At 43.5% G+C, this 142,958-nt stretch overlaps 7 protein-coding genes and 1 long non-coding RNA gene across 12 annotated transcripts; 3 read left to right on the top strand and 5 right to left on the bottom strand.

Moving 5' to 3' along the window:
• Nucleotides 1–17,893: 17,893 nt before the first annotated feature.
• On the top strand, nucleotides 17,894–20,049 carry LOC120033002. 2 transcript variants are annotated; one of them, XR_005473884.1, is made up of 4 exons: nucleotides 17,894–18,247; nucleotides 18,794–18,996; nucleotides 19,074–19,144; nucleotides 19,384–20,049. It is a non-coding gene; the product is annotated as an uncharacterized LOC120033002 (long non-coding RNA). The 2 variants fall into 2 exon arrangements; XR_005473883.1 differs by lacking the exon at nucleotides 17,894–18,247 and having other exon boundaries at nucleotides 18,502–18,996.
• A 25,454-nt stretch (nucleotides 20,050–45,503) lies between these two features.
• LOC120032973 (integrin alpha-X-like) lies at nucleotides 45,504–77,165 on the top strand. Its single transcript, XM_038979248.1, has 28 exons — nucleotides 45,504–45,596; nucleotides 45,810–45,877; nucleotides 46,214–46,328; nucleotides 46,546–46,676; nucleotides 47,585–47,727; nucleotides 47,854–48,007; nucleotides 54,634–54,769; nucleotides 54,996–55,072; nucleotides 55,219–55,342; nucleotides 55,472–55,614; nucleotides 55,851–55,991; nucleotides 56,183–56,380; nucleotides 56,497–56,627; nucleotides 56,800–56,954; nucleotides 58,602–58,768; nucleotides 58,977–59,099; nucleotides 59,254–59,324; nucleotides 59,434–59,575; nucleotides 59,976–60,074; nucleotides 67,122–67,201; nucleotides 67,406–67,483; nucleotides 67,585–67,663; nucleotides 67,908–68,015; nucleotides 68,103–68,144; nucleotides 68,266–68,391; nucleotides 69,460–69,573; nucleotides 75,656–75,766; nucleotides 75,867–77,165. Exons 2-28 carry the CDS (start codon nucleotides 45,842–45,844, stop codon nucleotides 75,918–75,920), a joined length of 3,078 nt encoding a protein of 1,025 aa, XP_038835176.1. The 5' UTR covers nucleotides 45,504–45,596; nucleotides 45,810–45,841; the 3' UTR covers nucleotides 75,921–77,165.
• A 4,208-nt stretch (nucleotides 77,166–81,373) lies between these two features.
• On the bottom strand, nucleotides 81,374–88,814 carry LOC120032953. Of its 2 annotated transcripts, XM_038979231.1 has the most exons (12): nucleotides 88,293–88,814; nucleotides 88,002–88,137; nucleotides 87,326–87,557; nucleotides 86,774–87,234; nucleotides 86,508–86,624; nucleotides 86,221–86,335; nucleotides 85,852–85,961; nucleotides 85,606–85,745; nucleotides 83,468–85,191; nucleotides 83,286–83,387; nucleotides 82,521–83,048; nucleotides 81,374–82,478 (listed from the first exon to the last, which is right to left on the bottom strand). In XM_038979231.1, exons 1-12 carry the CDS (start codon nucleotides 88,364–88,366, stop codon nucleotides 82,180–82,182), a joined length of 4,038 nt encoding a protein of 1,345 aa, XP_038835159.1. In that variant the 5' UTR covers nucleotides 88,367–88,814; the 3' UTR covers nucleotides 81,374–82,179. The 2 variants fall into 2 exon arrangements, with proteins under 2 accessions (XP_038835159.1, XP_038835158.1); XM_038979230.1 differs by having other exon boundaries at nucleotides 81,374–83,048; nucleotides 88,293–88,813.
• Nucleotides 88,815–89,333: 519 nt separating this feature from the next.
• LOC120032954 (group XIIB secretory phospholipase A2-like protein) lies at nucleotides 89,334–92,438 on the top strand. Of its 2 annotated transcripts, none has more exons than XM_038979233.1 (4): nucleotides 89,334–89,719; nucleotides 90,687–90,763; nucleotides 91,511–91,676; nucleotides 92,026–92,438. In XM_038979233.1, exons 1-4 carry the CDS (start codon nucleotides 89,464–89,466, stop codon nucleotides 92,142–92,144), a joined length of 618 nt encoding a protein of 205 aa, XP_038835161.1. In that variant the 5' UTR covers nucleotides 89,334–89,463; the 3' UTR covers nucleotides 92,145–92,438. The 2 variants fall into 2 exon arrangements, with proteins under 2 accessions (XP_038835161.1, XP_038835160.1); XM_038979232.1 differs by having other exon boundaries at nucleotides 89,335–89,719; nucleotides 90,687–90,775.
• A 1,724-nt stretch (nucleotides 92,439–94,162) lies between these two features.
• Nucleotides 94,163–97,485, bottom strand: LOC120032776. The gene is made up of 3 exons (XM_038978959.1): nucleotides 96,171–97,485; nucleotides 95,826–95,922; nucleotides 94,163–95,190 (listed from the first exon to the last, which is right to left on the bottom strand). Exons 1-2 carry the CDS (start codon nucleotides 97,104–97,106, stop codon nucleotides 95,848–95,850), a joined length of 1,011 nt encoding a protein of 336 aa, XP_038834887.1. The 5' UTR covers nucleotides 97,107–97,485; the 3' UTR covers nucleotides 94,163–95,190; nucleotides 95,826–95,847.
• A 567-nt stretch (nucleotides 97,486–98,052) lies between these two features.
• Nucleotides 98,053–104,307, bottom strand: LOC120032725 (ABC transporter F family member 4-like). The gene is made up of 5 exons (XM_038978916.1): nucleotides 104,202–104,307; nucleotides 102,671–103,733; nucleotides 99,767–99,979; nucleotides 98,151–99,608; nucleotides 98,053–98,106 (listed from the first exon to the last, which is right to left on the bottom strand). The coding sequence occupies exons 2-5, from the start codon at nucleotides 103,691–103,693 to the stop codon at nucleotides 98,053–98,055; spliced, it is 2,748 nt and encodes a 915-aa protein (XP_038834844.1). The 5' UTR covers nucleotides 103,694–103,733; nucleotides 104,202–104,307.
• A 244-nt stretch (nucleotides 104,308–104,551) lies between these two features.
• Nucleotides 104,552–114,407, bottom strand: LOC120032657. The gene is made up of 5 exons (XM_038978847.1): nucleotides 114,229–114,407; nucleotides 112,671–113,718; nucleotides 110,827–110,970; nucleotides 105,855–109,626; nucleotides 104,552–105,758 (listed from the first exon to the last, which is right to left on the bottom strand). Exons 2-4 carry the CDS (start codon nucleotides 113,676–113,678, stop codon nucleotides 108,775–108,777), a joined length of 2,004 nt encoding a protein of 667 aa, XP_038834775.1. The 5' UTR covers nucleotides 113,679–113,718; nucleotides 114,229–114,407; the 3' UTR covers nucleotides 104,552–105,758; nucleotides 105,855–108,774.
• A 19,951-nt stretch (nucleotides 114,408–134,358) lies between these two features.
• On the bottom strand, nucleotides 134,359–141,422 carry LOC120032632 (YLP motif-containing protein 1-like). 2 transcript variants are annotated; one of them, XM_038978809.1, is made up of 5 exons: nucleotides 141,187–141,422; nucleotides 137,378–138,265; nucleotides 135,356–137,344; nucleotides 135,112–135,186; nucleotides 134,359–134,898 (listed from the first exon to the last, which is right to left on the bottom strand). In XM_038978809.1, the coding sequence occupies exons 1-4, from the start codon at nucleotides 141,250–141,252 to the stop codon at nucleotides 135,130–135,132; spliced, it is 3,000 nt and encodes a 999-aa protein (XP_038834737.1). In that variant the 5' UTR covers nucleotides 141,253–141,422; the 3' UTR covers nucleotides 134,359–134,898; nucleotides 135,112–135,129. The 2 variants fall into 2 exon arrangements, with proteins under 2 accessions (XP_038834737.1, XP_038834736.1); XM_038978808.1 differs by having other exon boundaries at nucleotides 135,356–138,265.
• Nucleotides 141,423–142,958: the final 1,536 nt, after the last annotated feature.

Below are 142,958 nucleotides of genomic sequence, written 5' to 3'. Positions count from 1 at the left end.
GATATATTGTTCCCGAAGGGCGATTCTGATACCTTCTGGGAAAATATATAACAACTCGAAAAACTGAAATGCGCTGATAACTTTTGCAAAATAATTCCTACAATTGAATTGATAATCATTTTAGCAGCGCTTGAGTTCGTAGATATATTGTTCCCGAAGGGCGATTCTGATACCTTCTGGGAAAATATATAACAACTCGAAAAACTGAAAAACGCTGATAACTTTTGCAAAATAATTCATATAATTGAATTGATAATTATTTTAGCAGCGCTTGAGTTCGTAGATATATTGTTCCAGAAGGGCGATTCTGATACCTTCTGGGAAAATATATAACAACTCGATTAACAAAATCTGTTTAACAGTAATAACTGCTGTAAATAATTCTTTGTGTACGAGTGTGGGGCACCAGAGATAAGTCGGTGTCAGCACCGAGAATACATTGCTGGCCTCGGCCAGTGACGGGCTAAGTGCACTAAGATAGTCAAACCTGATCCTGAAATTTACCATGGCAGCCGCTAATGGCCCAAAACTAGAGTTCAATGAATACCTAGAACAAAAAATACAGGACAGGGCAGGGGGAAAGGAACAATATAAATGTACAGGCCCCAATCTCAAGACCTCGTGGGAGGGCCAATCAGACTTTGAAGGCTAAGATAGATGTGTGGTACACCAAGAGAGGGAGGTCATATGCCCGCTCTTGATGTACAACAAATCACAAGGTCCAATGGCAGGGTATAAAGTATTTACATGTGAAGGCACTTGTGTAAAGATATCTGCCATTTATTCTGATATATCTTAGAAACGGGGCTAGTTGCAACTAGGAGTATCCGTAAGATAAGTGAGAAGTAATGACACATCTTAGAAATGGGGCTAGTTGCTAGAACTAGGAGTATCCATAAGATTGAAGTGTCTGTTCAAGTTTGTATCAGTGTCCGGGACTAGAAGTTAGTGTAAGTTGAAGATGTAAGTTGTTGGCAACCTCGTACACGCCTCGGACACCCTTCTAGGTAGCATCGGAATTAAACTGAGCTTGATCATTCGGGAGCTCGTGCTGAATTGGCAAATCCGGGTCAGGTTAATAACTATTTTTTAACTGGTCGCCGCTCGGTACCTAAGTCCAAGCCTGAGCTTTAATGTGGTGAGGACTTAATCCTCTTGGCCATGTTTTAAATTCTTGTGACAGGTATAACTATGTAATTATGTTTTGTTTGTAGTAAACGTTTGGGTTAAGGGGATTTACATGTTCCCAGAGACAAGGTATCTTAAAGGGGCACACTCATATATGGAATATTCAGAGTTTTATTTTCTGAGTTTTAATTAGACAAGGAAATGTTTAATTTTTAAAGATAAGGGGTTCTTTAATAGGTCTAGACATGGTATGGAACACGAATGTAAGGGGGTGTTGTAACCTTTGACCTGCATCATGGCTGTCTCTTGAAGTCTGATCAGCTTCGGGGGATGGTCATGTAGATAAAGCATTTGTGGTCATTTGGTATACTGGTTTTGAGGTAAATTAATATGTAAGGACTCTAGAAATTGCCACCATAGACATGTTTTTCTAAAAATACATGAGTTTAGATGAAGCCAAACAGTGAGACATTTAGTTAAAATTTGGAAACAAAACAGTTGTTACAGACAGATAAGGGAAAGGGCAGACAGACAGGCCCTCCCTACACTGCTGAGACCTTGAAGGTTTGAGAGCAGAGAGGGGAGTTTCGGAAGGGGCGCCAGGACATGGATAACAGAATGGGTAGATAACAGTTACTGAATGGAGACATGAAAGGGGCGCTCCTACATGATAATGTAGAACATAAGAATATTTTACTATTCTTACCTAAGTCATTATTTAGAATAGGTAAGGTTGTTACCTGGCTAGAGCCAGGTATCAAGAGGGGGATGGGTACATTGTGGTCTAGGATAGGATGGGGCCTATTGGATAATAAACTAATTATAAAAATAAAATAAAAATAAAAATAATAATAATTATAGCTAACAAATAGGTATAGAAGTTAAATATATAATCAGATAAAACAAATGAGAAACTGGTGGTTAACCAAACCTGTATGTCCAGGATTTTATGCGTTACAGATGAATTAAAGGAGAAGGTGATTCACTCGACCTGGGGGCATATCGCACTTGGAGGGTGAGACACACTGACACTGCCGAATGATCACAGAGTTAAGGAGAAGAACTGATGCTAATAAAGCTCAGGGGTCAACTCCTTAATGAAGAATTCCCTGACCCCGACCTTTCCTCACTGTGTACGTTCATAGAAGTGAAAGTGTTGCTTGGTCTCTAGCTGATGATGTGTTCTCTGGGAAAGGATGGGGTTTTACAGGACTGCTTGTGGTCCTGAGCTGTCTGTTTAGGATACGATGGGGATGTTACCATCACAGTGCTGCCAGAACCACCACCAGTTCCAACGGACCAGGGATTCAGCCGGCCTCCTCCACCACTTCAAGACCAAGTCCCACACCACCACCTAAGCTCTCCAATCTGGGACAGGTAATAAATGTAAAAGACATCTCAGATAGTGAACAATTGGGGACTGAAACTGGTTATGAGGAAAGGGAGAATATGTGGTTGGCCTGCAAAACAATAAATAGAAAGGACTGTGTCGTATGTGGACATGCCAGACCTATTCTGGCTGCTCACCCATTTGCCCTAAGTAATGGGGAAGGTTGGATGTGCATATTGGAAAGTTTAAGCCAAATTCAACCCTGTGTAAAACTCTGAGTCTTGTGTTCCCAGAAGTCCCTCCCCAGAAGACACCATGGGGGGTTAAGGCATATGGGGGATATTACAGCTGTAACACTGGTACAGGTAGGGGTATAGACTATGGGAGGCTCCCTACTGCTACCTGCATCACCAATGCCACTATTAACTGGAGGTGTTGCTGATGTATGGTGGATGTGTGGACCTGCCAGGCGATTGACCCCATTTTGAAAGTAGATTGTCAGGGCACATGTGCTTTGGCCAGTCTGATAACACCATTGCCTATTATTGAGGTTACAGCTGACCAACTTCTGAGAGCTGCACATGACACAGAGGCTCGGAACCAACCCAGGAGATGGCAGAGCCGTGACGCTCCTTGGTCCGAGGGGACAGATAACATCCACACCAACCTGTTGGGGGTCCCAATAGGGGTCCCCCCACGAATTCCAGGCATTAAACAGAAATGATGGTCTGTGGCATCTGATGCCCACCATTGGCCCAGCTATTGGTGATACTAAACAAAATGCCTGGATCAATTATCTTTAATATAATCAACAATGATTTGTCAACTACACCCACACTGCACTTAGGGGGATGGCTGAACAATTGGATGCCACCTCTCGAACTGCTAGACAGAATAGGCTAGCACTAGACATGATACTGGCCAACCAGGGAGGTGTATGTAAAATGATTGGAGAACAGTGTTGCACGTTTGTCCCTAACAATACTAGTCCGGATGGGAGCATTTCAAAAAGCTCTGAGTGGGTTGGCAAGGTTATCGGTGGGGATGGAGGGTCTTGCAGGTGTGGAGGAGAGTGGACTGTTCCCCTGGCTGGGTGGTTGGTTTGGTAAGTGCACTACAATGATGGATACTGGCACTACAATGATGGTTACTGGATTTCTGACTCTAGTTGTTGTTTTTCTTATGCTCATGTGCTGTGCTACCTGTATCATACCTTGTTTGAAGAAGTCTGTTACAGATGGGGCAAGGACCTCTGGTATGATGCCGTTGCTTGATGCTCCAGTTGGAGAGGCTGATACGGAATCAAGCTTTCGCAGGAGAGTGGGCCTGACAGAGGAGGACCCTTGGTTTGCTGTAGTAGAGGTTGTCGAATGAATAAAAAGTGATGTTTGTCCTCCCTGTTGTGAAGGTTTGAAGTTCCCGGGTGGCGACGAGCCCACCTGGTACAGGTTGTATAGAGGGATGGACCTGAGGGTTTAACATTTTCTCGTTTTTTGGTTAAAAAATTAGGTAATTGGACTCAACAAGGTTTCGAGGCGGTCCATGGACAATTGGCAGCTACATCCCTGATGGCATTCCAAAATAGAATCGCGGTGGATATGTTGTTGGCTGAACGCGGAGGTGTTTGTGCCATGTTCGGGGAGCAATGTTGTACTTTCATTCCCAATAACACAGCAACTGATGGTAGTCTTACTGTTGCCTTAGAGGGTCTTCGTACACTTAATGAGAAGATGAAGCACCACTCCGGGGTTGACACCTCTATGTGGGACTCTTGGATGGATGCGTTTGGGAAATATAAGATGCTTGTTTCCTCCATACTGGTATCTATATCTGTCTTCACTGCGATACTGGTGCTTTGTGGATGCTGCTGCATTCCATGTATTCGAACGCTGACCACTAGGATCATAACTACTGCTATTGATCCCAACCAGGCAGAGAAGGGACAGATGTTTCCTATGCTTGCCCTGGAGGATGCTGAGCCAGGCTATTGGACTGATGACTAATTAAACGCCATTCATAGCTTTTGTCACGTCTCTTGTGAGACGTGAAGAGGGGGAATAAAACTTTCTCTCTGAGAAAGTTTCCCTGGTTGTTTACTTTTGCTTTTCTTACTTTTACCTAGTTTATGTCACGTCTCTTTGGAGACGTGAAGAGAGGGAAATAAAACTTTCTCTCTGAGAAAGTTTCCCTGGTTGTTTACTTTTGCTTTTCTTACTTTTACCTAGTTTATGTCACGTCTCTTGTGAGACGTGAAGAGAGGGAATCAAAACTTTCTCTCTGAGAAAGTTTCCCTGGTTGTTTACTTTTGCTTTTCTTGCTTTTACCTAGTTTATGTCACGTCTCTTTGGAGACGTGAAGAGAGGGAATCAAAACTTTCTCTCTGAGAAAGTTTCCCTGGTTGTTTACTTTTGCTTTTCTTACTTTTACCTAGTTTATGTCACGTCTCTTTGGAGACGTGAAGAGAGGGAAATAAAACTTTCTCTCTGAGAAAGTTTCCCTGGTTGTTTACTTTTGCTTTTCTTACTTTTACCTAGTTTATGTCACGTCTCTTGTGAGACGTGAAGAGAGGGAATCAAAACTTTCTCTCTGAGAAAGTTTCCCTGGTTGTTTACTTTTGCTTTTCTTACTTTTACCTAGTTTATGTCACGTCTCTTGTGAGACGTGAAGAGAGGGAATCAAAACTTTCTCTCTGAGAAAGTTTCCCTGGTTGTTTACTTTTGCTTTTCTTACTTTTACCTAGTTTATGTCACGTCTCTTTGGAGACGTGAAGAGAGGGAATCAAAACTTTCTCTCTGAGAAAGTTTCCCTGGTTGTTTACTTTTGCTTTTCTTACTTTTACCTAGTTTATGTCACGTCTCTTTGGAGACGTGAAGAGAGGGATTTGTAATAAATACCATTTGAAAATAACACAAGCATATTGCTATTACATTGTTATAACTAACTTCTTTCTAAGCAGGGTTTCTCACACACCCAGAGACAGATGGCTGACACAGGCCTTTTCATAAAGACTGATAAGAAAAGTGGTGCCTGGTACTGCATATCACGAGAAACTGAGACACACACATACCCAAGGACAGAGGGCTGACGTAAACCTTTCATAAACACAGATAAGACAGGAACATCTTCGCACACACAAAAACTCCTCTTCAGTCTGAACATTTTACAGAGACACACAGAAATGTCAAAATAGGAACATCTACGCACACACCTAATCTCCTGTTTTAGCTGAACATTTCTGAAGACAAAGAACTCTACTCAGAGCCAATGGGACAGTGATACTGGCCTGAAGGAGACCTCGCCCAACTCATCAGAACCAACCAGAGGACCAGAACTTCCAGACTCAACCTACTTTCTGTACTGTATAAAATGTATATGCACTCTGTTATCTGGGCTTCTTTCGGATAGTTCCATTTGAGCTTGATGAAAAGGGTCCGTGCACGCTATTTCAGATATCTTTACCTCTGAATAAATTGCATTTAATTAAACCTCATCCACCCTGTCCAGAGTCTCTACTTCGTCTCAGTTCTCCAGTAAACTTGTATTATCAACAATGGCAAGAAAACCTGTCAATTTTAAACTGCTTCAATCTGCTTTTGACTTCAGAAACTCAATGTAGATTTTGGCTCCATAAACGTCAAAAGTGGTTTGTATTTAACTATGGTGAGGTGCTAAATAGGATGATACATTAGCGAACAGGAAGATATTTTGGGCTCCTTCCACCTGAAGGCGATGCTTTCCTGGTTCCTAACCACCAGGAGTGGCATGACATGCAGGAACATAAAGGGACAGCTGCATTTAATCCTTAAACTGATAGAAAGAAATGACAAAGTAGATAATTTTTCTCCTCTATTGCAGCCAGCGTCATTACAGAAACACCAAGAAGCTCCAATTGACTAGACCTAGAGGAAACCGTGCTATGGTAATCTGAGGCAGATGTAAAATGAACGGTTCAAAACTAAAGTACAGGAAGTATTATGTGATTGATACTAAAGGCTCTATTCAATCTGTGTCGTGGAATTGTTACAAATAGAGCGCTAGAAATGTAACGGTAATTTCCTTTTTGTGACGACATCTGCAGCGTTTACCATGAATGCAGTCTACGTTAATGCGGGAACATTGCCTTTACATTTGATGTAACACTGAATTGACTCGATACAGAGTGAATAGAGCCATAAGAAGAGTATTTTGTGTGTGTGAGTGTGGTTGTAAAAAAACAAGTATTATTCATTATTTGTGACTATTCTGTTTTCTACTATTTCTCTGTGAGCTTCTCTTTCTACACTCTACCTTTCTGATGGCCGTAAGGGAGCAAACAAATGGCTGAAAAGCCACAAACAAATGGCTGAAAAGCCACAAACAAATGGCTGAAAAGCCACAAACAAATGGCTGAAATGCCACCGATGACTGGCTGAAATGCCACCGATGACTGGCTGAAATGCCACCGATGACCGGCTCGAGTGCCACTGTTAGATAAGTAATCTTCTGTCAAGTATACTTTCAATAATGTTCACACAAAGAAGATAGCATATTATGTACATTTATGTCAGACAGTCATAATCAATCATTTAATGTTAATGACAGGATATAACTTCATGCATCAAAACATTTGGGCCAAAAGTCTACAATACATTAATTTGAGAAACAATGTCCCCAGGATTATGAAATGAGAGACAACACTTTCCCAGGGACATTGGAGAAAAGGAACAGGGTAAGTTACAGACTAGGTCATGATATACCTTGTCACCATATCAACTGGCCCTAGCACATTCAACAACTAGGGCCTATATTAAAATCACCCAGACTAGTCATTCAAAATAGATTGGTCCCTGGTTGTTACCCTAACATTCAATACAACATGAAAAAGACAGTACAGACATGTTTGTAAATCAGCTAGTACAAAGGCTGGTCTTTGCCATCTTTTTCATGCAGGACCTTATCGATCTCATCGCTCAATTCCAACATCTACGCCTGTGTGGTGAAGGAGAGGATATGGACTGTGTATGTGAAGTCACCACAAGTGTACGTACACATACGCGCGCACACACACAGGGTGGAATGGACATGACATGAAACTGCTTTTTCTGTTGAAACAGATTGATGAAGAAATGGAAGTGACCTGCTGCCAGGAAGAGGAGCACAATGAGGAAATGGACAGGGTATGTGCAGTCACCACAAGTGTACGTACACGCGTGCACACACACACACACACACAGGGTGGAATGGACATGACATGAAACTGCTTTTTCTGTTAAAACAGATTGATCAAGAAATGGGAGTGACCTGCTGCCAGGAAGAGGAGAAAATGGACTGGGTATGATGGACACATTTTGTCTATGAAATTACTTTATTTTATGAATGTGTCAGAAATGTGAGTATTCCTGATTTACCTATACCTTCCATGTCAGTTAGAGCCTCAATTAAGAAAAAGGGAATTCATGTCACTTACCTCCGCTTTTAATGGGTTAACATGTTTTTTTTTCTTCTTAGGGAGTAGATCAGCTAGATGTGGCTTCTATCAATGTTTTTGTCTGCATCATTTCCAATCCCCCATATATACTGAACAAAAATAGAAACACAACAATTTCAAAGATTTTACTGAGTTGCAATTCATAGAAGGAAATCAGTCAATTGGAATACATTCATTAGGCCATAATCTATGGATTTCACGACTGGGCAGGGGCACAGCCATATTTTTGTTCAGTATATATTTTTCCAGGGTTTTTCTTTATTTTTACTATTTTCTACATTGTAGAATAATATTGAAGATATCAAAACAATGAAATAACACATGGAATCATGTAGGAACCAAAAACGTGTTAAACAAATCAAAATATATTTTATTTTTGAGATTCTTCAAAGTAGCCACCCTTTGCCTTGATGACAGCTTTGCACACTCTTTGCATTTTTTAAACCAGCTTCATGAAGAATGCTTTTCCAACAGTCTTGAATGAGTTCCCACATATCCTGAGCACTTGACGGCTGCTTTTTGTTCACTCTGCGGTCCAACTCATCCCAAACCAGCTCAATTGGGTTGAGGTTGGGTGATTGTGAAGGCCAGGTCAACTAATGCAGCACTCCATCAATCTCCTTCTTGGTCAAATAGCCCTTATACAGCCTGGGGGTGTGTTTTGGGTCATTGTCCTGTTGAAAAACAAATGATAGTCCCACTAAGCGCAAACCAGATGAGATGGCATATCGCTGCAGAATGCTGTGGTAGCCATGTTGGTTAAGTGTGCCTTGAATTCTAAATACATCACTGACTGTGTCACCAGCAAAGCACCCCCACACCACCTCCTCCATACTTCATGGTGGGAACCACACATGAGGAGATCATCCGTTCACCTACTCTGTGTCTCACAAAGACACGGCAGTTGGAACCAAAAATCTCAAATTTGGACTCATCAGAACAAAGGACAGATTTTCACCGGACTAATGTCCATTGCTTGTGTTTCTTGGCCCAAGCAAGTCTCTTCTTCTTATTGATGTCCTTTTAGTAGTGGTTTCTTTGCAGCAATTCGACCATGAAGGCCTGATTCACGCACTCTGAACAGTTGATGTTGAGTTGTGTCTGTTACTTGAACTCTGTGAGGTGCAATCTGAGGTGTAGTTAATTGCTGATTTCTGAGGCCAGACTTAGGAACTTATCCTCAGATTGCAGAGGTAACTCTGGGTCTTCCTTTCCTGTGGCGGTCCTCATGGGAGCTAGTTTCATCATAGCGCTTGATGGTTTTTGCGACTGCACTTGAAGAAACTTTCAAAGTTCTTGAAATGTTCCAGATTGACTGACCTTCATGTCTTAAAGTAATGATGCACTGTCATTTCTCTTTGCTTATTTGAGCTGTTCTTGCCATAATATGGACTTTGTCTTTTACCAAATAGGGCTATCTTCTGTATACCACCCCTACCTTGTCACAACACAACTGATTGGCTCAAATGAATAAAGAAGGAAAGAAATTCCACAACTTAACTTTTAACAAGGCGCACCTTAATTGAAATGCATTCCAGGTGACTACCTCATGAAGCTGGTTGAGAGAATGCCAAGAGTTTGCAAAGCCGTCATCAAGGCAAAGGGTGGCTACTTTATAAAATATATTTTGATTTGTTTAACACTTTTTTTGGTTACTACATGATTCCATGTGTTATTTCATAATTGTGATGTCTTCACTATTATTCTACAATGTAAAAAATAAAGAAAAACCTTTTGACTGGTACTGTATATCTTAAATGTAAAATATATATATTTTTCCTTTATTTTCCCTTAACTGTACCACCCCTCCCTAATTGGAGTTAACTAATGGACAACAATACTTAGGTGTCTGCTTCCGGCTTCTACATACTATACTGAACAAAGATATAAACGCAACATGCAACAATTTCTAGTATTGTACTGAGTTACAGTTCATATAAGAAAATCTGTCAATTGACATAAATTCATTAGGCCCTAATCTATGGATTTCACATGACTGAGAATACAGATATGCATCTGTTGGTCAAAGATACCTTAAAAAAAAGGTAGGGCCGTGGATCATAAAACCAGTCAGTATCTGGTGTGACCACCATTTGCCTCATGCAGCGCAACACATTTCCTTTGCATAGAGTTGATCAGGCTGTTGATTGTGGCGTGTGGAATGTTGTCCCACGCCTCTTCAATGGCTGTGCGAAGTTGCTGGAAATTGGCGGGAACTGGAACACGCCATCGTACACGTCAATCCAGAGCCTCCCAAACATGCTCAATGGGTGACATGTCTGGTGAGTATGCAGCTTAGAGGAATTGTGTACAGATCATTGCGACATGGGGTCATACATTATCATGCTGAAACATGAGGTGATGGCGGCGAATGAATGGCACGACAATGGGCTTCAGGATCTCATCACAGTATCTCTGTGCATTCAGATTCCCATCGATAAAATGCAATTAGCTTATGCCTGCCCATACCATAACCCAACTGCCGCCATGGGCCACTCTGTTCACAACATTGACATCAGCAAACCGCTCGCCCACATGACGCCATACATGTGGTCTGCACTTGTGAGGCTGGTTTGAAGTACTGACAAATTCTCTAAAACAACGTTGGAGGCGGCTTATGTTAGAGAGATGAACATTAAATTATCCAGAAACCGCTCTGGTGGACATTCCTGCAGTCAGCATGCCAATTGCACACTCTCTCAACTGGAGACATCTCTGGCATTGTGTTGTATGACAAAACTGCGCATTTTAGAGTGGCCTTTTGTTGTCCCCAGCACAAGGTGCACCTGTGTAATTATCATGCTGTTTAAACAGCTTCTTGATATGCCACACCTGTCAGGTGGATGGATTATCTTGGCAAAGGGGAAATGCTCACAAGCAGGGAGGAAACACATTTGTGCACAAAATGTGAGCAAAATAAGCTTTTTGTACGTACGGAATATTTCTGGGATCTTTTATTTTAGCTCATTAAACACAGGACCAATACTTTACATGTTGCGTTTATATGTTTGCTTTAGTGCATACACATTTTATTGACACAATATATTTTATTTTATTTTTAATTTTTTTTAGTTCCACCCTTCAGCTACCCTCAACCCCTCCCATCTATCTCTGAAGACTATCCAGTTTTGATATCTAATTGTCATATATTTTTCAAAATAGCTGTGATGTTTCACAAAAGTTCTGACCCTTTCTATTCTCATAGTTTCTACAGATTGTTAAAATATATCATAGTTTGCTAAGAGTATTATTATATTATTGATCGATTGACTATGACTTTTCAAATCACCCAGCAGTGGTTATAGCAGAGTTAGCTCCAGATAAATGTTGCAATTTTTCAGTCATTCCTGAACCTGCGACCAAAAACAAGCTACATATGGACAGTATCAAAACAAGTGATCTAATGATTCTGTGTCTTCGCAGCAAAATCTGCAGAGCTGGGATGGTTGTATCCTCCATATTTCTAACATTCTATTGGTTGCAAGAATTTTGCAAGAAAGAGTTTTGAATCCGGCGTTGTTTTGTGTATCAGTTCATAAACAATATGCCATGGAATCGGTACATCGAAAATATCTTCCCAACTATTTTGCAACCTGTATGGCGCAGCTGTCCAATTGTAAAAATAGCAATAGCAACCGTTTTATTGGTAAACTAGTAATGTAAAGTTGTATTTCTTAGCGATCCAATATGTAATATGGTGCATTTATCATAATTATGTTGTGATCCAGAGAGGTTAGACAAATTATCTAGATCCTCTGAGGCCATGTAGCGATCCAAATTGCGGATTTAAAAGAAAACATGAATGTTCAGCATCTTTGTTTTTAAACCCTGGATTTCTATCCCCTTGATATTATTGTTAGATCTGATTTTAATAGCTAACATTTAGATGGCCATAATAAATAGATTTGCCGATAGTGGACAACCTTGTTTTGACAGTATTAAACTTTCTTAGAAGTAGCCATTATTTACTATTTTACACCTGGGGTTAAAATACATAACTCTAACCCATTGTATAAGAGATTCTCCAAAATTAAATAGTCCAGGTATTTATATATAAATTCCAGTCGTACTTTATCAAAGGCCTTTTCAAAGTCTGGTATGAATACCAGGCCTGGTTTCCCAGATATTTCATAGTTTTCTATTGTTTCCGGTACTTGTCTTATATTATCTCCAATGGGCTAACATGTTGCAGTATATAGTCAATTTTATGTGTCTTCACAGATCTCATCAAGCAATCCAAATTTCTGCGTCTGGAGAGAAAGAGAAGATGAAGATGATGAAGCCTAAAAGGTGTCAACTGGATGGATTGTCATCAAAACTTATTTGCATTAAGGCCAGGAAATTGGTGCACAACGCAGCTGTATTTTGCACCTCCACCCAGTACAGCCAGAAGAGGACTGGCCACCCCTCGGAGCCTGGTTCCCCTCTAGGTTTCTTCCTAGGTCCCTGCCTTCTAGGGAGTTTTTCCTAGCCACTGTGCGTGCTTGTGCATTGCTTGCTCTTTGGGGTTTTAGGCTGGGTATCTGTAAAGCACTTTGACAACTCCTAATGTAAAAAGGGCTTTATAAAATGTATTTGATGGATGCACAATGACTTCAAGTCAGGTGTCGATAGTATATAGTATGATTCTTCTTTTGTCTTTGGCAGTCACATTGAAATGTAGAAATATGTTGTTTTGTGTTTATTTTTCCACTCATCTATGGTTTATTGGCCGAGAGCACAAGTGAACACTGGAGGAAATGGTGCTTTGTTGAAAATGTTGTCTTGTTGCCCATTTGAGCCACTCATTTCTTATGGTGGGAGGGATGTCGTTCGTGGCTGTTTAGGGCCACCTGCGATGAAGATTGGTAGAGAGCGGGAGCAAGGGAATGAGATTAGATAGGGACATTGTGTTAGGAGTGCTAGCCCTCTCCCCTAATTTATGTTTGGAGCTCATCTGGAGAATCTGCCAAGTACTCTGTTACTCTATTTCTAACCAAAAAGTGAACTCTGCATTCATTTAAAAGATTGTATAATAAAGTATCTATTTTTTGTTCATACTGTGGTTGTGTCTTGACCGTTGACGGACCATAGCGATTCAGTTAAAGGTGGTGGCAGCTTGCACACTACTTTGCTCAGTCCAGTATTTGGCCCACGATCTTGGATGGTTCAGGTTTATTACAGTAGCCTTGGCTCTATCGGTGTACTGGTTTGTTTTTACTTTTCAACCTGAGAAGAAACAAATAAGCATTGAAATAAGTCCTCATCATGGTATAGTTTAAGAGAGAACTGGTTTGAGCTAGCTGAAACATGCATTCAAGTGAAACTTTACATAAAGGTGTACAGGGGTGGATTGGCCATCTGGCAATTCTGTCAGATGCCAGATGGGCTGGACCATTTTTTAGTTAGGTGGGCTAGTCGAAATTGACACACTCGAAAATATTATTATTTTAATTTTTTTAAGTGACATGGCAATTTCTCTTATAATAATATATACTTAGTGTACAAAACATTAGGAACACCTGCTCTTTCCATGGCAGACTGACCAGGTGAATCCAGGTAAAAACTATGATCCCTTATTGATGTCACCTGTTAAATCCACTTCAATCAGTGTAGCTGAAGGGGAGGCGACACCTTAAAGAATGATTTTTAAGCCTTGAGACAAATGAGACATGGATTGTGTATGAACGGGGTATGGTAGTAAGTGCCAGGCGCATCGGTTTGAGTGTGTCAAGAACTGCAACGCAGCTGGGTTTTTCTGGCTCAACAGTTTCTCATGTGTATTAAGAGTGGTCCCCAACCAAATGACATCCAGCCAACTTGACACAGCTGTGGGAAGCATTGGAGTCTTCATGGGCCAGCATCCCTGTGGAACGCTTTCAACTCCTTGTAGAGTCCATGGCCGGCGAATTGAGGCTGTTCTGAGGGCAAAATGGGGTGCAACAACCTATGTGTTGTGATAATTGTGTTTGCTCTATAACCTGTTAGTTCATATACCTTGCCACCGTGACATATAGGCCTAAGGCCGAGCCCGAGACAACAAGAAGACACAGTGGTAGAATAAATTCAACCACACCTTTGTTTCGTCAAGAAATGGGAGAGCAACATCTGTCCGGTGAAGTCCACAAAGCATTTTGCATGTAATAGTTACATGACCTACAGCATTGTCAAGCAAGTTAATGTTTCCGACATTTTCAGACTACTAAACAACCATTGATTTAGAACCACGGAGAGTTACTACAAGTCACAAAGAAAACTGGAGCTGCCTCCACTATTCCAAAACCATTTCAACATCATCAAATCACCTATGCTTAGTTCAATACAGTGACAACTAAAAGGTACCAAAAACAATTTGTGGCTGTCCATGGTACTGGTGTGTGTGTGTGTGTGTGTGTGTGTGTGTGTGTGTGTGTGTGTGTGTGTGTGTGTGTGTGTGTGTGTGTGTGTGTGTGTGTGTGTGTGTGTGTGTGTGCGTGCGTGCGTGTAGAGAAACGAAAATTACATCCCACCAATGACATCCTCCTCTCTTGATTATGTCATACACTACAAGCTTTTCATTTTGTTGTCCTAGGCTACCTGGCTTAAACGCTTGCTCGCTAGCCTAACTTCCTTTCATAGGCAACTATGCGCCAGGCCAGCTAGTTAACATTAGCTTACTACATCTAGCCACATATTAAACATCTATCCACCTGGGCCAGGGGCACAATGTATGAATTTATGGTTGGATCAGACTCACCGTTATAATCATTGGCCAGTATGGATAATTAAGTCCAAATCCCTATCTCCATCCATGGTTAATTTAGTAAAGGGAGGATTTTAGCCATCTAGTCACCGGAGGACAACGACACAATAAGATGCAACAATTCAAGTTTTTTCTGTAAATTTTGTTCTGCTTTTGATGTGATGTGATTGGTGTGAAGCCAAATCCAAACTGGCTTCCTTTAACACTTTTTTTGGTGCGCCAGGACCAATCACCGTTGAGCTCACTGAGTTTAGCTCAACACTGATTGGCTATTATTATTTTTTTTTTTTATTATCAAGGGACACCAAATGCTTGCTGTGTCCCTAGCATTCAATGCTACGGGCGGCAACAATGTTATACTATTTCTGACCAGACAGCATCAGATAGATGGGCTACACTTATTGAGAAAGAGGGGAGCTGTTTCACTCGCACGGATGCTTTCTCCTGTGAGATACATTCAGCCCCTTGTGAATTGAAGGAAAAGTATGAAATACAGACAGACTAAAGATAATTTTTGATGTCTTCACTTTTTTCCCCCGTATTGACTGACCTTCATATCTTAAAGTAATGATGGACTGTTCTTGACATAATATGGACTTGGTCTTTTACCAAATAGGGCTATCTTCTGTATACCACCTCTACCTTGTCACAACACAACTGATTTGCTCAAACGCATTAAGAAGGAAAGAAATTCCACAAATTAACAGGCACACCTGTTAATTGAAATACATTCCAGGTGACTACCTTGTGAAGCTGGTTGAGAGAATGCCAAGAGTGTGCAAAGCTGTCAAAGGCAACGGGTGGCTACTTTTTTTTGCTTACTTCATGATTCCATATGTTATTTCATAGTGTTGATGTCTTGACTATTATTCTACAATGTAGAAAATAGTAAAAATAAAGAAAAACCCTGGAATGACTGGTACTGTATATATACATATATACATATACATATATTATTTTTTTAGGTGAATTTTGTAAAAACAAAATATTGTTAATCATGAGTACACGCCACTGAAAATGCATTATCCTCACGATTGCTGTAATGAAAGTGTCTGCCCTGCCCTGTGCCTGTTTCTCTGGGGCCTGCTGATGTGATGAGCGAGGCACTCTCCTCCCCCCAGCGCCTTGAAAAATGTGTTCTGATTGTATAACATTTCAAAATGCAATTGCGGGAAAAACAAGGCTTTGAAATCTTTATCTTCTTGTCCCCGTCGAAGAGAGGAGGGTCTGCATTTAATATGATTGTTTTTACATAACTATGGGAATTAAGTTTCACTTTTAATTCTTATAGGTAGGCAGTATTTCCCTGATATGACGTGTTTGGCTTATGTAAAGTCAGTGCTGCTGGAGCATAAATACCTGTACACAACAGGTTTGAGCTGATGATCTCCTCATTGTCACTGGTAAGTACATTTATTTACTGGCTATGCTTGTTTCTTGCTTTATGTCAAATTATACAAATGTGATCTGTAAAGTCATGTTGCTTACAGTTGATTGCATTGTTTATGGATTCTAGACAATTAAATGGATATGGCTCAATAGAATTGTTTATAACTTCAAAGAGTGTCTGGATAAGAGTGTCTGCTAAATGACTAACATTTTAAATGTAAAAGAGTGGTGCTAGAGAGGAGGATATACACAAACGAAAGATGTATTTGGTTAGACAACTGACACATGTGTAACCAGAAAGGGAATGGCACCATGAGCCATGATGGCACCGCAGCCATGATGGTTCCAAATCCAGGCTGGCGGGAAAGGAAGTAGCTAACCTTAACCTTAACCCTAATCCATTGAAATATGGGAAAATACTTAAAGGCTCTATTCAATCTGTAACGCTGAAGCTTTACAGATTCTGCAATAGAAATGTGAAGGTAATTTCGGATTGAGCCGACATATGCAGCGTTTACCGTGAATACAGTCTCTGCTAAAGAGGGAACATTGCCTTTAAATTTCAATCACGCTGTAAAGCTGGACTTCCTTGATGCAGATTGAATAGAGCCAGAGCCCTAACAGAAAAGAAAATCGGAGTACCTGTAGTTATTGGAATACTAGTCTCTAGTGACCAACAGTTAACATAAATGTATTTTGTTCTAGCAGGAGAAGGAACAGTCTCTTAATGTGACTGTCCAGTGTTTCCAGATTTCTATGAAATATGACCTATGTTAATTACAATAATTAATATAGTGAAATATTCTTCCTTCCTATTTTTTTTTATTTTGAACTATGTTGAAAAGCTGTAGACCACTGATTGGCCAGCTCATTCTCCTCAGGAGGATGACATCATCCTCTATGATGAAAGCAATCATTTTTGAGATGTAAGTTTGAGGTGGGGTTTTTGAAGTGTATTTTTCCCCCAATTTATGCTTTGGGCACAAATAAGAGTATAGGATGAGTCAACAACATTATTTGGGTATAATTTAACAGAATATTAACTTTTAAAAGTGAGATTTTCACTGGACGGTTACTTTAATGTCTGCACCATTGAGTTGTTTGAAAAAAAGCAGAAGAAAAAATAACAAAAAAATACATTAGGTTAGGCCTAGCTGAGAATGACATTTTATCTACATTGCAGCTTCAGTTGACAACATTAAGAAGCTCCTACAACACCTTGAAGAAAATAACACCATTTGCAGCTAAATCACGATGGTAATCTGTGGCAGTTCACCATTCAATATTCATGAATTTTCAGCGAGTTATTTAGATTTTCTGAATTTGCTTAAACTAATGTAAAAAACTAAAACTCTTCAAGTGAAAATTGTATAGTTGATGATGTATTGAGTTACACTAATGTTTATATGACTCTTCTCCTCTCCTTTTTGAGTGTCTCTGACTCACCTCTAGCCGAAAGGGAGCGAACAGGCTAGAGGTCGACTGGCATGGCCGATTAATTAGGGCCGATTTCAAGTTTTCATAACAATCGGTAATCGACCTTTTTGGATGCCGATTATGGCCGACTACATTGCAATCCACGAGGAGACTGCGTGGCAGGCTGACCACCTGTTACTCGAGTGCAGCATCAAAAGGACCTTGTGGCTGCAAGGAGCCAAGGTAAGTTGCTAGCTAGCATTAAACTTATCTTAGAAAAAAACAATCAATCTTAACATAATCACTAGTTAACTACACATGGTTGATGATATTACTAGGTTAACTATTTAACTATTAACTGTAGCTAGTTCGTAAAATGATGTAACGTTGACAGAATCTACCTGAGAATGTGTGTATTTTCATTAGCTTGGTTAAGTTATGCTTGCTAGCTATATTTGCTAGCTGAAAATAATTGTTATTCATGTCTCTGTTATTCATGTTTCTTCTACACAGTATCTAACAAAGATACATTGACAGGGGAGATCACCGTGAGGGCTGCCTGTCACAGGTCCATGAGGAAGAGTGAAAAGCCACACAGCATGAGAGTAGGGAAAGGTTATAGATAGCTACTAGGGACCTTGTTAAGGTACTAGGGACCTTGTTAAACATCTCCTGTGAGACACTGTCATCATGGTCAAAATGTGTTGGAGACAGTGTCAACGTTTAATCTTATCAGTAGATAGATATTGTAATGATACTCGTCTGGTGAAGGAGAAGAGGACCAAAATGCAGCGTGGTAAGTGTTCGTCATAATTTAATAGAAAACTGAACACTACACAAAATAACAACGAGGAGAAAACGAAACAGTTCTGCAAAGTGAACAGACACTACACAGAAAATAAACACCCACCAACCAAAATGGGGAAAACAGGCTACCTAAGTATGATTCTCAATCAGAGACAATGATCGACAGCTGCCTCTGATTGAGAACCATACCAGGCCAAACACAGAAATACAATAACATAGAAAAAAGAACATAGACTACCCACCCCAACTCACGCCCTGACCAACCTAACACAAAGACATAAAAAAGGAACTAAGGTCAGAACGTGACAGATATTAATGATGGGCCCCAATCCCAATTTAGAATTGCCCACTTAACAGGTTATTTGGTAAAGATCTGTTGACGCAGTGTTTGGTAATTGTGTTACTGAGACACATTGTATTCCTGTATAGTTAAATGAGCCCCTAGTTAAGAAGACTAGACACTACTATGTTTATTGTTATTTATGAGCCGCGTCATTCTTGTTTCTCACTTCAGTCACTTCACTTATCTTCACAGATGGTGTTAAAGCACTCCGTACCAGTGATAGTGGTCCAAAGCCACTGCTCCTGTGTTGCAGGAAGTGCTCTGTGCAATCATCTGGTGGCCCTTCTTTACCAGACAGCACACTACTCTCAACTAAACATTCCTGCTGCACCACCAGTTCACAGCTGCACAGACTCGTTGGCACAAGACAGCGTTGGCACAAGCCAAGAACACTTGTGAGTCTATCAATATCCATAAAAAAATGCACCTGAAAAGTATTCAGCCTATGTAACAGTAAATCCTTGTTAATTAGGGTGTGAAGCCAGGTCCGGTTGATGGAATAGAGTTCCATAAACCTACTAACTCGTGTGCTGATGGAATAAGGTAAGTTGGAGGTTCCTAGAATGGAAACATTTTAGAAAACATTTTCTTGTGATTGTATCCAGATGATAATGACAAATGTTTGGGACAAAGACTGGGGGTAAATATATCATCTATAAATCTGTATATTTTAATTCATTTTATTTGAACTTTCAGGCTTGTGCTGTTTCTGGAAAAGTTACATGAGTCTTTGTCATAGTAATCTCTCCAACCCGATGTTAAGGTTTTAAAATGTTTTGCAGAAGTTCTCTCTACAAAGCACTCAATGGATACATGTCTGACATGGACCTTCTCTCCGTATCATAAACGTATGCCAACCTTTCTCCACTTACTGCCCCTCTTGTGACAACAATGGAAATGTCAGCTGACGTGCCCCTGGTTGAGTCCACCTTTGGGTCAGTGCAAGCCGGCAGTGTTCTGTCCTATCAGCTTCCACAGCCAAAGACCCGTGAAATTGTGAAGATTGCCAATGCCACTTCTCCACCAATACTTCCATTAGATGGCTACAGGCTTCAGGCTTCCTAGTGTGCTTACGTCCTTAGCCATCAGGAGCAGTTCCACCTCAAGGCATTAGAAACAACCTACGAGATGTCACACAAAGTCGAGGTTGCTACAAGGGAGCAGAGCAGCAGCCCGGAATGGCAAGGGATCTGGTATGCAGACCATGGAGATGAAGAGGGGGCTAGCCATGGAGCCAGTGGCTGTACAGGAGTACTGCACACTGAAGAATGTTAACTTCTACAGTAGAATAGATTTGTTTAAAAAAATGTATTTCAGCAAATGTTCAACAGTTCAGTTAATCAATTACACATCTCTAACATTGTATTCTATCTTGCATTCTGGCTATTCTGTGCTTACTTGATTTCTTTCCCCCACCCCTGTTACTCATTGCCTAATTAAAGCCAATACAAGCTCCACACAAACGATTGATACATGTCGTAGATAAACAAATGATTATTTTGCTGCTAGCAAATAAACACATGTACATTTACACCGGCTTGGCCCATGCTCTGGACCGGATCAGAGACGGCACAGTCCATAGGCAGCGCACCTTGTTCTTCATCCCCCTCAGTCGGAGCAGGAGGTTTCAGTCTTGTTTCCCAAACACCAGGTCTCTTTTGAATGTGCCAGTTCCACGCGAAGACAGTAGGAACAACAACTCTTTTTAGGTATTGTCGCCCCCCCAATTTTTCCCTCAACAAAGTCACTTTCGACGAAATGTGTACTACACACCTTGTGTGTTTGGTGACAGCAAAGTTGTCACGACGTACTGCCACCAACCACCTTTTTTTGAGCCTCTACATCGACCGGGAAACGATGGATTTGGAAGAAACTGAACACAGAGGCACTGAACAATGTTCATCAGCACCTCCTTCGCGGGGCTGTAATTTAAACGTAGTCATTGTGAACTATTTCAGTCAGAAATGCATCGACGATAGCTAGTAAGCTAATGATAAAAACAATAGCAGAACTCGCTCCGGAAGTCATCAACCCGATCGGAAGTCAATTAGAACGTTGGAGGCGGAGCCTAGAGCCTATTAATTTGCCAGAATTTTACATAATTATGACATAACATTGAAGGTTGTGCAATGTAACAGTAATATTTAGACTTCGGGTTGCCACCCGTTTGATAAAATACGGAACGGTTCCGTATTTCACTGAAAGAATAAACGTTTTGTTTTCAAAATGATAGTTCCGGATTTGACCATATTAAGGACCAAAAGCTTGTATTTCTGTGTGTTTATTATAATTAAGTACATGATTTGATATTTGATAGAGCAGTCTGACTGAGCGGTGGTAGGCAGCAGCAGACTTGTAAGCATTCATTCAAACAGCAGCTCTTAGCAATGCTTGATGCACAACGCTGTTTATGACTTCAAGTCTATCAACTCCTGAGATTAGGCTGGCAATATGAAAGTGCCTATAAGAACATCCAATAGTCAAAAGTATATGAAATACAAATGGTATAGAGAGAAATAGTACTATAATTCCTATAATAACTACAACGTAAAACTTCTTAACTGGGAATATTGAAGACTCATGTTAAAAGGAACCACCAGCTTTCATACAGTATGTTCTCATGTTCTGAGCAATGAACTTAAACGTTAGCTTTTTTACATGGCACATATGCACTTTGTAACGGCTGTTGGAAGGAGAGGACCAAGGTGCAGCGTGGTAAGTGTTCATAGTAAATTTAATCAAATAAACTGAACACTGAATGACAAAAAACAACAAAGAGAACGACCGAAACAGTTCTGGCTGGTGTAGACACACAACAGAAAACAACTACCCACAAACACAGGTGGGAACAGGCTACCTAAGTATGGTTCTCAATCAGAGACAACGATTGACAGCTGCCTCTGATTGGGAACCATACCAGGCCTAACACATAGAAAAGGACAACCCCCCCCCCCCCCCCCCAAAGGTGCGGAGACAACAATAGACAGCTGCCTCTGATTGGGAACCATACCGGGCCAAACACATAGAAATACAAAACAAGGACAACATAGAACACCAGACATAGAATGCCCACCCAAACTCACGCCCTGACCAACCAAAATAGAGACATAAAAAGGATCTCTAAGGTCAGGGCGTGACAATATTCATATGGACGAGCGATGTCAGGGCGGAACAGACTAAGATACAGTAGAATAGGGAGTTATAGGGAGTTTTTCCTAGCCACCGTGCTTCTACACCTGCATTGCTTGCTGTTTGGGGTTTTAGGCTGGGTTTCTGTACAGCACTTTGAGATATCAGCTGATGTAAGAAGGGCTATATAAATGCATTTGATTTGATTTGAATAGTATAGAATACAGTATATACATATGAGATGAGTAATGCAAGATATGGAAACATTAAGTGAATGAGAGTATAGAAAACAGTAAATACATATGTGATGAGAAATGCCAGATATGTAAACATTATTAAGTGACTAAGATACCGTAGAACAGTATAGAATACAGTATATACAAAGGAGATGAGTAATGCCAGATATGTAAACCTTATTAATGTGACTAGTGTTCCATTCCTTAAAGGGGCCAGTGATTTCTTTATTATTATTATTATTAATTTTTTTCTCCCCAATTTCGTGATATCCAATTGGTAGTAGTTACAGTCTTGTCTCATCGCTGCAACTCCTGTACAGACTCGGGAGAGGCGAAGGTCGAGAGCCATGTGTCCCCAGAAACACAACCCAACCAAGCTGCACTACTTCTTGACACAATGCCTATCCAACCCAGAAGCCAGCCGCACCAATGTGTCGGAGGAAACACCGTACACCTGGCGACAGTGTCAGCGTGCACTGTGCCCGGCCCGCCACAGGAGTCGCTAGTGCACGATGAGACTAGGATATCCCTGCCAGCCAAGCCCTCCCCTAACCCGGATGAAGCTGGGCCAATTGTGCGCCGCCCCATGGGTCTCCCGGTCGCGGCTAAAGTGGCCAGTGACTTCTAGTATATGCCTATAAGCAGCCTCTAATGTGCTAGTGATGGCTGTTTAACAGTCTGATGGCCTTGAGATACAAGCTGTTTTTCAGTCTCTTGGTCCCAGCTTTGATGCACCTGTACTAACCTCGCCTTCTGGATGATAGCGGGGTGAACAGGCAGTAGCTCGGGTGGTTGATGTCCTGATCTTTTTGGCCTTCCTGTGACATCGGGTGCTGTAGGTGTCCTGTAGGGCGGGTAGCTTTCCCCTTTAATGCATTGAGCAGAACGCACAACCCTCTGGAGAGCCTTGCGGTTGCGGGTGGTGCAGTTGCCCTTGATGTTGGCCCATGTTGACTCCAATGCTTCCCACAGTTGTGTCAAGTTAGCTGGATGTCCTTTTGGTGGTGGACCATTCTTGATACACTCGGGAACCTGTGGTGCGTGAAAAACTCAGCAGCGTTGCAATTCTTGACACAAGCCGGTGCGCCTGACACCTACTACCATACCCAGTTCAAAGGAACTTAGATTTTTTTGTCTTGCCCATTCACTCTCTGAATGGCATACACACAATCCATATCTCAGTTGTCTCAAGGCTTAAAAATCTTTAAACCTGTCCCCTCCTCTTCATCTACACCTATTGAAGTGGATTTAACAAGAGACAAGGGATAAGGGATCATAGCATTCACCTGGTCAGTCTATATCATGGAAAGAGCTGGTGTCCTTAAAAATTAAATTAGTTCAACCAGCTTCGTACACTCAGTGTATAAAGTTTGTATGTGAAAAGTAATTCTAAGATGCATACGTTAGGATTTTCTGGACTCGCATCACTCGCGCCACAGAGGGATGCTCGCGGTGCTCATGATAACAAATGCGCAGATCAGATACACCACAGGATACAGATACACCATTAAAGGGATACTGCAAGATTCTTGTTCTACTCACCCAGAGTCGGATGAACTTGTGGAAATAATTGTTATGTCTCTGCGTGCAGTACGAAGGGAGTTAGTGGTCGTTTTGCGAGCCAATGCTAACTAGCGTTGGCTAGCGCAATGACTGGAAGTCTACAGGTACAGTAGCATAGCTCTCTCACAGTATCCCTTTGAAGGTGTTTACATGTTCCAATAATTTGAAAAGATTGCAAATAAGATGTTTTAATAGGTTTACGCTTACTTCGCTCATGAGTACGCCGATTAAGATAATCAGAGAAAGGTGTTTACATGACTAATGCTAAACTGAGTATTGCCATAATCAGTTTAATATTGAATTATTTGTGTGCATATAAATATATTCTCTGTCCACAGGAGGTTGGTGGCACCTTAATTGGGGAGGACGGGCTCGTGGTAATGGCTGAAGAGGAATCAGTGGAATGATATAAAATACGTCAAACACATGTTTGATGCCATTCCATTTGCTCCATTCCAGCCATTATGAGCCATCCTCCCCTCAGCAGCCTCCACTGCCTCTGTCACTCTAAGCTTGCTAATTTGGGGGTTTAAGTATATGTTTTGTTACACGTTCTGTGACAAATGCCTTTGTATAAAATCTCAATATAAATGTTATTGTTAGGTTGGTTGATACTAACAATATCTCACTCTACAGAGCTTGTCTTTGCCAAAGAAATTCACCGGGGATAGAGAAAAAGTCAATTTCATCAGTTTTGTCAAACTCAGCTATGACAAAAAACGATATGTCCATACAGCGAGTGACCCAGGGGTAAGTTTCCTGTAAAAAAAACTTCAACAAAAATACAAATATTTATTGAGCAAAGATTCCCAAAAGCATAAATTTTGTATGTATTTATTTGCTCATTAGGATAACTCTTCAAGCTTCCACCAAACACAGGTAATTCCATTTGTGGAATTAAACTGATTTACTGTATAAGAATTGTTGTTAAAATGCTTGTTCCATCGTCACTCATTGTCTCAAAATGTATTCCTCCAGATTGATGTTCAGGCTGAGCTCATCATTCCTCCACAAACAGAGCTGATAATGGGGACAGGAATTGGAGTAGGACTCTTTCTCCTGATCATCATCACAATGGCCATGTATATGGTGAGTATCAATGCTGCGACAGAAACTTTGCTTCTACATTGTAAGGACCCACACTTTGAATCACATTCTTCACATTGTTTTTCCTTTCTACTCAGCTGGGATGTTTCAAGAGAAAAAGGCCTGTTGATAATGCACAGGAAGATGGGAAAGAAGGGGAACAGTGTGAGCAAGAGCTACAGCCTGAGAGTGGAGCAGTGGAGTCAAACCTTCTCCTTGACGACAGTTAAACAGAAAACAATGGCTTCCCCATTAGTGAGGTGGTAGGGGCGGGACCAAAAGAGAAACAGGATGTGTCAGTCAGAAGCAGGCTAATGGAGTAGAGAAACTCTTTTCACGCCACTTCCATATGGAAGGGACTTTTTAATAGCAGGTTAGGAGAACTTACGCAGCAGGTTAAGATAATTAATGTAGCAGGTTAGAGAAAGGAGTAGAGATCCAAGCAAAAAAAAACTCAGATAGAGAATAATTGTTAGATGAATTAATATAGAGTCTGACCTGACCACAGAACCACGCATATCACTCAATATGTGATTAAGTCTGAAATACTTTAAAAAAAAATAGATGTTTCATGGACATTTATGTTTGATAAAACATGACCAAAGTGATTCAGTATTATACATACCATATAATGTTTATGTCAAGGTAAAAAATATGACTTTGTATGATTGCTGTAATGTCATTAATTTAAATGACTATGTTCTTGCTAAAGAAATGTACATTATACTGTAAGATGTACACTATATATACAAAAGTATGTGCACACCCTTTCAAATTAGTGGATTCGGCTATTTCAGCCACACCCGTTGCTGACAGGTGTATGAAATTGAGCACACCGCCATGCAATCTCCATAGACAAACATTGGCAGTAGAATGGCCTTACCGAAGAGCTCAGTAATGCATAGCCATGACATGATGCAGCCACCACCATTTCTTGAGAATACGACAAGTGGTAGTCAGTGATGTGTTGTTTTGCATTTTTTGCAGTATTTATTTTGCAGTGCCTTATTTCAAGCAGAATGCATGTTTTGGAATATATTTATTTCTTCTTCTTTTCACTCAGTCATTCAGGTTAGTATTTCGGAGTAACTACAACATTGTTGATCCATTCTCAATTCTCTCATATCACAACCATTAATAACTCTAACTGTTTTAAAATCACCATTTCCCTCATGATGAAATCCCTGAGCAGTTTCCTTCCTCTCCGGCAACTGGATGGACGCCTGTATCTTTGTAGTGACTGGGTGTAGTGATACACCATCCAAAGCCTAATTAATAACTTCACCATACGCAAAGGGCAATTCAGCATCTGCTTTAATCATTTTTACACATCTACCAATCTGTGCCCTTCTTTGCAAGGCATTGAAAAATCTCCCTGGTCTTTGTGGTTGAATCTGTGCTTGAAATTCACTAATCGATAAAGTGGTCTTACAGATAATTGTGTGTGTGTGGGGGATCCATACAACGTATTATGTGATTTGTTAAGCACATTTTTACTCCTTAAATAATTTAGGCCATAACAAAGGGGTTGAATACTTATTGACTAAAGACATACATCTACAAACAAACTTCCACTGACATTATGGGTGGTGTGTGGAGATCAGTGAAACAAAATATCAATATAATCCATTTTAAAGTCAGGTTGTAACACGTGGAAAAAGTAAAGGGGTGTGAATCCTTTCTGAAGGCATGAAAACCTTTACTTTCAGTTGTACATGTTACTTGTTTCATTTCGACTTTAAGTGGGTAGAGTAGTATACAGGGGAAGTACTATATATTCAAGATCTCGTGTATTTGTTCATTGCACACCAATATACTTTTGAGTTACTGTAAATACTAATGTCACGTTCTGACCATAGTTTTTTTGTGTTTTCGTTGTTTTAGTGTTGGTCAGGACGTGAGCTGAGTAGGCATTCTATGTTGTGTGTCTAGTTTTCCTATTTCTGTGTTTGGCCTGATATGGTTCTCAATCAGAGGCAGGTGTTTTGTGTTGTCTCTGATTGGGAACCATATTTAGGTAGCCTGTTTTGTGTTGGGTTTTGTGGGTGGTTGTCTTCTGTCTTTGTGTCTATGCACCAGATAGGACTGTTTCGGTTTTTTCACATTTGTTGTTTTTGTATTTTGTAGTGTTCACGTTTATTGTCTTAATTAAAGTCATGATGAACACTAACCACGCTGCGCTTTGGTTCAGACGAAGAAATCTGCCGTTACAACTAAGTTGAGAAAAATTCATGATCAGATCATAAAAAACTATTAACTTGCAAAAGAAACAAAAACTATGAACAAACGTTAACGTTAATAGTAATCACAGCCAAATCCTGAAAAGGCTCAACATATAATATACCTTACTATAAGGAGGGATAACCAATACATGCTATTTTTTTGTATAACATTTTCCTAATGGGAATAAGAACCAGTTGACTGTAATAACACTCCATTGTTCACTCATCGAATAACAGGAAATGTAGTCGGCAGGATTGGAGGAAGAGAGAAAGGGTAAGGTGTTACTAGTTTACTGGCTAAGTGTTTTAGTATGTTACTTTCTGCTTGAATCACATTCAATGAACATGATTAATAATTTTTGATTAATTATGTCAAAAAAACATTTCAACATTTTTGTGAGCTGTGTGCCTCATCTAACGTAAAATCCCCAAACAATGAATCCCCGAGACAGACTAGGCTGACTATTCATCAGTAACATTAGCTGTTGCTAAGTAAAGATATCAATATGAGTAACACTGTTTTCAAGTGGGCTTAAGGGTTTTGTGGTTTCCACGTAGCTAGATAACAGTCACAATGTCAAAATTGCTATCATAAAAATTAATTATGGCCTAAATTTAAAAATGGGCAAGGTTTATGACTTTGTGGCTGTGTTAAATAGTGAAAACTAGGTTTTGCGCAATGGTTTCCTTCAGCATTTTACACAATTGTGCAATGAATTGCTCTACTGATAAGTGATGATTATCACAGTTCCAGAAACACTAGAGTGAAAGCATTCATATTAAGGCTTAAGTGTTTGTGTAGTTCTTTAGGTGTGTAGTCCATTGACCGACATTGCATACATGATGAGCCATATTCCAAATGCACTTACTGTCAGAAGGGAGATGCAGTGGTGTCAAAGTCTTAAAAAGGTCTGGCAGTGTTTTTTTGTCACGTAAGTTTGCTCTTTTGCTCCTCATCTGTCCATACTGTCGCTTTGGTTGTACGTCAGTGTGAGGTGGTCATCCGTACCATCGCTTGGATTGGTAGGTTGTGAAAGCCGGGGGTACCGACCTAGAACGGACTCCTACCTGAATTACTGAAGGGAGTGAGATACTCTCCTGCAGCCTCCTGGGAGTTTGAGTCCTGTGAGGATGTCTGTGGCCTCATTTCGGCAGGGCTGAAGAGTCCAACTGCAGGACCTGATGTTCTCTCAGTAAAGGGGGAGGCCCGAAGGGACCGAGGCCTGGGGATGGAGGGAGAGGGGAGAAAGAGGGGAGAGGTCCTCAGGGATCAGACCAAGTCCTGGGCGAAGATGGGCCGTGGCAGGGTGATGTCAACCTGGAGATGGTGGCGAGGGTTGCTGAGTGGCACACAAGGTACTAATGATTCTAATACAAAATACAAAAGGCAATCGCACATCTGAGCAATCTTATTTGCAGGTGACTAATGATTCTAATGGAATCGCACACTCTCCAACTCTTCAACCTCCTCCTTAATCCCCCTCCTCTCTGGAGAAGGGTGTAATTGCGGCCCTCAATTTGGGGCGTTCCTGCATGTGGGCATTCCAGCATCTGCAGGAACCCGTCTTTATTCTTTTATTGGTATTTTTTTTTAGCAAGTACTCCGGTACACAGGCAACACCGCAATGTCATTCGCCGCTGCCTGTCGAACACTGCTTTCCCGCAGTTCGGTTAACGTTACAGCGAGGGCATCTGCGTCTGTTTATTTACTACATAACTTCCTCCCAGCTTTGATATAGAGAGGGGTGGGGTGGCTGGTATATCTGTTACATCTGCTATCCAATGCATCAACATATTACACATACATTTTAAGCTAAAACATTGCACATGAATTATATGACAATGATGACATAGCCTAAACGAAAAACTTGAGTAATACTTTTTTTTCCGTTTTGACCCACATTTTAAATGTGGGTCAGGGGAGGTTGTCTGGCTGATGGGGCCTACGAAGAAGCTGTGAAAGAGTTTTTCCACTGGCTTATCAGACAACTCAATGGCGTCCTTAGGACCTAATGTAGCGCTGGGGGAATCTGGTTAGTTCTGTGTTGGAGGGTGTGGAGTGGTGGTCTGAGTGATGGGGCCTGCAAAGAGGCTGCGAAAGGGTTTCTCCAGGGGCTTGTGGGGCTCAAGCACAGGCTTGACTGAATAAGAACCTGGTTCCTTACGGCCTTGGAAGTTTACTGGGGGGCTCTGGAGGCCTCTGACAGGGAGGACAAATCTGATTTAGAATATATTCTTGTCTTCCAGGATCTTAAAGATCTCATCACAAACATCAACCATTTGAACACGTATGGAGATAAGATGAACTGGGTACGGGATTGATTATTCATACTTTACTAGTGTACACACTAGGACAGACCCCATTTAGTCGACTGATCGATTGTTTGGTTGATAGGTTGCTGGTTGACAGCTTTTTTTAGTCGAGCAGTCGCAATTTAATTTAAAAAAATGTCATGGCACATGAGACACCAGTCTGATTCGCTCCTGTCTCATTGGACTAATCCCATTGTGAGGGCCACAGGGATGACAGTGTCACATCTGCTCCTGCCACGCCCTCTAGTGTTCATCCGGTGTCTCCTTGACCTGCAGGCACTCCCCCAGTACACTCTCTCTCTTCCTCTCTGTGTGTGATTGTGTGGTTGGAGACAGGTGTACTGGAGTCGATTTCTGTTTTTCCAGAAATGGATACTGCTTTGGACCTGACACTGTTTGTGAGAGTATTCCTTAGGCTTACAGTATGTGTGAAGAAAATGTCTTGTTAAGGGGAGTGTGACTTAGACGCACAAGGCGCGTCTCTCTTTTCAGAATGTACCAATTTGTGCACATTCATTGTTTCGTAACTTCTTTCTGTGAATTGTTTGCCCTTTGATTGTTAGTGTCTATCAATTCTCCATTACATGTATCCACTGGCGTAACGCCGTTTCTCGACTGGATTTACCACCGTAGATAAAGCTGAGGAGACGGCGCCGCAGAAGAGGTGTGAGAGTGTGGAACAGACAGAGACAATGCAAGCCTTACCTTCCGTCTATTATCATGGGGAACTTGCGCTCACTGCCCAACGAGGGAGATGAGCTATCCGCAAACCAATGGGACTTTCGTGATGGCAGCTTGTTTTGTTTCACAGAAACTTGGCTTGGAGAGGATACACCTGTTGAATCAGTAACTTAGGACGGGTTTTCTCTCGTGCGCTTGGATAGACTGCCACAGTAAAGGTAAAAAGGTGGGGGGTGGAGTCTGTTTTTATATCAACACCAGATGGTGTAATGCTGGACATATCACAATCAAAAAGACATTATTCACTCAGACCATCCTACCTTCACCGTGAGTTCACGGTGCCATGGATAGTATACAGGCAATCTGTTCTCCCAAACAACAGGCAATTTGTTAAATGCCCCACTCGTAATGATAAGACTATTGACTTGTTGTATGCTAACGTAAAGGACGCATACTTATTCAGTGCCCTCTCCCCTTTAGGGCAGGCTAACCACAATATGATTCACCTCCTACCCACGCACAGAACAAAGCCAGAACCCCAAAACCATCATGGTACGGAAATGGTCACAGGATGCTTTGAGTTTACCGTGTGCAATACATTCATTGATGCCTCTGGTGGTCATATAAACCTTCTATTCAACATTCTGACTATATCAACTTCTGTGTGGACAATGTCGTTCCACAGAGAGCTGTGAAGTGCTACCCAGATAACAAACCATGTATTAAAATAAACACTAAGTACACACTCACTATGAAACAAACAAGCATTCCTGAGGTGTGACATTGTCAACGTGGAAGGGATACAGAAGGAACTAAAACAAATGATCTGGGCTGGTAAGAAGTACTACTAGAACAAGATGGAGCAACAGTTTGCTCGCACCAACATCCGGGAGGTGTGGAAGGGGATGTAGCTCGTAACTGGATATGCTGGGCGTTCAGCTGAGGGAATTGTGGAGGCACCAGCTAATGAGCTCAACCAGTTCTTTGCACGCTTTGACTGTGATTTCTCCACAGAAAGACATACTTTATATCTGGTATTAGTTGTTTAAGTTTACACTGAAAGCAGTGTTCCGTCCCCAAAATGTAATCAGAAAAAAATACCGCACCGAATCAAACATGTATTAATACCAAAATAACATGGAAATCAGGCAAGCACGCAATTTAATAACACATTTTAGTATTTTATTTTTGCTAAATATGTGATGCTCTGCCCCACCTGCCCTAAATGACGGATCACCACGGTGTACAACGCATCTCATTCATCAGTTGTGATACAATTTAAGGATCCTTTTATTGGTTTTTCTTAGAAAATAAATCCACAATTGTTATGTAAAGATTTTAGTGCATACAAACTTAACGTGTGAACTAGGTCATTGTAGCCTAAATATGACATTGGTACACTGTTGAGCTTTTGTAAATCCTGCACAGTAGGCTATATGATTATTTATTCTAGATTTAAATGTAAATATGTTGATGTGTATATATTTTCTCCCTCATCTGTCGTTTGTTGGCCTCTTGGTATAGGTGTAGTATAGGTGTAGCCAAAGAGGATAAGTGTAGATATTGATATACATTACCCCAAAACATTCACTCCTCCCATTTGTCATTTGATGTATTTTTGTAAATTGTATGTAAATCTCCTTAGATAGGTTGATATGCTGTCTATTTGTTTGCAAATATGTATGTGTGTCCTCAGTATCTTGTCTCATTGTCAAACTAGTGTCTGTCAATATAGTTGTATTTCTGTATCACAATAAGTTGGGGTGGATGTATGCCCAACAAAAAAGTTATCCTTCAAACATGGGAAAGGGTGGTGCCTGGTGGCGGTGTAAAGTAAATCATCACAAACTATGAAATACTGATATTCATTAATTTGCACAAAATTACTCTCAATGTAAATGCAACTCTTATTGGCATTGAAAATGTGTTCCTTTATGTTATTAAGCTAGCTTAAAGTTGCACAGATAATTAGCCTTTAACATTGAAAATGTATGGTCTTGTGGCACTCCACGTGTCAGAATTCTGCAATTCCTCTTTTCTGCAACATTAGGTGGATCCTGTTACAAAAATAAGAAACCCACCCAGTCATAACACTTGGTATGCCCACGGGTTACTCGATTCCCACAGGGGACCGGTATGAAAAAAGTAGGAAAATATATTCACTCACTACTGTAAGTCGCTCTGGATAAGATCTCTTCCCTCTGCTCAAACCTTCTCCAACCTATCTCCTGATTCTGCCTCCTCAACCCTCCTCTCCTCCCTTTCTGCATCCTTTAACTCTCTATGTCCCCTATCCTCCAGGCCGGCTCGGTCCTCCCCTCCTGCTCCGTGGCTCGACGACTCATTGCGAGCTCACAGAACAGGGCTCCGGGCAGCCGAGCGGAAATGGAGGAAAACTCGCCTCCCTGCGGACCTGGCATCCTTTCACTCCCTCCTCTCTACATTCTCCTCTTCTGTCTCTGCTGCTAAAGCCACTTTCTACCACTCTAAATTCCAAGCATCTGCCTCTAACCCTAGGAAGCTCTTTGCCACCTTCTCCTCCCTCCTGAATCCTCCTCCCCCTCCCCCCTCCTCCTCCCTCTCTGCGGATGACTTCGTCAACCATTTTGAAAAGAAGGTTGACGACATCCGATCCTCGTTTGCCAAGTCAAACGACACCGCTGGTTCTGCTCACACTGCCCTACCCTGTGCTTTGACCTCTTTCTCCCCTCTCTCTCCAGATGAAATCTCGCGTCTTGTGACGGCCGGCCGCCCAACAACCTGCCCGCTTGACCCTATCCCCTCCTCTCTTCTCCAGGCCATTTCCGGAGACCTTCTCCCTTACCTCACCTCGCTCATCAACTCATCCTTGACCGCTGGCTACGTCCCTTCCGCCTTCAAGAGAGCGAGAGTTGCACCCCTGCTGAAAAAACCTACACTCGATCCCTCCGATGTCAACAACTACAGACCAGTATCCCTTCTTTCTTTTCTCTCCAAAACTCTTGAACGTGCCGTCCTTGGCCAGCTCTCCTGCTATCTCTCTCAGAATGACCTTCTTGATCCAAATCAGTCAGGTTTCAAGACTAGTCATTCAACTGAGACTGCTCTTCTCTGTGTCACGGAGGCGCTCCGCACTGCTAAAGCTAACTCTCTCTCCTCTGCTCTCATCCTTCTAGACCTATCGGCTGCCTTTGATACAGTGAACCATCAGATCCTCCTCTCCACCCTCTCCGAGTTGGGCATCTCCGGCGCGGCCCACGCTTGGATTGCGTCCTACCTGACAGGTCGCTCCTACCAGGTGGCGTGGCGAGAATCTGTCTCCGCACCACGTGCTCTCACCACTGGTGTCCCCCAGGGCTCTGTTCTAGGCCCTCTCCTATTCTCGCTATACACCAAGTCACTTGGCTCTGTCATATCCTCACATGGTCTCTCCTATCATTGCTATGCAGACGACACACAATTAATCTTCTCCTTTCCCCCTTCTGATAACCAGGTGGCGAATCGCATCTCTGCATGTCTGGCAGACATATCAGTGTGGATGACGGATCACCACCTCAAGCTGAACCTCGGCAAGACGGAGCTGCTCTTCCTCCCGGGGAAGGACTGCCCGTTCCATGATCTCGCCATCACGGTTGACAACTCCATTGTGTCCTCCTCCCAGAGTGCTAAGAACCTTGGCGTGATCCTGGACAACACGCTGTCGTTCTCAACTAACATCAAGGCGGTGACCCGTTCCTGTAGGTTCATGCTCTACAACATTCGCAGAGTACGACCCTGCCTCACACAGGAAGCGGCGCAGGTCCTAATCCAGGCACTTGTCATCTCCCGTCTGGACTACTGCAACTCGCTGTTGGCTGGGCTCCCTGCCTGTGCCATTAAACCCCTACAACTCATCCAGAACGCCGCAGCCCGTCTGGTGTTCAACCTTCCCAAGTTCTCTCATGTCACCCCGCTCCTCCGCTCTCTCCACTGGCTTCCAGTTGAAGCTCGCATCCGCTACAAGACCATGGTGCTTGCCTACGGAGCTGTGAGGGGAACGGCACCTCCGTACCTTCAGGCTCTGATCAGGCCCTACACCCAAACAAGGGCACTGCGTTCATCCACCTCTGGCCTGCTCGCCTCCCTACCTCTGAGGAAGTACAGCTCCCGCTCAGCCCAGTCAAAACTGTTCGCTGCTCTGGCACCCCAATGGTGGAACAAACTCCCCCACGACGCCAGGTCAGCGGAGTCAATCACCACCTTCCGGAAACACCTGAAACACCACCTCTTTAAGGAATACCTAGGATAGGATAAAGTAATCCTTCTAACCCCCCCCCCCCCTTAAAAGAGTTAGATGCACTATTGTAAAGTGGTTGTTCCACTGGATATCATAAGGTGAATGCACCAACTTGTAAGTCGCTCTGGATAAGAGCGTCTGCTAAATGACTTAAATGTAAATGTAAAATAAGAGAGTCTGCTAAATGACTCAAATGTAAATGTGACAATGTATCCAGTATAGCATAAAATCCCCACAGGGAACAGAATTTTAAGCAAAACAAACACACACAAAGCAAAAAAATGTAGTGGAAAGACAGGATGAAAATCAACCAATCAAAACAATATTCCAAGCTGGTCCATGTTTTTTGTACTGTTATTATGATGAAACTTACCACAAATAGCAACGGGTAAAGAGAACGTTCTGCGTAAAGTTCAATAATCAAATGTTGGGTAGGATGGGGGTTTCATTCGGGGAAGAGACAATACTAACAAAAACGTCTAGATGATGTGTAGATAGTTCAAACAGAAGGGAAATGTTGCAATCCACAGAGGACATCCTCTGAACTTTACACTAAGCAACACACTGCAATAAGCTGTGCACTGACAGATCAAACACACAAGGGGTTTCCCAACACTTATGTAAAAATGCATTGTATTATTTCTTATATTTTATATTTAACCTTACTTGGACAGGGAGTCTTGTGGAGACCAAGGTCTCTTTTGCAAATGAGGCCTGTAATTACAAAGATAGACACGACACATCAAATACAATTACAAAATGCAAAACTGCACAAACAGCAAACATGAGGGTATTGAAACTCAGCAACAGTTCACACTGTATGTGTCAGTGTCAAACGGATGTCACTACATAGCCAAAGAGCATTGTGCGTAAAAAAGTACCTTAACCCTTTCTCTCACAGACTATTTGTGTGCTGAGCTGTCATACTCTACTCTACTTCTCAGGCTTCTCACATTTGATACTTAGGTTTTCTCACTGGGGAAGTGTAAAAGAAGGAGATGGGGGAATGTACCAACACCAATCATGCAAAAGAGGAATGAGATAAAAACATGTACAGCGCCTTCAGAAAGTGTTAACAGCCTTTGACTTTTTCCAAATGTTGTTGTTACAAAGTGGGATTCAAATGGATTTAATTGTCATTTGTTGTCAACGATCTACAAAAAATATGCTGTGATGTCAAAGTGGAAGGGAAATTTGAACACTTGTAAAACCTTACTGAAAAATGAATAACTAATAAATCTAGTTTAGAAAAGTATTCCATCCTGAGTCAATACATGTTAGAATCACCTTTGGCAGCGAATTACAGCTGCATGTGAGTCTTTCTAGATACGTTTCTAAAGAGCCACACCTGGATTGTGCAACATTTCCCCATGATTATTTTCTAAATTCTTCAAGCTCTGTCAAATTGGCTGTTGGTCATTGCTAGACAACCATTCTCTGATATTTAAGTCAAAATTGTAGCTCAGCCACTCAGGAACATTTACTGTCTTCTTGGTAAGCAACTCCAGTGTAGATTTGGCCTTGTGTTTTAGGTTATCGTCCTGCTGAAAGGTGAATTAATGTCCCAGTATCTGGTGGAAAGTAGACTGAACCAGGTTTTCCTCTAGCAGTTTGCCTGTACTTGCTCTAATTTGTAAAATTTTTATCCTGAAAAACTCCCCAGACCTTAATGATTACAAACATACCCATAACATGATGCAGCCACCACTATGCTTGAAAATATGGAGAGTGGTACTCAGTAATGTGTTGTATTGGATTTGCCCCAAACATAACACTTTGTATTCAGGACAAAAAGTTCATTGATTTGCCACATATTTTGCAGTATTACTTTAGTGCCGTGTTGCTAACAGGATGCATGTTTTGGAATCACAGCCATTAAACTCTGTAACTGTTTTAAACTCGTGCTGAAATCCCTGAGCGATTTCTTTCTCCTCCGGCAACTGAGTTAGGAATGACGCTTGTATCTTTGTAGAGACTGGGTGCATTGATACACCATCCAAAGTGTAATTAATAAGTTCTCCGTGCTCAAAGGGTTATTTAGTATCTGCTTTTCATTTCATGTTTAGCCATCTACCAATAGGTGGCCTTCTTTATGAGGCATTGTAAAACCTCCCTGGTGGTTGAATCTGTGTCTGAAATTCACTGCTCGACTGAGACCTTACAGATAATTGTATGTGTGGGGTACAGAGATGAGATAGTCATTCAAAAATCATGTTCAACACTATTATTCCATGCAACTTATGTGATTTGTTAAGCACATTTTTACTCCTGAACTTAATTTAGACTTGTCACAACAAAGGGGTCGAATACTTATTGACTCAAGACATTTCAGCTTTTCATTTTTAATTAATTTTCACATAAACTTTATATGTTCAAATTCATAATCAAATATGCTTCCAAAAACAGCAGAAGAACGTTTATTTTGATTGGTGATTTTCTGCATTTATCAGAGTGCCATAAAGTAGCCTAATTTCAGATGGATCCATTTAAACAGGATTATTAAGGAAATTGTTCTTCTAGCAAAGCATGTACATGTTTTAATTAAATGTTTTAACTATTATCTTAATCTGAATATCCACAATAATCAAATTATTGTGTGCATGTAACCGTACTCAATTTGGGTTATTGTGTGTATGCCAGTAAAAAAAAAAAAATTAAAATATATTTAATACATTTTAAATTCAACAAAATGTGGAAAAAGTCAAGGGGTGTGAAAACTTTCTGAAGGCAATGTACATCCACATTCTCACCCAAATGATAGTGAACTACCACAGCTACTTGTGGGGGTGGAGACACCTCATATAAGAAGAGGCACACAGGAAACAAAGTGCAGGAAGACGAGTAAGTTTCATTTGCAAAGGTTGAGTGTTGCAATATTTTCCTCACTGCATGCTAGTGAACAAAGTGAGGGAGAAGATGTCCAGGCAGGGATCCCTCTGCCTGCTCACCTGCATGGCAGCCATGGGTAAGCGCTGACTATCAGGATTTCCCTCAGCTTAATATTCAATTGCATATTAAAGGGGTTGGACAAAACATCATCAGCTCAAATAGTAAAAACAAGTAAATTACTTTCAGTACTATATATTTTAAATTACAGTTTCTTTTTGGGGAGCGATTCCTGAGTGTGAAATACTCAAGTATGTTGAACCGTTCACACCACTGTAATCAATAAGTATAGTTGAAGTAGAGGAGGATATGTTTGGATGCTTAACTTGCACAGGGATCATTTATGTCAAATGTCTCTAATATCGCCATTAGCGTAGGCTAATGGGGATCCCAATAAAATCTAATGCTCTAAATGTAATTTACAGAACTAGTCATATCTTTATTTGTGGTTTTACGTCAATAACGGTAACCCACTTCCACCAAAAACGTTTTGGGTTTTGAGGCAATAGTTGGTTGGAACCGTAGGTCACTTAATCTTTTAAACCTAGATAACACTATATAACGCATTCATGTTTTTGAGACAGTCAATGATGAGCATTAACTATTGGACACATTTTTCGTAGTGAAAAAGTCATAAAGAAGTTATTTACAATGTTGAATATGCATTACCTTTTTGAGGGCAGTTCTGGCTGAACACACCAAGCACACCCATGTTTACTCAAAAATGTTGAAATTCTGATTTCTCAAAATACGTTTGTTCACCTTCTCATCCATATGCGCTGGTGCCAGAATAGGATCAACTGTGGGTCATTTTTTTCTTCAAAGGATGGCACTCTTTGATGCTATGTTTACAGTTAGGCTATACATAATATATGCAACGAATATTCCACCGACATGGTTCTGTGGCAATGCACCACAAGGCCAATAAGCAAAGCATTAACAATGAAGGTTACACACACTGGACCAGAGCCATTTATTTGGGCTGGACTAACCAATTATGGGACCCAGGGCAAGAACGTATTTCACCAACTGTTAGCCTAAATGTAATTCAGAACACAGCGGCGCCACATGTAGTAACACGTTGTAACGATTTGGGAGAAGCCCAGGTAAAATGGAGACACGTATAGGCTAACCTGGGTTATCCAGGCGATGTGCAACCCATCGTTTATCTGTTTTGTGCGTCTCCGCGGTGGGAGTGACAATATCAGGACCAGAGGCCAAGTGCTTGGCCAAATTGATAAATACAGTCTCATCACAATGCGCAACAACAGAAACTAATTAATTTACTTTAGGAATCTTTTTGAATGGACATAAAGAGAATAAGCAAACTCACACGCATATCCGTCAAAAGGACCCACCATTTAAAGCCACCACTGCATTTCAAACACACAACAGCAAATCATATTTCTCCTTTCCTAAAAACGTTGGCTAATAAAAACCTAGGCCTTGGATAATGCTAAAACAATGTAGCCTACCAAATGAATTGACAAGGGAAGTTTGAAGGGGGAGAGAGAGCTATGCCTATCATTAGATCACATGTATTGATGCAAGGGATGACATGACCGGACCTGAAAAACCTTCTCCATACCGGGGATTATGGCTCTAGGCAGAAGCTTTGTTTGACGTTTCTGATTTATTCTACAATTCATTGTGTATTGACAGTAAATCAACTTTGGATTTGATTATTGTATCAGACCAAGAGACCATCTGACAGTCAGGAGTCTTAAATATTGGTTTTAGTGATCATATGGTAACCTACTGTACCAGGTAATAACTACATGAAGGTGCGGTCTAATGAAACAATACTCCAAGGAACGTTTTGTAGAAGCACTTGGAATTTTGGATTGGTCTCATGTACTAAACTGTGATGATGTTGATCAAGCTTGTTTCTGTCTGCACTCGACTCTCTGGCTCCGATGAAACAAAGTAGAATCAAACAGTGGTCAAGGAAATGGATCACTTCCGAGATCTTAGACCTCACAAGGAAAAGGGATCCGTACCTGGCCAAATTCAGAAGAACAAATCTACGACAAGATTAGGATGGTTATTTTAACTGTAGAAACCAGGAAAGATACAAAATGGATGAAGCCAAATCCCAACATTACATAGACGCTGTTAATGACAATTTACTGTACATCAGCCTCGTAAACTGTGGAACATTTTAAAGGACATTGGCTCAAAAACTCCCCATAAAGTAAAATCCTGTAGGATTGGCCTGGATATTGATGATGTTTTATGCAATGACCAGGCAAAGGTTGCAAATGATTATAACATTTTCTTTTACCACTATAGCTTAATCTCTAGTTAAGAAGTTACTGAGCTGCTCTGGACACTGGCCGGTCTTTCATTAAGAACTTTTACCATAGCAAAGGTATCACAAATTATTTGTTTGAGCTGTGCATGGTCACAGATAACAAAGTTTCCAATCTACTATGCTTGATGAGCACAAACAAAGCAACTGGGCTGATAACCTTCCTGCAAGATTCATAAAGGATAGTGCTTGTGTCACTGCTAAAATGATATCGCATATTGTAAACCTTTCTATTAGTAGTGGTACATTTCCCAATGATCTCGAAACAGCCCGGGTGGTTCCGCTCCACAAGAAGAGCAGTAAAACAAATGTAGGAAACTACAGGCCTGTGTCGATCCTCAGCACCTTATCCAAAGTTGTTGAGAGATGAGTTTTTAATCAACTTGAGGGACACCTTCTTGAGCACTTCTTTATGAACTCCAGTCTGGCTTTACAACAGCTCATTCCACTGATACTTGCCTTATCCACCTTTTTGACCACATCAAGCAGGAAAGTGAGAAGGGGAACTATACAGGTATGGTGATGACTTGCAGAAAGTGTTTGACACTGTAGACCATGATGTTCTCCTGATGAAACTGAAATGCACGGGTCTAAATGATGTAGCAGCGAATTGGTTTATGGTCTTATCTAACCAACAGAACACAAGAATGTAATGTTGGTGATGTTCTGTCAGAGGCCAAAGAAATATCCTGTGGTGTACCGCAGGGATCCATTTTAGGGCCTCTCTTATCTTGTCAGCTCTAAGCAATCTGTAATAAAGGTAAACTATGCAGGCATGGATCTAAAACAAGTGTAACTTATATTGGTGTGTCCCTAGATCAATCCCTTTCTGGAGACTTGATTGCTGCCAAAATTATTTCTAAAATGGTGAACAAATTGAAATGTTTATATCGTAACACTAGATATTTTAACATCAAAGTTAAGAAACTGCTTGTCTCAATATTGATTCAGTGTCATTTTGATTATGCTGCTCTGCTTGGTATAGTGGGCTGTCAAAAAAGCTGAAAATGAGAATGCATGTCATGCAAAATAATGTTATCAGGTATATGCTGAATGTCCCCCCTAGGACCCACATAATGTTATCAGGTATATGCTGAATGTCCCCCCTAGGACCCACATAGGGGTGCAGGAGTTCCGGGAGGTGGGCTTGTTGTCTTTGGAGTCCAGAGTGGACCAACTTAATCATATGTTTGACATCTTAAATGATTGTGCCCCAGGTTATATGAAAAACCACATTGATATGGTCTATAACCAACACAGTTACAATACCAGAGCTAGTGTTGTCTTGTAAAATCTCAAGAGTAAACAGTACTGCAAAGAGTACGTTTTTCTATACAGGCATTTATCTATGGAATAGCTTACCCTTGGAGATCAAGCAAAGAAAAAGCAGAAATAACTTTAAAAAGCAGGCAAAGGTTTTCATTTGGACAAGGTTGTCGAAGTAAGAGAAACCACTCCACTGTTCCTTGTGCCCCCTACTGCTGGTCAGGTGTATTTATTTGAATGATAGGTATGATGTGCAATGAATAGATTGTTTTTAATGTCAAATGAATATGGTTCATTTTTACGGTTAGGGAAAAGTGCAGTGAATAGTGCCACTTTTTAGGTTGTCAATATAAATGAATGTATTTATGGTCGTTTGTAATTTTGTCTTGCCTTTTAATCATTATATGAGTTTTTACCTTCGAGGACCACTTTGGAAACAAGCATTTTAATGAATACTTTCAAGTGATATCCTCTGGGTTCACATTGTACATTTTGTTGTACATGTATGTTACCCAAAATAAATTCAATTAAATACGTGATAGTAGGCCTATATTATGAAGCGTAGGCCTACGAATTATAGATTAATATATGAGTTACCTTAATTTCTAATTTACACATCTCTCAATCTTCATTGTTCCTGTCCTGCACAATTCACACATATCCACTGACATCATCTCCACTGGCCTCTCTTCCCTCTCCTCTCTATATTCCTAATAGCTCTTGTATGAGTTGGCTAGCTCAATGCGAGTCCCAGGAATAGCAATATAGTTTGGTCACTTATTTTGAGAATTAAAAAAAACGAATATTCGAGGGGATAAGGGGGGACTTCACAGGGTGGTGAAAGTGAAAGATGATGAGCTTGATGATAATTTCCAATAAATATCGAGGGTCTTATTCTGGTGACACGATCATCAATGCTTGGCTGCCATTTGACAAATGAAAATAATCTAGTTTTTTCATTTGCACTACCTCATTACACACAGACTTTAATCCTCAACACGTCAATTTGATCTCTGGTGAGAAAGAGTGCATGTTGTTTTTATGGAGGTTTTAGAATATTCTAATGGAAATCTGTCACCAATTGGATGGACACCTAGCTAATCATCTGATTGTGCTTCTCTACCCTTCTTTGCCAGCTGTCTCTTCAATGGCTTTCAACATCGATGAAGCAAACACAAAAATCTACAAAGGGGAGGAACAGGATTTCTTTGGATACAAAGTCCTGCAATTCATATCTGGCAAGGAGAAAGGGCAAGTGTTACTATTATCATATTAGTGAAAAATGTCAAGCATTATGTTACAAACTTCATCTGCAAAACAGTATCACACACCTGAGGAAACAAAAATGACCAGAAAAATGTCTACAAACATGCACTATATACAGTACCAGTCATAAGTTTGGACACACCCACTCATTCAAGGGGTTTTCTTTATTTTTACTATTTTCTACATTGTAGAATAATAGTGAAGGCATCAAAACTATGAAATAACACACATGGAATCTTGTAGTAACCAAAAAAGTGTTAAACAAATCAAAATATATTTTAGATTTCAGATTCCTCAAAGTAGCCACCCTTTGCCTTGATGACTGCTTTGCACACTCTTGGCATTCTCTCAACCAGCTTAATGTGGAATGGTTTTCCAACAGTCTTGAAGGAGTTCCCACATATGCTCAGCATTTGTTTGCTGATTTTCCTTCACTCTGCGGTCCAACTCATCCCAAACCATCTCAATTGGGTTGAGGTCGGGTGATTGTGGAGGCTAGGTCATCTGATGCAGCACTCCATTAGTCTCCTTCTTGGTCAAATAGCCCTTACACATCCTGGAGGTGTGTTTTGGGTCATGATCCTGTTGGAAAACAAATGATAGTCGAACTAAGCGCAAACCAAATGGAATGGCGTATCGCTGCAGAATGCTGTGGTAGCCATGCTAGTTAAGTGTGTCTTGAATTCTAAATAAATCATAGACAGTGTCACCAGCAAATCACCCCCTACACCATCACACCTCCTCCTGCATGCTTCCTGTGGGAACCACACACGCAGAGATCATCCCTTCACCTACTCTGCGTCTCACAAAGACACGGCGGTTGGAACCAAAAATATCATATTTGGACTCATCAGACCAAAGGACAGATTTCCACCAGTCTAATGTCCATTGCTCGTGTTTCTTGGCCCAAGCAAGTCTCTTTTTCTTATTGGTGTCCTTTAGAAGTGGTTTCTTCTTGACAATGAAGGCCTGAGTCACGCAGTCTCCTCTGAACAGTTGATGCTGAGATGTGTCTGTTACTTGACCTCTGTGAAGTATTTATTTGGGCTGCAATCTGAGGTGCAGTTAACTCTAACTTATCCTCTGCAGCAGAGGCAACTCTGGGTCTTCCTTTCCTGTTGCGGTCCTCATGAGAGCCAGTTTCATCATAGCGCTTGATGGGTTTTGCGACTGCACTTGAAGAAACTTTCAGAGTTCTTGAAATGTTCCGGATTGACTGACCTTCATGTCTTAAAGAAATGATGGACTGTTGTTTCTCTTTGCTTATTTGAGCTGTTCTTGACATAATATGGACTAACACGGAACCCAAACCGGCTGCGCGCGTGCGCCATCGTGCGATATCGTGCATAAATTTATTTTGCCCCCCCACACCAAACGCGATCACGACATGCAAGTTAAAATATCAAAACAAACTCTGAACCAATGACATTAATTTGGGGACAGGTCGAAAAGCATTAAACATGTATGGCAATTTAGCTAGCTAGCTTGCACTTGCTAGCTAACGTTAATTTGTCCTATTTAGCTAGCTTGCTGTTGCTAGCTAATTTGTCCTGGGATATAAACATTGAGTTGTTATTTTACCTGAAATGCACAAGGACCTCTACTCCGACAATTAATCCACACATAAAACGGCCAACCGAATCGTTTCTAGTCATCTCTCCTCCTTCCAGGCTTTTTCATCTTTGAACTTATATGGTGATCGCATCTAAACTTTCATTGTATTACCACGACAACCGGCAACAAAGTTCGTCTTTCAGTCACCCACGTGGGTATAACCAATGAGGAGATGGCACGTGGGCACTTGCTTCTATAAACCAATGAGGAGATGACTTTCAGCGCGATCTGCGTCAGAAATAGGAACGACTTCAATTTTAGCCCTTGGCGTCGCAGACGCTCGTTGGCATGCGCAAGCAGTGTGGGTGCAATAACTGAATAATATGGATTTCTAAATTTATTTTGCGACGCTCGCGCACGCGACGTGTCCGGTCTGGTCAGCATGTTAGTCTTTTACCAAATAGGGCCATCTGCTGTATACCACCCCTACCTTGTCACAACAGAAATGATTGGCATAAACACATTAAGGAAAGAAATTCCACAAATTAACTTTTAACAAGGCACACCTGTTAATTGAAATGCATTCCAGGTGACTACCTCATGAAGCTGGTTGAGAGAATGCCAAGAGTGTGCAAAGCTGTCATTAAGGCAAATGGTGGCTACTTTGAAGAATCTCAAATATAAAATATGTTTTAATTTGTTGAACACTTTTTTGTTTACTACATGATTCCAAATGTGTTATTTCATAGTTTTGATGTATTCACTATTATCCTACAATGTGGAAAATAGTAAAAATAAAGAAAAACCCTGGAATGACTAGGTGTGTCCAAACTTTTGACTGGTACTGTATATCCATAGCAATGTATTTAGAAAATATATGTCTCTGTATAGATCTATATTCCTCAGTGCACATTTACTTACGTTTCTTAAATGATGTGAGCTGCATCAAATGCCCATGACTATTACACAGTGAAACTACCTAATGTGCATCAGTGTATTAGTTATGCATACGTTGATGGAATGGAAATTCTGAACTGTGCTTCTTCACATCACACCTCTGATAACATCCTGCCTATGCTTTCCTCCTTCATCATGCAGTTGTTATTGTAACCTTAGTAACCAAAATAAAACGGATAAACAAAAGTAATTTACTACATTGTCACAAATGTTTTGCAACCAATCTTAATCTAAAGTTTGTCATACACTCAGCGGCCTGTTAATTAGGTACACCAACCTGTTCACGAAAATGGATCGCTCCTATAGACAGTGAGTCTCGTGGCCTTGGCTTGCTATATAAAGCAGGCAGACAGACATCGAGGCATTCAGTTACTGTTCAATTGAATGTTAGAAAGGACTAAACGAGTGACCTAAGCGACTTTGAGCATGGCATGATCGTCGGTGCCAGGTGTGTCGGATCCAGTATCCAGAAATGTTAGCCCCCTGGGCTTTTCACATTGTCTAGGATTTACTGAGAATTGTGCGACAAACAAAAAACATCCAGTCAACGGCAGTCCTGTGGGCGAAAACAGCTTGTTGATGAGAGAGGTCGAAAGAGAATGGCAAGAATCGTGCAAGCTAACAAGCGGGCCACAGACAGATAAATAATGGCGCAGAACGGCATCTCAGAACTCGTCAATCCTTGTCATGGATGGGCTACTGCAGCAGACGACCACACCAGGTTACACTCCTATCAGCTAAAAACAAGAAGAAGCGGCTCCAGTGGGCATATGAAGCAACAGGAACCATGATTAATCGGACCAGGCAATGTTTTTGCACTCTTCAATTGTCCAGTGTTGGTGATCATACTGATGGCAGAATCAGGATTTGGCGTAAGCAGCATAAGTCCATGGATCCATCCTGCCTTGTATAACCGGTACAGGCTGGTGGAGGTGGTGTACTGGTGTGGGGAAAGTTTTCCTGGCACACGTCAGGTCCCATGGTACCAATTGAGTAACAAACGTTTCTGACACCTTGTAGAATCCATGCCCCGAAAAATTCAGGCTGTTCTGGAGGTAAAGGGGGTCTGACCCGGCACTAGATGGGTGTACCTAATAAACTGAGTATATATATAAGCAGTCACACAGGCTCATCTAAATCGACCAATCTATACTGTTATTTCTCCCCCACAGGGTAATGGTCAGTGCGCCATATCAGAAGAATGGATCTGGTGGAATCTGTAGATGTGCTCAAGACCAAACAAACTGTACAGACTGTTACACTCCTCAAGGTAGAGATGGATGTTGATGATACACTATACTGTACTTACTGGACTGCATTTGAGAATGGTGGTTACTTTAATTAACAAAATGAATAATTATAAGAACATCTAACACGGTAACCATGGCTAATCGAGTATTAAAATATTGCTGAAATGTCAACAAGATCTTGAAAATGAGAAACACTAGTTGATTCTGCAAATCTGCCTTTTCCCTTTCAACAGTTACTGACAAAATCAAGTACATTGGACTGTCTATGGCTGGACAATCTACTTCTCCGCCAACGTTCACTGTAAGATAACCACTAAACATTTAATTTGATCATGTTCTTGTTTTCAAATACTCCATGTGAGTATGTGTAATTCATGTGTTTGGTTGTGTTTACATAAACAATCCAATCAGATCAGCTCTGAAAAATGATCTGCTGTGATTGGTCAAAATACCAATTAGTGGGAAAAAGATCAGAATTGGGCTGCCTGTGTAAACCTAAATGACTTGTTTCACTTGAGTCAAAAAACAATAGCTCAGCAAATGATCATGGCAAATTCCTGTAACTCTCTCTTTTGAAGACATCTGAGGTCCACCCATTATTTTATCCCATTTACAATGACGTATTCTCCTCATTCAGGCCTGCAGCCCTGGCCTGGCACACGAGTGCGATGGGAACTCCTATCTGAACAGTATCTGTTATCAGTTCAACAGCCAGCTCCAGATCACCTCGAACTTCACACCTGACTTCCAAGGTATAACGGTGAAACTTGAAGACAATTGTCGATAATAATAACATAACCCAAGGGTTTTAGGTATACATTGACTGTTTATTCATGTCATGCTAAATTACATTAGGATTAGGTCACAAAATATGAATTGTGAATGATAAGATCTGGATTCCTGAATATGTGAAGAATGTTGTGAGTGTTATACATCATATACATTTATGTAATTCACTTTCTCTTCCAGAATGTACTAAGAAAATAGTGGACCTCGTTTTCCTCTTTGACGGATCAGGAAGCATGACAACGACAGAATTTGATAAGAACAAAGGTTTCATAAACAATATCATGACAACCCTAAAAAACTCCTCAATCAAGGTAAACTTCCCTTTTAAAGTTCATAACCTAAAACATGCTCATGAGGTTGCTGAACGTACATCTGTTTATCTACACTCTTAGAAGTAAAGGTGCCTAGAAGAAGCTTTTGGCTTGCCACAACGGCAGAACCTTTCCAGTTCAAACAGGTTCCTTGAGGAACCCTCTGAAAAGGGTCTTCAAGGAACCCCTGTGTAAAGGTTCAAACCGGAACCTTTTTGTGATGGGACGGGTTACATTTTGAACCTTTTTAATAATATATTGTAGATGTGGAAGCCTATCAGATTGGAGGAGTGGCTTATTGGTGGAGTAGCTTTCAGATGGTTATTTTTGGCCAATGGTTAGCGTAAATGTCATTCCTGTTCATCATGTTAAGTTTGTACACTGCATTAAAAAATCTTGAATATTTATGCATATTATTTATTCTAATACAATATCAATAATATTAGCATTTCTGTTTACATATAGTAATACAGTGGTAACTATTCTAACTTTGGGATTTGCGTAGGCTCTTGAGGAACTCATACGCCTCTGTAAGCCTCATTGAAGCTACAAAACTGTCAGTGTTCAATCTTAACATGTGATAACAATACAACAGATCAGATGAACAGGATTGACATTTACTCTAAAGGGTGACCCAAAAAATATCTACGTTAATGCCAAACACCTACTAAGCCGCACCTCCACTCCAGGGTTCCTCCAGGAGCACAATGCTACATTGAACCATTAAAGTTTACTCCAAGAACCCCTCAACTAACCGAAGCTGCAAATATGAACCATCGACTAGCGATCTTCAGGGTTCCTCGAGTCACCACTAATTCTAAGAGTATATGTGCAATACCCAGGTTGCTGCATGGAAAGTATGGTATGAAATCAATATTAGTAATCTTTTCCTCTTTTGTAAACGACAGTTCGCAGCGGTTCAGTTCTCATCAAACACCAGGACAGTTTTCAACTTCAAAGACTACCAAGAGGGGAGAGCCTTTACTAAACTTTGGGAAGAAAAGCAAATGGCTGATCTAACCAACACACATCAGGCAATAGACTTTGTCTTGTAGGTCACAGTTGATCATTATTAATCAGTTTTACTGTCAAAGTTCTGACCGAATACTCAGAGTCTGATCAAAGGGGATTGTGGTGTAAGAAAGATAGATTGATCTGTTGTTTGTATCTAATTCAGGAAAAACATTTTTGAAAACCAAACCGCCGGCGCCACCGCATATGCAACTAAAGTACTGGTCGTAATAACAGATGGAGATCCCAGTGATACTGATAGAAGGTTCAAGTCTATCAAAAGAAGTGATGAGAAAAACATCATCCGCTTCATCATCGGGGTAAGTCCTTAAAAAGGGATCCTGCATAACCCCAACACAACACCACACAATTGTATGACTTACAGTGCATTCGGAAAGTATTCAGACCCCTTGACTTTTCCACATTTTGTTACATCACAGCCTCATTCTAAAATGTATTAAATCATTTTATTCCCTCATGAATCTACACACAATACGCCATAATGACAAAACAAGAACAGATTATACATTTTTTTGGCCAATTATTTTTTAATATCACATTTACATAAGTATTCAGACCCTTTACTCAGTACTTTGTTGAAGCACCTTTGGCAGCGATTACAGTATCGAGGCTTCTTGGGTATGATGCTACAAGCTCGGCACACCTGTGTTGGGGAGTTTCCCCCATTCTTCTCTGCAGATCCTCTCAAGCTCTGCCAGTTTGGATGGGAAGCGTCGCTTTACAGCTATTTTCAGGTCTCTCCAGAGATGTTCGATCGGGTTCAAGTCCGGGCTCTGGCTGGGCCACTCAAGGACATTCAGAGACTTGTCCCGAAGCCACTCCTGCATTGTCCTGGCTGTGTGCTTAGGGTCGTTGTCCTGTTGGAAGGTGAACCTTCACCCCAGTCTGAGGTCCTGAGCACTCTGAAGCAGGTTTTCATCAAGGATCCTTCTGTACTTTGCTCCGTTCATCTTTCCCTCGATCCTGACTAGTCTCCCAGTCCCTGCCGCTGAAAAGAAAATCCCACAGCATGATGGTGCCACCACCATGCTTCACCGTAGGGATGGTGCCAGGTTTCCTCCAGACGTGACACTTGGCATTCAGACCAAAGAGTTCAATCTTGGACCAAGGCCCTTCTCCCCCGATTGTTCAGTTTGGCCAGGAGGCTAGCTCTTGGAATAGTCTTGGTGGTTCCAAACTTCTTCCATTTAAGAATGATAGAGGCCACTGTGTTCTTGGGGATCTTAAATGCTGCAGCAATTTTTTGGTTATCTTCCCCAGATCTGTGCCTCGACACAATTCTGTCTTGGAGCTCTACGAACAATTCCTTCAACCTCATGGCTTGGTTTTTGCTCTAAAATCACTGTCAACTGTGGGACCTTATATAGACAGGTTTGTGCCTTTCCAAAACATGTCCAATCAATAGAATGTACCACAGGTGGACTCTAATCAAGTTGTAGAAACATCTCAAGGATGATCAATGGAAAAGGGATGCACCTGATCTCAATTTCAAGTCTCATAGCAAAGGGTCTGAATATTTATATAAATACGGTATGTCTGTTTATTAATTTTAATAAATTTGCACAAAAAAAACAACAGTTTTTCTTTGTCATTATGGGGTATTGTGTGTATATTTATGAGAAAAAATATATATTGAATCAATTTTACAATAAGGCTGTAACGTAACAAAATGTGGAAAAAGTCAAGGGGTCTGAGTACTTTCTGAACGCACTTTAATTCCATTACAACTATTTAATTCCCATAACTACAGCTGGCTGATCACTAGTAAAAACATGTTGACTAGAAGGTATGCTCTCCTCCTAGTTGAAACTACCAAATGCCAATATACTTGCATCTCTGTGAACTTCAAGTGAAATGGTTTGCAAACGTACCTCAATCCAGGGATGGAAGGTTTCTCTGTAGTCCGACGTATCCCACAACAATTTACGGTGAATGGAGAAGATTGAAATAGTGCTAGTTTTCTATTAAACTGCCTTGTTCATCCTCATGCTGGTTAGGTAATGCTAAAGCAGCAGTATTTGATCTTCTCCATTTACCCTTGTGGGATAATTAGGAGAACAGCAACACCTTCCATCCCTGGGTTGAGGTACATTTTCAAATCGGTTCAACTTGAAATTCAGAGGTGCAAATATATTGGCAAATGGTCGTTTCTCCTCCTTAAAATGTATCTGTTCCCACTCCCATCAATACCTCCACAACTGCTAGTACATTTACAAATGCCTTTTAATCCTCTACTAATGATCCTGTTCTATCATCACACAATGATTTGCTGAACAGGTTCAGTGGCACCAGTTAAAACCACAAATCAACTGTCTGCCTTGGATAAATGACCACACTATTGCCTTAAAAAGTGTACTAGGAATGCAGAACGGAAATGGAAGGCCTACAAACGTCAAGTATACTATGAGATACTGGAGGATCTGATGAAAAATTACAATGTTGTGGTTAAATATACAAGAGCAAACTACTTCTCTACCCTGATCTCTGAGAACTCCCACAACTCAAAAATGATGTAAAAAAAAAAGCATGATGTTGGTGCCCCCCATAACAGGGACAGATTTCTGCAAACAGTTTTTACGATTCTTTACAGAATTGTAAAAAAGTTGCCCTCGACTGGTGCAGGTCATATCTATGCGGCAGACGTTTCTCAGTGAGCATGGGTGCTTCAGTATCGACCCCAGCACCTATTCACTATGGCATCCCTCAGGGGTCAATTCTGGGCTCCATTTTTTCCCCCTGTACATGCTTCCCTTTGGTGACATCATCCGCAATCATAACATTCAGTTTCACTGCTTTGCAGATACCGTTATTTAAATAATCAGACCCAGGGTTCTACTAAGCTAACATATGTAATTGTTTTAAGATGGTCATACCATGGATTATTTAGCTATTTGATTTTGCTTTAGCTATTTTTCCTTTAGCTATCCCAAAAAAACTAAACTAAAACAATTTGATAAAATATTGAATTTGGCCTTTACTACTATAGACCATAGAAACAGTTTGAATAACACATTCATGAATTGCAAAAAAAAGTCAGTCAAAAAATTAATCCTAAGGAATAAGGATTTGAAATGTCTGTCCTATATCTAGGAGATATAACAAAGCTCAGGATATATTGTTGTTTCTTGGACACATATTTAACCCCTTATATTTTTGTTGGCACAAAACTGCCTCCATACTTCCATTGATTTGTATGGGTTTCCTTCATCGTGTTCGTGAGAGTCTCATCTTTCCATAGAGTGGTCATAAAGCACCTCATCCCAGCTGCCCACTGCACTGAGGCTAGGAAACATTGTCACCACCGATAAATCTACGATAATGGAGAATTTCAATAAGCATTTTTCTACGGCTGACCATGCTTTCCACCTGGCTACCCCTACCCCGGTCAACAGCTCTGCACCCCCCACAGCAACTTCCCTCCCCCATTTCTCCTTCACCCAAATCCAGATATCTGATGTTCTGAAAGAGCTGCAAAATCTGGACCCCTACAAATCAGCTGGGCTAGACAATCTGGACCCTCTCTTTCTAAAATGATCTGCTGTAATTGTTGCAATCCCTATTACTAGCCTGTTCAACCTCTCTTTCGTATCGTCTGAGATCCCTAAAGATTGGAAAGCTGCCACGGTCATCCCCCTCTTCAAAGAGGGAGACACTCTAGATCCAAACTGTTACAGACCTATATCTATCCTAACCTGCCTTTCTAAAGTCTTCGAAAGCCAAGTTAACAAACAGATCACCGACCATTTCGAATCTCACTGTACCTTCTCCGCTATGCAATCTGGTTTCCGGGCTGGTCATGGGTGCACCTCAGCCATGCTCAAGGTCCTAAACGATATCATAACTGCCATCGATAAAAGATAATACTGTGCAGCCGTCTTCATCAACCTGGCCAAGGCTTTCGACTCTGTCAATCACCACATTCCTATCAGCAGACTCAACAGCCTTGGTTTCTCAAATGACTGTCTCACCTGGTTCACCAATTACTTCTCAGATAGAATTCAGTGTGTCAAATTGGAGGGCCTGTTGTCCAGACCTCTGGCAGTCTCTATGGGGGTGCCACAGGGTTCAATTCTCGGGCCGACTCTTTTCTCTGTATACATCAATGATGTCGCTCTTGCTGCTGGTGATTCTCTGATCCACCTCTACGCAGAAGACACCATTCTGTATACTTCTGGCCCTTCTTTGGACACTGTGTTAACAAACCTCCAGATGAGCTTCAATGCAATACAGCACTCCTTCCGGGACCTCCAACTGCTCTTAAATGCAAGTAAAACTAAATGCATGCTCTTCAACCATTCGCTGCCCGCACCCGACTGCCCGTCTAGCATCACTACTCTGGACGGTTCTGACTTAGAATATGTGGAGAACTACAAATACCTAGGTGTCTGGTTAGACTGTAAACTCTCCTTCCAGACTCACATTAAGCATCTCCAATCCAAAATTAAATCTAGAATTGGCTTTCTATTTCACAACAAAGCATCCTTCACTCATGCTGCCAAACATACCCTCGTAAAACTGACTATCCTACCGATCCTTGACTTTGGCGATGTCATTTACAAAATATCCTCCAACACTCTACTCAGCAAATTGTATGTAGTCTATCACAGTGCCATCTGTTTTGTCACCAAAGCCCCATATACTACCCACCACTGCGACCTGTATGCTCTTGTTGGCTGGCCCTCGCTTCATATTCTTCGTCAAACCCACTGGCTCCAGGTCATCTATAAGTCTTTGCTAGGTAAAGCCCCGCCTTATCTCAGCTCACTGGTCACCATAGCAACACCCACCCGTAGCACACTCTCCAGCAGGTATATTTCACTGGTCACCCCCAAAGCCAACTCCTCTTTGGCCGCCTTTCCTTCCAGTTCTCTGCTGCCAGTGACTGGAACGAATTGCAAAAATCACTGAAGCTGGAGTCTTATATCTTCCTCATTAACTTTAAGCATCAGCTGTCAGAGCAGCTTACCGATCATTGCACCGATCATTGCACCTGTACACAGCCCATCTTTCCCATGCTTGTTCAATAAACCATAAACAATTAATGAACATGCACCTGTGGAACGGTCGTTAAGACACTAACAGCTTACAGACGGTAGGCAATTAAGGTCACATTTATGAAAACTTAGGACACTAAAGAGGCCTTTCTACTGACTCTGAAAAACACCAAAATAAAGATTCCCAAGGTCCCTGCTCATCTGCGTCAACGTGCCTTAGGCATGCTGCAAGAAGGCATGAGGACTGCAGATGTGGCCAGGGCAATAAATTACAATGTCCGTACTGTGAGACACCTAAGACAGCGCTACAGGGATACAGGACGGACAGCTGATCGTCCTCGCAGTGGCAGACCACGTATAACACCACCTGCACAGGATTGGTACATCCGAACATCACACATGCGGGACAGGTACAGGATGGCAACAACAACTGCCCGAGTTACACCAGTAACGCACAACCCTTCCATCAGTGCTCAGACTGTCCGCAATAGGCTAAGAGAGGCTGGACTGAGGGCTTGTAGGCCTGTTGTAAGGCAGGTCCTCACCAGACATCACCGGCAACACCGTCGCTGGACCAGACAGGACTGGCATAAAGTGCACTTCACTGACGAGTCGCGGTTTTGTCTCACCAGGGATGATGGTCGGATTCCCGTTCATCATCGAAGGAATGAGCGTTACACCGAGGCCTCGTGATCGATTTGGTGGTGGAGGGTCCGTCGTGGTCTGGGGCGCTGTGTCACAGCATCATCGGACTGAGCTTGCTGTCATTGCAAGCAATCTCAACGCTGTGCGTTACAGGAAAACATCCTCCTCCCTCATGTGGTACCCTTCCTGCAGGTTCATCCTGACATGACCCTCCAGCATGACAATGCCACCAGCCATACTGCTCGTTCTGTGCGTGATTTCCTGCAAGACAGGAATGTCAGTGTTCTGCCAAGGCCAGCGAAGAGCCCGGATCTCAATCCCATTGAGCACATCTGGGACCTGTTGGATCGGAGGGTGAGGGCTAGGGCCATTCCCCCCAGAAATGTCCGGGAACTGAGGTGCCTTGGTGGAAGTGTGGGGTAACATCTCACAGCAAGAACTGGAGAATCTGGTGCAGTCCATGAGAAGGAGATGTACTGCAGTACTTAATGCAGCTGGTGGCCACACCAGATACTGACTTACCTTTGATTTTAACCCTCCCTTTGTTCAGGGACACATTATTCCATTTCTGTTAGTCACATGTCTGTGGAACTTGTTCAGTTTATGTCTCAGTTGTTGAATCTTGTTATGTTCATACAAATATTTGCAAATGTTAAGTTTGCTGAAAATAAACGCAGTTGACAGTGAGAGGACGTTTCTTTTCGGACGCTATAGACGTTTTCGCGAGACGACCGATTTTCGGGATGTCTCATGGTCTGACAAACACAACTGTGGTCCCGCCACCGTCCACTGCAGAAGCGGAAGGCAGACATTGGCGGATACGGTGGATTGTGACGCACGCAGCCCATGCAAAAAACAGATCTCTATCTTAAATTGACGGATTTTGATGGGGACTTTTTTATTATGTTACTTAGATTGACACACGGGTCAGTCAATAGATAAGCTGAATACGCTTTTATAAAGAAGCTTTTAACGTATGATTTTAATTAGCTTTATTTTTTCTTCTTTCTTCTGTCTTTGTTTGTTTGTTAGTACTTTTATTTCATGATGTGAAGCACTTTGTTACTTGTATTGAAAAGCGCTAAAAAATATAATTATTATTATTATTACTAGTCTCAAGGGTCCAGTCCAATTTCCCAATTACGATGTGGATGTTTAAATATCATTCATATTGAAAAGGAAATTAGACTTCACTATAATTCCACAAGCATTTCGCTACACCCGCAATAACATCTGCTATTCACGTGTATGTGACCAGTATAATTTGATTTGATATTTCTCGGCAGGTCAAGATTCTTGATTTGACGAAACTCAAGTCCCTGGCATCAGAGCCAAAAGAGAACAACACTTTCCTAATCCAGGACTACAACGGACTAAAAGGAATCCTAGACAACTTTCAAAAAAAGATCTTCAACATTGAAGGTACAACTCCGGATTCAGTTGAAATGTCTTAGTACTACTTACTTATTTTTCAGCAAAGTCCCTGTCAACTGAGAGTTGTTATTCATCAAAAAAAAACTGAAGTGGAAATACTGGTCACTTCCTGAAATATACTGGTATTTATTTCTGGTGATAACACCTTCCTCAAAACATTCCACAGTAGAAGTATTAATATATCGCTAGTTATATCACTGTCCGTATGTTCTAGGTTCCAAGACTGCTCTGGCTGGAAACTTGACTAAGGAGATGTCTCAGAGTGGGTTCAGTGCTGTCTACGTTGATAAGGTGAGATATCGCGATAGTATGTCCAGTATGTTTTATCATCATCTTAATATTTTTATAAATGTACTGACCACCATTGCAACTAGTTTATATAGATAATTAATGCTTATTAATGAAAAATCTTACCCATTGTTTTATTTTCTCTACAGGACACCTTGGTTTTGGGCTCAGTGGGATCAAACAACTGGCGTGGGTCCCTCTTAGAGACTAAGGGTCTGAGATCAGAGGAAAGGGAAATCCAGGACCTCACATTGGACAAAGATTCCTATATGGGTAATGGAACATTAAGCTCAAAAAAAGATATTGCTCAAAAAACCCTATTTTCAAGGCTCTGTTAGTTCAGATGTTTCAGAGAAGGGAGTGTAGTTACAATGAACCTACATTTCTTCATTGTCGTTACAGGATACTCTGTAGCTGTTGGGAAGAAGAATGAGAACCTTCTATATTTTACTGGAGCACCAAGATCTGAACACATGGGACAGATCCTACTTTTTAACAAGGTCAACAACAACTGGACTGTGGCACAAAGATTGTTTGGGGAACAGGTTGGTAACATTAGCTATTTCTGCAAGCAGTGTGGTATTTCAATCAAGTTTTACAATAGGGACAGCATGAAACCAGATTTTGGGGTTACTTCAAAGGTTGAATCACTCCTCCGATAGTAAAGAGGAACACATGATGTCACTTTGTATGTTAAATTATGAGTTCCATTCCAAACCAGAGGGCTTCTTAAAACTTTTCAAAACTATTTTTATATGAATGTAAGTTTTGATTTTCTCAGATGGGCTCCTACTTCGGGGCAGAGCTGTGTTCTGTGGACATAGACTCAGACGGCAACTTAGATTTCCTCCTGGTGGGGGCACCAATGTTTCACCAACCACCGAGAGAGGGCAGGATCTACGTCTACACACTGACTGATAAGGTGGGCTGAACTGTGAACCTCTGAACAACAGATTCAAATGCTGAATTTGTGGCTGAATATGTTCACCAGGGAAAAAGTGATCTGGAAGCCGATATATATTCATTTGGATATAAATATCCATTATCTTTAATAATAATGCACAAAAGACAGTGTAATATGGATTTATCTTCATGTGATCTCTCCTTTCTTAGCTGGAACTGAGGATGGAGATGAATGTTTCAGTGCTGTCTCAGGGTAGATTCGGCTCCTCCATCTGCTCTCTCACAGACCTGAATGGAGATGGGCTGAAGGATGTAGCTGTGGGCGCTCCACTTGAGGACGATAACAGGGGGGCCGTGTACATCTACCTGGGTGAAAAGCTAAAGGGGATCCGCCCTGAATTCAGCCAGGTGAGGCAGACGAAGATGGAAATCGTTAAAAGAAGCCCTTCATTATCAAATAAAACAGACATCCCTCCTGGGATATCAATGGCTTTTCATTATCTGTGTATGTCTTCTTACTGCAGCGCATCTCAGCTGTGATGATGAGATCTAAGATCCAGTTCTTTGGCCAGACGATTGATGGGAAGATGGACCTGGGTGAGGATGGACTGACTGACATCGTAGTAGGAGCGCGTGGCGCAGTTGTCGTCTTGAGGTACGAGTCCAAAAAAAGGCTAAGAAAATAAATCTGTTTTAAACGGACAGTAAAAATATCCCACTAGGGTGCGATCTGTACTGAATGGGGGCTGCGCTCAATGAGGTGAGGGCGGTGCTACCCAACATCGTACAATGTAGGCTAACATCCCAATCTTTATGATCGCTCACAGGTCCAGACCGGTCCTCAGCGTCTCTGCTCATCTCCACTTCCATCCCTCGGGGATCAGCACTGATAACTTTGACTGTCTGGCAAAAGAGATAATTTCCCCCGTGGTCACTTTAACAGCCTGCTTTAACATGGCAGAGGCAACAAAGAGTAAAGCTGGTAAGAACTCTCAGAACTTTATGATCTGAGACTACATACACTACATGACCAAAAATATCTGCTCGTCGAACATCTCATTCCAAATTCATGGGCATTAATATGGAGTTGGTCCCCCCTTTGCTGCTACAGCTGCCAAGTCCATTGGGAAGGCTTTCCACTAGTTATTGGAACATTGCTGCGGGGACTTGCTTCCATTCAGCAACAAGCATTAGTGAGGACGGGCATTGATGGGCGATTAGTCCTGGCTTGCAGTCGGCATTCCAATTCATCCCAAAGGTGTTCGATGGGGTTGAGGTCAGGGTTCTGTGCAGGCCAGTCAAGTTCTTCCACACTGATCTCAACAAACCATTTCTGTATGGACCTCACTTTGTGCACGGGGGCATTGTCATGCTGAAACAGGAAAGGGCCTTCCCCAAACTGTTGCCAAAAAGTTGGAAGCACAGATTCGTCTAGAATGTCATTGTATTCTGTAATGTTAAGATTTTCCTGCACTGGAACTAAGGGGCCTAGCTCAAACCAAGAAAAACAGTCCTAAACCATTATTTCTCCTACACCAAACTTTACAGTTGGCACTATGCATTCAGGCCGGTAGCGTTCTCCTGGCATCTGCCAAACCCAGATTAGTCCGTCGGACTGCCAGATGGTGAAGCGTGATTCATTACTCCAGAGAACGCGTTTCCACTGCTCCAGAGTCCAATGGCGGCAAGCTTTACACCACTCCAGCCAACGCTTGGCATTGGGCATGGAGATCTTAGGCTTGTGTGTGGCTGCTCGGCCATGGAAACCCATTTCATGAAGCTCCCAACGAACAGTTATTGTGCTGACGTTGCTTCCAGAGGATGTTTGGAACTCGGTAGTGAGTGTTGCAACAGAGGACAGATGTGTTTTACGCATTTCAGCACTCGGCGGTGCCATTCTGTGAGCTTGTGTGGCCTATCACTTCGTGGCTGAGCCGTTGTTGCACCTAGACATTTCCACTTCACAACAGCACTTACAGTTGACCGGGGAAGCTCTAGCAGGGCAGACATTTTAGGAACTGACTTGTTGGAAAGGTGGCATCCTATGACAGTGGTACGTTGAAAGTCACTGAGCTCTTCAGTCTCTTCTTCTACTTCCAATGTTTGTCTGTGGAGATTGCATGGCGGTGTGCTCAATTTTATACACCTGTCAGCAACAGGTGTGGCTGAAATAGCCAAATCTACAACTTTGAAGGGGTGTCCACATACTTTTGTATATATAGTGTAATTGTGGCCTTGATGGTCTAGGTCGGAGCCTCGGTGCATAGCTAAATCACTGACAACAATAAGTGGATCTTGGTCTCTTCCCAGTCTGAAGACCGATGGAAGCTGCTGACGGGAGGACGGTTCATAATAATGTCTGGAAAGGAGCAAATGGAATGGCATCAAACACATGGAAACCATGTTTGATACCATTCCACTTATTCCACTCCAGCCATTACCACAAGCTTGTCCTCCCCAATTAAGGTGCCAAAGGTTGTTCCTTGGTGTGGATCTGGGACTCGAGAGTTCAGGTCTTGACTCCATCTCTGCTTTCTACTTCAATGCTGTCCGTCAGCAGGCAACCATGAGGTTCTGAACTTCTCTCCCTGATAAGGATGCCAGTTCATACTCTTGTGTACTTTTCCAGGGGCACTGAGTGCAGGGATGAACGTCTCCTACTCGCTGGATGTGGATCCACTGAGACAGAGGAGCCGAGCATTTTACAGCGACACGAACAAAGGGGCCAGAAGACTTCTCTCTACTGTGGAGCTGAGAAAGGAGCGGACCTGCTTCAACCACTCACTCTACATGACAGTATGATCAATGAGAAACTGTAGCTATGCAACAATACAACAACCATAATGTCTCTCGTAAGGAGGGGATTTAATGAATAACATTACGTTGTTAGGTTGTTGAATTATTATTGAATTATTGTGTATTGATCTTATTCAGTGATGAGAAGAATGAGGGTTTTTCAGGACTATGGATATGGAAATGAATGCCACATTTGATTTTTTTCCAGCAATGCGTGATCGACACATTATCGCCCATAATCATCCAACTTAATTTTTCTCAATCTGAAAGCCAACAAGAGAGTCTTACTGCCATTCTGAATACTGACAGTCCTACACAGGCTGTGGTCGAGGTACGAGGATATATTCTGGGTCTGACTAAAACCTGTTCACTTACAATGATCAACAGTACTAGCAATGACTGTGGACTGAGTACTGTAATTTAGCCAAAGACCTGTGAAAACAGGTAATCTAAACACATTCACAGCTGTCTTGAATTCGTCCTAGGTGCCCTTTGAAAAGAACTGCAAAGAAAATGAAACCTGTTTGGCAGAGCTTGAGGTGGACTTCAACTTTATGTAAGTATCTGATAAACAGAGAAAACATAAAGTAACTTGTTTGTGGCTATAATAATTACTGACTGCTCAAGTATGTTTTCTGACTGTACAGTCTTGTCTCTCTTATCAGCACATCAACTTTATTAGTGGTGGACCAGAGTTACTTCAACGTGACTATAAGACTGTCCAATCACGGGGATGACTCCTACAACACCAGTCTAACCCTCCTCTACCCTCCTGGCCTCTCATTCTCCATGATGCATCTTCTGAAGGTAATACCGACACCCCTCCATCTATTGTGTAATTCACTCTGATGTTTTGTTCTTGCTCTCATCTAAACCAGTGTTATTCAAACCTGGAGACCCAAAACATGTTCAGCCAATCAAGGGTTAGGTGATTAGTTTAATCAGGGGTGATCCTCCTGGGCTGGAACAGATCTACCCCTTCTCAGACTTGCTTTCAATGAGAATGACAGATCTATAACTCCCATTTGTATGTGAATTTGGTCGGGTTGCCCAAAAAACGTACATATAGCGATTTATGCGTAGTGCACCTTTAAGTGTTGAATTGATTAGTTCCGTAAAGTGGTTCATTTTTAACATGCTTGTTTATTTTAGACTGTCAGGGACTCTGAATTATTTACACACTTGACATATTGTCTGTATTCCATAGTCCACAAGGAGAACGGTGTTCAGCTGTGGTGGTCTGGAAGGTGAAATGAATAGAACTACATGCAGTGTCAGCATACCTGTCTACCGTAGTAAAACTACAGTGAGTGATTACTTAGATATACCAGTAAATAATGCTGTGAATCCACTGGTAAAGCTTTAAAATGTTCTTAAATGATAAAGACTCAGAGCTAAAAGCAGTAACTCAATGTCTAATTGAGTGACAGCTTTGAAATGAGCGATACAGTGCCTTCAGAAAGTATTGTGACCCCTTGACTTTTTGCAAGTGTTGTTGTGTTACAGCCTGAATTTAATACCCCGTAATGTCAAAGTGGAATTATAATTGACATTTGTACAAATTAAAAATGAAAAGCTGAAATGTCCAGACTCAAAATGTTTAACCCCTTTGTTATAGCAAGCCTAAATAAGTTCAGAAATAAGAATGTGCTTAATAAGTCACATAAATTGCATGGACTCACTGTGTGCAATGATGAGTAGAGAGCAGAGCATTACTTTATTCATCTCAACTTGGGAAATTGTTTTATCACAGCATGCATCAATGACTTAAAATGACAGGACATGCAACAATGACCAACATGATAAAAACCAAACATTAAGACAAAAAGGCACATACACCATAGTATCCCTAAAATAATAATCTGATTCAATTGCTGTTTTTTTTATCCTACTTTGGGAAAGACAAAACCAAGCAACAACATTTACCAATAGAAAAACCTCATAACAAGTTAATCAATTACTCATTAAAAAGCTTCATGGCTGCGGGTAAAAATGACCATCTAACCTCTCTGTGGAACATCTGGGCAGGCTTAACCTGCTACTGAAGCTGCTCCTGTGTTGCATTCGAGCCCTGGTGTCATTGTCCACGATCATGTGCAGCTTTTTTATGAACATGTCTTGCATTGATTCCAGGCTGCTGCCAATTGTAGTACTCTTTCTTAATGATTTTATCAAGCTTGCATAAAAGTCCTCCTTAGGTAAATTCCCTTTCCAGCACACAATGGCATAGGTCGCTACACTCGCCACGACATTGCTATGGAACATACAAAGCATTTTGTCACATACTTTAAAAGATCAAAGCTTCCTTAAATTACATTCTGGATTGGGCTTTTGTCGCCACTGAAAAGCCTCCTTCCAGTTCAGTTTGTTGTCGACTGTTAAACCTAAGTACTTATTAGAGTCAACAGTGCCAATCTCTTCACCAGTGGCTCAGTTCATTGTTGTGTGAGAAGTTGAAAATATGCTGCAGTATGAAAGCCAGTTGATTAGCACACACCTTGAGTACTCTGGCGTCAACTCCATCAGGCCCTGCTGACTTACTGGGACTGATCCTCTTCAGCTGCCTCACTTGTTTCTTCGAGATGCTCATGGGCACAGTGCTTCCCAGATCAGAGTCTAGCACCTGCACTATCTGATGTTGCTCTGCTGACAAATCATACTTATCGAATCCGGTAAAAAACAAACAAAAAAACCTCTCGGTTTTCTTCCTACCGTACTAGATATCCTGCATGTTTTTTGCTTGCAGCTTACGGTCTAACGTCAGTATGTATTCATATTTTGCTTGGCACAATATTGTCAGTAGAGAAGTTCACATAGTCCGTTTTGCATTCAGAGACCCTTAAGTTCCTCCTCCCAGTCGTCTATAAATAGATTCTAATCTGTACCTGCCAAGCAGCTCTGTAGCGCCTCTCCAGTTTCAGGTGTCCATTCGTGAATCACCGCCTGAGTGACATGTTACCTCTGGACCAGTGGGCGGTACTTTGGTAGCAGCTGGACGAGGTCGTTAGATTGTCCAGTGGAGGCAGAGCAGTCTAGCAGTAGGCATCTTTCACATTGGCGTAGAGAATGTCAATGGTCTAGTCCAGACGAGTTTGAACTTTAACATACTGTTAAGGTAGGAAGTGTTGCGGACAGCAAACATTGGTTGGAATCTCCAGAGATAACCGAGTAGGGTGATCGATTGAGTAGGTAATGTGGTGAATTCATGGATAGTGTCTGTGGCCAGTTAAAAATTTGCAGACGGCGGGATGTAGACAATCACTATCACACTAGAGAACTCTTGGTAAATAGTAGGGTCGGCAGCCCACTGCTAACACCTCCACGTGAGGGGAACAGACCCTCTTCACTGTGACGCCATTGATTGTTCACATACAGACGCCTCCCCCCTACTTGACCCCGAAAGTTCCGAGCTCCTGTCAGCTCTGATGATCGTGAAACCAACCACCTCCACATGGGAATCAGGTATGACCTCCGTTAGCCAAGTTTCCGTGCACCATACCAGACTTGTTTGCTGATGTAATCTCATATACGAAGTTGTTGCCGATAGCACCTCCGTCTTGATTACAAGCAAGTGGACATTTCCCATGAGAAAGGATGGGAGATTGAGCTTCTTTCCTCTCTTGTTTTGTAGTCATACGCCTCCCCCGCTTCCCCTTTTCCTTGGTTTCATCTCAGGCGGCAGCTCTAGTAGGCCAACTTTACTTGGCTGTAGGGCATGAGGTTCATTCTGGCTGTACGTTACCAAGGTCTCTGCACTAGCAGAGTGTTTGGTGCACTCCACAGTATCTCAACTCAGTGAGGCTAGTAGTAGAATAAACAAATACTTCCAGTACTCCATCTTCTTCGTGCCATCAGTACAACCACGCAAGACAAGAAAATAATTTGCTCACTACAACAGGGTTAGAGCCTCGGACGCTATTGTTTAACATTAATTTTGAATGACTACCTCGTCTCTGAACCCCACACACAAAATTATCTGTAAGGTCCCTCAGTCGAGCAGTGAACTTTAAACACAGATCCAACCACAAAGACTAGGGAGGTTTTACAATGCCTCACAAAGAAGGACGCTCATTGGTAAACAGGTAAAAATACATTGAATATCCCTTTGAGCATGGTGAAGTTATTCATTACACTTTGGATGGTGTATCAATATACCCAGTAACTACAAAGATACAGGCGGCCTTCCTTACTCAGTTACCAGAGAGGAAGGAAACCGCTCAGGGATTTCACCATGAGGCCAATGGTGACTTTAAAACAGTTAGAGTTTAATGACTGTGATAGGAGAAAATTGAGGATGGATCTACAACATTGTAGTTACTCCACAATAGTAACCCAATTGACAGTGAAAAGAATGTAGAATGGCGCCGGAGAGGATGGCTGATGTTCTACGTGCTCCTAACCAACTGTGCTATTCAGTTAGTTTTTTGCGTTGTTTGTAACTTTTTAAAAACGTATTTTGTACATAATGTTACTGCTCAAGACCGAAAATAACTTCTGTACATCAGAACAGCGATTACACACCAAGAACTAGAAGAAGCTTTTTCCTTTAACGAGTCCGACGTGAAGGATATAGTGCTTTCCCGGGAACAGGCCCAAATCCCTGTCATTTGCGTGAAGAAGAGACAGAGGAAAAGGGGGCGGAGGTCGGGCTGCCTTCGGAGAATTCGTAGGCGAGCGACTACACCCCCACTGCCATCCGTTCTATTAGCCAACGTGCAATCATTGGAAAATAAAATAAGATTAATAAGATTAAACTACCAACGGGACATTACAAACTAATATCTTACGTTTCACCGAGTCGTGGCTGAACGACGACATGAATAACATACAGCTGGTGGGTATACACTATTGTCAGGATATAACAGCAGCCTCTGGTAAGACAAGGGGTGTTGGTCTATGTATATTTGTAAACAAAAGCTGGTGCACGATATCTAAGAAATCCACGATATTTAAGGAAGTCTCGAGGTCTCATGATAAGCTGTCAATCTACCTAGAGAGTTCCTGTATTTTTTGTAGCTGTCTACATACCACCACAGACTGATGCTGGCACTAAGACCACACTCAATGAGCTATATACCGTCTTAAGCAAACAGGAAAATGCTCATCCTAAGGCGGCGCACCTAGTGGCCGAGGACTTTAATGCAGGGAAACTTCATTTCCACCAGCATGTTAAGAGGGGGGGGGGGGGGGGGGGGGGACAAACTCTAGACCACCTTTACTCCACACACAGAGACTCATACAAAGCTCTCCCCCGCACTCCATTTGGCAAATCTGACCATAATTCCAACAAAAATTAAAGCAAGAAGCACCAGTGACTCGGTCAATTAAAAAAAAGTGCTCAGATGAAGCAGATGCAAAGCTACAGGACTGTTTTGCTAGCACAGACTGGAATATGTTCCGGGATTCTTCCGATGGCATTGAGTATATCACATCAGTCACTGGCTTCATCAATAAGTGCATCGATGACTGCAGGTTTCAAGGAGTAATACTGTAACCCGGAAGATTAGAAGAAATCCCGCTATGCCCTTCAACGAACCATCAAATAGGAAAAGCATCAATACAGGACTAAGATTAAATTGTACTACACCGGCTCTGACACTTGTCAGATGTGGCAGGGATTGCAAACTATTACAGACTACAAAGGGAAGCACAGCCGAGAGCTGCCCAGTGACACGAGCCTACCAGACGAGCTAAATTACTTATATGCTCGCTTCGAGGCACGTAACACTGAAACATGCATGAACGCATCAGTTGTTCTGGACGACTGTGTGATCACGCCCTCCGCAGCCGATGTGAGTAAGACCTTTAAACAGGTCAACATTCACAAGGCCGCAGGGCCAGATGGATTACCAGGACGTGTACTCTGAGCATGCGATGACCAACTGGCAAGTGTCTTCACTGACATTTTTAACCTGTCCCTGACTGAGTCTGTAACACCAACATGTTTCAAGCAGACCACCATAGTCCCTGTGCCTAAGAACACTAAAGATAACCTGCCTAAATGACCACAGACCCGTAGCACTAATGTCTGTAGCCATGAAGTGATTTGAAAGGCTGGTCATGGCTCACATCAACACCATTATCCCAGAAACCCTAGACCCACTCCAATTTGCATACCGCCCCAACAGATCCACAGATGATGCAATCTCTATTGCACTCCACATTGCCCTTTCCCACCTGGACAAAAGGAACACCTATGTGAGAATGCTATTCATTGACTACAGCTCAGCGTTCAACACCATAGTGCCCTCAAAGCTCATCACTTAGCTAAGGACCCTGGGACTAAACACCTCCCTCTGCAACTGGATCCTGGACTTCCTGACGGGCCACCCTTAGGTGGTAAGGGCAGGTAACATCTGCCACGCTGATCCTCAACACAGGGGCCCCTCAGTGGTGCGTGCTCAGTCCCCTCCTGTACTCCCTGTTCACTCATAAGTGCACGGTCAGGCACAACTCCAACACCATCATTAAGTTTGCTAATAACACAACAGTGGTAGGCCTGATCACCAACAACGACGAGACAGCCTATAGTGAGGGGGTCCGAGACCTGGCAGTATGGTGCCAGGACAATAACCTCTCCCTCAATGTGATCAAAACTAAGGAGATGATTGTGGACTACAGGAAAAAGGAGGACCCAGCACACCCCCATTCTCATCGATGGGGCTGTAGTGGAGCAGGTTGAGAGCTTCAAGTTCCTTGGTGTCCACATCAACAAACTAACATGGTCCAAGAGGCACGAAAAAAACCTATTCCCCCTCAGGAGACTGAAAAGATTTGGCATGTGTCCTCAGATCCTCAAAAGTTTCTACAGCTGCACCATCGAGAGCATCCTGACTGGTTGCATCACTGCCTGGTATGGAAACTGCTCGGCCTCCAACCGCAAGGCACTACAGAGGGTAGTGCGTATGGCCCAGTGCATCACTGGGACCAAGCTTCCTGCCGTCCAGGACTCCTATACCAGGCGGTGTCAGATGAAGGCCTTAAAAATGGTCAAAGACTCCAGCCACCCTAGTCATAGACTGTTGTCTCTGCTACCGCACAGCAAGCGGTACCGGAGCGTCAAGTCTAGGTCCAATAGGCTTCTAAACAGCTTCTACCCCCAAGCCATAAGACTCCTGAACATCTAATCAAATGGCTACCCAATTTGCACCCCCCCCACTCCTCTTTTACGCTGCTGCTACTCTTAGATATTAAAGTGACTATGCATAGATAATAACAATCTACATGTACATATAATCTCAATTACCTCGACTAACCGGTGCCCACGTACATTGACTCTGTACCGGTACCCCCTGTATACAGCCTCGCTATTGTTCTTTTACTGATGCTCTATTTGTTACTTGTATGTTTTACTTAACCAACAATGTAGTTAAGAAAAATAAGTTAAGGGCTTGTAAGTAAGCATTTCACTGTAAGGTCTACACCTGCTGAATTTGGCACGTGACAAATAAACATTTGATTTGAAGGAGGAAGTCTGTACATAATACAAATATTCCAAAACGTGCATCCTGTTTGCATAAAGGCACTAAAGTAATACTGCAAAAACTGTGGCAAAGAAATTAACTTTTTGTCCTGAATACCAAGTGCTATGTTTGGGGCAAATCCAATACAACACATTACTGAGGACCACTCTCCATATTTTCAAGCATAGTGGTGACTGCATCATATTATGGGTATATTTGTAAATTGTTAACTAGGGAGTTTTTCAGGATAAAAAAATAAACAGAATGGAGCTAAGCACAGGCAAAATCCTATATCCATGGTTGTCTGCTTTTAACCAGACACTGATGAATTCACCTGTCAGCAGGACAATAACCTAAAACACAAGGCCAAATCTACACTGGAGTTGCTGGATCTACACTGAAGACCGTGAATGTTCCAAAGTGAGTTACCGTTTTCACTTAAATCTACGTGAAAATCTATGGCAAGACCTGAAAGTGGTCAACAATCAATGACAGAGCTTGAAGAATTTTAAAAATTAAAAAAATGTTGCGCAATCCAGGTGTGGAAAGCGCTTCGACTTACCAGAAAGACTCACAGAAGTAGTCTCTGCTAAAGGTGCTTTTACAAACTATTGACTCAAGGGTGTGAATACTTATGTAAATGAGCATTCATTTTCAATAAATTTGCTAAAATAATATAAAAAACATGTTTTTACTATGTCATTATGGGGTATTGTATGTAGATGTTTTTTTATTTCATCCATTTTGAATTCAGGCTGTAACAAAATGTGGAATAAGTCAACAGGTATGAATACTTTCTGAAGGAATGCCTTCCACTTTTTTCCCACTTCCAGTTATGATCAATCTCAAATCAAGTCTGACGTTGTCAACTATGCCATTTTCATTTCCAGGCCGTGTTCACCAGTAAATTCCATATTTTGAATACATATGACTGGAACGACACAATGGAAATGACCGTCATTGGCCTGAGGTAGAAAATCTGCTTCCACAATGTGAATGTGTGAGAGAATCAGTCCAAGAAAATCCAATTTCCACATGCAGTCAAAGTATTGAACATACATTGCTTAAAACTATTTTTAGACAACCCCAATACCTTCTACTCAATTAGCTGAAGGACTTCATAGCATTCTATTTATGTACACAAAACATGCTTTTGCCTTTGCTTTATTTACAGCGACAATGGAAACTCAACCAATAGTTCCCTTACCAGGACCATCCCTGTTCAATTTGCAGTTGACCTGGTAGCAAAAGCGTAAGTCTTCACAAGCCTATACTTGATATGTTGTTTGAGAATGACTCCATCAAGTTAATTGAATAAAATCAAGGTGACATATCTTTTTGTTGTTGTTGAAGCCTTCTCCAAGACTCCACCACTTACATTAACTTTACTCTGGAGGACACATCACCTAAAAGACTGGTGAATGTATACGAGGTAAACAATCAACTGCTATTGCTGTGACTGGTCTTGAAAGTGTGAGTCACACGATGTGAGGGAAATGTGCTAGATCTTTTTATACTCCAAAAACAAACCATTTTAATGTCTCTGTCACTCTAACCTTGATCTTTTGGGAGTTAAGGTCTATGTTTTGTTACAAATTCTGTGACAAATGCCTTTGTATGAAATCTCTATTCAAATGTTAGTATGGTTGAGTGATTAAATGTCCCACTGTTTACAGGTCCAGAACTTGGGATTTAAGTCTGTACCCGTCACAGTCACCTTCACTTTCCCAACTAAGCTTGAGCACAGATTTGAAATGAAGGACTACCAAATATCTGTCTTACAGGTAAACTGTTCACATTGCTTACGAAAATGCTGACATTTTTCTGCCATAATTTATTTCAATAAGAAGTTTCCTTTCTTTTCTTTGAAGAACCATACTCAATGTGGAAAGATTATCAATTCAACAACAGAGGTGAGTATTCAAATATGCCACTCACTCTAGACATTGTTGGTAACCTATCCAATCAGGTTACAACTCAGTATAGTAAATCATGTTACTGAAACACACATGTTGCTTCTGGCTGTGTTTACAGTACTGCTCTCCAGAAAAATACTGCAAGTCCATCGAGTGTGAAAGTTTCCTTTTGGAGAAGTTTTTGACAGTTACATTTGTGCTGTCTGGAAATGTTTCCTTCAAGGACCTCGATCAACATGCAAGGGTCTGTATTAAGCCAACTTTAACAAATGATGGTACAGAGTAACAACATGCTAATAATTAATGAGACTTTGGGACAGCAAACATCCCTCTTTAAATCTTTGTCATACTTATTATTCATTACCACGCTACACCATTTAAGCTAGAAACGCCATTCAAACTTTAAAACATGCAGTGGTCAGGACCAGTGTGCTTGCATACAGTTATTGATGTATGTTATACTTTTTAAAGTAGATATTTTTGTCCTCCATCCACTTCCATGGGATTTCTTCAACATTCAATAGGTTCCATTAATACAGACTCATGAATTCCAACATTATAATACACAAATCAAGAGATACAGATGTCTTAATAACCGCATCAACTTCAATCATTAACTTCCCACTGTTGAATACGCCATGCAAGAGACGCGGCAAGTAGCCTAGTCGTTTTTAAACTTTTGTAGGCTTTTTGAATGGTCTTCAATGGGCAAAATTGTTGCGCAATTTATTGCAAAAACATCATAAAGCATTCCGATTTTATGATAAACTTGAAGCCCATGCAAAATACCAGGAACACATAAGTATGACCTAGGAACGCGTCACTTGCCTGGCTTATTAACTGACAAATAAGCTACTTTCCCAACAACTTAGAGGGTATGACATCTTGGTCTACTTCTCTGCTTTTCAATTCTAAAATCAGAACAGAAATATCTTCTATCTATCAAATGATGCAGCTTTGTTAGTTACTGCATTGACTAAATTCACTGTCAACTTTTACAAACTGAAAATGTGACCACTTTGAGCTTTTTATACCTCAACTTAGACATAACATATGGGTCTACTGCTCCGCTATTTAAATCTGAAATCAGACAGCTGTTCTCGTAACCACAACTACTTTGTCTGAACTTTTTTGAAACATCTGCCGTTTTGACCACTTTCCCAACAAGTTACGACAAAAACAGAGCTTCGTATAACTTCTCTATTTAAATCAGAACACTTCTACCACAAAATACTTTAAGAACTGAAGCAAGTAACATTCTATTTAATGTAAAATTACCACCTAGTTCTACTAACAATATCTCACTCTACAGAGCTTGTCATTGCCAAAGAAATTCACCGGGGATAGAGAAACAGTCAATTTCATCAGTTTTGTCAAGCTCAGCTATGACAAAAAACGATATGTCCAGACAGCGAGTGACCCAAGGGTAAGTTTACTGTAAAAAAAACTTTCTTCAACAAAGATAAATATTTTATTGAGCAAAGATTCCCAAAAGCATCAATTTTGTATGTATTGTAATGACCTGACTAGATCATAAAAGAACGACTGTCCAGACAGAGGATTGAGTTTACGAATGGACGGTTTATTAAACCAACTTTACACAGGCTACTGTTTGGCCGTAGCCCACGCCAAATAAATGAAAGATAACCCACAAGCCAATCGTGACCTTCTCTTGTGAAGCCCAGACGTAAGAGAGAGAACAAAGGCAAAACCTGGTCTTAACTTCCAATGCTCCATCCCCCTGCCCAACCCCCCTCCACGCCACTCCGCCAACCACCAGGATGCCCGGCATCAGAACATTCCAGGCATTCCCGTGATTGGCAGATAGCAGGTTGACTGACATGTCGGACCCCGCGAACACAACCACCTACTAGCCTAACACATAACACACAGCTGTCTGTGCGGGTCGCTACACAGCCCCCCCACCACAAAGTCCCTCGTCCCCGAGGGAACAAACAAAGTCTCTGAAGCGACCCGGAGGTCTCCTTTGCCTGCGTGGCCGTGATGGTCGCAGAGTGCCCCTCTGGGAACCAGGGGATGAAGGCAGGGATATGGGGGACAAGGAAGCGGGAACGGGTAATACAGTCCGTGGCTCTGGGGAACCACGCGGTGACACAGGGGGGGAGACAGGGGGAGTGGGCTGTCTGGAGCCTTGTCTGCGGCACCTGGGGGTGGGTGCCTGGAGAATGGCATTGCCAGAGAGGGGAATTGTGGGGGTTCCTGGGGTTTGGGGAGAAGAGGCCCCTCTGTATGGGGCTAACCTGTCCCGGTGCAGTGCCACCTTTCTCCCCCTGGGAGGAAGCTGCACCCGGTAAACAACCTCCCCTACCCTCTCCAGGACACTGCAGGGTCCCACCCAGTGACTGTCCAACTTGGGGCATCTGCCTTTTTTCCTTAGCGGGCTGTAGACCCAGACCAGCTCCCCAGCCACAAAGTGCCTTCCCCGGGTGTGCACGTCATAGTTCCTCTTCTGCCTCACACCTGCATTCACCAGCTGCTCTCTGGCGAAGGTGTGGGCTGTCTCCAGGCGGTCCTGGAGTCTCCGGGCATACTCCGGCCCCGGGGGAACATGAGGGCTATCCAGGGGCCGACCAAACGCCATCTCCGCAGGGGTGCGGATCTCTCTCCCCAGCATGAGGAGGGCAGGCGTGCAGGAGGTGGAGTCTTGGACAGCGGAGCGGCATGCCATGAGGACCATAGGCAGGTGCTTGTCCCAGTCACGCTGGTGTTTGGAAGAGACGATGGCCAGCTGCTGTCCAAGCGTTTTATTGAAGCGCTCTACAAGGCCATCACTTTGAGGATGGAGAGGAGTAGTGCGGGTCTTGTGCATACCCAGCCTCTCACACATGGTGGCGAACACACGGGACTCAAAGTTTCTGCCCTGGTCGCTGTGGATGGACTCTGCAGCTCCAAACCTGCTGAACATCCCCGCTGTCAGGGCGTCGACGATGGTCTCTGCCTCCTGGTCAGGCAGAGCATAGGCCTCGGGCCATTTTGTGAAATAGTCCATGGCCGTGAGCACCCAGCGGTTTCCACTGTCTGTGGTGGGGAACGGCCCAACTACATCCACTCCCACCCTCTCCATGGGAGCCCCCACTGGGAACTGTTGGAGCTGAGCATGAGAGCGGCCTGGGGGGCCCTTTCTCGCTGTGCAGTTGTCACAGCGGCGACAAAAGTCCTCCACATCCCTCTTGTGCTGCCCCCAGTAGAAGCCCTGACGGAGACGGCGCAGTGTTTTTGTGACCCCAAAGTGTCCAGTCCCCACCCCGCCATGAGTACTCTGGAGCACAGCCTCCCGCAATGCTTTTGGGACCACCACCTGCCACCTCTCCTCTCCCGTAGCTGACTCCTTCCATGCCCGCTGTAGCACGCCATCAGCCAGCCGCAGTCTCTCAAACTTTGACCACAACCCTTTGGTCGCGAGTGAGAGCGCTGTCACCTCTTCCCATGGTGGCCTCACCTGCGCCTCTACCCACTGTAGCACTGGCTGTAGGTCTGTGTCCCGTCCCTGCTGCTGCCGCCATTCAGCCACGTCGACAGTCTGCAGCTCACAGCAGACAGGCCCGCTCGCCCGACACACTGTGGCACAGACCCCCTCTGCACACAGCTCTCTCTCCCGTCCCTCTCTCCGTTCGCAGTGGCGGCAGCCGTCTGCAGTACAGGGCCGACGGGACATGGCGTCGGCGTTGGAGTGGCGTGCCCCTGCCCTGTGCACCACTGTGAAGTCATACGGCTGAAGCTCCTCCAACCAGCGTGCCACCTGCCCCTCTGGCTCTCTGAAAGACATGAGCCACTGGAGAGCAGAGTGGTCAGTCCTTACAGTAAAGGGCAGACCACCCAGGTAGTACTTGAAGTGTTTGACGGAAGCCACAACAGCCAAGAGCTCCCGCCGGGTGACACAGTAGCGGCGCTCATGTTTGTCAAATGTTTTGCTGAAGTACGCCACCACTCTCTCCCCCGCTGGCCCCACCTGGGCCAGCACCCCACCCATGCCCACATTGCTCGCGTCTGTGTCCAGGATAAAGGGCAAGGTGAGGTCAGGGGGGGCGAGCACGGGGGCCTCGATCAGTGCACGTTTGAGGGTGTTGAACGCCTCCTCACACTCCACTGTCCAAGTGAAAGCTTTGTCCTTCGGCAGCAGGCGGTTCAGTGGAGCAGCAACGCTTGAGAAGCCCCGTACAAACCTCCTGTAGTACGAGGCCAGGCCCAGGAAGCTCTTCAGCTGACGCTGGTCGGTGGGGGTGGGCCAGTCTCTGACAGCCCCTACCTTGTCCTCCATGGTGCTGATCCCCTCCTTCCCCACTCGGTGGCCCAAGAAGGACACCTCTCTCCTCATGAAGTGGCACTTCTCGGGGTGGAGCTTCAGACCTGCGGCAGCCACCCTCTCCAGCACACGCCGTAGCGCCCCCAGGGCTGACTGGAAGGAGCTGCCATGGGCCAGGATGTCATCGAGGTATACCAGACACTGCTGTCTGGGGATGCCATCCAGCACCCTGTCCATCAAACGCTCAAAAGTAGCTGGAGCGTTGCACAGGCCAAAGCACAGGACCTTGAACTGCCAGTGTCCTCTGTTAGTGGAGAATGCAGTTTTGGCTCTGGCCTCTGGGGAGAGGGGCACCTGCCAGTAGCCACTGCGGAGGTCTAGTGAGGAGAACCAGGAGGACCCCCTAACCAGGTCCAGCGACTCATCGATACGTGGTATGGGGTATGAGTCCTTCCTGGTTACCTCATTCAGCCGCCTGTAGTCCGCACAGAACCTCAGCTTGCCCCCCTTCTTCGGAACCATGACGACTGGCGCCGCCCAGGGGCTGTCTGAGGGCTCAATGAAGTCTGCCCGCTGCATCTCCAACACAGCCTTGTCTGCCGCCTCCTGGCGTGCCAGCGGGATACGGCGGGGACGCATCTTGATGGGTCGAGCATCACCTGTGTCGATCTCATGCTGCACCAGATGAGTCTGACCCACCTCTTCCTCACTCAGCGCAAAGCTGTCTCTGAATTCAAACAGCAACTGCCACAACCGTTCCTGCTGCTCGGGGTCAAGACCAACACAGTTCCTCCCCCATATCTCCCTCACTGCAGACAGTGTCCTCTCCTCTCCCATCTGGGGTAGCTGGGCTGGGGGGGCGCGGCCTGGGCTCACAGAGGGCTGTGTCATGGAGGTAGCTGGGGGAATGTAACACACCGCAGTAGGTGACAGGGGGGCTGGGGAAAAGTCACACACAGCTGTGGGGGAGGGGGGGCAGCCATGAGTCTCTGCTGCTTTAACTGTTGGAGTAAAGGGTTTGTTGGGTTGAGTGAATGTGACATTAGGGGGGGCCATGGCGACTTCCGGCCCTCCCTGGAAGCTCAGTGTGCCCCTATTTAGGTCTAACTGGCAGCCTGTGCTCCTAAGAAAGTCCAACCCCAGGATACAAGGGTCCTGCACAGCCGCCACCCACACAGGATGACGCACAGTCCTGCCCCCTACTGTCAGAGTCATTATTCCCTTCCCTTTCATGGGTGCCAGCTCACCTGTGACTGTGCGGAGCTGCACAGTTGTAGGCTCACACTGAGTCCAACCTGGCACAATATCTGGCCTCACCAGGGTTACTGTGGACCCAGTGTCCACCAGGGCGGAGCAGGGCACACCCTCCACAGTGACAGGGACATGACAAAAGTCCCCAACACAGGTCCGGCCCACCACAACAACAGGCTCCATTCGCTTGCTCTCGTCTGCTTCTGGGGGAAGTGGAGCCTTGCTTCCCCGTCTGTGCCGGTGGGCTCCTCCTGAAGATGATGGTGGTTGGGATAGAAAGCCAGGGGTCCGCACTACCCGGTCTATGCGGACCCCGAGCCGTTTCCCTGAGCTCTGGGGGACATGGGGCAATTTCGGCGCAGATGGCCTGGCTGGCCACAACCCCAGCAGACCCTGGGACCAGGGTGTGTGTTTTGTGCCGCCCGTAGCAACACAGCACGAATGAGTTCTGTCATTTCAGCCACCCATGCAGGCTTTTCCGGCTCCGGGCTGCTCTGCCCCCCAGCTCGCACAGAGGGTGTGTCTCCCTGCACCCCCACCAAAGCCCCAGCTGAAGTCCCAGCCCACACCAGCTCCCTCTCCAAAGCCATCTCCAAGGCTATCTGCAATGACTCAGGATGAGCCAGCTGGGTCTGTATGCGCAGCTCCGTAGGAGAGAGCGCCTGTATGAACTGGTCCCGTGCTAGCTCGCTCTGCACGGAGGGGGGCATGTGAGCATATGCCCGCCGAGAGAGGCTCTCAATGTCATTAGCTAACACCCGTAGAGGCTCTCCAGGCTGCCTGCGTCTATTACTCAGTTCGGAGCGCAGTAGCCCGGGCTGTACACACTGTCCATAGCGCCTCCTCAGTGCTCCCACTAAAGCGCCATAATCATGTCTGTCCTCGGGGCTAATCAATATCAAACAGGCCAGAGCTTCATCCGTGAGGCATAAAGCCAACTGCAGTGCCCTTTCTTCATCCGACCACCCCCTAAAATGAGCTAACAGTTCAAACTGAGCATGAAAAGCTTCCCAATCCGCCTTACCGGAATACTTCGGGGTCTTAACAGATACGGACGCAGCCGGGAACTGGGCGCCGCCATGTTTGTTTACATCCTGAGCCCCAGATTCCTCGTCCCGCCGCGTCGACGTCACCACTTCGGCCCGCCCACCAGAATCCGCGCGAAACACAGTCGACGAGGCGCTCATGCCCGCTTCAGCCGCCATCACTCTAGCGTCCTCCCTCAAGCGGCCTCTGCGCTCCGACGCCCTGGCGATCTCCTCAGCCAGAACCTCCGACGTCCATTCACACGTATCTCCTTGGCCATAATCGTCCCCTACCTCCACCTTCACTTTCGGATTCCCTCGAAGCATTTTCAACCCCCGTTCTCACCTACGGTAGCTAGCCACAGAAGTCAGCTAGCTAGCTGGCAAACTTTTATCAACGTTTTTACTTCTGACACCAATGTAATGACCTGACTAGATCATAAAAGAACGACTGTCCAGACAGAGGATTGAGTTTACGAATGGACGGTTTATTAAACCAACTTTACACAGGCTACTGTTTGGCCGTAGCCCACGCCAAATAAATGAAAGATAACCCACAAGCCAATCGTGACCTTCTCTTGTGAAGCCCAGACGTAAGAGAGAGAACAAAGGCAAAACCTGGTCTTAACTTCCAATGCTCCATCCCCCTGCCCAACCCCCCTCCACGCCACTCCGCCAACCACCAGGATGCCCGGCATCAGAACATTCCAGGCATTCCCGTGATTGGCAGATAGCAGGTTGACTGACATGTCGGACCCCGCGAACACAACCACCTACTAGCCTAACACATAACACACAGCTGTCTGTGCGGGTCGCTACAGTATTTATTTGCTCATTAGGATAACTCTTCAAGCTTCCACCAAACACAGGTAATTCCATTTGTGGAATTAAACTGATTTACTGTATAAGAATTGTTTTTAAATTGCTTGTTCCATCGTCACTCATTGTCTCAAAATGTATTCCTCCAGATTGATGTTCAGGCTGAGCTCATCATTCCTCCCCATAGAGACCTGATAATAGGTACAGGAGTTGGAGTAGGACTCTTTCTCCTGATCATCATCACAATGGCCATGTATATGGTGAGTATCAAAGCTGCGACAGAACCTTTGCTTCTGCAATGTAAAGGGCCAACCCTTTGATTGTTGAACTGTTCAACATTTTTCCCCCCTTTCTACTCAGATGGGATGCTTCCAGAGAAAAAGCCTTGATAATGAAGAGAATGAAGGGGAATAGAGTGAGCAAGATGACGCTGCTAAGGCTAACAATGTCTATGCTAACGCTTTGGAGAAGCAGCCAAAGCCTGAGAGCAGAGCCAATACCTCTCCTTGTTGACATTCAGACAGTAAAAAATGGCTTCCACGCTAGCAATGAGGGGGTAAGGGGAGGGACCAAAAGAGAAACAGGATGTCAGTCAGATGCAGGCTAAAGGAGTTGTAGTCTAAGCAACAAAAAAATAAAACTCAGGCTGATTGACTTAGGAAATGTACTTGGTATTGAGACTTATGTTGCTTCCTAATGCACACTGAATACATGTAATTCAACCGCCTAAAACCTTGTTGGCCAACAGATTTTCTCATGGAGTTTTCATTCAATAGGGTTTTCAGTACATTTATCTAATGTAAATATTATCCAATATTTAATGGATTGAACTACTGAATGGCAACATTCAGGATTAATCAAACCATTATACTGAGAAGGGCATAGATTTTCTAAAGGGGGCTGACTCAGATTTAGGAAATGTTTAATTACGCACACCTTTCCTACACACTTCTCAGTAGTTGGTATTCAGACTTAACTTATGTAGCTGTGCAATGGGCTTTGCAGGCTTGGTTTCCTTGGGCACACCCGAATACATTTAATTAAACAGCTGAAAACCTTCCCACTTGCTGGCCAACAGATTTCCTTGTGGAGTTGTCATTCAATAGGGTTCAATACATTGATCTTAAGCCATCCCTTTAAATACAGTGTTGCTTTAATTCGAATTTGTCGACAGACTAGACTACATAGAGAACGTGTACAGAATATATGGATCAATGAAAGATAGAGATGAATGTGCATATAATTAGATGGCTGTTTCAGCACCAACTGGTATATTTAGGGGCATTTTTGGGTTAGAAAAGTATGACTCACAAAACAAAAACAACTGCTTTAGCGAGCCTTTAGACACATTGAATGAAAAATAGTGGTTTGATTCATGCTGAAAGTTGTCAAAATCATTCCATGAAATTTGGGAAGGTGTATAAAAAGTGTACAATAAGTTTTGAACAAAAGTCCTACCCTAATCACGGAGCTGTATGACAACGGTCCAGCCGCCGTGCGCTATGCTCGCAAATTATTGCGCAACATGTTGGCTTGGTGGGGATGGAGGCCCACTTTTTTGTTTTCTTTTCCGTCATTGTAAATAAGAATATGTTCTTAACTGACTTGCCTAGTTAAATAAAGGTTAAATAAAAAATGTATTGTGCTGGATGTTATTACTTGTGCTTTGAGATTATCAAAATGATCAATACTTTGTAGTTATGTGCCTTTTGTAATGTCATTATGGTGGCAGCCCAGGTGCAATGTATGAAATGGAAATCAGATTAAAAAAAATTTAAAAAAGTATTTATACCCTTTGTAACTGCAAGCCTAAATTTTCTCACGTGCAATACATTTCCTAAACAAGTCACAATTTTCTGGACTCCTGATCCTCTTCCTTAAAATAAGCTGTAAGGGCCTCCCGGGTGGCACAGTGGTCTAAGGCACTGCATCGCAGTGTTAGCTGTGCCACCTCCCGGTCGGATGCGCACAATTGGCCTAGTGTCATCCGGGTTAGGGAGGGTTTGGCTGGCAGGGATATCCTTGTCTCATCGCGCACTAGCGACTCCTGTGGCGGGCCGGGCGCAGTGCGCGCTAACCAGGTCACTAGGTGTACGGTGTTTCCTCCGACACATTGGTGCGGCTGGCTTCCGGGTTGGATGCGTGCTGTGTTAAGAAGCAGTGCAGCTTGGTTGTGTTTCGGAGGACGCATGGCTCTCGACTTTCGCCTCTCCTGAGTACGTGCGGGAGTTGAGAAAAGATAGTACCTACTAACAATTGGGGAGAAAAAGGGTGTAAAATAAATAAAATAATACATCTGTAAGGATAAATACCGCTCTCTCTGTATGGTCCCACAGTATGAGAGACTTTCAAAAGAAAGAGCAAGTCAGATGTGATTATAGAGAAGCACAAATTTGGGGAAGGGTATACAACCATTTTAACGTCATTGAACGTCCATCTGAGCAGTCCGAGTGGAAAAATTAAAACCACCACTACACTCATCAGGCCCCCACTCTAAACTTAGTTGCCGGACAAGAAAGGCACTTCTGTGAGGCCAACTAACTGAATGAGTCAGTGGCTGCAATGGACGATGTTGATGTATAAACAATCTCCAAGGCATTCCACAAAAAAGGGTCTTTATGGGAGAGTGGCAAGGATGAAGCCCTGGCTGAAGAAAATCCTTGTCTGCAAAGAGTTTGCAAAACATCCCCTAGAAGATGCTACCGTTGTGGCAGAATGTCTAGTGAGCGCTAAGCGGGATGTGTGGCTTTTCAGCAAAGGGACTGGCAACATTGTCAGGATTGATGGGAGGATGAATGGTGCAAAATACATAGAAATGCTGGATAAAAACTTGCTCCCCTCTCCCAAAAAATTTACTGTGGAAGTTTTTCAACAGGACAATGACCCAAAGGACACTCCCAGAGCAACACTGGAGTAGCTTAAAGAAAATAGATGTCCTTGAGTGGCCCAGTCAGACTCCTGACCTTAATCTCATCAAAAATCTGTGGAAAGACCTCAAAATCGCAGTCTACAGTTCCACAACTTGAGGAATTTTGCAAGGAGGAATGGGAAAATATTGCTTTATTACAGTGTGCAAAGTTAGAGTTGAAAAGACTACTGGCTGTAATAGCTGCCAGAGGTGGTCCAAGCAAGTATTGACCTAGGGGGATGAATACAAAAATGAACTGTCATTATTTTATTGTTTACCATTTTATGTGTGTTGGAGAATGTGACTCAAAGAAGAAGAATGTGACTCAAATAAAACTTAACAATCTAATACATCAAAATCCAAGGCTGTGAGACTTAAAATGTGAAAAAGTGATGGGAGCCAAATACTTTTTCAAGGCACTGTATTTAACAAATTCTAAAGTGAATACAGTACAGACACTCTGCTGGTTTAGCCTTAGAAGCCTAATGCCAGATGCATACGAGTTTTGCTATACCAGATGTCTATGCCGCATTTTCCGTTCCTGACACATGCTTTGCTTTTCAACTAGCTTAAAGCTAGCTACTTGGAGTCTGTGTTAAATACACTGCTCAAAAAAATAAAGGGAACACTAAAATAACACATCCTAGATCTGAATGAATGAAATATTCTTATTAAATACTTTTTTCTTTACATAGTTGAATGTGCTGACAACAAAATCACATAAAAATTATCAATGGAAATCAAATTTATCAACCCATGGAGGTCTGGATTTGGAGTCACACTCAAAATTAAAGTGGAAAACCACACTACAGGCTGATCCAACTTTGATGTAATGTCCTTAAAACAAGTCAAAATGAGGCTCAGTAGTGTGTGTGGCCTCCACGTGCCTGTATGACCTCCCTACAACGCCTGTGCATGCTCCTGATGAGGTGGCGGATGGTCTCCTGAGGGATCTCCTCCCAGACCTGGACAACCGCCAACTCCTGGACAGTCTGTGGTGCAACGTGGCGTTGGTGGATGGAGCGAGACATGATGTCCCAGATGTGCTCAATTGGATTCAGGTCTGGGGAACGGGCGGGCCAGTCCATAGCATCAATGCCTTCCTCTTGCAGGAACTGCTGACACACTCCAGCCACATGAGGTCTAGCATTGTCTTGCATTAGGAGGAACCCAGGGCCAACCGCACCAGCATATGGTCTCACAAGGGGTCTGAGGATCTCATCTCGGTACCTAATGGCAGTCAGGCTACCTCTGGCGAGCACATGGAGGGCTGTGCGGCCCCCCAAAGAAATGCCACCCCACACCATGACTGACCCACCGCCAAACCGGTCATGCTGGAGGATGTTGCAGGCAGCAGAACGTTCTCCACGGCGTCTCCAGACTCTGTCACGTCTGTCACATGTGCTCAGTGTGAACCTGCTTTCATCTGTGAAGAGCACAGGGCGCCAGTGGCGAATTTGCCAAGCTTGGTTTTCTCTGGCAAATGCCAAACGTCCTGCACGGTGTTGGGCTGTAAGCACAACCCCCACCTGTGGACGTCGGGCCCTCATACCACCCTCATAGAGTCTGTTTCTGACCGTTTGAGCAGACACATGCACATTTGTGGCCTGTTGGAGGTCATTTTGCAGGGCTCTGGCAGTGCTCCTCCTTGCACAAAGGCGGAGGTAGCGGTCCTCCTGCTGGGTTGTTGCCCTCCTACGGCTTCCTCCACGTCTCCTGATGTACTGGCCTGTCTCCTGGTAGCGCCTCCATGCTCTGGACACTACGCTGACAGACACAGCAAACCTTCTTGCCACAGCTCGCATTGATGTGCCATCCTGGATGAGCTGCACTACCTGAGCCACTTGTGTGGGTTGTAGACTCCATCTCATGCTACCACTAGAGTGAAAGCACCGCCAGCATTCAAAAGTGACCAAAACATCAGCCAGGAAGCATAGGAACTGAGAAGTGCTCTGTGGTCACCACCTGCAGAACCACTCCTTTATTGGGGGTGTCTTGCTAATTGCCTATAATTTCCACCTGTTGTCTATTCCATTTGCACAACAGCATGTGAAATTTATTGTCAATCAGTGTTGCTTCCTAAGTGGACAGTTTGATTTCACAGAAGTGTGATTGACTTGGAGTTACATTGTGTTGTTTAAGTGTTCCCTTTATTTTTTTGAGCAGTGTATAACGCATGAAGTACACAGAACGCACCGCAGCCTAGCGCGGCTCCCCCAACATAGCGCTGTGGACTGCTCCTTTAACAATTAATGACTTCTGATGAAAAACACAAAGAGTTGGATGCATCAGGTGTACTTCAGGCATACATTTTGGGTCTCCAATTACAATTGTGAATAACAGCAGAGCATTTTGTGGAAAAAGCAGCCGCAACACAATAATCATGTTGACATGATTTTCAGTTTGCTTCCATAAGACTGATTTCACATTAGTCTCCAGTGATCATAGGGAAAAATCATCTAAAACAATTGCCATGTCTCAAAGCGGATGACTCATTTACCTAGCTCTTATCAACTCATAATTACAGTGGATGGAGAATACTGTTATATCTATTGACAAAAAAAAACATTTTCCCACTTAAAACTGGCAGGTTCGCTCGACCTTTTACACGTTTCCTCACACGTAAAGACGGTGGAATTAAGTCAAGGTCAGAATACAGCATATCTTTAGACACACCACTCCTTAATGTCTTAGATCTCCACTCCGAACAAATAGCAGGTAAATAGCCTGCTGTTCTCATGCTTAAGTTAAAGGTCAGAATATGCATAGAGAGAAGTGCATTAAAGGGAATTAAGTTTGAGTTACGTGCGCTTAACTTGGGTCGGAATCGTCCCCGTAGAGAATAACTGCTAAATAAATGAACATAGTCTGACCTGACCACAGAACCAGGAAAACACTCAATGTGATTACGTCTGAAAGGCTTTTTCAAAAAAGTGAGTAATTAATTTCTCACACTGGGTGTTGCATAACTTTGTTTATGAAATAAGGTGTAATTCTGTTATTTATTAACTCAGGTTCCCTTTATCTAATATTAGGTTTTGGTTGAAGATCTGAAAACATTCAGCATATAAAAAAAAAGCAAAAGTAGAGGAACGGGTTGGCAAATACTTTTTCACAGCACTGTACCTAACTATAAGAAAAGAGAAGCACTACATGCAGAGCAGAACTGGTGCGGCATTAGTTTAAATAATGACATTTTCCACAACGGGAATAAGAATCAGTTGATTGAGTAATAACCCATTGTTCACTCATCAAATAAAAGGACATGTAGTCAGCAGGAATGGAGGAAGAGGGCAACGGTTAGTTGTTACTAGTTTACTGGATAATTGTTACAAATAGGTTACTTTCTCCTTTAATAAAAATTAAATAAAATGTAATTAGTTTTTTTTACCTTAAAAATGTACATGATTGATGATTTATTCTGTAAAAACAACATGCCTCATCTAAGAAAATCCCAAAACAATTCACACCGAGACAGACTAGGCTGACAATTCAACAGTAACATTAGCTGTTGCTAAGTAAAGATATCAATGGGAGTAACACTTTTTATCAAATGGAGTTAAGGAGGGTTTTGTGTGTGTGCGCATAATTGGTGTCCTGCATTTTACACAATCATTTTTGCAATGAATTGCTGTTCTGATCTGTTAGCAGGAAAATACACTAGAGCAAAAGCATTCATATGAAGGACAAGTTTTTGTGCAAGTCTTTAGGTGCGTAGTCCATTGACCGACAGTGCATACAATATGAGCCATAGTCCAAATGCAGTTACTGTCCGAAGGGAGATGATGTAGGGTCAAAAGTCTTAAAAAGGTCTTTCAGTGTTTTTGTGTCACCCACGTTGCCACTTTTGCACCTCATTTGTCCAGACAGTCTCTTTGGTTGTACATCAGTGTTACGTCGAGTGATCCATACCATCGCTTGGATTGGTAGGTTGTGAACGCCGGGGGTACCCACCTGGACCTGTCTCCTATCTGAATTCCTGGAGGGAATGAGAAGCTCTCCTGCAGCCTCCTGAGAGTTGGAGTCCTGTGAGGATGTCTGTGGCCTGAGTCCAACAGCAGGACCTGACAGTCCAACAGCAGGACCTGACAGTCCAACAGCAGGACCTGACAGTCCAACAGCAGGACCTGACAGTCCAACAGCAGGACCTGACAGTCCAACAGCAGGACCTGACAGTCCAACAGCAGGACCTGACAGTCCAACAGCAGGACCTGACAGTCCAACAGCAGGACCTGACAGTCCAACAGCAGGACCTGACAGTCCAACAGCAGGACCTGACAGTCCAACAGCAGGACCTGCTGTTCTCTCAGAAGAGCAGGAGGCCAGAGGGACAGACGGCTGGTGATGGAGTGAGAGGGGAGGAAGAGGGGCAAGGTCTTCAAAGGACCACACCACGTCCTGGGCGAAGGTGGACCGTGGCAGGGTGATATCAGCCTGGCGATGGTGGCGAGGGTCACCAAGTGGCACGTAAGGCACTAACGGTTCTAATGGAATTACCAACAGCTCATCTCTCAGAACGCACTCCTCTGGCTCCTCTCGCTCACTCTCCAGCTCATCAACCTTCTGGCTCTGCTCTCCTGTGGAAGTAGATCCTCTGGTGATTTCATCTTCACTGGAACACAGGCCATCGCCTCCTGAAAGGGGTCACAACAGGTCTGACATACTTCCAACGGTAACGGAGACAATCCTGAATATATTTTGATACATACTAAGGGCCAAAACATTCTAATAGTTTAGCCAGAAGTAGGTGAGAAAATAAGTATAAAAAACATCTATGCAAGCTTACCACAATGCATTTATGTAAAAAATAAATCATCCAAAAAAATTAAAGGACTAATGCACTACTTGTAGCATGATGCATCTGACTGTACCTGGATCTTTGCAGCAGTTACTGATTTCCTGCTCCCCCTCCTGGCGGCATGGGCTCAGGCGTAGGAAGAGGGTCCTCAGAACAGAATGGGTTGTGGACGGCTCTGGAGGCCATGAAGTGGTGATGAAATGTCAATAATATAGTTGCATTTAAAGTATTGTATTGAGTAAAGCAGGGCCTTACCGGTGAATGGTGTTGGGTCAGGCTCCTCCTGTTTAGGCTCGACTATGGGGGGATACGGCCGGGTCTGTGTTGGAGGGTCAGGGTGGGTTGTCTGGCTGATGGGGCCTGCAAAAAGGCTTCGAAAGGGTTTTCCCACTGGCTTCTGAGTCTCAAGCATAGCCTCAAGTGAATGATAAGCTGGTCTTTTACCAGTGAAATTTCTAGGGGGATCTGGTTGGGTCTGTGTTGGATGGCCGGCAGTTGAGGTCTGTGTGAGGGGGCCGGCAAAGAGGCTACGAAATGTTTTTTCCATGGACTTCTGGGTCTCACTGACAGCCTCAACTGAGGATGTCCGTCTCTTGCAGACTGGAAGAGGCTTAGAAGACCGAATGGGGTCTGGAGGACCAAATGCAGTGATGGGGGGATTTGGTCGGGTCTGTCTGGGAGGGTGGTTAGTGGGTGTCTGGCTGATGGGGCCTGCAAAGAAGCTACGGAAGGGTTTTTCCATGGGCTTTTTAGAAGCTGGTGCCTTACAACCTGGGGAGTTTAGGGACTGTGAGGGAGGGTCGGGAGTGGTCTGGCTGATGGTTCCTGCAAAACGGCTGCGGAAGGGGTTTTCCACAGGCTTATAGGGCTCAAGCACAGCCGTAACATAACACGAAGCCGGCCTTTTACAGCCTGCAGGAGGAGCAGAATCTGAAGGACCAAATGTAGCGCTAGAGGAATCTGCTTGGGTCTGAGTGGGAGGTTGGGGAGAGGTCTGGCTGATGGGGCCTGCAAAGAGGCTGCTAAAGGATGGTTTCAAAGGTTTAGGAGAACCAAGCACAGCTTTAGCTGAATAATAAGCCAGCCTCTTATAGCCTGAAGGAGGATCGGGGGGCATAATGGAGTCTGGAGGATTTAATGTAGTGCTAGGACGATCTAGTTGGGTCTGTATATCAGAGTGGCGAGAGGACTGGGTGATGGGGCCTGCAACAAGGCTGCGGGAGGGGTTTTCCACAGGCTGGTGGGACTTTAGAACAGCCTTAACTGAATAAGAAGCTGGTCTCTTACAGCCTGGGGTGTTGATGGGAGAATTAACAGAGTTCTGTATGAGAGGTCTAGTAGAGGTCTGGCTGATCGGTCCTGCAAAGAGACTGCAAAAGGTTTTTTTCACCGGCTTCTGGGCCGTTGAGAAAGCCTCAACTGAATAAGAAGCCTGCCTCTTATTCAGACGAGGAAAAGACAAACTAATGGGGTCTGGAGAAACGAATGTAGTGCTGGGGGGATCTGAATGGATCTGTGTGGGGGGTGTGAAGGTCTGGTTGATGGATCCTGAAAATTGGCTGCAGAAGGGTTTTTCTACAGGCTTCTGGAATCCAAGCACAGCTTTGACTGAATAAGGAACATTTCTCTTGCCGCATGTAGAGTTTAGGGGTGGATCACGAGGGTGGATAGAGTCTGGAGGAACTAATGTAGTTGTGGGGGGATCTGGTTGGGTCTGTGAGGTCTGGCTGATAGAGGCTGCCAAGAAGCTGCGGAAGGGTTTTTCCAGGGGCCTATGGGACCCAAGAACCGCCTCAACTGAATAAGAAACCGGTTCCTTAAAGCCAGGAGAGCTTGGGGGAGGATCAGGAGACCGAATGGACTCTGTAGGAGGGGCAATTTCCTTCTCCACAACCTCAGCTGACACTTCATTCTGACACACGGGGGTACTTTCCTCAGCATGTGGCTCAGAGGGGCATGAGCTGTTGTAAAAGTTTGGCCTGAAATACAGACAAATGTAGCCAATCAATAAAACTAGTGAATAACTTTAATTTACTATCAACAGTGTAAAATGTAAAGCTCAACCACATACATACACTACTATTCTAACACACTACTGTGGTGTGGGGGTCTTACTAGTCTAACACACTATTGTGGTGTGGGGGTCTTACTATTCTAACACACTACTGTGGTGTGGGGGTCTTACTATTCTCACACACTACTGTGGAGTGTGGGCTAGTAAGGATAGTAAAACAAGAAATTCTCCTTCGTGGGGACATTTCTCAGGACTATTATAAGCTTAGGGTTTAGGTTTACAATTAGGATTAAGGGTTAGGGGAAATTAATGGAAGTACATTTTCGGTCCCCACAAGGACAGTAAAAGAAACGTGTGCGCGTGCACTCGCATTCTTAACCTTAGGGGATTCAGGAATATGTCAATGACAGGCTTTGTCTCGTCAGCTGTCGCCGACTCCTTTGTGACCACTGACTCCTCCATGCTGATTGGCTTGTCCTTTTTAGCCAGTTCCTCAATGTCCTTGTCCCTCTTCAATGCCTGCATAGGAGAAATAAGCCCTAGTTAGTAGATAATGGTAACAGGGACCAACAATATGTCAGTGTGTAAGGGCAGGAGTGTCATCTCAGGGTAGACAGTTACTGACTGCCTCCAGTAGCTGTTTGGTGAGCTCAGTCAGGGGTTCATGGGAAAACCTGCACTGGTCTCCTTGGCAGCACTTCTCGTAAGTATGGAAGAACTTGCAGGGGAAACTCTGTGGGTACTTGGTCAAGGAAAGAAATCAAAAACATCTGCATCTACCCCTACGGCAGCCATTTTGTTGTTAAGGCACTATCCGCTATGGGTCGTTAAGTTATTATTTTGTGCTCAAATTTGAAGTTTTTCACAAAATATAAGAGGTAGTAGGACAGATACACAAAGAAACAGTATAAAAACAGTACAGTCATTTCCCCCTCACCCACCCAGTGGCAACCACTACATTAGGGACATTTAGAATAAGCTGAGTAAAGGATATTGTGCATGTATATGCAGCTCTCTCCTTTCGAACAGGATCCCTGGACGTAGAATTTACACACTTCGTTGATCGAGTAGTTGACGTCCAGGGCATGTTCTAGCTGGCAGTCATCACCCTGCAAAACAAAATAAGTTGTTGGGGTATCTATACAAATGGGTCAGGCCACTGACAGTATATACTGTAAAAGACATACCCGACTACCATTTGAATATATTGGGTTTAGGTTCAATTTGTCAATTGCCCATTAATATTGTTACAATTTCTAATCATAAAATATAGAAACCTGCCTTGATGCAATTTCCCCTGAGGAAATGTCGACAGATTAACCTTCCGTCAATCTCCAAAGCATTTTGGTCTTTGAATTCCTTTGTCATGTTCTTCTTCCCCTTTCCTGTCAAAGTTTCCTGGAAGAGGTTGGAATCAGCGGTGAAAATGTACATAAGACTGAAATCACTGACTTGGGTTACTTAGCTGTAACCGAGCATCGTATAGCTACAAATGACATTTCTATGGATATTGACAAGGAAGTACGCATGATTTCATTTTGAATTACCAGTGTTAAACGTCCATCATCTGGGAACTGTCGTCCACCACTACATGACCGGTCAGTGCCTCGCTTTGACCAATCACCTCTTCGGAGAAAACTGCCCCTCTTGTCACAGTCCCGGCCTCTATTGCTCCACTCTCGACCCCTGTTGGAACCACCTCCACCCCTGTTGGAACCACCTCCACCCCTGTTGGAACCACCTCCACCCCTGTTGGAACCACCTCCACCCCTGTTGGAACCACCTCCACCCCTGTTGGAACCACCTCCACCCCTGTTGGAGAAGTCTCTGGGCTGGTTAGTTCCGCGTCCACCCATTCCAGTAAAATCCCCACCCCTCCTGGCAGAGTTTCCCCCTCTGCCTCTGGCCTGGTTGTCAAGTCTCTGCTGCTGAGGCTCCCATTGCTGCCTCTTCTGCTCCCGTCCTTTCTTCTTGTTTACACCTTGAACATCCTTGTTCTGATCAGGATCTGTGGAAACAGTTAAATGAAATTAAAATCCTACACACCTTTTAAAGTCAATACATTGCTAATAGTAAAGGGTTAATCCATAAAAACCCACCCTTGGCTTCTCCGGGCCTCATGTTCTTCCAACCCGACTTCTCTGTAGCATGACCTGGGGATGCACCCTCCTTGCTATCACTGTAGAAGTCCAGGTCTCTACTGAAGTCAAAGCCTGGTTGCTCGAAATCACACTTCACCATGTTGTAGTCTCGGGCCACAGAGTCAAAGTCTTTATAGGATTGTGGTGGGCATTTATGAAGCTTACTTTTCTTGGCCTGGCCACACTGCTCCTGCAGAAAAACACAAAAAAGGGTAACATTACAACAAAATCAAAAGGGGCAATACCAAATGGTAATGGTAACTATTTCTATACTAACTTTATAATCTACAGTAGGGCTTGCCGACACCGTTCCTGGAGAACTTCCGTCCTGTAGGTTGTCACCCCAACCCTAATATGGCGCACCTCAATCTAATAATTAGCTGGTTGATGAACTGAACCAGATCAATTACAACTAGGATTGGAGCAAAAACCTACAGGAGAGTAGCTCTCCAGGAACAGGGTTGGAGGCCTGATCTACAGGTATGTGGTGTGCAATTCGCCTAGTAGTATAAAAACATGGCACAAATGCAAGATAGGCCTATGTTAGTTAGGCTTATGTCAATGTTTAGCAAAAAAAAACTTCTCCATTCTGAATTGGCTTATTCAGCATCTGTTTAGTACATGACAAGTTCACCTGTTGGTCCCCCTTTTTCCTCTTCCTGGGGCCACTCTGTTGACCCCTTTGCAATGGCCACTTTCTGGACTGGGCATCCCTTTCGTTCTTCTTCTCCAGTTGAACTGTTTCCAGTTGTCTTTCATCCCTTTGAAATCTGCGAAAAATGGAAGAAACAATACATTCTCAGTTGGCTATGTATTCCAATTTAAAGCTGAAATACTTGACTAAGTTAGTTCGCTTGTTACATTAATTCAGCATAGTAGAAGAGAGACAGTAGAAATAATGACTATTTGTGTTATAGTAGCTTACCTCTCCATCGGCTCACAAGGCGTCGTGTCAAATTCTTTGTTTGGAAGACTTGAAAAAAGGCTGGTGAATGCCATGTTGCTGACATGCAATATTGTGTCGGGTAGGCCTACTCCTCTCCTCAAAATATTAATGAGTGGTTTTCATTCATGACCACTACAAAATGTGTCTACAGTATAGTTATATACTGCAGTAGTTAGCCAGGTAACTTGCTAACGGTTTTTAAAAAAAGTAGCTGGTAAACTTTCGAGGTTATAGCTAAATAATGTAGTGCTAAATGCTCACTGCAGACGTTGCATGTGCGTGTTGGCTCGTGCACCTGCCCCACTCTATCTTGACGCTCGCGCACTTCACTTGCAAACGGTTCGTCTTAGATGAGCGAACAGCACAAACACGTTTTGTATGTTTCCATGATAAGTACTCCCAAAATATAATTTCCAATACGAAGCCAGTGCTATCACCAGACAAACAGCTCGCCAGAGAAAGACATGACGTTTTCCTTGCTTACTTCCGATCACGTGTGCACTACGTCACCGCCTACTTGTCAACTGCGTTCCTTCAGAAGTAGTACTGATAGAAGGGCACGTTTTACAGCACACTAGAACATGTTGAAAGATAAATTATCAGTAGTATACATGACACAATTAGGGCCAAGCTTTGCCAATGTTATCTTTGAATTTGTTTAATAAGTCATGTGTCGTAATGCTTAATTGATTATTTGATTATTTGATTAACCATCATTTGTAAGAAAACTGAATAGTCAACAAGTGTGAAATACAATTAGTTAGTTGACTGTTTCATGCCATAATCACCAGTCTTTTGATATAGTCAAAATTGGTGACAGAACATCAGTCTTTATAGGATCATAGTCAAAACACTGAGACCAATATGATTACAACGAAACACATTAACATTACAAACAGATAAATATAGCACACCTTGGGCACCTTTAAAACATAAATACAATCTAGATAGGAGCTGACCTTCGTTCCTCCACAGTGGAGGCTGTCCCGGTGTCTAGCTCAAAGTCCAGGTCTGGGTGCCGGTTGACGTGACAGAGTGAGTTGTCTCGTTCCCTCTCTCTCTGTGTTTGTGCTTCTCTCATTCCTCCAGCTGAACTCTGTGGATCGTCAACGCTGTGTCCCTAGCTGTCCCTCCGCTTCTCTGAACCACAATGACACACTGGGCCTCCCTTGCTCTCCTTCTGGTTTTGAGCCTCTCCATCCAGGGGACCCTCTCCCAGGACGCTGAGGAACCTGCACCAGTGGACCCAAGCCAGGCCCCTGTCGACCCCTCCCAGGCAGAGGATGAGGACGAGTGGGGACTGAACTCCGTTAGGGGAGGCTTTGAAGCCGTCAATGGATACTTTGACTCCATGCTGGAGCTTATGGGCGGACGCGATGGAGTGTGCCAGTACCGCTGTCGATATGGTAAGAACATGATCAACTCCTCTGGCTAGCCTATCATACATGTATCATATGCGTGGCATGCCAACGATAGTCAGAGAAGTTAGCTAAACAAGCCCATCTAGACCCAGACCAGGCTAGTGATTAGTTAGCCGAGATATTCTGTTTTGTACAGACCGCTTCCATGTGATCCTAAATTCAAATTGTGTAACGATTATCCGGGCAGGTTCCCCTAATCCATTATAGATTAGCGAGATGGTACCCACTGGAGATAAACATGGACATTAAGATTTTCTAAAGTCTTAACACATCCTCATGTTAAAGCCATTTAAACTCTTAAATGCAAGAACACCGTATAACTGATTAAGGAGAGCTTATACTAGGAATTCCTTTGACATTACTAATAACCTTTATCACCTCACATCTGATAATGCACCTTAGTCAGTGGACTATGAGCAAGAGAGATAGCTGGCAGAGGTGTCATGAGGTAAAGTGTGAAATACTCAGCGATTCACAGCTAGGCTGTAGTCTTCACCTTTGATATCACATGTCCATGGATTTGACCTGTATTGACCACGGACTCTGTTTTGGTTACCATCATTGATGAACTGATAATCTTCTCCAACAACGTCTGTTGTCTGACATATAAGTTACGGACATCCAACCTCCTACTGGGCACACACTGGTTGAATCAACATTGTTTCCACATAATTTCAATGAAATTACGTTGAACCAGTGTGGATTAGACTTTGAATTGACATCTGTGCCCAGTGGGCTCCCTTTGCTGGGTTGGTCAATCAAGTGTGGATGGCAAACAAGGTTGGGTTCAGTTCCATTTCAAGTCAATTCAGTCAATTTATCAAGTAAACTGTAATTCCAGTTCCTACTTTCCTCATTGGATTTAAAAAAAATAAAAGTGGAATTAAAATATTCCTCATGGCATTTCTTGAGTTGAAGGGAACTGATGTCTCTAACATTCTTTCTACCTCAGGTAAAGCTGCTCTTCCTCGCCCTGACTACCAGATGCCAGAGCCCAACGGATGCAGTGCCTACTTCCTAGGCCTTCCGGTACCCAATAGTGTATGCATATGTAGATGATTGGATACACACGCACACCCACACACATTAATGCACGGTGAAACATTTCCACAATCAAGTATTTTTAGACTTGTACATTGGTCATACAACTCCAATAATATACAGATTGAAGAGTACGCATACACTGAGTGTACAAAACATTAGGAACACATGCTCCTTCAATGACAGACTGACCAGGTGAAAGCTATGATCCCTTATTGATGTCACTTGTTAAATCCACTTCAATCAGTGTAGATGAAGGGGAGGAGACAGGTTAAAGTAGGATTTTTAAGCCTTGAGACAAGTGAGATATGGATTGTGTATGTGTGCCATTCAGAGGATGAATGGGCAAGACAAAATATTTAAGTGCCTTTGAAACGGGTATGGTAGTAGGTGTATGGTAGTAGGTGCCTGGCGCACCGTTTTGAGTGTGTCAAGAACTGCAATGCTGCTGGGTTTGTAAATGGTCAACCGTTTCCTGTGTGTATCAAGAATTGTCCACCACCCAAAGGACATCCAGCCAACTTGAGCATTGGAGTCATCATGGGCCAGCATCCCTGTGGAACGCTTTCGACACTTTGTAGAGTCCATGCCAAACAAATGGAGGCTGTTCTGAGGGCAAAAGTTGGTGCAACTCAATATTAGGAAGGTGTTCCTAATGTTTTGTACACTCAGTGTATAACACCGTTATAGCACACCGCACACACACACTCACCACCCATGTCCTGTTCCACCAAGGTTGATCTGGGTATCCCTGCCATGACTAAGTGCTGCAACCAGCTGGATATGTGTTACGACACCTGCGGCTCCAACAAGTACCGCTGCGACTCCAAGTTCCGCTGGTGTCTCCACAGCATCTGCTCTGACCTCAAGAAGAGCCTGGGCTTCATGTCAAAGGTCGAAGGTCAGTCAACCTGATGCAGTGTACATGGAAAGTTCCACGGTCTGAAAAGTGTATAAGCCATCAAGCCCTTGATTCCTCTGTTCTTCAACTCCCTGTCAAAGTCCATTGCAGGAGGCTCCAACGTCCCTCCCCTCAAACTTTCTCCAATGAACTTTGAGGGGGCGCAAGGAATTAAGTAAAAATCAAATTTTTGACAGCTTGTACACTTTTCATACAGAGCCACAGATTACACCTACAGCCCTATACCTGAACTTCATTGCCCTTTCATCAGGCCTATTGATATTTTGCTCAAGATGTTTAAATAGGCCAGTAATTAACTCTCATCCCCATGTCCCTCTTTACCTTCTAGCCTGTGAGACGGTAGCAGACACCCTGTTCAACACAGTCTGGACTCTGGGCTGCAGGCCCTACATGAACAGCCAGAGGGAAGCCTGCCTCTGTGAAGGAGAGGAGAGGGATGAGCTTTAAATTAGGGTTACAGACATACACACACTCACGTATGCATGCATGCACGCGCACACACACACACACACACACATACAGCTCTCCTATTCACCAAGTAATATGGGATGATACGTCACTCCAGATGACTGCTGGAGATTCGACTTGATTAGGGTTTTTTCAAAGGACTCCTATTTTGGCTATTTGTGTAATTTATTTGGTGTTTTACTTGGTTTTGTTTAACAGAACAAGTGCTGTATATTTGCAACAACTGTTGGGTTTATTTTTTAAATCTACAAAAAAAGATGTACTACAATACAATCTCGTATTTGTCTTCTTGAGTTGTGGAAAATATGAGAATGCCATGTGCTTCAGACGGCATCTCTTCCTGAAAACAGGGGAACACAGAATGCACACAAATCTAAAGTTCAAACTATACACTAACTATACAAATATACTGTACATGAATTTACAAAGATGAATGCCAGACATTATCTTCTATTGAATTCAAATGTGTTTTATATCTCGCCATAACTTAATTCATGATACATTTTTTAATTGACCCTATTAGGTAGAAATGATACATTACTCCACACTTAGTCCTAAGATACAAAGAAAGCAGTTTATTCAATTAAATATATACAAAGTGAAACAGGACAGGATCTATAGAAATAGAAGCTTGGGATTGAAAATAGTTAGACTTCTGGCTTTTATAACTAAAACAACCTCCTGGTACTGCCATAATGACATAAAAGCAATCTGAACATACAGTATACTGAAAAAAAATTCAATATGAATCCTCTGAGGATATGTCCAGAAGACAAACCTATGGTGATATTATTATACTGAACAAAGATATAATAGCAACATGCAACAATTTCTAAGTTTTTACTGAGTTAGCGTTCATATAAGGAAATTAGTAAATTTAAATAAATTCATTAGGCCCTAATTTATGGATTTCACATGACTGGGCAGAGAGGTGTAGCCATGATTGGGCCTTGGAGGGCATAGGCCCACCCACTTGGCAGCCAGGGCCACCCACCACCAGGCTCAGCCAATCAGAATATTCTTTCCCCACAAAAGGGCTTTACTACAGACAGAAATTCTCCACAGCACCCCCCACGTGGTCTGCGGTTGTGAGGCCGGTTGTACGTACTGACAATTTCTCTAAAATGACGGAGGTAGCTTATGGTAGATAAATGAACATTAAATTATCTGGCAAGAGCTCTGGTGGACATTCCTGCAGTCAGCATGCCAACTGCATGCTCCCTCAAAACTTGAGACATCTGTGGCATTGTATTGTGTGACAAAACTGTACATTTTAAAGTGTCCTTTTATTGTCCCATGCACAAGGTGCACCTGTGTAATGATCATGCTGTTTAATCAGCTCCTTTATGACACAACTGTCAGGTGGATGGATTATCTTGGCAAAGGAGAAAAGCTCACTAACAAGGATGTAAACAAATGTGTGCATATGGAACATTTCCTGGATTTATTTTTCTTCAGCACTTCACATGTTGCGTTTATATTTTTGTTCAGTGTACAAATCTAGAAATATTCTGGTGGTAGAATGCAATGACATTCCAGGTGGTAGAATGCAATCAGTGGTGGAAAAACTACCCAATCGTCATACTTGAGCAAAAGTAAAGATACCTTATTAGAAAATTACTCAAGTAAAAGTCACCCAGTAAAATACTACTTAAGTAAAAAGTATTTGGTTTTAAATATACCTAAGTATCAAAAGTAAATGTAATTGCTAAAATATAATTAAGTATCAAAAGCAACAATAATTTCAAATTTCTTATATTAAGCAAACTAGACGGCACAATGTGTTTTCTTAATTTACGGATAGCCAGGTACACACTCCAATACTCAGGCCGCCAGATCAGAGGCAGTAGAGATGACCAGGGATGTTCTCTTGATAAGTGTATGAATTGGACCATTTTACTGTCCTGCTAGGCATTCAAAATGTAATGAGTACTTTTTGGTGTCAGGGAAATTGTATTGAGTAAAAAGTACATTATTTTCTTTACAAATGTAGCGAAGTAAAAGTAAAAGTTGTCAAAAATAAAAAAAATAAAGTAAAGTACAGACACTCCCAAAAACAACTCACTCATCAGCCAGTTTATTTGGTACACCACTCCATTTACGAAAATGGACCGCTCTTACAGACAGTGAGTCACGTGGCTGTGACTTGCTATATAAAGCAGGGAGACAGGGATTGAGGCATTCAGTTACTGTTCCATTGAACGTTAGTGGACAAAACAACTGACCTAAGCGACTTTAAGCATGTTATGATCGTCGGTGCCAGACACTCCTGTATCAGAAACGGCCACCTTCCTGGGCTTTTCAGGCACAACAGTGTCTAGAGTTTACAGAGAATGGTGCGACAAACAAAGAAACATCCATTCTGCGGCAGTCCTGTTGGCGAAAACAACTCGTTGATGAGAGGTCAAAAGAGAGCGGCAAGAATCGTGCAAGCTAACAGGCGGGCCACAAACAGACAAATAGTGGCGCAGTACAGCAGCGGTGTGCCGAACAGCATCTCAGAACGCACAACTTGTCGATCCTTGTCACGGATGGGCTATTGCAGCAGACGACCACACCGGGTTCCACTCTTACCAGCTAAAAACAAGAAGCAGCAGCTCCAGTGGGCATGTGATCATCAGCACTGGACAATCGAGGAGTGGAAAAACATTGCCTGGAGCATGACAGCAAGTTCAGTTTATTTGAGTGGCCTGCGCAGTCCTCAGACCTCAACCCAGTACAGCCTCTTTGGGATGAGATGGAACGGGCTGTTCGCTGCATGAATGTACTGCCGTCCAATCTGCAGCAACTGCGTGATGCCATCACGTCAGCGTGAACCAGCATCCCTGTGGAACGTTTCAGACAACGTGTAGAATGCCCCAAACAATTCAGGCTGTTCTGGAGGAAAAGGAGGATCCGACCCGGTATGTACCTAATAAACTGGCCAGTGAGTGTATATTAGATAAAGAGAATGTTAGCCAACGGATGTCCACAGGGTCTGGATGGGTCAGCAGCAGGTTCGAAGGGGAGGTGAGCTCATGACGCACTGTGAAGATCAGCAGAAAAGAAGAAGACTTGAGATGAATGATGTCATTGCGTAAGTGTCACAAATAAAAGATTCTCTGGGTATTATTAGTGACATCTTACTTTTAATTTTTTTTAATTTTACCCCCCTTTCTCCCCAATTTTTCGTGGTATCCAATCGCTAGTAATTACTATCTTGTCTCATCGCTACAACTCCCGTACGGGCTCGGGAGAGACGAAGGTCGAAAGCCATGCGTCCTCCGAAGCACAACCCAACCAAGCCGCACTGCTTAACACAGCGCACCTCCAATCCGGAAGCCAGCCGCACCAATGTGTCGGAGGAAACACCGTGCACCTGGCCCCCTTGGTTAGCGCGCACTGCGCCCGGCCCGCCACAGGAGTCGCTGGAGCGATGAGACAAGGATATCCCTACCGGCCAAACCCTCCCTAACCCGGACGACGCTAGGCCAATTGTGCGTCGCCCCACGGACCTCCGAGCCTGGGCGCGAACCCAGAGACTCTGGTGGCGCAGCTAGCGCTGCGATGCAGTGCCCTAGACCACTGCGCCACCCGGGAGGCTACATCTTACTTTTTAAGGTGTGATATGAACACAAATTCATTGACATGAAACAGATGTTGTATTTCAAGCTGTTTTACCTACAACAGCCGCCCTTTCAGGTTATGTTGGGGCTTCTGTTGGGGCTTCTTTTAAATGCGTTGATTTCTGCTTCATCTTCAGGTTGAACTCGCCAAGCTGGGAAAAAACAACAGAATTATTGTCTTTAAAAAGGCTTTGTCATATTGATATATTAAATCATCACTATTTAATTAGTAGAAAATCAAGAGGGACATATATCAAGGTTTTGGTGTTTCTGCCACTCTCTGGGGATGACATCTATTAACATTTAGAATAGACACAGACATGCATTCTTCATAACCAATAGAGGACAGTACTTTGATTCATTAGAGCAAATGTAGTCTCGAACTCTAAATGTCACAAACCTTTTTCTTTAATTTGGCCTTCATCTCTTCGTCTGTCCTTTTCTGCTCGGTCTCCCAGTCAGGCTTTTTCTCAGCCTCTGGTTCAGAGAGGGCAAATAGGTCCGTTGCGGCCACATTCTCCACAGAGTCTGCAAACAGTCTCTGCCATTCTGTCAATGATTTGTCCTCCGCTTCTGGCTCCGTCTTGGGCTCTGGTTCAGAGGGGACCTCAAAGCCTTTTGCAACCGCTTCCGCAAAACGCAGTTTCCACCTTGTCATATAGGCTCTGTTTCTCATGGATAAACCTTGGTTGAATATACTTTCTTTTTCTTCCAATATTTTCCCTTTTCTCCATTTTCTATTTGGGAATCCTGTTCTATAGGGTGCCCCAGAATACTTTGTAGCCACAGGAGGGACCGCATCTATTTCTGGCACTTTCTTTGTACCTGGCTCAGAGGGGGGCACCTTGGCAGCCACCAGAGGAGTTTCTTTAAGCTGTCTCAATTCCTGTATATTTTTGCGATTGATCAAATTAATCCTATAGCGTTGCCTCTTTAGTTGCATTTTTATACTCAACCGGTTTAGTCTAGCAGTGTTTGAGTCTTGGTTCATTCTGGGATGGACAAGTCTGGGCCACACAGTTTCTATGTCCTGTTCAGGGATGCTCAGGGATGCGTCTGGGTCCTGCACTTGTACATCCATGTTTGTGAACTGGGGGTTTCCAGTGGCCTGTGTGTATGGCTGGAAAAACGTTTCTGAAGTGCCATTATAGCAATAAGGTGGGCAGTTAGGGTACAGTGGATAGGGGGGGCACTGTACCAGGGGGCATGGGGGCACTGTACCAGGGGGCACGGTACCAGGGAACATGGTACCAGGGGGAAAGCCACACCCTGGAGGGAAGGTGCTGCCGTAGCGGCTGCCGTGGTATGCCATGTACTGCACTGAGTCGGTTGCCATCAAAGATGCATGAGGGTGTGTAGGATCGTTGGAGTATGGGTAAAGCCCCAGGAAGCTTTCCTTGTCCCCATCCCAGTCTTTGTCTCGCTCCCACCATCTCTCTCTGTCCTTGTCTCTCTCAGATCTGTCTCCATCACCATCTTTCTCTGATCCGCCTCTGGTACTAGATAGTCTGTCTCTGTCTCTCTCAGATCTGCTCCTGTCCCACTCTCTGTCCCCGTCTCTAGTACTAGAGCGTATTTTCCTTTCTGTCTCCCACCATCTATATCTATCAAGCTCTCTGGACCTAGAGTGCCTGTCTCTCTCTCTGTTTCTCTCAGATCTGCCCCCGTCTCTCTCTCTGTCCTGGTCTCTGGCGCTAGAGCGTCTGTCTCTGTCTCTCTCAGATCTGCCCCCGAATCTCTCAGATCTGCCCCAGTCTCTGTCTCTCTCTCTGTCCTGGTCTCTGGTGCTAGAGCGTCTGTCTCTGTTTCTCTCAGATCTGCCCCAGTCTCTCTCTCTGTCCTGGTCTCTGGTGCTAGAGCGTCTGTCTCTGTTTCTCTCAGATCTGCCCCTGTCTCTCTCTCTGTCCTGGTCTCTGGTGCTAGAGCGTCTGTCTCTGTTTCTCTCAGATCTGCCCTTGTATCTCTCTCTGTTTCTCTCAGATCTGCCGCCGTCTCTCTCTCTGTCCTGGTCTCTGGTGCTAGAGTGTCTGTCTCTGTCTCTCTCAGATCTGCCCCCGTCTCTCTCTCTGTCCTGGTCTCTGGTGCTAGAGCGTCTGTCTCTGTCTCTCTTAGATCTGCCCCCGTCTCTCTCGCTGTCCTGGTCTCTGGTGCTAGAGCGTCTGTCTCTGTTTCTCTCAGATCTGCCCTTGTATCTCTCTCTGTCCTGGTCTCTGGTGCTAGAGCGGCTGTCTCTGTTTCTCTCAGATCTGCCCCCGTCTCTCTCTGTGTCCTGGTCTCTGGTGCTAGAGCGTTTGTATTCTGCGGTCCACCGATGGCAAGGGGGGCTGGAGTTGGAGCTATCTGATAACAAGGAAAAACTGTGACATTTACTTGAGCATGCTTTCTCCTCTTTATCTTTCCCTTTCTCGCTCTCCTCTTTCTCCTTCTCGCTCTCCTCTTCCTCCTCCTGTTTATCTTTCTCACTCTCCTCTTTGTCCTTCTTGCTCTCCTCTTTGTCCTTCTTGCTCTCCTCTTTGTCCTTCTTGCTCTCCTCTTTGTCCTTCTTGCTCTCCTCTTTGTCCTTCTTGCTCTCCTCTTTGTCCTTCTTGCTCTCCTCTTTGCCCTTCTTGCTCTCCTCTTTGTCCTTCTTGCTCTCCTCTTTGCCCTTCTTGCTCTCCTCTTTGTCCTTCTTGCTCTCCTCTTTGTCCTTCTTGTTCTCCTCTTTGCCCTTCTTGCTCTCCTCTTTGCCCTTCTTGCTCTCCTCTTTGCCCTTCTTGCTCTCCTCTTTGTCCTTCTTGCTCTCCTCTTTGTCCTTCTTGCTCTCCTCTTTCTCAACCCCCCACACGCTTTCTTTCTTGCCCACCTTCTTCTCCAGGTCTCTCTTCTTCCCATACAGCCTCTCCTGGATCCTGTCGTTCAGTCGGCCCAACTCCTCCACCCCCAGATCCAGCCCAATAGTCTGCAGCAGGCTCTGGATTTGTCCGTATTTCTGCTCATCCTCAGGCCTCTCTTTCCTATTCTCCTCAACAGGTGGAGACTTGGACTTAAGCCTCCCTTTCCTCTTCTCCTCAACAGGTGGAGACTTGGACTTAAGCCTCCCTTTCCTCTTCTCCTCAACAGGTGGAGACTTGGACTTGTGCCTCCCTTTCCTCTTCTCCTCAACAGGTGGAGACTTGGACTTAAGCCTCCCTTTCCTCTTCTCCTCAACAGGTGGAGACTTGGACTTAAGCCTCCCTTTCCTCTTCTCCTCAACAGGTGGAGACTTGGACTTAAGCCTCCCTTTCCTCGTCTCCTCAACAGGTGGAGACTTGGACTTAAGCCTCCCTTTCCTCTTCTCCTCAACAGGTGGAGACTTGGACTTATGCCTCCCTTTCCTCTTCTCCTCAACAGGTGGAGACTTGGACGTATGCCTCCCTTTCCTCTTCTCCTCCACCTGTGTAGACTTGGGCTTTTTGTTTTTTGGGCTATCCATAGCCTGGATGAAGCCCAAGCTAAGGCTATGTTGCCCAATCTCTCCTCCTCCACTTTGTAAGAGACTGCGGTGCTGTGGCAGAACGCTATCTGCTGGGACCACTTCACGCAACAGATCCCCAAACGGATTGGGCTGAACCCCGAGTATATTGAAACAACCTAGCGGGAACTCATCAAACCGGGAGCGCCTTTTGCGAGAGGGCACCTTCCTCTCACTCTTAGAGTTGGTCTCGGGCTGGCCATCAAGTGGAGGCGGCTGACCTTGTGGTAGCTCCTCTCCCATAGAGGGTAAATCCTTGAAATTGTTGACAATCTTTGAGAGCCTGTCGATGTCCACCCCTTTGTTGAGGACATCGAGGAAGTACTGGAAGCCCTTGGCTGCTTTGTCCTGAACAATGGGATAAGGGACCAAACATGAGGAAACATCAACAAATAACCATCCACTGCAACAGCTATATACATTTTAAATGTGTATGCTGGTTCGCTTCCTTAAGAGTGAGGGGACTCAAAACACAATTGATCCCAAATATGCTACATAGTACATACCTCCTTATTCACCGTGGGATTACGTCGCTGCTCCAATAAAGCCTCCACTTTGAGTTTCAGAGGATGCTCCTCTTCATGGATGTCCAGGGTAAGGCTGCCCTTCACTATGCTGTCTTTGTGCAGGATGGACTCGTTCATCCGTTCCACAAAGCTTTTGACCACTTTGGGCGGATGGAGAACAAGCTTGGGAGGGACCTGCTGGTTGGCAGCCTCCTGGAGTAAATTGAGGAAAATATTGAATGTACCAGTACCACCAGTATCAGAGAATTAAACAAACTATTCTGACCAACAAAAAGAAAAAACATTTGATTTTGAAACCATTCAATTTTGAGATGGGGGTGAAATTCAAAGTTGTGCTATATATTCATTGGCTATGTCATAGATCGTTTGTAAATGATAACTATTGATACATTACTAGCTCAAACACTTAATCTGCAAAAGTGACAAGTTAGTTAGTGGGTTATGCTGATTTCAGAACCATAAATCATTGTCCCCCAAAATCTGCCAGGGGGGTGGTAGATGCCTAGTCTCCCTTACGGCCAGATCAGGTGCCTACATAGTACACACACCATAGACATACAGTGCCTTCGGGAAGTATTCAGACCCCTTGACTTTCTCCAAATTTTGTTACGTTACAGCCTTATTCCAAAATTGACCCCCAAAAAATATAATCCTCAGCAATCTACACACACAATACCCCATAAAAATATTAAATACATTATTTACATAAGTATTCAGACCCTTTGCTATGAGACTCAAAACTGAGCTCAGGTGCATCCTGTTTCCGTTGATCATCCTTGAGGTGTTTCTACAACTTGATTGGAGTCCAGCTGTGGTAAATTCAATTGATTGGACATGATTTGGAAAGGCACACATCTGTCTATAAAAGGTCCCACAGTTGACAGTGCATGTCACAGCAAAAACCAAGCCATGATGTTGAAGGAATTGTCTGTAGAGCTACGAGACAGATCTGGGGAAGGGTAACAAAACATTTTTGCAGCACTGAAGGTCCCCAGGAATACAGTGCCGTCCATCATTCTTAAATAGAAGAAGTTTGCAACCACCAAGACTTTTCCTAGAGTTGGCCGCGAGGCCAGACTGAGCAATCGTGGGAGAAGGGCCTTGGTCAGGGAGGTGACCATGATGGTCACTCTGACAGAGCTCTAGAGTCTCTGTGGAGATGGGAGAAACTTCCACTAATCAGGCTTTTATGGCAGAGTGGCCAGACGGAAGCCACTCCTCAGTAAAAGGTACATGACAGGCCGCTTGGAGTTTGCCAAAAGGCACCTAAAGAAACAAGATTCTCTGGTTTGATAAAACCAAGATTGAACTCTTTGGCCTGAATGCCAAGCGTCACGTCTGGAGGAAACCTGGCACCATCCCTATTGTGAAGCATGGCGGTGGCAGCATCATGCTGTGGGGATGTTTTTCAGCAGCAGGGACTGGAAGACTAGTCAGGATCGAGGGAAAGATGACTGACGCAAAGTACAGAGAGAGCCTTGATGAAAACCTGCTCCAGAGCGCTCAGGACCTCAGACTGGGACCAAGGTTCACCTTCCAACAGAACAACGATCCTAAGCACACATTTACATTACATTTTAGTCATTTAGCAGACGCTCTTATCCAGAGCGACTTACAGTAGAGTGCATAAATTTTATTACATTTTTACATACTGAGACAAGGATATCCCTACCGGCCAAACCCTCCCTAACCCGGACGACGCTATGCCAATTGTGCGTCGCCCCACGGACCTCCCGGTTGCGGCCGGCTGCGACAGAGCCTGGGCGCGAACCCAGAGACTCTGGTGGCGCAGCTAGCACTGCGATGCAGTGCCCTAGACCACTGCGCCACCCGGGAGTGGTCTAGGTCACACAGCCAAGACAACGCAGGAGTGGCTTCGGGACAAGTCTTTGAATGTCCTTGTGTGGCCCAGTCAGCGCCCGGACTTGAACATCTCTGGAGAGACCTGAAAATAGCTGTGCAGCAACGCTCCCCATCCAACCTGACAGAGCTTGAGAGGATCTGCAGAGAAGAATGGGATAAACTCCCCAAATACAGGTGTGCCAAGCTTGTAGAGTCATACCCAAGAAGACTTGAGGCTGTAGTCGCAGTCAAAGGTGCTTCAACAAAGTACTGAGTAAAGGGTTTGAATACTTATGTAAATGTGATTTCAGTTTTTTTTATGATAAATTAGCAAAAATGCCTAAACACGTTTTTGCTTTGTCCTTATGGGGTATTGTGTGTAGATTGATGAGGAGAAATTTGATTTAATCATTTTTAGAATCAGACTAATGTAACAAAATGTGGAAAAAGTCAAGGGGTCTGAATACTTTCCGAAGGCACTGTATATAATTTACACACACACAGCTCCAGCTCAGAGAGGCCCAGCTTATGAGCTAAATCAGTAGCATGTTTGAATTCAGAATGGAAAATGTATGCGTTTATGCAACAAATGTAAGTGTATGAAACCAAATCTATTAATTCTCTAATCAAACCGAATCGTTTCAAACTAAAACGTATCGTTCCCGTATCAGAGCACATGCATCTAGATACATGTCGAATCGTCTTGAAAGGGAAAGATGCACATCCCTTTTGTATTTATGTATATGTGGTGAAGTTGTGCTGTTGAATTTGCGATGTTCCTGAAAAGGACATACAAAGAATTAAGAAATAATTTGAAGATGTATGATGCTGATCAAGCCTACGTTGTCCCTGAATACTGATCTAAGGTCAGTTTAGTATTTTTACCTCTAAATGGTTAATGGGGACAGGTTTATGGGTAACTGAATCTAGATCTTCACTTGGGGGTTATTCTACTGCCTCTCCTTAGTCTATGTCATGGAACAGTGCATCAAACATCAGGAAATACATCTATTCATAAATACAGATGTAACAAGCACATACCTTTGAGCGACATTCATTGGTCCATGCCCGCTTTCTCAAAATGCTATTCACCCTCTCTTTAAGAGTAACATCCTTATTGGAAACATTTTTTGTTAACATTTCAAGGTCCTTGTCCTTCGTCTTCTGTTTACGGATGGCCTTTGATTCAGGTCCAACCAATTCCATAGCAAGAACAGCTTTTTTGCGGGCAATCTGTTCCTCTATGATCTCCAGCTCCATCCTCTTACGAAGGAGCTCCAGGTCCTCCACACTGAGCTCCACAGGATCTCCATCAACGTCCCCATCTGTGTCTGGGGAGAAGGGAGCACTGCTACCCCTCAATGAATCTTCGCTCCAGTCTCTGGACGATGGGTCCATGATGAAGCTCATATCAGAGGAAGAACCATACTCCTCCCAACCTTCTCTAGTCCTCCTCATGCTGGGGTATTCACTGTAGGGCTCTCTGGCCATAGCCTGGCCGTTGTCTCTCGTCTCAAGGCCATCGCCCCATTGCCCTGAGCTCGGTTCTCTGTACTCCCTCCGCTGACTGCATCTCTCTGGTTCTCCATACTCCCTCCGCTGACTGCATCTCTCTGGTTCTCCATACTCCCTCCGCTGACTGCATCTCTCTGGTTCTTCATACTCCCTCCGCTGACTGCATGTCTCTGGTTCTCCATACTCCTTCCGCCGACTGTACCTCTCTGGTACTCCATACTCCCTCCGCTGACTGCATCTCTCTGGTTCTTCATACTCCCTCCGCTGACTGCATGTCTCTGGTTCTTCATACTCCATCCGCTGACTGCATGTCTCTGGTTCCCTATACTCCATCCGCTGACTGCATGTCTCTGGTTCCCTATACTCCATCTGCTGACTGCATGTCTCTGGTTCCCTATACTCCATCCGCTGACTGCATCTCTCTGGTTCTTCATACTCCCTCCTCTGACTGCATGTCTCTGGTTCTTCATACTCCCTCCGCTGACTGCATGTTTCTGGTGCGCCATACTCCCTCTGGTGACTGTGCCTCTCTGGATCCATGGGGTACATTCTGCCAAGGTGCCTGAGCTAGGCTGATACTCCAGGTTCACTGCAGAGAATAAAATGGTGAACTGTACTGTGTGTCTGGGTGACAACTATAACACTAATGTTAAGCATGTGATGAATATAAACATGTTTGTCATTGATTATGCTATATTGGATGTTCTTTGCCCAGATATGCATGTTCAAGGCAAGACATAAGGGCTCAAAGTAATTAACAGGCTTCTAACAAACAAGTTCCAATATATAGGTAGTTAAATTTGACTTATATGCTAACCTGCTTGTAAGATATTGTTTTGAATGTCAGCTGAAATGTGTTAGTCATCTAATTTTCAGAGCAGGCCCGCATATAGCTTGCTAGCTAAATATTGTAAAATGTAAGCATGCCAGGTAGAAGAATATCGACAAATATATAAAATAGCCAAATCTAAAGTCACGTTGCCACTTAAAAGGTGCAAGCATTGATTGTAATAATTGTTAGCCTCCAGTCTGCCCCTTTTTACTGCGCTAATGCTACCTTCGCGCAGGCCTGCGCAGGCCTTTGTTCGCCGTCTCGTTCTGGATCTTGAGGGTTCCGATAACTTGCACGTACACAATCAGAGTCTGAAAAATCGAAGTGCCTTGACTTGGAAATACTATTGTATATTGTTCAATTGTTAGAACGGCAACTGATCAAACAATAAACTACTTCGAGTTAAATTATTTCAGCTTCATAGGATAAAAAATTCAATACTGCCACCAATAGGGCAGAATGCGAAAGTGCATGGGATTTTCTAATACAAAACCAATGGAAGTTGTCCCTGAAAAGGAATGTGAAGCTCAATGGGTTGAAGTTAATTTGAAATATGATACACTACACACTTACAATATTAGACAGAATATTTTATTCAATTACATATTTACAAAGTGAAAGATGATCTATAGAAATAGGAAGGCTGACTGAACTGGGGAATGAAACAAGGGCAGTTCTTACTTTTAGCTATCAGGCATGAGAACTTACAAACATAATGCCGTCAATAGTCTTTTCATGCATTGATACACATGTACTATGTCTAGGGCCAGGAGTTTTTTCTGACCACATGACCAGACCAAGTAAACTCCACACCCTTATTTGGTTTATAACAGGCAAATTGTCTCTGGCAGCCAAATACTCCATCTAAATTGAGGTACGGTTCTAGAAACATAAAGCCATCAACTTTCATATGCAAAATATACATTTACTCTAGTGTTATATAAGCAATAAGGCCAGAGGAAGAGTGGTATATGGGCAATATACCACGGCACGACGCAACACAGAGTGCCTGGACACAGCCCTTAGCAGTGGTATATTGACCATAATCACAAACCCCAGAGGAGCCTTATTGCTATTATAAACTGGTTCCCAACGTAATTAGAGCCGTAAAACTAAATGTTTAGTCACACCCGTGGTATACGGTCTGATAAACCATGGCTTTCAGCCAATCAGAATTCAGGCCTCAAACCACCCAGTTTATAAAACCGGTGTTAACAGTTGCAGCCGACAGTATTTTCAGTGATGAGTTTGTGGCGTCCATCTTCCGTTTACACACAGGTTTTTGGAGATGCAGATCGCTAATTAGCACAGGTAGTCAACGGTCTTCCGTCCGTTTTCCGTAAACAAGCACTGTAACATGGAAATATGGCCGTGTGAGAACCCTAACCCAATAAACATGTTTTTCCTCTCTACTGATATGAAAGATAGTTCCTTATGTCTCCAAAATCTTAATTGAAACGATGCATGTTAACATTTCGTGCAAGTGTCGGTGCCCCCGGCCAGAAGATACTATCGTCAATAGACGCTAAAGGTACTTAGCATATATGAATGGCCTAGGCCCTACCACATACACACAATACTAATAAATTACACTGAAAATAACTTCAATATGAAGCATTTAAGGACAAGGCTCAACTTTAAAAAATCCTTTGTTAGTGTCATTACAAATCTATAAATGGATGATAGGTAAGAATGTAAGCCAACTGATGTCCATAGGGTCTGGATGGGTCTGCAGCAGGTTCTATTCTAGTGGGAGATGAGATCATGATGCCAAGTGAAGATCTGCAGAAAAGAGAAAGAGTTGAGACGAATTACTTGCTATGATATAATACAATCATGTTCCTTTGAAACCAATGTATTTCTGGTGCTTTTACTTACAACAGCTAGCCATCCTTTGAGGCTATGTTAGGCGTGCCCATCTTCAGGTTGAACTCTTCAAGTTGAGGAACATTTAAGAAATTCAATGTCATTAAAAGGCTTTGCCATAACAACAACAAAATGTGGTTGAATGGTGAACGCCAAGTCATAGGTAGATAAAAGGTCAACATAACCTCATCTTAGTGAAAACATGGGTATTTCAGATAACCAAGGGAGAACTTGTTGTTTCTCCCCTTGTCTCTTTCTCAGCCTGGTTCAGAGAGGAAGCCAGGGCCCATTATAGCCGCTTTCTCCACAAGGTCTGCTAGCAGTTTCTCGCCATCTTTAATTGCGTTGTCCTCTCTTTCTCGGCCTTTCTCAGCCTTTGGTTCCAAGAGGGCCCTTTGCAGACACTTTTCTCCATATGATCTGCAAGCAGTTTCTCCTCTTCTAACGTAGTTTCTTCCTCTCTTTCTGGTTCTTTGTTGGGCCCTGGTTCAGAGGGAAGCTAAGAGTCATTTGTAGCCATCTGAGGAACTACTTTCTCTATTGTGTCTGCAAGCAGTTCCTTCCCTTCTGTCATTCCTCCCTCCCCTTCCATCTTGGGTGCTGGTTCATTGGCCTCAGTATCTGCTTTTGCCTTTGACAGTTTCCCCCTTGTCAAATATATTCATAAGGGTACACGGAACCGCTCTCCTTTTTCCTCTAGTGTTTTCTTCTTTTTCTTGGGCTTTGGCTCAGAGGGCTCCCCAGAGTCCTTTGCAGCATCTAGAGGCACTTTCTCCTTAGTGTCTACAAGTGGTCTCTTCCCTTTGTACTGGAAAGCCTTTTTCCTCCTCTTTGCAAGATGCTTCCTATTCCCTTTCATCTTGTACTGATGCCTCTTTAGACATCTGATTCGAATCCTCATGAAGATACCTGGATACAACATTTTTTTCTTGGGGCCCATTTCAGAGGGGGCCGCAGAGTCGATTGCAGTCACCTGAGGAGCCACTTTCTCTGCAGCGTCAGCATGTGGTTTCTCGCCTTCTGGTTCTTTCTTAGGCCCTGTTTCAGATGGTGTCTCCAAATTCTTTGCAGCTTCCTGAGGGACCACTTCTTTAGCAGTGTCAGCATGTAGTTTCTCCCCATCTATCATTGCTTCTCCTTCTTGGTCTTTCTTGGGCTCCGGTTCAAAGGGGAAGTGAGGGGCCACTTTCCCTGCTGCAAGCAATCGCTTTCTTTTGCGCTGGTGAGCCTTATTCCTCCTCTTCTCAAGCCATTTCATATTATACTGAAACTTCCTTAGATGACTGATAACTCTTCATGAATATACCTGTGAAGAATATATTGTTTCTCCCCTTTGCTTTCTTCTTGGACCCTGGTTCAGAGGGGGACTTCTTTGTCGCTATCCGAGTGGTCAATACCGCGGGGGACTTCTTTGTCGCCATCTGACAGGACACTTTCACTACGGCTTCTGCATGCTTCTGTGACTTTTCCTTGTGGTTGCTAGCGTGCTGGGTGTATGTGAGCTGGAGGTTGCTAGCAGGCTGGGTGTATGTGTATCTCTAACTTAAGACTGCTGGAGTGCTGGCAGGCTGGGTAGATGTGAGCTGGAGGTTGCTAGTAGCAGGCTGGGTAGATGAGAGCTGGAGGTTGCTAGTAGCAGCCTGGGTAGATGAGAGCTGGAGGTTGCTAGTAGCAGCCTGGGTAGATGTGAGCTGGAGGTTGCTAGTAGCAGGCTGGGTAGATGTGAGCTGGAGGTTGCTAGTAGCAGCCTGGGTAGATGTGAGCTGGAGGTTGCTAGTAGTAGCCTGGGTAGATGTGAGCTGGAGGTTGCTAGTAGCAGGCTGTGTAGATGAGAGCTGGAGGTTGCTAGTAGCAGGCTGGGTAGATGAGAGCTGGAGGTTGCTAGTAGCAGGCTGGGTAGATGTGAGCTGGAGGTTGCTAGCAGGCTGGGTAGATGCGTATGTCTGGTTTAAGGATGTGGTGCCATTAGAGTAATATGGGGGGGCGCTGGGGTAGGGTGGATCCCCAGGGGGGTTAGGTAGGAGGGGCTTGTTACCAGGCAGCATGGCACCAGCGGGCATGATTCCAGGAAGCATGGTACCAGGGGACATAATACCAGGAAGCGTGGTATCAGGGGGATAACCCCACACTGGAGGGAAGGCAATGGTGTAGGGGCTGCTGTGGTATGCCATAAACTGAGAGTACTGGGTGGGGGAGTTTGTTGCCATTATAGATGCACGAGGAGGATGAGAAACAGGGTATACAGGGTAAATGGAGTATGAGTAGAGCTCAATTGAGCTGTCAATGGACTCATCCCCATGCCTAAACCTCTCAGATCTCTCTATGTCCCAGTCTTTAGTAATAGTGTGGCAGTCGCTGTCTGTTTGTCTCTGGTCCTTTGCAACCACCTGTCTATGTCCTTGTCTATCGCTCGGTTTCTGTCTCTCTCAGATCTGTATCTGTCCCGGTCTCCCTCTCTGCCTCCGTCCCTGCCTTTCTCTGGGTCTCTGTCCCCGTGTCTCTCAGATCTGTCCCGGTCTCCGTCCCAGTCTTTCTCTGGGTCTCTGTCCCCGTGTCTCTCAGATCTGTATCGGCCCGTCTCTCCTAGATCTGTCCCGGTCTCTCTCTCGGCCTCCGTCCCAGTCTTTCTCTGGGTCTCTGTCCCCGTGTCTCTCAGATCTGTATCGGCCCGTCTCTCCTAGATCTGTCCCGGTCTCTCTCTCGGCCTCCGTCCCAGTCTTTCTCTGGGTCTCTGTCCCCGTGTCTCTCAGATCTGTATCGGCCCGTCTCTCCTAGATCTGTCCCGGTCTCTCTCTCGGCCTCCGTCCCAGTCTTTCTCTGGGTCTTTATCTCTATTCCTTTCTGATCTCTTAGTTTCTCTGACTACTGGTATGTCCTTGTCTCTCTCTCTCTGGTACTAGAGTGTCTGTGCCCGTCTCCCTTTCGGTTTCTCTCAGATCTGTCCCTTTCTCTGACTCGGCCCTTCTCTGGTACGAGAGCATCTTCGCCCGTATTTCTCTCTCGCAGGACTGTCCCCTTTTCTGACTCTGTCCTTGTCTCCCTCTCTGTCCTGGTCTCTAGTACTAGAGTGTCTGTGCCCATCTCTCTCTCCATCTCTTTCAGATCTCTCAATTTTTCTGACTATATCCTCTTCCTTCCCTCTGTCCTTGTCTCTGGTACCAGAGTGTCGGTGCCAGTCCCTCTCAGATCTGTCCCTGTGTCTCTCTATGTCCCATACCCTGTTACTAGAGCTGCTGTATTCAACGGTCATGTTTGAGTGCTGGTTTAGAAGGGGGCTAGGGCTGGCGCTGTCTGATGGTAATGAGGAAGTACTGAGATGTTTAAATGAGGGCTCGCTCTCCTTTTTCTCTTTTCTCTTCTCATTCTTGAACTTCCTTTTCAAGTCTCCCATCTTCCCATACAGCCTATCATTGGTCCTGTCTGTCAGCTGACCCAACTCCTCAACCCCCAAGTCCAGCCCAACGATCTCCAGCAGGGTCTGCATCTGCTCGTACCGCTGCTCATCCTCAAGCCTCACCTTCTTCTTCTCCTCAACTGGAGAAGACTTGGATCTACTGCTGGAGTCAACATGACCCTCGGGCAGAGTCGGCCAAACTTGTGGTAGCTTCTCGCCCACAATGAGTAACCCATTTTTGTTGTTGACGATCTTTGAGAGCTTGTTGATGTCCACCCCTTCATTGAGGACATTGAGGAAGCGCTGGAAGCCTGTGGCTGCTATGTCTTGCTCCTGTGTCCTGAGTGAATGAACTGGCCTCTGATTGTGCCGTTTATCATTCGGGACCACCTAACAGGAAACATATGATGAAATATCAATGAATATCTAACCACTTCAGCTATAAACAAACTAGTGCTGGGAGATTAACCGAAATTTCGGGTATTTTTCTTTTTTTAAACTAATTGACCGACGTATGTTTAAATTATTTGAATACCACTTCTTTCCGTTTTTTTGGTAGGGAATTAGTAGGGAAATGTAGTTTCCAACAGGCCAATATTTAGCATGCTTTAGCGCATAACTACAATGACCATAATCCATCTACTTGTCTGGTCTGTTTCTTTTACGCCATCTATTGAAGAGAGAAGAATGCACAATTGTGAGGTGATATAGAGAGCAGCTGTTGCTTAGTGAGGTATCTCTACCTGAAAATACATAATCTACTTGATATTCAGCAGTCATAAAAGTATGCCTTATTTACTTTGAAGAACTACGAAATAGTGATTTTGTAAGACAGCATAGGCAGAAGCTCTAGAGATGAGATGACTTGGAATGAAATAAGGTCATCAAATAAAACAAATGTAATATACACAAATGAAATATTTTATTAAATTAAAGTTATGTGAATAAATTATGGTTAATAAGTGATAAGCAGTAATTGGCAGTCACTACCATCATGGGACTTTTATTAATTGTTTTACTCTGTTAGAGCATTCAACCCACATAATCCACAGTGCATTTAATGTTAAAAAATAATCGAAACCGAAAAAGCACTAATCGCTCAGCAATAAAACAAACAAAATATGTTTGATCTGCTTGCATCATCAAGATGGCCCATCAAACGTATCCTTCATTTACGTATCACTTATGTGTGCATTTCACACTACCTTTGTGTTGTCATGGGCTTGCTGTGTTCATCTGAATGTCACAATGAATGCATTTGGTTGCATTCCTTCATAATGGCTCATTCGGCCATTCTAGTTATGCTACAAGTTATCTCAATGACTGTTCGCATGCTAGGTAGCAATTGATGCATCAGGTGGTTGACAGGGATAACACTAATTATAGCGGTGACATTTTAGAAAAAACGATAGGTCTATAAGAACACAAAAAATATTATGAAGCGTACAAGTAGGTAGACACTTCATATCCTGCCTATTTGGAATGGGTGTCAATGGGAGAAATCGATTGTATAAATCGGGAGCCATGGTTTTCTTGACTTCCTTCTTATGATACTTTTGCAGAGCTCTATGTTTTGTTAAAGCTACATACCTCATTGTTGGGAGAGCGTCGCTGGTTCATTAAAGCCTTCACTTTCAGTCTCAGAGGACGGGCCTCTTCATTTTCTAGGGGAGCGCTAATCATCAGCTCCAATGCTCGCATCTTGTTTTGTTTCTTCAGCTTGGCAGGGGTATCCTGGAGGAAAATAGAGACAATATTTTTGTATGTGTAATGCAGTTGTCTCTGAATAGTGATCTAAGGTCAGTTTCTATTTACCTCTTAGACTCTTAAAGGCTGTGGGTAACTGATCTTAGATCTGTGTTTGGAGAAAAGGGGGTCTGCTGCTAAGTCCATGTAGCAGAAACATCAGAATCCAAACATCAGGAAAGATCTGATGGTCACCCTGATGAAGGCGGTTGTAGTCACAACGCATTGGTGGATTTTTATTTTTTTGCTATGCATAAGCCATAAACAATAAAAAGCTTTAAATGTTTTACGCTACACGCTAGTGCCTTGATTTTTTGGACAAAGGCTTTTTTGGCATTGTTTACTATCCATCATCAACTTCTTTTGGATCAATCAGGGAAGATTTATTCATAACAGTGTTGAGATCAATTCAGAATTTAATTAAATTCAACACATTAATTGAAATTCGATTTTGAATTGTTAACACCCCACAGGAAGCAGATTTTTTTATAAAGTCGAATTTTAAATAACTTAGATATGGACATATGAGCCTCAATCCTTTGCCAAAATCACCAGACACCTCTTACTAAAGAATAGATACCATTTTAAATGTTAGTTTGATTATAACTCAATGATGTCAAACAGTATTTTGTTTTGTATTTTTGTCATGAAATGTTCTCTTCCATTCTGGAGTGTTTGACCAAATGCTTTCTGAGAAATGTATGTTTTTCTATCATTACATTTAATAACATGTAAAGTGAATGATTCATAATTAGAGAACCTACATAACTAACTTTGAATATCTCCAGACCACTGTAATTATAACTTGTTTCAGGAGGATGAATTTAAAAAATGAAATGTTTTAAGAACATGTTTTGCCCAGGGGTCTAGCAGTATAGCATTCTTGTCACATTGCTTTGCTTTATCTTGGCCAGGTCGCAGTTATAAATGAGAACTTGTTCTCAACTGGCCTACCTGGTTAAATAAAGATGAAAAAAAAAAAATAGCACTTACCCACCTTGCGTCTTATTTCCCGACCCTAGACTGTGCCTGTTTGGTGACACTTTTCCCAAATAGGAGGGAATTTCCGTGGTTGGTAGACGGTTGCGTCGCCGAGCAGTGCCCAGGAAATAATTCAATTCAATTGATGGATGCTACCCCCCCCCCCCCCCCCTCCAAATCAAACATGGATTCCAATTTCTGTTTTTGCTTTACGCGCACACCTGTGTTTCTCACCTGTTTGGCCTAACTAGTCAGCCTTGCAATACGGGCACCGTGTTACAACAGACAGGAACTAGAAATTGAGTGTGTGCGAGCAAACATTGAAATCCATCATTGATTAATAGTCCTTTCAGCGTGACTTAACTTGAACACTTCTCCAATGTCACGCCCCAAGACGGAATGTTAAATAAATGTACTTACACGTTATTAACTGTATACATGACGGCGAGCTGGTACGGCTACAATATGTCAAACATAGTTTTGGTAACCATGCATGATGTCAACATAATGATGTATGGAATAAATTAAGGGGAATTTGACACAAATCTAGATTTTTGCATGAACTATCCCTTTAATTAAAAAGTAATTCTGCTTCCTGTTGAGTGTGGCCAATTCAAATCTAATACTTTTATGGGAATTAAAGACCAATTAGCAATTCATAATTGACCCAACCTTGATTAATAAATACAGCACTAATAGGTACATACCTTACTCAGAATGTCCAGCACCCTCCGTTTAAGAGGTTGGCATATGCGTGAGGACTGGTCCGCGACATTACTGTTAAATGTTGTATTGTTCGCCTTCCTCTGTTTAGACATGTCCTTCGCTGTTGCATATGCAGTCTGTGCTTTAGGCATGTCCTTAACTCCGCGTTTAACCTTTGGCATAGCAAGAACAGCTTTCTTGCAAGCTCTCTTCTCCTCTATGACCTCTAGGTCCTCCACACTGAGCTCCAGAGGATCTCCATCAACGTCCCCATCTGTGTCTGGGGAGAAGGGAGCACCGCTACCCCTCAATGAGCCTTCGCTCCAGTCTCTGGACGACGGGTCCATGATGTGCTTCCTCTGATATGAGCTACCATACTCCTCCCAACCTTCTCTAGTCCTCCTCATGCTGGAGTATTCACTGTAGGGCTCTCTGGCCATAGCCTGGGCGTTGTCTCTCTTAAGGCTATCGTTCCATTGTCCTGAGCTCGGTTCTCCGTACTCCTTCCGCCGACTGTACCTCTCTGGTTCTCCGTACTCCTTCCGCCGACTGTACCTCTCTGGTTCTCCATACTCCTTCCGCCGACTGTACCTCTCTGGTTCTCCATACTCCACCCGCTGACTGCATGTCTCTGGTTCTCCATACTCCTTCCGCCGACTGTACCTCTCTGGTTCTCCATACTCCACCCGCTGACTGCATCTCTCTGGTTCTCCATACTCCCTCCGCTGACTGCATCTCTCTGGTTCTCCATACTCCCTCCGCCGACTGTATGTCTCTGGTTCTTCATACTCCCTCCGCCGACTGTACCTCTCTGGTTCTTCATACTCCCTCCGCCGACTGTATGTCTCTGGTTCTCCATACTCCCTCCGCCGACTGTACCTCTCTGGTTCTTCATACTCCCTCCGCTGACTGCATCTCTCTGGTTCTTCATACTCCCTCCGCTGACTGCATCTCTCTGGTTCTCCATACTCCCTCCGTTGACTGTGCCTCTCTGGATCTATGGGGTACATTCTGCCAAGGTGCCGGAGCTGGACTGACACTCCAGGTTCACTGCAGAGAATAAAATGGTGGTGAACTGTACTGTGTGTCTGGGTGACAACTATATAACACTAATGTTAAGTATGTGATGAATATAAGCATGTTTGTCGTTGATTATGCTATATTGGATGTTCTTTGCCCAGATATGCATGTTCAAGGCAAGACATAAGACCTCAAACGAATTAACAGGCTTTTAAACAAACAAGTTGAGTTCCAATATATAAGTAGTTGCATTTGTTTTCTATAATGCTAACTTAGCTTGCTTGTACGTTATTGTTCTGAATGTCAGCTGAAATGTGCTAGCGTTAGCCAGCTAACGTTAGCTATAGGTTACTACCTAGCTAGTTCGTAACGTAATTTTCAGAGCAGGTTGGCATATACCTTGCTAGCTAACGATTGTAAATGCAAGCATGCCTGATAGAATATCGACAAATACATGAAATTGCCACATTGAAATAGTCACATTGCACATTTTCCATAATAAGTGGCGGCAAACATTGACTATAGCTAATGATTGCCTACCTCGAGATTCTCGCGCAGGCTTATGTGTTCGCCGTCTCCTGGATCTTGTAGGGTCAAACAATTTGCATACCAGTCTCTCTTAAAAATCGGAGTAATTTGATTTTAATATAAATTGTATAGATCGGGTTAAGTTTGTTATAAAGGCAACTGGTCAACCAACATAACCTCGTTTCTTGTCTACTTCGTCTATAGCTCTGTATTCAGCTTCATAGGATCGACATTCCAATACTGCCACCAATAGGACGGAGTGCGAAGAGCATGGCATTTTCTAATACTAAACCAATGAAAGTTATGCCTGAAAAGAAATGTTAAATGACTTTTGACATACTCCACACTTACAATATTAGACAGAATATTTTATTCATTTAAATATTTACAAAGTGAAAGACGATCTATAGACTGAACTGGGGAGTGAAACATGGGCAGTTTTCTTGCTTTTAGCTATCAGGCATGAGAACTTACAAACATGTCATTGCATTGATACACATCTACTATGCCCAGGGCCAGGAGTTGTTTCTGACCACATGACCAGACCAAGTAAACTCCACGGCCTTAATATTTAGTTTATAACGGGAGAGAAAATGCATTTGCTGAGCAGATATCATAGTCAAGAAAAACTCCTGGCCCTACCCATACCACACACAATACAAAACATTACACTGAAAATAGCTTCAACATGTAGTATTTAAGGATGAGGATAAACTATAACAAATCCTTTGCTAGTGTCATGACAAATCCAGCTTCCTGAGGAACCACTTCTTCTGTGTCAGCATGTAGTTTCTCCCCATCTATCATTGCTACTCCTTCTGGATCTTGGGCTCCTCTTCAAAGGGGAAATCCTTTGCAGCTACTTGAGGGGCCACTTTCCCTGATGCTTCTGCAAGCAGTCACTTTATTTTGTGCTGGGGAGCCTTGTTCCTCCTCTTCAAAAGCCATTTCCTCTTACACAGATGATTGTAATAACTCTAAATGAAAATACCTGTGAAGAATATATTGTTTACCCCCTTTGCTCTCTTCATTCATCCCGGTTCAGAGGGGGACTTTGTCACCATCTGACAGGACACTTTCGCAAGTTTCACGCTTCGCATGTTTCACGCTTCTGCATGTTTCTGTCTCTTCCATGTTTATTCTTTTCACTTTCGCTACGGCTCCTGCATGCTTCTGTCTCCTTTCCTTGTGGTTGCTAGCAGGCTGGGTGTATGTGAGATGGTGGTTGCTAGCGGGCTGGGTGTATGTGAGATGGTGGTTGCTAGCGGGCTGGGTGTATGTGAGATGGTGGATGCTAGCGGGCTGGGTGTATGTGAGATGGTGGATGCTAGCGGGCTGGGTGTATGTGAGATGGTGGTTGCTAGCGGGCTGGGTGTATGTGAGATGGTGGATGCTAGCGGGCTGGGTGTATGTGTGATGGTGGATGCTAGCGGGCTGGGTGTATGTGAGATGGTGGATGCTAGCGGGCTGGGTGTATGTGAGATGGTGGTTGCTAGCGGGCTGGGTTTATGTGAGATGGTGGATGCTAGCGGGCTGGGTGTATCTGAGATGGTGGTTGCTAGCGGGCTGGGTGTATGTAAGACGGTGGATGCTAGCGGGCTGGGTGTATGTGAGATGGTGGTTGCTAGCGGGCTGGGTGTATGTGAGATGGTGGTTGCTAGCGGGCTGGGTGTATGTGAGATGGTGGTTGCTAGCGGGCTGGGTGTATGTGAGATGGTGGATGCTAGCGGGCTGGGTGTATGTGAGATGGTGGTTGCTAGCAGGCTGGGTGTATGTGAGATGGTGGTTGCTAGCGGGCTGGGTGTATGTGAGATGGTGGTTGCTAGCGGGCTGGGTGTATGTGAGATGGTGGTTGCTAGCGGGCTGGGTGTATCTGAGATGGTGGTTGCTATCGGGCTGGGTGTATGTGAGATGGTGGTTGCTAGCGGGCTGGGTGTATGTGAGATGGTGGTTGCTAGCGGGCTGGGTGTATGTGAGATGGTGGTTGCTAGCGGGCTGGGTGTATCTGAGATGGTGGTTGCTAGCGGGCTGGGTTTATGTGAGATGGTGGATGCTAGCGGGCTGGGTGTATGTGAGATGGTGGTTGCTAGCGGGCTGGGTGTATGTGAGATGGTGGTTGCTAGCGGGCTGGGTTTATGTGAGATGGTGGTTGCTAGCGGGCTGGGTGTATCTGAGATGGTGGTTGCTAGCGGGCTGGGTTTATGTGAGATGGTGGTTGCTAGCGGGCTGGGTGTATGTGAGATGGTGGATGCTAGCGGGCTGGGTGTATGTGAGATGGTGGTTGCTAGCGGGCTGGGTTTATTTGAGATGGTGGTTGCTAGCGGGCTGGGTGTATCTGAGATGGTGGTTGCTAGCGGGCTGGGTTTATGTGAGATGGTGGTTGCTAGCGGGCTGGGTGTATCTGAGATGGTGGTTGCTAGCGGGCTGGGTGTAAGTGAGATGGTGGTTGCTAGCAGGTTGGATGTATGTGTATCTCTGAGTTAAGATCAATCAATCAAATTCATTTATTTTTTAAAGCCTTTTTTCATCAGTAAATGTCACAAAGTGCTTAGATAATGTGGCCCAGTCCGATGATACCCCCAGACTGGGCCAACCAGGCAGGATGTAACTGCTTAGGTGAAGTGAAGGCCATCCTCACATGGGGAATGCTGCTTTTTAGTTATCTTTTCAACAGTATCAAAAATACATTTTGGATTGTTTTTATCCGCCTCAGTCTGGTTGGAAATGTAGGCTGATCGAGCAGCAGTGAGGGCTTTTCGATATTGCGCTTTACTGTCTTTCCAAGCTAGTTGGAAGACTTCCAATTTGGTAGAGCGCAATTACCGTTCCATTTGTCTGCAAACTTGCTTCAGGGCATGTTTTTTTTCTTTATACCAGGGAGCATGTTTCTTGTGACAAATGGGGGGGTTACGTAGGAGGGGCAAGACTGCTGCAGTGCTGGCAGCCTGGGTAGATGTGAGCTGGAGGTTGCTAGTAGCAGGCTGGGTAGATGTGAGCTGGAGGTTGCTAGTAGCAGGCTGGGTAGATGTGAGCTGGAGGTTGCTAGTAGCAGGCTGGGTAGATGTGAGCTGGTGGTTGCTAGTAGCAGCCTGGGTAGATGTGAGCTGGAGGTTGCTAGTAGCATGCTGGGTAGATGTGAGCTGGTGGTTGCTAGTAGCAGCCTGGGTAGATGTGAGCTGGAGGTTGCTAGTAGCAGCCTGGGTAGATGTGAGCTGGAGGTTGCTAGTAGCAGCCTGGGTAGATGTGAGCTGGAGGTTGCTAGTAGCAGCCTGGGTAGATGTGAGCTGGAGGTTGCTAGTAGCAGCCTGGGTAGATGTGAGCTGGAGGTTGCTAGTAGCAGGCTGGGTAGATGAGAGCTGGAGGTTGCTAGTAGCAGGCTGGGTAGATGAGAGCTGGAGGTTGCTAGTAGCAGGCTGGGTAGATGAGAGCTGGAGGTTGCTAGTAGCAGGCTGGGTAGATGTGAGCTGGAGGTTGCTAGTAGCAGGCTGGGTAGATGAGAGCTGGAGGTTGCTAGTAGCAGCCTGGGTAGATGAGAGCTGGAGGTTGCTAGCAGGCTGGGTGTATGCATATGTCTGGTTTAAGGATGTGGTGCCATTAGAGTAATATGGGGGGGGCGCTGGGGTAGGGTGGATCCCCAGGGGGGTTAGGTAGGAGGGGCTTGTTACCAGGCAATATGGCACCAGCAGGCATGATTCCAGGTGGCATTGTAACAGGGAGCATAATACCAGGAAGCATGGTACCAGGGGGCATGGTACCAGGGGGATAACCCCACACTGGAGGGAAGGCAATGGTGTAGGGGCTTCTGTGGTATGCCATAAACTGAGAGTACTGGGTGGGGGAGTTTGTTGCCATCATAGATGCATGAGGAGGATGAGAAACAGGGTATACAGGGTCCATGGAGTATGAGTAGAGCTCAATGGAGCTTTCCCTGGACTCATCCCCATACCAATCCCTCTCAGATCTCTCTATGTCCCAGTCTCTAGTACTAGAGCGGCTGTCCCAGTCGCTCTCACTGTCCCAGTCTCTGGTCCTAGAATGGTTGTCCCTGTCCCTTTGCAGGCACCTCTCTCTGTTCCTGTGCCTCTCAGATCTGTATCTGACCCGGTCTCTCTCAGATCGGTCACTGTTTCTCTCTCGGCCTCCGTCCCAGTCGATCTCAGATCTGTCTCTGTTCCTGTCCCTCTCAGATCTGTCCCTGTCTCTCTCAGATCTGTCCCTGTCTCTCTCTCGGCCTCCGTCCCAGTCTCTCTCTCAGCCTCCGTCCCAGTCTTTCTCTGGGTCTCTGTCTCTCTCAGATCTGTCACTGTCTTTCTCTCCATTTCTTTCTGATCTCTTAAGTTTCTCTGACTACCGGTATGTCCTTGTCTCTTTCTCCGGTACTAGAGTGTCTGTGCCCATTTCCCTCTCCATCTCTTTCAGATCTCTCAATTTCTCTGACTATATCCTCCTCCCTCTCTCTTTCCTTGTCTCTGGTACCAGAGTGTCGGTGGCAGTCCCTCTCAGATCTGTCCCTGTGTCTCTCTATGTCCCATACCCTGTTACTAGAGCTGCTGTATTCAACGGTCATGTTTGAGTGCTGGTTTAGAAGGGGGCTAGGGCTGGCGCTGTCTGATGGTAATGAGGAAGTACTGAGATGTTTAAATGAGGGCTCGCTCTCCTTTTTCTCTTTTCCCTTCTCATTCTTGAACTTCCTTTTCAAGTCTCCCATCTTCCCATACAGCCTGTCATTGGTTCTATCTGTCAGCTGACCCAACTCCTCAACCCCCAAGTCCAGCCCAACGATCTCCAGCAGGGTCTGGATCTGCTTGTACCGCTGCTCATCCTCAAGCCTCACCTTCTTCTTCTCCTCAACTGGAGAAGACTTGGATCTACTGCTGGAGTCAACATGACCCTCGGGCAGAGTCGGCCAAACTTGTGGTAGCTTCTCGCCCACAACGGGTAACTCATTTTCGTCGTTGACGATCTTTGAGAGCTTGTTGATGTCCACCCCTTCATTGAGGACATTGAGGAAGCGCTGGAAGCCTGTGGCTGGGACCACCTAACAGGGACCACCTAACAGGGGACATGAGGAAATATCAATGAATATCTATCCACTTCAGCTATAAACAAACAAAATGTGTTTGATCTGCTTGCATCATCAAGATGGCCCATCAAACGTATCCTTCATTTACGTATCACTTATGTGTGCATTTCACACTACCTCTGTGTCATCATGGGCTTGGTATATTTATCTGAATGTCACGATAGACGTACAGTGCCCTCCATAATTGTTGGGACAGTGAATACATTTTTTCTTCTTTTGGCTCTATATTCCAGAAGTTTGGATTTTAAATCAAACAATGACTATGAGGATAACCACATCAAGCTTGTGACTCTACAAATGTGTTGGGTGCATTTGCTGTTTGTTTTGGTTGTGTTTCAGATTATTTTGTGCTCAATAGAAATGAATGGTACATAATGTATTGTGTCATTGGAGTCACTTTTATTGTAAATACGAATAGAATATGTTTCTAAATACTTTTCCATTCATGTGGATCCTACCATGATTACGGATAATCCTGAATGAATCTTCAATATAATAAAATAATAAATAAAAGAAAATGACTATACATTATTTACCATTCATTTCTATTGGGCACAAAATAATCTGAAACACAACCAAAACAAACAGCAAATGCACCCAACAAAGCTTGATGTAGTCATTGTGTGCTATGATTATGGGACCAAATACTTAACTTTTTACTACTTTAATAAACATAAGTGAATTTGTCCCAATACTTTTGGTCCCCTAAAATGGGGGACTATGTATAGAAAGTGCTGTAATTTCTAAATGGTTCACTCGATATGGATAAAAATACCCTGAAATGAAAGCTGACAGTCTGCACTTTAACCCCACAGTCATTGTGATTTCAAATCCAAACCTGTGGAGTAAAGACAAAATAAGATAAAATGCTTTACTGTCCCCAAATAATTACGGAGTGCACAGTATTTGGTTGCATTCTGTCAACTGCATTTTACTCAAAATGACTCATTCAGCAATGATTGGCTGTTATCTGACTAGCTATGCTACAAGTCCATCTCAATGACTGTTAGCATGATAGGTAACATTTTCATGCAGGTGGTCGACGGAGATGATGCTAATATAGCCATGACATTCTAGACACCACTGTAGGCCTATAAGAACACAAAAAAGATGATGTGTACAAGTAGGTAGACACTTAATATCTAGCGTATGTGGGATGGGTGTCAATCGCAGAAATCGATTGTATAAATCGGGGGCCATGGTTTTCTTGACTTCCTTCTTATGATACTTTTGCCGACCTCTATGTTTTGTTATGGCTACATACCTCCTCATTGTTGGGAGAGCATCGCTGGTTCATTAAAGCCTTCACTTTCAGTCTCAGAGGACGGGCCTCTTCATTTCCTAGGGGAGCGCTAATCATCAGCTCCAATGCTCGCATCTTGTTTTGTTTCTTCAGCTTGGCAGGGGTATCCTGGAGGAAAATAGACAATATTTTAGAATAATATATGCCATTTAGCAGACGCTTTTATCCAAAGTGACTTACAGTCATGTGTGCATACATTTTACGTATGCGTGGTCCCGGGAATCGAACCCACTAACCTGGCGTTACAAGCGCCATGCTCTACCAACTGTGCTACAAAAGGACCCCATACTAAAAGCACCATTTTAGTATGTGTAATGAAGGTGATCCAAGGTCAGTTTTTATTTACCTCTTAGACTCTTAATAGTTCATGTAAGAACCAGGTTTTTCTACTGCTAAGTCCATGTAGTAGAAACATCAGAATCCAAACATCAAGAAAGATCTGGTGGTCACCCTGATGGTGCCGTTTTTTCATTCTCGCTATGCATAAGCCGTAAACAATAAAGGCGTTTGAGTTTTTTCCACTACACACCTTGATTAATTCTGGAAGTTTTTTGCACAAATGCATTTTTGGAATTATTTACTATCAAGCAGCAACTTCTTTTTGATCTATCAAGAAATATCTATTCATAACAGGGTTAACATCAATTTGGAATTAAAATTATATTCAACACAATTGAAATTTGAATTGGTCACACCCCACAGGAAGCAGAATTTGAAATAAAGGAAGTAGAATTTAATTCAAATCAAAGAAATTCAACTGAGACATGAATATGAGTCTCAACCCATTGACAAATACTTTGCCAAAATTACCTGCCACCTCTTGCTAAAGATTACAGATACCATTTTAAAATGTTAGTTTGATTATAACTCAATGATGTCAAACAGTATTTTGTTTGTATTTTTGTCATGAAATGTTCTCTTCCATTCTGGAGTGTTTGACCAAATGCATTCTGAGAAATGTATGTTTTTCAATCATTACATTTAATAACATGTAAAGTGAACATGCAACAATTTAAAAGATTTTACAGAGTAACAGTTCATATAAGGAAATCAGTCAATTGAAATAAATTAATTATGCCCTTATCTATGGATTTCACATGACTGGGAATACAGATATGCATCTGTTGGTCACAGATGCCTTTAGAAAAGGTAGAGGCATAAATCAGATAACCAGTCAGTATCTGGTGTGACCACCATTTGCCTCATGCAGCGCGACACATCTCCTTTGCATAGAGTTGATCAGGGTGTTGATTGTGGCCTGTGATATGTTGTCCCACTCTTCTTCAATCGCTGTACAAAGTTCCTGGATATTGGCGGGAACTGGAACACGTTGTCCTACACAGCGATCCAGAGCACCCCAAACATGCTCAATGGGTGACATGTCTGGTGAGTATGCAGGCCATGGAAGAACTAGAACATTTTCAGCTTCTAGGAATTGTCTACAGATTCTTGCGACATGGGGCTGTGCATTATCATGCTGAAACAAGGGGTGATGGTGGCCGATGAATGGCACGACAATGGGCCTCAGGATTTTGTCACGGTATCTCTGTGCATTCAAATTGTCATCAATAAAATGCAATTGTGTTCATTGTCCGTAGCTTATGCCTTCCCATACCATAACCAAACCGCCACCATGGGGCACTCTGTTCACAACGTTGACATCAGCAAACCGCTAGCCCACACAACGCCATACACGTCGTCTGCGGTTGAGGCCGGTTGGATGTACTGCCAAATTCTCTAAAATGACATTGGAGGCGGCTTATGTTGGAGAAATAAAAATTAAATTTTCTGGCAACAGCTCTAGTGGACATTCCTGCATTCAGAATGGCAATTGCAAGCTCCCTCAAAACATGAGACATCTGTGGCATTGTGTTGTGACAAAACTCCTTATTTTAGAGTGGCCTTTTGTTGCCCCCCAGCACAAGGTGCACCTGTGTAATGATCATGCTGTTTAATCAGCTTCTTGATATGCCACACCTGTCAGATTAATGGATTATCTTGGCAAAAGGGAAATGCTCACTAACAGGGATGTAAACAAATAAGATTTTTGTGTGCATATAGAATATTTCTGGGATCTTTTATTTCAGCTCATGTAACCAACACTTTACATGTTGCATTTATATTTTTGTTCAGTGTGTAAGGGAGACAACCTACAAAATAATATTTAAATATCTCCAGGCCACTGTAATTACAACTTGTTTCAAGAGGACGAGTTTAAAAAATGTAATGTTTTTAGAACATGTTTAGCCCAGGGGTCTAGCAGTATAGCACTTACCCACCCTGCATCTTATTTCCCAACATTAGACTGTGCCTGTTTGGTGACACTTTTCCCATGTCGAAGGATATTTCCGTGGTCGGGAGACGGTTCTGATTGGGAAATAATTCAATTGATAGATGCTACCCCCCTCCAAATCAAACTCAAACATGGATTCCATGTTTTGTTATTGCTTTGCGTGCACACCTGTCTGTGTTTCACACCAGTTTGTCCTAACTAAATCAGCCTGGCAATACGGGCGCCGTGCTGCAACAGACAGGAGGTAGAACGCAGTCTGTGCGCGCAAACATTAACATGTTTGATTTGAACACTTTCTTGTGCACAGGTAATGTGAGGGATGCCGATTTAATAAGAACGGTCTTCCGACTATGGATATATCTACAACATCAGACAAGTGCTGCTAAAACAGGTAGTCATTTCAGCGTGACTTAACTTGAACGCCCTAAGACTGAATGCCCCATGACGGAATGTTAAATAAATGTACTTACACGTTATTTCCTGTATACATGACGGCGAGCTGGGAGGGATACAACATGTCAAACACAGTTTTGGTAACCATGCATGATGTCAACATGAACATAATAATGATGTATGGAATAAATTATCTATTTGAATTTCATTGAATTCAATTCTACAGACAACTCAAAGTAAAGGACATTTGACCCAAATCTATCCCTTAACTTCGAATTAAATTCTGCTTTATGTGGAGTGTGGCCAATTCAAATCCCAACATTTTATGGAAATGGGAGACCAATTAGCAACTAAATTCAGAATTGAGCCCAACCCTGTTTAATAAATACAGAACTAATAGGTACATACCTTACGCAGTAGGTACCGTACCGGTGTTCTTCTGAACTTACTTAGAATGTCCAGCACCCTCCGTTTAAGAGGTAGGCATACGCGTGACGACCTGTCGGCAACATTGTTGTATGTTTTGAACATTGTATTGTTCATCTTGGTCTGTTTAGAGATGCCCTTCACTGTTGTGGATGCAGTCTGTTTTTTAGGCATGTCCTTAGCTCCGTGTTCAAGCTCTCGTGTAGCAAGAACAGCTTTCTTGCGAGCTATCTTCTCCAGCTCCTTCTTCTTACGAGCGAGTTCCAGGTCCACACTGGGCTGCACAGGATCTCCATCAACGTCCCCATCTGTGTCTGGGGAGAAGGGAGCACTGCTACCCTTCAATGAGCCTTCGCTCCAGTCTCTGGACGATGGATCCATGATGTAGCTCATAGAGGCACCGTACTCCTCCGAATCCCCACTAGCTTCTCCTTACTGCCACCGCGGGCTGTACCTCTCTGGATCCATTGGGTATGTTATCTTCCAGCGTGCCTGAGCTGGGATGACTCTTCAGGTTCACTGCAGCATAAAATAAAAATGTAAGAAGACATTGGTGAGCTTAATGTAAGCTACATGTTGTTGTGTAAATGCCCAAGAAAGTTAATTTATTAATCTGCAATGAGTCTGGATCGGTTGTCACTAGTTACCACAGCCACAAAGTCTAAATTGGTTATATCGTAAAGATTCAGGAAAAACTAGCTGTATGGTCAGGTTTAAAGATTTTAAAGACATTTTAGAAATAGGGTTTATGACTTTGTGGTAACTAGTGAAGACAGTCTGGATCTGAGTACCACCCGACAATTTCTAGAACACAAATCACATTCTAACCGTTCTGATTGGTCCCAGAAACCGGTCAATTGGGCCTGAACACATGTGGGTAAAGCACCGTTTCTAAATGTCGTTATTGGCTTTGATAGTCTGATTGGTTAGAAATGATCCATCGCTGATGACTTTTGGACAACACCCCTCATTTTGACATTATTGAAGTTGTTTGTGGTAATGGCAGTCACTAGCTAGGTTTCCATCCATTTGGAGACAGATTCATGCAAATATTCTAGAATCTGGATAAAGAAAAAATTTGCATTTTCCCACCAGTGGTGTGATAGAAATCACTGCGTGATGATATAGTGCACACAAAATGTACATTTTCGCTTAAGTCTTCATGAACTGAATTCTATTTATTGCATTTTCAACTCTGTTGCGTAAAATAACAAATGTGCTCACTCTGTTATTGGCACACGCGCTGTTGGCGCTAGTAGGTTGTGCTGGTAGGCTAGTCTACATGAGATTATTATGGATAAGAGCGAGAATATTTTGATTTGTCAAATGGCAGTCATGCATCGATAATCATGTCACTTAAATAAGAGCCTCGATATTTATTGGAAAGGAGCATCAAGATCACCGTGCACTAGTGCTGAGCAATTAAATGTTGGTTATTTTTCAGTTTTTAAACTACAATATTTCATTTTTCTAAATAACTACAACTAATTGACCAATGTCGGTTCAATTACTTGAATTCCATTTTGTTCGGGGTTTTACTGTGAGCTCAATGCACACATTGCAGTTTCTGTGGAGATAAATCAGATCCAGTCTGAACTGTGCGATGTGGTAGGGAGTTTAAGTTCCCAACAGGGCCAATATTCATCATAGTTTATCGCATAAAACATGGCAATTAACTACAATGACCACAATTCATTGTGCAGCTACTTGTCCGGTCTGTGTTTCTTTTACAGAAGAGGCAGAAGAATGCGCCATCACGAGGGGATATAGAGAGCAGCTATTGCTTTGCACGGTATCTCTACCTGAAAATACATGATCTAAAAGTGATTGATAGTTGGTATTCAGCAGTCATAAAATTATGCATTTTTGACTTTGAAGAACTACAAAATAGTGGTTTTGTCAGACAGTACAGACAGTAGCTCTATAGAGATGAGATGATGACTTGGAATGAAATAATAGTCATCAAATAAAACAAATGTAATATACACAAGTGAAATATTTGAATAAATGATGGTTAATAAGTGATAAGCAGTAATTGGCAGGCACTACCATCATGGGACTTTAATTAATTGTTTTGTTCTATGTTACATCATTCAACCCACATAATGCATAGTGAATTCCAATTAAAAATCATCGAAACCTAAATAAAAAAACGTTATTTTTTAATAATCAAACCTACCTCAAAAAGCACTAATTGATCAGAACTACCATTTACTTTCACCACACTGTGAAGTTCATCATAACTCATCTGTAGTCTAATAAACTGCATTGTTTCATAGTAGTCATAGTGGCAGGACCACACCCAGTATCATCGTGTGACTCCAAGTTTACTTTAATATGATGGTTATTAGATCAATATTTGCGCATAAAGGCGTTTCCACCTCCATTTCTTGCTAAATACATTTTACCTACACAAAAAGATCCCACCATGTCGAACGACCAAATTATCTTTTGGCATTTATAAAATTGTACCATCATAGCTTTATACGTACAGTGCATTCGGAAAGTATTCAGACCCCTTGACTTTTTCCAAATGTTGTTACGTTACACACACTATCCCACAATGACAAATTGAAAACCGTTTTTTAGACTTTTTTGTTGTTGCAAATGTATAAAAATAATCGACATGACCCCCCCGTGCATCCTGTTTCCATTGATCATACTAGAGATGTTCCTACAACTTGGAGTCCACCTGTGGTAAATCCAATTGATTGGACATGATTTGGAGAGGCACACAACTGTCTGTACAAGGTCCCATATTTGACCGTGCATGGCAGAGCAAAAACCAAGCCATAAGGTCAAAGGAATTGTCCGTAGAGGTCCAAGACAGGATTGTGTCGAGGCACAGATCTGGGGAAGGGTGCCAAAAAATGTCTGCAGCATTGAAGGTCCCCAAGAACACAGTGGCCTCCATCAATTTTAAAAGAAAGAAGTTTGGAACCACCAAGACTATTCCTAGAGCTGGCCAAACTGAGCAATCGGGGGAGGAAGGCCTTGGTCAGGGAGGTGACCAAAAACCCAATGGTCACTGACAGAGCTCAACATCTCCTCTGTTACAGCCTTATTCCAGAATTTATTCATATGCCCCCCCCCCCCCCCCCCCCCGATCTACACATAACACCCCATAATGACAAAGCAAAAACAGCTTTTTAGAAATGTTAGCAAATAAAAAATAAAAAACGGAATTATCACATTTACATAAGTATTGAGACCCTTTACTCAGTACTTGGTTGAAGCACCTTTGACAGCGATTACAGCCTCGAGTCTTCTTGGGTATGACGCTACAAGCTCGGCATACTGTGTTGGGGAGTTTCTCCCATTCTTCTCTGCAGATCCTTTCAAGCTCTGCCAGTTTGGATGGGGAGCGTCGCTGCACAGATATTTTCAGGTCTCTCCAGAGATGTTCGATTGGGTTCAAGTCCGGGCTCTGGCTGAGCCACTCAAGGACATTCAGAGGCTTGTCCCGAAGCCACTCCTGCATTGTCTTGGCTGTGTGCTTAGGCCCATTGTCCTGTTGGAAGGCGAACCTTTGCCCCAGTCTGAGGTCCTGAGCGCTCTGGAGCAGGTTTTCATCAAGGATCTCTGTACTTTGCTCCGTTCATATTTCCCTCGATCCTAACAAGTCTCCCAGTCCCTGCTGCAAAACATCCCCACAGCATAATGGTGCCACTACCATGCTTCACCGTAGGGATGGTGCCAGATTTCCTCCAGACGTGACACTTGGCATTCAGGCCAAAGAGTTCAATCTTGGTTTCATCAGACCAGAGAATCTCGTTTCTCATAGTCTGAGAGTCCTTTAGGTGTCTTCTGGCATACTGCAAGCGGGCTGTCATGTGTCTTTTACTGAGGAGTGGCTTCCATCTGACCACTCTCCCATAAAGTCCTGATTGGTGAAGTTCTGCAGAGATGGTTGTGTTTCTGGAAGGTTCTCCCAGCACTACAGAGGAATGTCAGAGCTCTGTCAGAGTGACCATCGAGTTCTTGGTCACCTCCCTGACCAAGGCCCTTCTCCCCCGATTGCTCAGTTTGGTCGGGCGGCCAGCTCTAGGAAGAGTCTTGGTGCTTCTAAACTTCTTCAATTTAAGAATGATGGTGGCCACTGTGCTCTATTCCTTCAGCCTCATGGCTTGGTTTTTGCTCTGACATGCACTGTCAACTGGAGGTCGACCGATTTCTGATTTTTCAATGCCGATACCGATAATTGGAGAACCAAAAAAAGCCGATACCGATTAATCGGCTGATTTTTATACATAAACTATAGTTTTGGCAAGTCGGTTAGGACATCTACTTTGTGCATGGCAAGTCATTTTTCCAACAATTGTTTACAGACAGATTATTTGACTTATAATTCACTGTATCACAATTCCAGTGGGTCAGAAGTTTACATACACTGTTGACTGTGCCTTTAAACAGTTTGAAAAATTCCAGAAAATTATGTAATGGCTTTAGAAGCTTCTGATAGGCTAATTGACATCATTTGAGTCAATTGGAGGTGTACCTGTGGATGTATTTCAAGGCCTACCTTCAAACTCAGTGCCTCTTTGCTTGACATCATGGGAAAATCAAAAGAAATCAGCCAAGACCTCAGAGAAAAGAATTGTAGACCTCCGCAAGTCTGGTTCATCCTTGGGAGCAATTTCCAAATGCCTGAAGGTACCACGTTCATCTGCACAAACAATAGTACAAGTATAAACACCATGGGACCACGCAGCCATCATACCGCTCAGGAAGTAGACGCGTTCTGTCTCCTAGAGATGAACGTACTTTGGTGCGAAAAGTGCAAATCAATCCCAGAACAACAGCAAAGGACCTTGTGAAGATGCTGGAGGAAACAGGTACAAAAGTATCTATATCCACAGTAAAACGAGTCCTATATTGACATAACCGGAAAGGCAGCTCAGCAAGGAAGAAGCCACTGCTCCAAAACCGCCATAAAAAAGCCAGACTACGGTTCGCAACTGCACATGGGGACAAAGATCGTACTTTTTGGAGAAATGTCCTCCGGTCTGATGAAAGAAAAATAGAACTGTTTGGCCATAACGACCATCGTTATGTTTGGAGGAAAAAGGGGGATGCTTGCAAGCCGAAGAACACCATCCCATACGTGAAGCACGGGGGTGGCAGCATCATGTTGTGGGGGTGCTTTGCTGCAGGAGGGACTGGTGCACTTCACAAAATAGATGGCATCATGAGGGAGGAAAAGTATGTGGATATATTGAAGCAACATCTCAAGACATCATGTTGTTCTAATAGGCACTTTAGTATTGCCAGCCTAATCTCAGGAGTTGATAGGCTTGAAGTCATAAACAGAGTGTGAATCAAGCATGGCTAAGAGCTGCTGGCAAACACAGTAAAGTTTGAATGAAAGCGTACAAGCCTGCTACCGCCTACCACCGCTCAGTCAGACTGCTCTATCAAATCATAGACTTAATTATAATATAATAAACACAGAAATACGAGCCGTTGGTCATTTATATGTTCAAATCCGGAAACTATCATTTCGAAAACAAAACTTTTATTCTTTCAGTGAAATACAGAACCGTTCCGTATTTTATCGAACGGGCGGCAACCGTAAGTCAAAATATTGCTGATACATTGCACAACCTTCAATTTTATGTCATAATTATGTAAAATACTGGCATATTAATTCGCCAGGCGGCCCAAACTGTTGCATATACTCTGACTCTGCGTGCAATGAACGCAAGAGAAGTGACACAATTTCCCTAGTTAATATTGCCTGCTAACATGAATTTCTTTTAACTAAATATGCAGGTTTAAAAAAATGTACTTCTGTGTATTGATTTTAAGAAAGGCATTGATGTTTATGGTTAGGTACATTCGTGCAACGATTCAGCTTTTTTCACGAATGCGCTTTTGTTAAATCATCCCCCGTTTGGCGAAGTGGGCTGTGAATCGATGATAATTTAACAGGCACCGCATTGATTATATGCAACGCAGGACAAGCTAGTTAACCTAGTAATATCATCAACCATGTGTAGTTAACTAGTGATTGTGAAGATTGATTATAAAAAACAAGATAAGTTTAAATGCTAGCTAGCAACTTACCTTGGCTCCTTGCTGCACTCGCGTAACAGGTGGTCAGCCTGCCACGCAGTTTCCTCATAGAATGCAATGTAATTGGCCATAATCGGCATCCAAAAATGCTGATTTACAGATTGTTTTGAAAACTTGAAATCGACCCTAATTAATCGGCTATGCCGATGAATCGGTCGACCTCTACTGTTTCCTGTTTTTATTGTATTTATGTTTTGCAAAAATGTATAAAAACCTGTTTTCGCTTTGTCATTATTGGGTATTGTGTTGAGGAAATGTTTTTATTTAATCAATTTTAGAATAAGGCTGTAACATAACAAAATGTGGAAAAAGTCAAGGGGTCTGAATACTTTCCGAATGCACTGTACCACGGTTAACGCTTGATCAGGGTTGGGTTATAAAAAAATATCCGAAACTTTTAACATCCCACAGAGCACCATTAAATACATTATTAAAAAATGTAAATAATATGGCACCACAACAAACCTGCCAAGAGAGTGCCGCTCACCAAAACTCACAGACCAGGCAAGGAGGGCATTAATCAGAGGCAACAACGAGACCAAAGATAACCCTGAAGGAGCTGCAAAGCTCCACAGCGGAGATTGGCGTATCTGTCCATAGGACCACTTTAAGCCATACACTCCACAAAGCTGGGCTTTACGGAAGAGTGTCCAGAAAAAAACCATTGCTTAAAGAAAAAAATAAGCAAACACGTTTGGTGTTCACCAAAAGGCATGATGGAGAATCCCCAAACATATCGAAGAAGATACTCTGGTCAGATGAGACTAGAATTGAGCTAATTTGGCCATCAAGGAAAACGCTATGTCTGGCGCAAACCCAACACCTCTCATCATCCCGAGAACACCATCCCCACAGTGAAGCATGGTGGTGGCAGCATCATGCTGTGGGGATGTTTTTCATCGGCAGGGACTGGGAAACTGGTCAGAATTGAAGGAATGATGGATGATGCTAAATACAGGGAAATTCTTGAGGGAAACCTGTTTCAATCTTCCAGAGATTTGAAACTGGGACAGAGGTTCACCTTCCAGCAGGACAATGACCCTAAGCATACTGCTAAAACAACACTCGAGTGGTTTAAAGGGAAACATTTAAATGTCTTGGAATGGCCTAGTCAAAGCCCAGACCTAAATCCAATTGAGCATCTGTGGTATGACTTAAAGATTGCTGTACACCAGCGGAACCCATCCAACTTGAGGGAGCTAGAGCAGTTTTGCCTTGAAGAATGGGCCCAGTGGCTAGATGTGCCAAGCTTATAGACATACCCCAAGAGACTTGCAGCTGTAATTGCTGAAAGTGGCTCTACAAAGTATTGAGTTTGGGGGGGTGAATAGTTATGCATGCTCAAGTTTTTTGTTTTTTTGTCTTATTTCTTGTTCACTCACAATAAAAAATATTTTGCATCTTCAAAGTGGTAGGCATGTTGTGTAAATCAAATGATACAAACCCCCCAAAAATCTATTTTAATTCCAGGTTGTAAGGCAACAAAATTGAAAAAATGGCAGGGCGTGTGAATACTTTCGCAAGCAACTGTATTTTGCGCAATGATGCTGTCGGTGTGTTCGAAGCGTAATAGGCTGACCACACCGCTCGTGTTGCAAAATCAATTTAGAAATCCATGTTATTCAATTATTGCACCCACACTACTCGCGAGCGTCAACGTTGCCAAGGGCTAAAATAGGTTCTATTTCTGACGCAGATCGAGCTGCAAGTCCTGCCTCTCCCATCTCCTCATTGGTTTGTAGAAGCAGGTACCCACGTGCCATCTCCTCATTGGTTATACCCACATGGGTGACTGAAGACGAACAAGGTCAGTAGTAGTAATGCCCCTAATTTATGAAAGTTGCCAATCGCAATATAAAGTCAAGAGAAGAAAAAGCCTGGAAGGAAGAGAGATGACTAGAAACGATTCGGTTGACCGTTTTGTGTGTGGATTAATTGTCGCAGTTGAGGACTTTGGGCAAGTGCAAGCTAGCTAGCTAAACTGCCATACATGTTTAATGCTTTTCGACCTGTCCCCAAATTAATGTCATTGGTTCAGTTTCTTTTGATATTTTAACCTGCGTGTCGTGATCGCGTTTGGTGTGGGACGACAAAATAAATTTATGCACGATGGCGAGCCGGTTTGGGTTCCGTGTAAGGGCTGTGATAATGCAGGACGCAATGCAGAGTGCCTGGATACAGCTCTTAGACATGGTATATTGGCCATATACCACAAACCCCAGGAGGTGCTTTATCGCTATTATAAACTGGTTAACAATGTAATTAGAAGAGTACAATAAGTGTTTTGTCATACCCATGGTACATGTAAGGGATAAACACCAACGTTCTGTACATTACATGCAGCTGGACAAGGTGGACAGAGTCCTTTCTTCCAAGGTAACGTACAGAACGGAGGCGTTTATTCCGCTTATACCGTAGTTGCCAAAGAAAACAATATGAAAGCACACATTTCCCGGTAAAATTATTTATCTTTTGCTGACATTTTCATTTATATAAACAAATTCATACTTTATCATCTTTTGGTCGCTAGCAACGTGACCTAGTCATTCGTTCTTTATGTTCTGTTGTCATTCTCGCTGGCAACATTCCTATCCCTTGCTTGCGGCTAACACAGTCACTACCTCTGCAGGCAGAATAACAGCAAAGTAGCTGTTTTCTATTGACATTCATTTGGATACATCCATAACAATGAGCTGATAATGCCCGGCATAGCTAGAAAACATCTTTCCACTAGATGTTGGAACATTGCTGCGGGGACTTGCTTCCATTCGGCCACAAGAGCATTAGTGAGGTCGGGCACGGATTTTGGGCGATTAGGCCTAGTTCATAGTCGGAGTTCCAATTCATCACAAAGGTGTTCGATGGGGTTGAGGTCAGGCCTACTACCAGGCAAGATCTGAACACAAATCAGATGACATAGTGACTTTGGTGCATCTAGACCAGTCTTTTCAATACGATGTCCGTATTCTGATACTGTAGCAGAAGTCACATGTAAGTATCAAGTGTAGACACCAGGTCGTGTCTACACTTGACACGTACATGCAACTTATGGTTTCAGCAGGGGTTTGGGGTCACTTAGAAATGTCCTTGTTTTGTAAAAAGAAAATCACTTTTTTTGTCCATTAAAATAACATCAAATTGATCAGAAATACAGTGTAGACATTGTTAATGTTGTAAATGACTATTGTAGCTGGAAACGGCTGATTGTTTTTATGGAATATCTACATAGGTATACAGAGGCCCATTATCAGCAACCATCACTCCTGTGTTCCAATGGTACGTTGTGCTAGCTAATCCAAGTGTATCATTTAAAAAGGCTAATTGATCATTAGAAAACCCTTTTGCAATTATGTTAGCACAGCTGAAAACTGTTGTGCCGATTAAAGAAGCAATACAACTTTATTTAGACTAGTTGAGTATCTGTAGCATCAGCATTTTTGGGTTTGATTACAGGCTCAAAATGGCCAGAAACAAAGAACTTTCTTCTGAAACGCGTCAGTCTATTCTTGTTCTGAGAAATGAAGGCTATTCCATGCGAGAAATTACCAAGAAACTTAAGAAACAGACGTCTCACAAGTCCTCAACTGGCAGCTTCATTAAATAGTACCCGCAAAACACCAGTCTCAAAGTCAACAGTGAAGAGGCGACTCCGGGATACTGGGATTCTAGGCAGAGTTGCAAAGAAAAAGCCATATCTCAGACTGGCCAATAAAAAGAAAATATTAAGATGGGCACAAGAACACAGACACTGGACAGAGGAACTCTGCCTAGAACGCCAGAATCCCAGAGTCGCCTCTTCACTGTTGACTTTGAGACTGGCGTCCCCCTTCACTTCTAAAACCAAAGTTGCGGCCCTGGCTCTCAGAATATGAAGATTTCATAGGGGTCTAGACGCAGCGAAGTGGCTTTGTGCTGATTGTGTTCAGATCTTGCTGATCACTTCAGGACGTGGTCAGGAATGCATTGCGGACTTCTCCTCAGTCCGGATGCAATCAGGCTACCGAAAGCGCATACAGGTGGCGACGTTATAAGCACTCCTCCCACAAGTCTCCATAAAACTTGTGTTTTGGGACCGACTGGCACCATTTCATTATAACTTGAGGAAATTCGTTCCTAGCATGTGAGGAACGTGATTGCTGGCCTCATAAATGCTAACTATGTTCAGAATACTAAACCTGCATGAATCTGATGCAGAACCTCTAATACTAAGCTAGGTAGCTAACGCTGCAAGCTGTCATTTTCAGAACATTCTGTGAGCGTGACAGAAGCATATAGCCCAATAATTGTTTTTATCATAACCAAACACATGACCTTATTCTTAATTAATTAATTCTTAATTTGAAAGCAGTAACTATAAAACGATTGTTTACCTCCTGTCTGCAACCTCACCCGCGCTCTTCGTCTTAGGCCTGAAAGAGGGTTCCATCTCATTATGTTCGCAGTGTCATTTCAGATTTTGAGGCGTCAAACAAGTTCCACGTACGCTACCAAAGACTGACAGAATGTTTGACTTCAAATACAATTGCATAAAAATGTATATATTAGCTAGCACAAAAGTAACGATCTAGCTAGCCAAAGACAAAAAGTATTTTATTTTTCTGCTGTACCTGCTTCTGTAGATTTTTCACCTTATGATTAAAATTCCAATACTGCCGCCAACAGGACGGAGTGTGAAGCATAGTTTAGAGCATCAGCACGACTTCCACACTGAAGTAACTTTTTGAGAAAAAGAAATAAAATAACTCTTTATTTGTATATATACACAGTGAAAGAGGATCCAGAGAAATGGGTTAAGAGTTTTTCCTGACCAAATGACCAGCCTAGGAAAATCTCCAGGACCTAATTAAAGCGAAAAGCCTATATAGGCAATCAATTTTGCTAGTCAGATCACGTTGTCAAGAAAAGCCCGACCGTACCCATGCTACTACAGATAAATGCAATCTGAAAAAAAATCTTCACTATGTAGCCTTAAAGGATGTGGCTCAAAGATTACAAATCTATAAATGGTTGATAGGTAACAATGTAAGCCAACTGATGTCCATAGGGTCTGGATGGGTCTGCAGCAGGTTCTATTCTAGTGGGAGGAGATCATGGTGCCAAAGTGAAGATCTGCAGAAAAGAGAAAGAGTTCGGACGAATTACTTGCTATGACAGAAAAACAATCATGCATTCTTGATTTGATAAGAGAATCATTGCATAACTGACCCAAATCAAATATTCCAGGGTCATTAACTTAAGACACAACTCAATTTTCCAAATTTCTCCAAAGTGGAGTGAATAGATGGACGGAATAGATGGAGTATTTATACGGCTTTTACTTACAACAAACTGCCTTTGAGTTTATGTTGGTGTTTGTTGCGTCGATTTCCGCTTCATCTTCAGGTTGAACTCTTCAAGCTGAGAAATGGTAAACACTCACATGTCAACAAAAATATGACTGAATGGTGAATAATATCGTTAGTAAAAAGACATAAGCAATAATGACAAAACTGAGAACAGCATAGAAGTAAGCAAAGGTCTTTCATACCAACGATAATACTGTACTTCCAGAAGTAATTACACAAACCTTCTTCTTTAGTTTCCCCTTAATCGCTTCTTCAGGCATTGTTTTTTTCTCCCCTTCAACATTGCTCTCTGCCTCCGCTTCAGAGAGGGCCCTGGGATACCTTGCAGCCAACTGAGCGGCCACTTTCGCTGCAGCTCTTGCAATCAGTCCATCTCTCTTCCCTTGGAGATCTCGATATATTCTCCTCTTTCTCAGAACCTCTTTCCTGTATTTATTACACCTTACTTCAAGCGCCTGCCTGTTTCTCGTGACTCTTGACCGTCTCATGCGGCGCTTGCTGCCCTTGGGCACCACCGTCTTAACGTAATGCAGACAGCGGGGGGGTGACGGCTCCTTCAGTTGTTGGACCTTGCTCAAGGAGATGGGGCCTGGGGTCAACACTTTCAGTGCTGGCGTCAGTACAGCCGTGCTTGTGAACTTGAGTTCGCTATTGGGCTGGGTAGATGTGACCTGGGGGTTGCTAGCAGTCTGGATGTATGTAAGCTGGCGGGTGCTAGCGGGCTTGGTAGATGTGACCTGGGGGTTGCTAGCGGACTGGATGTATGTAAGCTGGCGGGTCCCACCAGGCTGGGTAGATTTGACCTGGGGGTTGCTAGCTGGCTGGATGTATGTAAGCTGGCGGGTGCTAGCGGGCTTGCTGTTTGGGAGTTGGAGGTTCATGAGCTGGAGCAGGTTGCCAGTGGACTTGGTGTTTAGCTGCTGGAGGGTGCCAGTGGGCTGGTTGTATGGGAGTGGGATATATGCTAACTGGTGGTTACTGGCAGGCTGTGCAGATGAGAGCTGGAGGTTGCTAGCAGCTTGGGTGTATGCGTATGTCTGGCTTAAGGCTGCTGTGCTATTAGAGTAATTTGGTGGGGCGCTGGGGTAGGGTGGATACCCAGGGGGGGGGTATGGGAAGGGAGGCATAATACCAGGGGGCATAATACCAGGGGGCATAATACCAGGTGGCATAATACCAGGGGGCATAAAGCCAGGGGGCATAAAGCCAGGGGGCATAAGGCCAGGGGGCATGGTACCAGGAGGCATAAGGCCAGGGGGCATGGTACCAGGAGGCATAAAGCCAGGGGGCATGTTACCAGGGGGCATGGTACCAGGTGGCATGGTACCAGGAGGCATAAAGCCAGGGGGCATGTTACCAGGGGGCATGGTACCAGGGGGCATAAGGCTAGGGGGCATGGTACTAGGAGGCATAAGGCCAGGGGGCATGGCGCCAGGGGGCATGGTACCAGGGGGCATGGTGCCAGGGGGCATAAGGCCAGGTGGCATGGTGCCAGGGGGCATGGTACCAGGGGGCATGGTGCCAGGGGGCATAAGGCCAGGTGGCATGGTGCCAGGGGGATAACCCCAACCTGGAGGGAAGGCATTGGCGTAGGGGCTGCTGGTATAGAGAGAGAACTGGGTGGTGGAGAAGGTTGCCATCATAGATGCATTAGGAGGGTGAGAAAGAGGATATATAGGGTCCTTAGAGTATGTGTTGAGCTCAGCAGAGCTTTCCTTGGACTTGTCCCTATACCAATCCATGTCACTTTCTTTGTCCCAGTCCCTGGTACTACAGCGCCTGTCCCTGTCTCTGTCCCTGTTACTAGAGCGTCGGTCCCTGGCTCGGTCCCTGTTACTAGAGCGCCTGTCCCTGTCTCGGTCCCTGTTACTAGAGCGCCTGTCCCTGTCTCTGTCCCTGGTACTAGAGCGCCTGTCCCTGTCTCTGTCCCTGGTACTAGAGCGCCTGTCCCTGGTACTAGAGCGCCTGTCCCTGGTACTAGAGCGCCTGTCCCTGGTACTAGAGCGCCTGTCCTCGTCTCTGTCCCTGGTACTAGAGCGCCTGTCCTCGTCTCTGTCCCTGGTACTAGAGCGCCTGTCCTCGTCTCTGTCCCTGGTACTAGAGCGCCTGTCCTCGTCTCTGTCCCTGGTACTAGAGCGCCTGTCCTCGTCTCTGTCCCTGGTACTAGAGCGCCTGTCCTCGTCTCTGTCCCTGGTACTAGAGCGCCTGTCCTCGTCTCTGTCCCTGGTACTAGAGCGCCTGTCCTCGTCTCTGTCCCTGGTACTAGAGCCCCTGTCACTGGTACCAGAGGGCCTGTCTCTCTCACTGTCCCTGGTATCAGAGTGCCTATCTCTCTCGCTGTCCCTGGTTCTAGAGCGCCTGTCCCTGTTGCTGTCCCTGGTACTAGAGCGTCTGTCCCTGTTGCTGTCCCTGGTACCCGAGTGCCTGTCCCTGTCTCTGGAACCAGAGTGTCTGTCTCTGTCCCTGGTACTAGAGTGCCTGTCCCTGGGACCAGAGCGCCTGTCCATGGTATTAGAGCGCCTGTCCCGGTCTCTCTCAGATTTGTCCCCGTCTCTCTCTCGGTCTCTCTCAGAACTGGCCCAGTCTCTGTCCCGGTCTCTTTCTCCATTTCTCTTAGATCTGTCCCCCTCTGTGTCCTCGTCTCGTTCTCTGTCCCAGTCTCTAGCACTAGAGTGCCTGTCTGACGTCAAGGGACTCCTCTCCTGGTCTCTCTTCATTCCGTATAGCTTCTCCTTGGTCCGGTCTGTCAGTCGGCCCAACTCCTCCACCCCCAGGTCTAGCCCGATGGACTCCAGCAGGCTCTGGAGCTGGCCATGTGGGAGATCCGGCCTCCTTTCTCCACGAATGTGTGAGTGACTGTTGTCTTGTGGCAGAGCTCTACTCTGGGGCCCCAAGCAATCCTGAGAGTTCTGAGCTGGGGCCTCCGTATACTCACTCCTGTAGGCAGTCTTGGGATGGCCCTCCTGAATAGGGGGTAACTCATTCACGTTGTTGACAATCTTTGAGAGCTTGTTGATGTCCACCCCTTTGTTGAGGACATTGAGGAAGCGCTGGAAGCCTGTGGCTGCTGTGTCCTGCTCCTGTGTCCTGAATGAGTAAATGGTGGATTCGTGTTGTTTATCCTCAGGGACCTAACAAGAGACATGAGAGAATATCAATGGATAACCATCCACTAAGACAGCTGCTTGCTTTATAGCTTAAAAATGGATGAAGGTTGACATGATTCATACCAGTTATATGGTCAAGTTCTGCAAAGAAGGACATAGGCAAAGTACAGTTGGCCCAGAACCGAGTAGAATGTCTGGCCCTTAAATGTACACGGAGGGCTAACATCCGCAACATGTATGTCAGTCTCTCCTGGCTCAAAGTAGTCTGTCTATCAAGAATTTTGACAGTAACCCTCAAAAAAGTAATTCATATTAACGCTTTTAATTTCCATAGGTAAGCTAAGTGTTTGTTTCTTGGGCTTCGGGAATGTGAATGAAAAAGTGCCTCGGGCCTTCAAAAAAATAAATCACTGATTGAGGGGATATCGGTGAACAAATGCCGTGGTTAAGGCTACGACGGCGCCAGTGCAATGAGTGGAGCTTACTCAGGGGTTCAACAGCTCATATCAGACCGAGAACCTAATGCGTCAAAGTTAGTTCCTTATGAGTTTTAGTTTAGAAAACGATCTCTCCGCAGAAGCGACTGTTACAGGATTGTAAACACAGCTTGATTGCCATAGCAACATTCGGGAAACTGGGCAGAAGTGAGTTGTGCTTCAAATACAGCAGTTCTGCAACACCTTTAATTGGACCTCTCATTCTCCTTCATTGCCGGCTTCAACACGTTATGGAAAGAAATGAATGTATTGGAAGCTCTGGGGACAGGTCGTCCTGGATACTGGACAGACAAAAAAAGCGGTTTGCGATTTCGTTCATACTGGTGAACCGGTGCTTGAGTTGTGTGGTTGCAAATATCAACAGTCCCTTATCTCAGGTATATCTTGGCATGCATTATTCAAGAACACATTTACATTTTCAAATCAAATCAATTTTTATTTGTCACATACACATGGTTAGCAGATGTTAATGAGAGTATAGCAAAATGCTTGTGCTTCTAGTTTTTGTGCAGCGCAATGGACATAGGCCTATAATGAAACATGCCAGGAAAGACTGTCTGGGTTGGCAATACTCCGTATAGAAAACAGTCGGGTCCGCAACCTGGACTTACAGGCCGTTGTGAAAAGATTTGCACAAAAAATTTTGAGGACTTCAGGAGACTCTCTCAAGTTAGATTTAATTTACCTTGAATATTGCAGCCCATTTGTGTAGGCTATTAGCCAGACAAAACCCGCTGAGTTCAACAATAAATAGTGGCTGATTTTACCCTCAAGCCAAGTACTTTTTCCCCTGTTTTTTTTTTATTTTATTTAACTAGGCAAGTCAGTTTACAACAAATTCTTACTTACAATGATGGCCTAGGAACAGATTTTTACCTTGTCAGCTCGGGGATTCGATCAAGCAACCGATTACGAGTCCAACGCTCTAACCACTAGGCTACCTGCTACCTTTATAAAACGCAGCTAAATAGCAGCTAAATACAGTACATGGCTATAGATAGTACACTGAATAATGAAAGAATCCCTAGTAAACTAGTGTTTTGAGGGTGGACCTACTTATTTGGCACTAATAGACTGGTTTTACTCACAACAACGTTCCATCTAAGCTAGGCGAGAGCACGAGGACGGCTCATGACATGCAGGTTCAGGTAGCCTATACAGGACAGTTGTATATTATTTTAAAAATCCATTGGTAGCTGATTAGTATGCTGTTGCATAAAAACATGAATCTACAATCTGAATGTTGAATTTTAATTACTGAACAAGTAATCACATTATTGCCACCAGTCAGCAGTCTAAAAATGGCAGCATTGCGACATGTATAGGTTCGTGAAATGTTAGGCTTAACATGAGAAAATGACTACCAACTACGCCTACCAATAAACATTTATCCATTAGCCAAAGCAAAGCTATAGATGCCTTCGCAATTTCAGCACCATGGACAGCCATCGTTTATTTTAGGGGGGGGGGGGGGGGGGGGGGGGGGGGGGGGGGTCAAAGAAACTGTGTTACACTGGGGGTATTGAGGTATTGAAAGTATCAAACTATCTGTTCAATAAGTTAACACACAGCTCAGACACCCATACATACTCCACAAGACATGCTAGTATGCTGCCAGGATTCTCTTCACAGTCCCCAGATCCAGAACAGAGGCTAGGAAACGCACAGTACTATATAGAGCCATGACTACATGGAAATCTCTTCCAAAATGTAACGTAGTAGTGGAGCAATGTATATTTGTATGTACAATTGTGATGTAGTGGTGGGAATCTGCATTTGTATGATGCACAATGTTTTTGCATGATGTGATGTTTTGTGTGTTCCCCCAGGAAGAGTAGCTGCTGCCTTGACAACAGCTAACGGGGTGCCTAATAAAATACTAAACTGGGGTTTGTAGTAGTAGATGTAGTATATAGTAAGTGAGAGGGTTAGTTGTGCGTGAGTTTTGTGTGTCGGAAATTCAACCCTACACTCAATTTCTGGTCTGTATTTCGACTGCCAACGCATGGAAAAGAAGAATCCACTTGGCAAACCACACTATTTTCCTAACTTGCAAAATGTATAATATATGCATCGTCAAAATAAAACCTGAAGTTTGGTAATTGAGAGAATTTGTAAGGAATGCTTGGATGTGGATGCATGTGGTAGGTCAGACAGTTTAGTTGGTCGTCATACCCGTTACATTGAATTAAACTTGTAAAAACATGATATAAAAGAAATCCAGTCCACGTATTTTAGAAGCAGATCAGAGTTTCCTAGCAACTAGCTAGCTTACGTCAGATTAGCTAACGTTAGCTAATGTCATTTTCAGAGCAGGCTGGCTATTTAAACATAAATATGCCAGTCAGGAAGGTACCGGCAAATAAATTAAATCACCAAATGTAAATAGTCACATTGCCAATACTTCTAGAAATGCATGTGCAAGAACAGACAAAACGGATTATTTACCTTCTCGCCTTTCCTCCTGGTAGCATCGCGCAGGTCTTCATCATTATATGTTGTGTGTCGTCTCATTCTGGATTTTGACGGTTCAGATATTTGATCGCCCTACCACTGAGCTCTTTGACTTGAAAACCAAATTGTAGTATTATAGTGTAGAAATAAAAAGGTTTAGAAACTATGGTTTTACAGCTAGTTAGCTTTTCCAGTCATACCTCTCCAGCGGGGTTGGGAGAAAGCGGATGTTTCCGGTTTTCACGGATACAGTATTTTCAACCTAACTTCCGTTTCCACTGAAAAACGGATGTGGGGACTCCGTAAGGTCAGAGAGCAAGAGGCAAAGCGTGAGGTTTTACTCCGCCCAAACTCTAGCCATTAAAATAAGCCCAGGAAAAGAGGCATTTTTGTATTGAGGTCAATGAGAGTGTGTCGAATTTGGTCAACAAAAATTGTAATTGCTAATTTGTTACATCAGGCTTATTTGATCGAATATAAGTTCCGTAGTGGCTAGGTTGATACGAATGCACTGATTTAAGTGGATGCACGTGGCATTTCGGCAATTTAAAAAAAAGAAAGACTTTATATTGGAGTTGGGCCATGGAGATAGAGGACACATCATGGATATAACTTGTCTTAGCATGGACATTGAAATTGAGGGCTTCCACTATTTTAAAGTAGTCAACTGGGTGGGCATTCCTATGAGTTGGAAGAAATCAGACAATGAAAAAGAAAATGTACTGATACAATAATAGCTCCGATAGAATTATGAGTCTTCTTTCAATCTCTACGGCTGTTGTTCAAACGCGTATCTGCCCTCTCATTGGCTGAATGGTCCCACCTGATCTCGCCTCCTCCAACCTGGCTTCAATCTATGAGGACATGTAATTTCAATTTCCACTGTTAGATCGGTCACTCAAAAATCTTGTCAATATAATAGGCAAACTTTTGTTAGGTTACTTCTGAAGTTATTAGTTAAGATATTTTATAGGATTGGAAGTGCAACACGTCCTGTTGGTGGCAGGATTTAGAATTTCCCCAACTTTAACAAAACTGTACAACATTTGTTGAATTCTTTACTAAATATGTCAGTACATACTGAAATACTGAATTGAATACACCAGTGTTTGTTTTAAACTACAGTGTTAATAAATACAGGACACATCAGCAGACAGAGCTAATATTTTATTAGTTCATTCTCATGGGGGCAGTCAGTCAACTAACCCCCATTCACTTGTAACAATGAATAGCACGTTTTACAAATGGCGTACTTACAGTAGGTGTTAAATGTGAAACAGATCTGCACAGTCACAGACATACAGTACCAGTCAAAACTTGACACACCAACTCATTCCAGGGTTTTTCTTTATTTTTACTATTTTCCACATTGTAGGATAATAGTGAAGACATCCAAACTATGAAATAACACATTTGGAATCATGTAGTAACCAAAAATGTGTTAAACAAATCAAAATATATTTTATATTTGAGATTCTTCAAAGTAGCTACACTGCATCAGATGACCTGGCCTCCACAATCCCCCGATCTCATGAGTTGGACCGCAGAGTAAAGGAAAAGCAGCCAACAAGTGCAAGGCATATGTGGGAACTCCTTCAAGACCGTTGGAAAAGCATTCCAGGTGAGGCTGGTTGAGAGAATGCCAAGAGTGTGCAAAGCTGTCATCAAGGAAAAGGATGGCTACTTTGAAGAATATCAAATGTATTTTGATTGGTTTAAACTTTTTTGGTTACTACATGACTCCATATGTGTTTCATAGTTTGGAC

The sequence above is a fragment of the Salvelinus namaycush genome, chromosome 39, assembly GCF_016432855.1.
Source record: "Salvelinus namaycush isolate Seneca chromosome 39, SaNama_1.0, whole genome shotgun sequence".
Taxonomy (NCBI): Eukaryota; Metazoa; Chordata; class Actinopteri; order Salmoniformes; family Salmonidae; genus Salvelinus; species Salvelinus namaycush.
Note: the sequence above shows the minus strand (reverse complement) of the source record. Positions and strands in the feature narration are given on the sequence as shown.

Coding starts and splice junctions, on each gene's coding strand:
- LOC120032954 (XM_038979232.1), top strand. CDS start 89,464: ATGACACACTGGGCCTCCCTTGCTCTCCTTCTGGTTTTGAGCCTCTCC. Junction 89,720..90,686: donor CCAGTACCGCTGTCGATATG/GTAAGAACATGA, acceptor TTTCTACCTCAG/GTAAAGCTGCTCTTCCTCGC. Junction 90,776..91,510: donor GCCTTCCGGTACCCAATAGT/GTATGCATATGT, acceptor TGTTCCACCAAG/GTTGATCTGGGTATCCCTGC.
- LOC120032776 (XM_038978959.1), bottom strand. CDS start 97,106: ATGGCAACCGACTCAGTGCAGTACATGGCATACCACGGCAGCCGCTAC. Junction 95,923..96,170: donor AGGCCAAATTAAAGAAAAAG/GTTTGTGACATT, acceptor GTTTTTTCCCAG/CTTGGCGAGTTCAACCTGAA.
- LOC120032973 (XM_038979248.1), top strand. CDS start 45,842: ATGGCTGGACAATCTACTTCTCCGCCAACGTTCACT. Junction 69,574..75,655: donor AGACAGCGAGTGACCCAAGG/GTAAGTTTACTG, acceptor GTATTCCTCCAG/ATTGATGTTCAGGCTGAGCT. Junction 75,767..75,866: donor TCACAATGGCCATGTATATG/GTGAGTATCAAA, acceptor CTTTCTACTCAG/ATGGGATGCTTCCAGAGAAA.
- LOC120032953 (XM_038979230.1), bottom strand. CDS start 88,366: ATGGCATTCACCAGCCTTTTTTCAAGTCTTCCAAACAAAGAATTTGAC. Junction 88,138..88,292: donor CCTTGTGAGCCGATGGAGAG/GTAAGCTACTAT, acceptor CATTTTTCGCAG/ATTTCAAAGGGATGAAAGAC. Junction 87,558..88,001: donor GGAAAAAGGGGGACCAACAG/GTGAACTTGTCA, acceptor GTTTTTCTGCAG/GAGCAGTGTGGCCAGGCCAA.
- LOC120032632 (XM_038978808.1), bottom strand. CDS start 141,252: ATGAGACGACACACAACATATAATGATGAAGACCTGCGCGATGCTACC. Junction 138,266..141,186: donor CCAGGAGGAAAGGCGAGAAG/GTAAATAATCCG, acceptor GTCTCTTGTTAG/GTCCCTGAGGATAAACAACA. Junction 135,187..135,355: donor AGGGGAAACTAAAGAAGAAG/GTTTGTGTAATT, acceptor ACCATTTCTCAG/CTTGAAGAGTTCAACCTGAA.
- LOC120032725 (XM_038978916.1), bottom strand. CDS start 103,693: ATGTACCCCATGGATCCAGAGAGGCACAGTCACCAGAGGGAGTATGGC. Junction 99,980..102,670: donor CCAATGAATGTCGCTCAAAG/GTATGTGCTTGT, acceptor AATTTACTCCAG/GAGGCTGCCAACCAGCAGGT. Junction 99,609..99,766: donor ATCCCACGGTGAATAAGGAG/GTATGTACTATG, acceptor CCCATTGTTCAG/GACAAAGCAGCCAAGGGCTT.
- LOC120032657 (XM_038978847.1), bottom strand. CDS start 113,678: ATGTACCCCATAGATCCAGAGAGGCACAGTCAACGGAGGGAGTATGGA. Junction 110,971..112,670: donor TGCTGGACATTCTGAGTAAG/GTATGTACCTAT, acceptor ATTTTCCTCCAG/GATACCCCTGCCAAGCTGAA. Junction 109,627..110,826: donor GACGCTCTCCCAACAATGAG/GTATGTAGCTTT, acceptor GTTTCCTGTTAG/GTGGTCCCGAATGATAAACG.